This window comes from Symphalangus syndactylus, chromosome 23 (genome assembly GCF_028878055.3).
Source record: "Symphalangus syndactylus isolate Jambi chromosome 23, NHGRI_mSymSyn1-v2.1_pri, whole genome shotgun sequence".
Lineage (NCBI taxonomy): Eukaryota > Metazoa > Chordata > Mammalia > Primates > Hylobatidae > Symphalangus > Symphalangus syndactylus.
Window position 1 is genome coordinate 61,470,822 of NC_072445.2, and position 144,179 is coordinate 61,615,000.

Below are 144,179 nucleotides of genomic sequence, written 5' to 3' on the forward strand. Positions count from 1 at the left end.
CTACAGTTATGCATCACAATAATCTTATGAGATAGTCATTATTACCGTGTCCGTTTCATGAATAAGAAAACAAGACATTCTTAGGAAGATTAAAACATTTGCCCAAGGCCACATAGTATAAGTGATAGAGATAGGGTACAGACCCAGATAGATTTAGTCCAGAGGCACATAAACTTAAAAGATTTGAAGGGCTATGATCCCTGAGAGAAAGAGACACAGAGAAGAACAGCATTCCAGGTTAAGAAGCTAAGGAGACACCAGAGCAAATCCCAAAAAAATCAAAGTGAAGATTTTGTTAGATTTGTTCTTTGCACAATGCTGCCTATTTACCAATAGATCTCTCTCTCTCTCTCTCTCAAGAGATGAAAAATTATGAGTTCATACTGATACCTCTAATTCCACACCATTATATGTATCCAATTGCTCAATCCTAGAATCCATTGAAAGTAGCTGCACAATTGTTAATCCATACCAATGCAAAGACAAACCTATTCATTGAGTTCAACAGATATTTACTATTCTTTGATTCTAAAATATATAATCAAAATACAGTATTCAAAAGCTAGTTAGACTTTTTTACTCTTCCTGTTCAGTGTGGTATGCTATCCATTAAAAATACGTTTATTTGCTTATGTTTGTATTTCATGTTAGGATTTTCCTCCATTCTTATTGATCTGATTTTATTTCTTTGAAAATATAAAATATAAAATGGCTCCCAAAGTAAAAACTATACTTATAGAGTTGTCTATTCTTCTTTTTTTTTAAATTATACTTTAAGTTCTAGGGTACATGTGCACAACGTGCAAGTTTGTTACATATGTATACATGTGCCATGTTGGTGTGCTGCACCCATTAACTCATCATTTACATTAGGTATATCTCCTAATGCTATCCCTCCCCACTCCCCTGACTCCACGACAGGCCCCAGTGTATGATGTTCCCCTTCCTGTGTCCATGTGTTCTCATTGTTCAATTCCCACCTATGAGTGAGGATATGCAGGGTTTGGTTTTTTGTCCTTGTGATAGTTTGCTGAGAATGATGGTTTCCAGCTTCATCCATATCCCAAAAAAGGACATGAATTCATCATTTTTTATTGCTGCATAGTATTCCATAGTGTATACGCACCACATTTTCTTAATCCAGTCTATCATTGATGGACATTTGGGTTGGTTCCAAGTCTTTGCTATTGGGAATAGTGCCACAGTAAACATATATGTGCATGTATCTTTATAGCAGCATGATTTATAATCCTTTGGGTATATGCCCAGTAATGGAATGGCTGGGTCAAATGGTATTTCTAGTTCTAGATCCTTGAGGAATCACCACACTGTCTTCCACAATGGTTGAACTAGTTTACAGTCCCACCAACAGTGTAAAAGTGTTCCTATTTCTCCACATCCTCTCCAGCACCTATTGTTTCCTGACTTTTTAATGATCACCATTCTAACTGGTGTGAGATGATATCTCATTGTGGTTTTGATTTGCATTTATCTGATGGCCAGTGATGATGAGCATTTTTTCAAGTGTCTGTTGGCTGCATAAATGTCTTCTCTTGAGAAGTGTCTGTTCATCTCCATCGCCCAGTTTTTGATGGAGTTGTTTGTTTTTTTTTTCTTGTAAATTTGTTTGAGTTCTTTGTAGATTCTGGATATTAGCCCTTTGTCAGATGAGTAGATTGCAAAAATTTTCTCCCATTCTGTAGGTTGCCTGTTCACTCTGATGGTAGTTTCTTTTGCTGTGCAGAAGCTCTTTAGTTTAATTAGATCCCATTTGTCAATTTTGGCTTCTGTTACCATTGCTTGTGGTGTTTTAGACGTGAAGTCCTTGCCCATGCTTATGTCCTGAATGGTATTGCCTAGGTTTTTTTCTAGAGTTTTTATGGTTTTAGGTCTAACATTTCAGTCTTTAATCCATCTTGAATTAATTTTTGTATAAGGTGTAAGGGATCCAGTTTCAGCTTTCTACATATGGCTAGCCAGTTTTCCCAGCACCATTTATTAAATAAGGAATCCTTTCCCCATTGCTTGTTTTTGTCAGGTTTGTCAAAGATCAGATGGTTGTAGATGTGTGGTATTATTTCTGAGGGCTCTGTTCTGTTCCATTGGTTTATATCTCTGTTTTGGTACCAGTACCATGCTGTTTTGGTTACTGTGGCCTTGTAGTATAGTTTGAAGTTAGGTAGCATGATGCCTCCAGCTTTGTTCTTTTGGCTTAGGATTATCTTGGCAATGCGGGCTCTTTTTTGCTTCCATATGAACTTCAAAGTAGTTTTTTCCAATTCTGTGAAGAAAGTCATTGGTAGCTGGAGGGGGATGGCATTGAATCTATAAATTACCTCAGGCAGTGTGGCCATTTTCACGATATTGATTCTTCCTACCCATGAGCATGGAATGTTCTTCTATTTGTTTGTGTCCTCTTTTATTTCATGGAGCAGTGGTTTGTAGTTCTCCTTGAAGAGGTCCTTCACATCCCTTGTAAATTGGATTCCTAGGTATTTTATTCTCTTTGAAGCAATTGTGAATGGGAGTTCACTCATGATTTGGCTCTCTATTTGTCTGTTATTGGTGGATAAGAATAATTGTGATTTTTGGACATTGATTTTGTATCCTGTGACTTTGCTGAAGTTGCTTATCAGCTTAAGGAGATTTTGGGCTGAAATGATGGGGTTTTCTGAATATACGATCATGTCATCTGCAAACAGGGACAATTTGACTTCTTCTTTTCCTAATTGAATACCCTTTACTTCTTTCTCTTGCCTGATTGCCCCGGCCAGAACTTCCAGCACTATGTTGAATAGGAGTGGTGAGAGAGGGCATCCTTGTCTTGTGCTGGTTTTCAAAGGGGATGCTTCCAGTTTTTGCCCATTCAGTATGATATTGGCTGTGGGTTTGTCATAAATAGCTCTTATTATTTTGAGATATGTCCCATCAATACCTAATTTATTGAGAGTTTTTAGCATGAAGGGCTGTTGAATTTTGTCAAAGGCCTTTTCTGTATCTATTGAGATAATCATGTGGTTTTTCTCTTTGGTTCTGTTTATATCCTGGATTACGTTTATTGATTTAAGCATATTGACCCAGCCTTGCATCCCAGGGATGAAGCCCACTTGATCATGGTGGATAAGCTTTTTGATGTGCTTCTGGATTTGGTTTGTCAGTATTTTATTGAGGATTTTTGCATCGATGTTCATCAGAGATATTGGTCTAAAATTCTCTTTTTTTGTTGTGTCTCTGCCAGGCTTTGGTATCAGGATGATGCTGCCCTCATAAAATCAGTTAAGGAGGATTCCCTCTTTTTCTGTTGATTGGAATAGTTTCAGAAGGAATGGTAGCAGCTCCTCCTTGTACCTCTGGTAGAATTCGGCTGTGAATCCGTCTGGTCCTGGACTTTTTTTGGTTGGTTGGCTATTAATTATTGCCTCAATTTCAGAGCCTGTTATTGGTCTATTCAGGGATTCAACTTCTTCCTGGTTTAGGCTTGGGAGGGTGTATGTGTCCAGGAATTTATCCATTTCTTCTAGATTTTCTAGTTTATTTGCACAGAGGTGTTTATAGTATTCTGTGATGGTAGTTTGTATTTCTGTGGGATCGGTGGTGATATCCCCTTTATCATTTTTTATTTCGTCTATTTGATTCTTTTCTCTTTTCTTCTTTATTAGTCTTGCTAGCTGTCTATCAGTTTTGCTGATCTTTTCAAAAAACCAGCTCCTGGATTCATTGATTTTTTGAAGGTTTTTTGTGTCTCTCTCTCCTTCAGTTCTGCTCTGATCTTAGTTATTTCTAGCCTTCTGCTAGCTTTTGAATGTGTTTGCTCTTGCTTCTCTAGTTCTTTTAATTGTGATATTAGAGTGTCAATTTTAGATCTTTCCTGCTTTCTCTTGTGGGCATTTAGTGCTATAAATTTCTCTCTACACACTGCTATAAATGTGTCCCAGAGATTCTGGTATGTTGTGTATTTTTTTCTGATTGGTTTCAGAGAACATCTTTACTTCTTCCTTCATTTCATTACGTACCCAATAGTCATTTAGGAGCAGGTTGTTCTGTTTTCACGTAGTTGAGCGGTTTTGAGTGAGTTTCTTAATCCTGAGTTCTAATTTGATTGCACTGTGGTCTGAGAGACAGTTTGTTATAAGTTCTGTTCTTTTACATTTGCTGAGAAGTGCTTTACTTCCAACTATGTGGTCAATTTTGGAATAAGTGCAATGTGGTGCTGAGAAGAATGTATATTCTGTTGATTTGGGGTGGAGAGCTCTGTAGATGTCTATTAGGTCCGCTTGGTCCAGAGCTGAGTTCAATTCCTGGATGTCCTTTTTAACTTTCTGTCTCGTTGATCTGTCTAATGTTGACAGAGGGCTGTTAAAGTCTCCCATTATTATTGTGGGGGAGTCTAAGTCTCTTTGTAGGTCTCTAAGGGCTTGCTTTATGAATCTGGGTGCTCCTGTATTGGGTGCATATATATTTAGGATAGTTAGCTCTTCTTGTTGAATTGATCCCTTTACCATTATGTAATGGCCTTCTTTGTCTCTTTTGATCTTTGTTGGTTTAAAGTCTGCTTTATCATAGACTAGGATTGCAACTCCTGCCTTTTTTTGTTTTCCATTTGCTTGGTAGGTCTTCCTCCATCCCTTTATTTTGAGCCTATGTGTGTCTCTGCATGTGAGATGGGTCTCCTGAATACAGCACACTGATGGGTCTTGACTCTTTGTCCAATTTGCCAGTCTGTGTCTTTTAATTGGAGCATTTAGCCCACTTACATTTAAGGTTAATATTGTTATATGTGAATTTGATCCTGTCATTATGATGTTAGCTGGTTATTTTGCTCGTTAGTTGGTGTAGTTTCTTCCTAACATTGATGGTCTTTACAATTTGGCATGTTTTTGCAGTGGCTGGTAACTGTTGTTCCTTTCTATGTTTAGTGCTTCCTCCAGGAGCTGTTGTAGGGCAGGCCTGGTGGTGACAAAATCTCTCAGCATTTGCTTGTCTATAAAGGATTTTATTTCTCCTTCACTAATGAAGCTTAGTTTGGCTGGATATGAAATTCTGGGTTGAAAATTCTTTTCTTTAAGAATGTTGAATGTTGTGCCCAACTCTCTTCTGGCTTGTAGAGTTTCTGCTGAGAGATCAGCTGTTAGTCTGATGGGCTTCCCTTTGTGGGTAACCCGACCTTTCTCTGTGGCTACCCTTAACATTTTTTCCTTAATTTCAACTTTGGTGAATCTGACAATTAAGTGTCTTGGAGTTGCTCTTCTTGAGGAGTATCTTTGTGGCATTCTCTGTATTTCCTGAATTTGAATGTTGGCCTGCCTTGCTAGGTTGGGGAAGTTCTGGATAATATCCTGCAGAGTGGTTTCCAACTTGGTTCCATTCTCCCCGTCACTTTCAGGTACACCAATCATATGTAGATTTGGTCTTTTCACAAAGTCCCATATTTCTTGGAGGCTTTGTTCATTTCTTTTTACTCTTTTTTCTCTAAACTTCTCTTCTTGCTTCATTTCATTAATTTGATCTTCAATCACTGATACCCTTTCTTCCAGTTGATCAAATCGGCTACTGAAGCTTGTACATTCGTAATGTAGTTCACACGCCATGGTTTTCAGCTCCATCAGGTCCTTTAAGGACTTCTCTACACTGGTTATTCTAGTTAGCCATTTGTCTAATCTTTTCTCAAGGTTTTTTGCTTCTTTGCGATGGGTTCAAACTTCCTCCTTTAGCTTGGAGAAGTTTGATCATCTGAAGCCTTCTTCTCTCAACTCATCAAAGTCATTGTCCGTCCAGCTTTGTTCCGTTGCTGGAGAGGAGCTGCGTTCCTTTGGAGGCGGCGAGGTGCTCTGATTTTTAGAATTTTCAGCTTTTCTGCTCTCTTTTTTCCCCATCTTTGTGGTTTTACCTACGTTTGGTCTTTGATGATGGTGACACACAGATGGGGTTTTGATATGGATGTCCTTTCTCTTTGTTAGTTTTCCTTCTAACAGTCAAGACCCTCAGCTGCAGGTCTGTTGGAGTTTGCTGGAGGGCCACTCCAGACCCTGTTTGCCTGGGTATCAGCAGCGGAGGCTGCAGAACAGCGAATATTGCTGAACAGAAAATGTTGCTGCCTGATCGTTCCTCTGGAAGCTTCGTTTCAGAGGGGTACCCGGCCGTGTGAGGTGTCATTCTGCCCCTACTTGGGCGTGCCTCCCAGTTAGGCTACTCGGGGGTCAGGGGCCCACTTGAGGAGACAGTCTGTCTGTTCTCAGATCTCAAACTCCGTGCTGGGAGAACCAGTACTCTCTTCAAAGCTGTCAGACACAGACATTAAAGTCTGCAGAGGTTTCTGCTGCCTTTTGTTCGGCTATGCCCCGCCCCCAGAGGTGGAGTCTACAGAGGCAGGCAGGACTTCTTGAGCTGCGGTGGGCTCCACTCAGTTTGAGCTTCCCAGCAGCTTTGTTTACCTACTCAAGCCTCAGCAATGGCGGGCGCCCCTCCCCCAGCCTCCCTGCTGCCTTGCAGTTTGATCTCAGACTGCTGTGCTAGCAATGAGCGAGACTCCGTGGGTGTGGGACCCTCAGAGCCAGTCACGGGATATAATCTCCTGGTGTGCCGTTTGCTAAGACCATTGGAAAAGCGCAGTATTAGGGTGAGGGTGACCCGATTTTCCAGTTGCCGTCTGTCACCCCTTCCCTTGGCTTGGAAAGGCAATTCCCTGACCCCTTGCACTTCCCAGGTGAGACGATGCCTTGCCCTGCTTTGGCTCATGCTCGGTGGGATGCATCCACGTCCTGCACCCACTGTATGACAAGCCCCAGTGAGATGAACCCAGTACCTCAGTTGGAAATGCAGAAATCACCCGTCTTCTGTGTCTCTCATGCTGGGAGCTGTAGACTGGAGCTGTTCCTATTCGGCCATCTTGGAACCGCCCAATCGAGTTGTGTATTCTTATCCTCAACACTTTTACCCGATTCCCACCCACTCCTTGAGATAAATTTGGTTAGTCTATTTTCCTTGCTTTCTTACACAAAACACATACTATCAATATACTATGTTTACTCATTTGCACTTTGCTTTTTTAACTTTCCCATACATTTTAGGAATTATTTATTCATGGAAACCAAATTTCTTTCCTCCTCCTCCTTCTTTTAGTAATCCAGTATATGTAACATAGTAGCATAGTAATCCATTTTGTGCATGTATTGTAGTTTATTCATCCAAACTTCAATTTATAAAAATGTATATGTTTACAGCATATTACAGTTATAAGCAATGCTGCAATAATCAGCTTCGTTCATATGTATTTTTGTATCATCAAAGGTCAAATTTAGCTTAAACTCCTAGAAGTAGGTATATCAAAATTTTCCCAGTCATCTCTTGATTGGATGAAGCTTTTGAACTAGTAAACTTGACAAGAAAGTTTTCAAAATAGAGCCTTCATTGACTTTGTGAATTTATTATTTTAAATATTGGTTTTTGTCCCTTTACTTTGTTGCCTTTCTTCAGAGATGATAATTATCTTTCTTTAGATCTTCTTTGCCTGGCATCTAGTTCAACTAATTTTTCTTTGAGGCTTTTTAGTTTTTATTGTCTCATTCACATTCACCCAGTTATTTTTCTTCTTTGATTAGTGCTTCTTATTAAATTTTTATTTCATGTATTCTCTCCTGGGAACCATATAATTTTTGACATAATTTTATCTTTTTGTTTTATTTGTTAAGTAAAATATCATCCTGTTTCATTTCTTTCTTTTCTTTTTTTTTTTTTTTGAGACTGAGTCTTGCTCTGTCGCTAGGCTAGAGTGCAGTGGTGCAATCTCCGCTCAGTGCAACCTCCACCTCCCAGGTTCAAGTGATTCTTCTGCCTCACACTCCTGAGTAGCTGGGACCACAGGTGTGCATCACCATGCCCAGCTAATTTTTGTATTTTTAGTAGAGATGGGGTTTCACCATGTTGGCCAGGATGGTCTCCATCTCTTGGTCATCTTGGAACCACCCAATCGAGTTGTCTATTCTTATCCTCATGAATCCACCCTCCTTGGCTTCCCAAAGTGCTGGAATTACAGGCATGAGCTAGCACGCCTGGCCTCATTTCTTCTTTTTGTATATATATATATTAAAAATTTTATTTTTATTTTTATATCTCCAAATTCTTGTTGAGAATATCTGATATAGTTTAGAATGCTGTAATATGGTTTCTTCTGCAACACGGTTATGTCTATTGGGTTTTTGCTTTTTATTTTTTGCAGAGTTTTTCCCCCAGGAATTTTCATCCAGTAAAATACATGAGCCTGGTTTTCTGCCTTTGTTTTATAATCTTAAAATAGCTTTAAGTCTATACATTTAGTGCAGAGGTTGGCGTGTTCACAATTCCTATTTCAAGAGTATCCTCACCTGTCAGAGTAGCAGAATGAAATGTCTTTAATGGTTGTCTTTCACAATAATGTTATGGAGGATGGGGTATGTTTCCTTTTATTGTTTTTGGGGTCTCTTATAACTTACAGTTTCTAAATTTCTTCTTATTGTTTTATTCCCCTTCACTACTCATTCTTTACTCTTTATTTCTTCTTACCCTCTTTTCTTCAGAGCCCAGCGCCTTTCTGGGTTGCCTTTCTGTTCTACCACCTCAAGCTCTGTGCACTTTTAACTGCTGTGCCTGCAAATCAGGGCTCTGATTTCAGTAGGATACTTTCTCAGTATTATAACACTTAGAGTGGACTTTCTTTTTTCTTTTTTTGAAGGGCTGGCTTCTGAACAACCTAAGGCTCTTTTCCCCAGCATGTTTCTTCTGTAATGACTTCTGGGTCCCTGCTTACTCCTTCTTCCCATACTCTCCATGCAGGGATATAGCAGGATCTCATATCACACTTCTGATTAAAATTGGGGTTTACTTTTTGAACTTGCCAGTAATGTGAAATATGTAGTATTCTAGATCTTTCAGTTAAGTTGAGAGCATGTGGATTTATTTGTCCTTCCCATTGACCTGTAAAGATTTTTTTTTTTGAAGGATGTGTGGAGATATTTCTTGATATCTCTGAGGGAGCATCGTTCTGGTAATATGGCAAAACTTAGAGAGGAAACCAACCATTGTTGTCAAGCTGAGAGCCCATTGTTTAGGTGACAATAATAAGAACCAGGGGCAAATAGAGAAAAGCACATCCTTTATTCTCCCACCAGCCTTCTCATGTTCCTTTGGAACCTTATTGCAGGCTTAGCAGAATCAACTGGCAAAGAAGAAATGTAGATTGCAGAGTCCTTGTCCCATCATCGCAAAGCAGAGCAGAGAAAGAGGTGGGCTTGGAATTTAGAGAAAACAACTTAATCCAGTACTACGAACTTGGTCACTTTATTCAAATTCACTCAGCTGTACAACTAAGATTTATACACTTTTCTGCACATATGTTTTATTTCAATGAAAAATTACTTAGAAAGAAAAGATAATCCTATTCACCCCTTCTCCCTCCAGAACCCATTCCCCCTGAGAAAGATTCTCGGTGTATAGTTGTGGCTATTGTGGCTATAATTGGTGATGCCATCTATATTTCTGTGGAAATGATGCTCACTTGGCCAGGTACTAATCCATAGGTTAAAGAAAAACAACAATTGGGTTTCTCTTTAATAGCGATTTGGGCATTGTCCTATAGAGAGACATTGAGAATAAAAAAAGTTCTCTATGTAGAATCATCAGGGATTATCTCACTTAAACAGATATATTTTAAATTCAAAATAACAAGATAATATAGGGAGGACTACACAGGATATTTTTCCTATCTCCCATATAAATGTGCCCCACACTTGTCAACGGGAAACAGGAAGTTTTAAACAAGTTTAGGAAAGAATCACAATTTCCTTTTGTTTCAGCACCAAGGTACCAATGTTGCTTGCCATGTCTCTTAAAATTTTAACTTAAAAGTTAAATTTGCAAAAGCTCTTTCAAAATGTTGACATTTAAAATACATAAAAGCATAGAAATACTTATAAAATGATCTTTCTTACAAGCAAAAAAACAGAAAAGCAAAAGCCTGATTTTTTTTAACTAAGCTTGATGTTTCAATGGAAAAAAAATTATGATGGGATATTTTCACAGGTAGAAAATAATACCAAAACTCAAATGTTTAATGTAATGACTATAAAAAGAATCCTTAAGCCATTTCGGTACTGCCAAAATAAAAAGGAAATTGTTTTTTAAAATTTTATGTTATCCCATGTTCTAACAAATTTGGTATGAGTTTGCAAGTCTGAGTTCTCTCTCTGCTATTCCTGACTATTGTTTTGGAACATTGAAGTACTCTCAGCCTTCAATTCCTCAGGCATAAAATAAGAGGAAGAATCTGTCCTCACCTGCCTCCCTGTGCAATCATCACAAAGACAACTTGCCCTGTAATGGAAAGCAAAGGTATAGCATTCAATGGGCTCTGTCCTTCATGGTCTTCCATTTGTTTAGTCCTACAGATGACTAAAATGTAATCCCTAGATTCTAACTGGGCATAAAAGGCTGCCAATTGGGATTTCAGAAACTCTTCTCAGCCACAGCAGCATTTGCAGACATGAACATATATGTCAGCACCCTTCTTCCTGAATTCACTGCAGACATTACTAAATGAACACAGGTGTTTTATTCTCTAAGCTTATATGCAAGTCCCTGTATTATTCCCATCTCATCATTCCTGTAACACTAATGGGTTCCACCCTTCTTTTCTGCTATTCAAATTTTGTTGCTTGAGTTTTCTGTTTCACACCCTATGTAACCCTGTTAAAGCTCTGCCTTTTTAATTTTTTTTTCTTTTGGGAGTGGAGGAGGAGGTGGTGGAAGTGGGTAGGGAAGAAGTGGGTGGGGAAACTTAGAGATGCCCTGGACCAACAATATTTGCATAGGAAGTTTAGAGGATCCTAGAACGTCCTGTAACATGAGAAAATATGTCTGCTGGAACATCAACAAAAGATATACAGACAGTTATAAGTAATGATGTGGTTTCTAAACCTAGACAATATAAGTATAACCAAGTGGTGAAGGGTGACCTTAAAGATTCCTTATTTGTTGGCCATAGAATTGATGGCTTGCTCTCTTTATATTCTGGATCTCCAAAGCTTCCCAAATACTCTCTCAAGCTCAGGATCTCTTTTCTCTGTGATCCCAGTCTGCTCCAAGTTGGCCCTTGAACAACACAGGTTTGAACTGTGTGGATCCACTTACACAAACTTTTTTTCCAACTCTGCCACCTCTGAGACCAACCCCTCCTCATCCTTCTCAGCCTACTCAATATGAAGATGATGAGGATGAATACCTATATGATGATCCATTTCCACTTAATGAATAGTAAATATATTCTCTCTTCTTTATGATTTTCTTTGTAACAGCTTTTCTCTAGCTTTCTTTATTGTAAGAATAGAGCATGTAATATACATGTATAAATAACATACAAAATATGTGTTAATAGACTTTACGTTACTGGAAATGCTTCCAGTCAGCAGTAAGCTATCACTGATCAAAGTTTTAGGGAGTCAAAAGTTACATTAAATTTTTGACTGCACGTGGGTCAGTGCCCCTAATCCTCACATTGTTTAAGGATCAACTATACTTTTCTCTAGTAGCTGGTGCACAGAGTAAAAGGTAATAATCTCCTTAATTCCTCTTTCAACTATCATGACCAAAACTCCTTTTTTATTCTCAAGTTTTATTTTGGAAGTGAAAAAAAAGCTAAACATTGATACTTCTTTAAAAAAGTTGCACTATAAAATGTTAGTTTTCATACAAGCATGCTCAGTTCTCTAACAGAATAAAGAAAAGGTTGACCTCAAGTAAGTAGGGAGCAGAAAACCATTAAATTAATATACATAAAAATATTTCCATTGAGATCAATACAAACTGACTCTCAAAATGAAACATATTTGCAATTGCTGGTCTCGAGATTAATACAGCTACTTAGAGTCTTTTCTTTGGCTTCAGTATCTTTTCCTGCAACATCCCAGAACTCGCCTTTTTAAACACTTTTCCCACTGTCTTGTGTATTTTGAGAATTTATATTCATCCCCAAATATTAAGGTTAAATGGCACCATGACTGTGAAATCTTTCTTGATTCTATCATGAGATTTGATTATATCCTCATCAGCATAACACCTGTAATTTGTGTCAACCTCTATGTGTTATATGCATTAATATGATTAGAGGTTTAAAGACCTTACAGAAAAGTAGAGGAGATAGACAAGGAAGCACAGAATTATCTGCATTTAAACCTGCATTTGCTCTCTTCATTTCTCTATCGTCAGTACCTTGCACAGTGCCTGACACAATGGAAATATTCAAAGTCTGTTAAATAGTCAATATCTGTTACATGTTAAATGAATGTTTTGATAATTTAATTTCTATAAGTTTACATTTGAAGAAATGGATTCTTCAAATATTTAAGTCTCTAGTTTCAATCACTTAGCTTGCAAATGGAAATGATGATTCATGCCCAGATCATCCGACTCACGTGCAGGTTGAATTATTTTCTCATTATATTTTGTTTCTTCTTTATGATCTTTCTATTCATTTCCAGTATTTCCTTTACATTCAATATTTAAGAGTTGGATTTTCTAAGGACCCGAGATGCATGTACAGCATTTCAAGAAGGATCATATTTGTATTTAATAGGCTATTTAATAGACTATTAGACATATGAGGGTAGGTACCTATTTGTCTTTTTTCTTTTCCTTTTAACTGCTAGGTATCAGCTGTGTTGTACAGAGTCTAGCACATGAGTTTTAAATACATATTTTGAATAAATCAATAAGGAAATTAATATGAATCAGTAGAGAGCATGTATTGATATATTCTCTTTATAACTGATAAGTCTACTCATGAAGTTTAAGGTTGAATATTTGACCAGCCACTTTCATTGCTATCTTCTCATGATTATCATTAGACATATTATTATGGACCTAGATTTTCCTTTTTTTAATACATAAAGTAAGGAAGAGGATGTGTCATGCCCCTTCCCCCCAAAAAATATATATCCTATTAAAAAAAGAAGCGAGTCAGCAGCCCACAACTCAAATTATTTGGTGAATAAAATACAGAATAACAACAATAATAGTGATATTTGACATACATTAAGCACTTGTGCTAATTGTATTACATGTACTAGCTTATTAAGAGATGGCCATTGAAACAGCTATTATCTATATGTAAACATGAGGAAGTAGAAACAGAACAATTTAGCAACCTACTAAAGTCACAGAACTAATACGTGAACAAGCCAGAATTATAATGGAGACCTATTTGACTCAACCACTTCTACTCTACAAACTGCAAGTTCTGGACCAGTTACCAGGGATTTTAAAATACAAAAATCAAACTGGGAATAACTCCAACATGTTAAACTGGTTTTTTACTGCTGGAATTATTGGGGCCTTTGACATGCTAAAATGTGTTGTAAATTTTCATTAGGGAGAGAATGTGTTGCATTTATTAAATTTATATATTTGACCATGAAAACTTTTATTTCACCCAGTGGTGTTCCATGGAATATACTTTGTGAAAAGTTGCTTTAAAGATTTAAATATGTCTATTCTTTTTTGTTGTTGTTGTTGTTATTTATTTATTTTCTTATTTATTTTTTACTTTAAGTTCCGGGATACAAGTGAAGAATGTGTAGGGTTGTTACATATGTATATGTGTGCCATGGTGGTTTGCTGCACCTATCAACCTGACAACTAGGTTTTAAGCCTGGCATGCATTAGCTATTTGTCCTAATGCTCTCCCTCCCCTTGTCCCCAATGCCCCTGGCCCCAGTGTGCAGCAAAGATGTGGAACCAACCCAAATGCCCATCGATGATAGACTGGGTAAAGAAAATGTGGTACACATACAACACGGAATACTATGCATCCATAAAAAGGAATGAGATCATGTTTTTTGCAGGGACGTGGATGAAGCTGGAAGCTTCATCCTCAGAAAACTAACACAGCAACAGAAAACCAAACAGGGCATGTTCTCATGCATAAGTGGGAATTGAACAATAACTCTTCTTTTCATTTGAAGAAGCAACAAACTGGTCATAGAGCATAGACTGAGTGTAATTGTGTTAGCAGAAACATGTCTCATTGAATTTGACTATATAAGTGTGAATGGAGTATTCTATATAAACAACTCAATGTAAGCCCATGTTTACTATTAGTGTACTTAGAAAAACGAATTATTTCTTTTTAGTAGATTTGTCGTTAGCCCTTCAGGACACTGGCAAATTGTTTGGTATGACATTAACTTAGCTGAATTTTGTAGAATGTTATACCATTTATGAAGTTCATGTATCACTTTACTTCATCTTTACAAGAACTCTGTGAGGTCAGTCTTATTCTCATCTTCATTTTATAAATGAGTAAGATGAAATTTACTGTCACCATTTTGCATACTCAACGTCTCTTGGTTTCACATTGGCAGTGAGTAATGAAGTGGTAACTCAAGTGCAGTTCAGTACTAGCAAATTATCATCATGATTGTCTGTACTTAAACCACACACTTTCCACCTTTTGGAGTAGCTGGAGAACATGCACAGGGATTTTCTTCTTCTAACTGAAGGAAAAAAATCAAAAGAAGAGCCTTCCCTGGGCATTTCATCTTTTCAGCACCTTTGCCCATCCCAACCAAGCCTTTTTCTTTTCTTCTCTTTCCTTTTCCCTATTTACTTAGATATTTTCTAAAGACCTTAGATATTTCAAGATGACTGTATTCTCCAATGCATCTATTTACATGTCATCAGTTTCTATTTTGTCAACACTGGAGCTTCTAGCCCATGGATTTTTCGTGATATGGCCAAAGAAAGTTTCTTCCAGTGTGTTAGAGATGTTTGGTTTTTCTTTTTCACAGGTCGACTGTGAAATTTGTACTGTACATTTATCAGGGATGCTGTAAATGGTACTAAAGCTGACAGGAAACAAGCAGGAGCTGACAGCTTCACTCCAGTTACAGCTGATTAAAGGCTGCTGAGGCCGGAGGGCCCAGTTTCTAAAAGAGGACCACTCAGACTCGACCAGAACAATTCCAGCCTGCATCTTTTACACCAGCTGCAGTGGAAATGCCTGAATACTGCACTGGTGAAAAAGGCTGTGGAGGATGAAAGCCAGCAGTTTAATAGCATTTACCAGAAAAGAATTGCATAGTTTGGAAAATAAAATAAATGCACATACTAATGTTCCCAACTGTACAGGTGCACTATGTACACAAACACAAAGATGGCATATAAGCTTGCAGACAGGTCTATATTTCTAATGATAACCCTTAATGATTATTACCAACTATTATGATGCCAAGTAATTGGTGCACAAGAATACATAATAATAATAGGCTTTACATTTGCATAGTAGCTTTAAATCCGAAAATGTTTTCCCATCTTTTACCTCATTTGATCTTTTGCAAAAATCACAGAAGAACAAGAATCAATACCCCAATTTTACAGGTGAGGAAATTAGAGTACCTCAAGTGTTGGTGAACTTGACACAGTTTAAAGAGCTATTACATGGCAGAGATGGTATTTAATTATTTAAACTTCCCACATATGTGTTTTTGGTGAAATTGGTGCCTATATATGATAATTATGGATTTAGGTTACTTTCTGCAAACATCAGCTGCCCTATAGAAACTGCTTTACTTATTATTGCTAATGTCAAACAAATTATCTGTTTATGAGTCTACAACATGCTAAGATTCCTTGAGGCAGGGACTATGTCCTTTTTAAAAATATTTGTGTTCTCACCTCCTGGTACAAACATATTTCATAACAACCTATTCAATTGAACTGAAATGAAGAATTCCTTAAGAAGGTAATTATATTAGACATTAATCTGCAAAATTAGAGTATTAAATAACTTGAATTGATAAGTTATTTTATCAGAGGACATTATCAAGAAAGTGAAAAGACAACCTACAGAATGATAGAAAATATTTGCGAATCAATATCCGCATGGATATTCAAATCTATATCTGAGAGTTTAATATGCAGAATCTATAAAGGACTCCAACAATTCCTCAACAAACAAAGTACCTGGTTAAAACATGAGCAAATAACTTGAATAGACATTTCTTCAAGGAATACATACAAATAACCAGTGAGCACATGAAAAGATGCTCAACTTCATTCGTTATTAGATAAATGCCTATCAAAACCACAATGTGATACCATTTCACAGACTAGGATAATTAAAATAAAAAACAAAACAAAAATAAGAAAATAGCAAGTGTTAGGGAGGATGTAGGGAAGTTAGAACCCTCTTACATTGCTCTTAGGAATGGAAAATGGTCCAGCCACTGTGGAAAACAGTTTGACAGTTCCTTCAACTGCTAAACATCCAAGTATTACATGGAAATTTGTAATATACTCAAAATCATAAAAGCAAAGATCAAACAGATACTTGTACTCCACGTTCATTGCAGCACTATTCACAATAGCCAAAATGTAGAAACAACTGTCCATCAACAGGTGAATGGTGAAACAAAATGTGGTATATTCGTACAATGGGATATAATTCAGCCTTAGAAAGGCATGAAATTCTGGGCCGGGTGCGGTGACACTCAGCACTTTGGGAGGCCGAGAGGGGCAGATCACGAGGTCAGGAGATAGAGACCATCTTGACTAACACGGTGAAACCCCGTCTCTACTGAAAATACAAAAAATTAGCCGGGCGTGGTGGCGGGCGCCTGTAGCCCCAGCTGCTCGGGAGGCTGAGGCAGGAGAATGGTGTGAACCCGGGAGGCAGAGCTTTCAGTGAGCCGAGATCGCGCCACTACACTCCAGCCTAGGCGACAAGCGAGACTCCGTCTCAAAGAAAAAAGAAAAAAGGAATGAAATTCTGATCCATGCTACAATACAGATGAATCTGTTGAAACTGGACCCCTTCTTTACACCATATACAAAAATCGACTGAAGATGGATTAAAGACTTAAGTGTAAAATCTAAGACTGTAAAAACCCTGGAAGATAACCTACAATATACCATTCTGGACATAGAATGAAAGTTATAAAAGAAACAAACAAAGAAAAAAAGAATCTTGAAAACATTATGCTAGGTGAAATAAACCAGACACAAAAGAACAAATATTGTATGATTCCACTTAAATAAAATATCTGCAATAAGCAAATTCATAGAGACTGAAAATAAATTTGAGGTTCCCAGGGGCTAGAAGGAAAAAAATAAAGGCAAGTTATTGTCTAATAAGCAGAGAGTTATAATGAAAAAGTTCTGGAAATGGATAATGGCGATGATTGCACAACAATGTATAATTAATGACCCTGAATTATACACTTGAAATGGTTAAAATGGGAAATTTTATGTTATATATACTGTCTCACAATAAGAAATTTAAAAAAATCAATGTGAAATGTTATCATACCTATGACCTCACCTCTGCTTGGAAAATGTGAGTTATGATAATCAAATGAAAGAGCAAAAGTTTGTTCAGACGACAAAGAATTTAGTGAAAAATATGGAAGAAAAGAAGCATTTAGACCTAATAAACATATTTTATTGCATGAGAAGTTCTGAAAATATGTTCCAAATAAAATTATGCTCATTAAGGAGTCTTTTATATTTTTCAAAAAAATATTGCACATTTTTATAGAATTTGCAGTAAAAGACACATTATGAAAACAATTTTTATTTTCTCAAGTAAGTTTAAAATTCACAAAGTCAAATTTATGTATGTAGGAAAGCTGAACAATTAACACAAGTTGTTTGAAAATGTTAGGCAATTATTTACAAAAATTCTGTGTAGACCTCGCATTTATCTTTATCATGAATTTCCAATTTTTCTACTACAGAAATATTTTCAGGGCCGGGTGTGGTGGCTCACGCCTGTAATCTCAGCACTTTGGGAGGCTGAGGCAGGCAAATCACGAGGTCAGGAGTTTGAGACCAGCCTGGCCAACATGGTGAAACCCCTGTCTATACTAAAATACAAAAAATTAGCCAGGTGTGGTGGTGTGCACCTGTAATTCCAGCTACTCAGGAGGCTGAGGCAGGAGAATCGCTTGAACCAAGAAGGCAGAAGTTGCAGTGAGCCGAGATTGCGCCATTGCACTCTAGCCCGGGTGACGGAGTGAGACTCCGTCTCAAAAAAAAAAAAAAAACAAAAAAACACAAAAATTAACTGGGCATGGTGGTGAGCACCTGTAATCCCAGCTACTCAGGAGGCTGAGGCAAGAGAATTGATTGAACCTGGGAAGTGGAGGTTGCAGTGAGCTGAGATCACACCATTGCACTCCAGCCTGGCAGACAAGAGTGAAGCTCCATCTCATAAAAAAAAATAATAATAATAAATAAATAAATAATCAGGTAAAGCAATTATCTGCATAGTCAACTAATGGACCCTCTTTATGCTTTTAAATGTTTTAAATGTCACTCTATTATAAATGATCTTATTTGTGGTAAAGTATTTGTCCTATTAAATCCATAACTTACCTGCTAAAACACTTAAATTTAGTTAATTGAATGGAAGTAAATAGCAAATAATTATATCATGACATCAACTGGATAATATATTTTTCACTTTTAAATCAGTTGCTTTATGTAGCTTTGAAAATAATTTTAATAAAAAGCCTTTAATTTTAGATTTATATTTCAGTCAGCATTTATTTCATTAATCATTTGTGTTTCTAGTTCCCTGTGTAATGTGTCATTACGTAGTTTTTCCATATAAAGAGATTTCCAATGAGTATAGATAACTTTGTCACATTTACAGTGCCAGTTCACATGAGCCAAGAACTTCAATTTTGGAATTTCTTGCTTCTTCACTTGGTGGTTGTTTTCCAAATACTAAGATACCTTGCGGTTGCATTTATGCATCAAAAGGAGCATTTAAAAGTAAAAATGTAGTTCCCTTTAGCTTCTCCCAGGTTGATTATATTTGATATGGGTCATTTAATCATTTTCTTCTGAAACATAATTTCTAAATGTGCATACAAGAGTGTGTAATTATTTTTAAATGCTTTTACTAAAATCATTAGAGTTTTGTTTTTTGGGTTTTTTTTAACCATTTTAACCAGAGCTTTCATTAAACTGTCCCACCACATTCTCCCCTTTAAATCTCAGCCTCATTTATTAGTAACTGAGGCCTGATTCTCAAAAAGGCTGATAAAACTGCCTGCATAATCCTTAGAAGAGCTTGGCTTAATACTGTACTTCTAAAACATGTTTGAAAAAAGAAAGCATTGCTTGTGGTTTTGAGAATAATGCCAAACATAACTATAATATGTCAAAGAAAAATAAGATGTGATTTCCCTTTATATTTAAATTTGAGTTTATTACAAATGGATTTAAAAAGTCATTGCTTTAATTTGTTTTTAATAAAAATCTTAGAAAATTGTAATCAAGATATTTTATAGTGCATACTAAAAAATTGTATTTCCATATATTTAGATGTAATCTTCAAGAAAATGTCTCTAAAAATGATAAAATCCATAGCTACCTTACTATAGGAGTGTAACTACTACAGTTTTGAAAAAGCAAAAATTTTTAAAATACCCGCTCAACTCCATTTCACTCATCTTTTATTCATTTATTCAATCGTTCATTCAAGTAATATTTGTCATCAATTATCAAATTCTGTACCAGGTTCTGTGCTAGATTACCTACTTAAAGAATAAGATGCCTACGGGGTTCATGAGATCTGGCAGGGAAGAAGGCCAACTGAAGTAATCTGGAATGTGGACTTCAATATCAACAAAATGCTTTATGAGATCAAGAACTGATTCACTGATTTTTTTCTAGAGAGTGCCGAAGGACTTCCTTGTTGAGGTGGTGTGCCTGGTTTGCCTCATCCGTCTGAATGGGGTTTTGGCCGGCGGAGACAGAAGGAAAGTACATTTCAGACGAAGGGACTGGAATAAATGCAGGGACTGGAATAAATGCAGGCACTGGAGAAACAAAAGCACGCGGGGCATTTGTGAATGTGAGGAATTTGACATTTTAAGAGTGCAAGAAGCTAGAGGGACAAAGGACATGGATATAAGGCTAGAAACCTAGCACAGGAGTAAAGAAGAGAACGTATGTATAGGTTTACAAATAGAGGAAAATCTTACACGGTTTCCTTCAACTTTTCTCACCCTTTGTACATCCTTGTACAAACTGGAAGGCCTGATTCATGAGCACCAATATTCAACCTGAAGTAAGCTGTTATAAATCCACAGAGACAAGTTCTAAAAACCTGCAACTTTTTACTTAAGAGACAAAGACTTTTCTCCTTCCCACTCTTAGATTGAGCACTGCCTTGAAAAACTGAGTCCAAGCCTTCTGTAGAGCTGTGAAAGAGATGGAACGGCGTACAGAAAACAAGAAAAAATAATAGATTGAAATTAAAGTGAATCCCTAGAGGAAGAGGATGCGGACGGGAAAGAGGCATTGGAACATAGGATAAAGAGGTCCAGGATGCAGGCCAATCTCTGAAAACATCTAGCCTTAAAGTCTGCAATACTTCCATCACCTCTCAGAGGTTGCATTTCCTCTTCTGAACCAAGAGAGTTGGACACGACAATCTTAGATGTCCTTCTAGATATAATATAATATGACTATAAACCATGATTATGAAAAGAATGATGAAAATTGAGAAAGGAAAAATTCAATCATAGTTTAACGTTTAACTATATACCTTTGAGTATCTCCACCCAAGTCAATTATTTATTTTTTAGAAAAGGCTAATAATAGCTGCATCTACTCTGTGAATGTGCATTTGTTCATACTTGGGGAGAATTTCACAGACTATACAAATGCTGAAATTTCTTCTTTTATAGCTGCATTAAGTAAGCATAAAATCAGTGTGAAAGTGAGCACCCTATTAGGTCTGGTCCCACCACAACACAAACAAAATAAGCAACTTCTGGGAGACTGAAGGCAAAAGTGATTAAGGTTAATGCAAGACTAATTGGCCATCTCTTACGGAAATGTGAATGTCTCCACAGTGGCCAGGCAGAGGATAGCCCTTCCTCACTGACCGGGCTTACTTTGGGCACAGTTCATAGCTTGTCATCATTACACTTCCAAAGCAATCATAACCAGCCTTATAAGCTGCAATCATTTAAAAAAATTCCCATGGTGATATGCTTTGGCTGTGTCCCCACCCAAATCTCATTTTTAATTGTAGTTCCCATAATCCCTGCATGTCATGGGAGGGACCCAGTGGGAAGTAATTGGATCTTGGGGGCAGTTACCCCCATGCTGCTCTCATGAGTGAGTGAATTCTCATGAGATCTGATGGTTTTGTAAGGGGATTTTCCCCTTTGTTCAGCCCTTCCGTCTCCTGCTGCCATGTGAAGAAGGATGTATTTGCTTCCCTTTCTGCCATGATTATGTTTCCTGAGGCCTCCCCAGCCCTGTGGAACCGTGAATGAATTACACCTCTTTCCTTTATACATTACGCAACCTCGGATATTTCTTCATAGCAGCATGAGAGAACTGACTAATACACATGGCCAGAATCTCTTGCTTTGCAAAGAGTACTCTATTGTGACTGTGTTGCAATTGTTCTCAGCCGTTTGATAGCCTCAGATAGGATGGCTAGATATTTTTTCTAGGAAGGAGTAAGAACTGTGCTAGGCACTGTGGCAGACACTGATCAAGAACAAACCAAGTATTAGTTTTCTCTAGCTTCTCAACAGCTGTGAAATACAGGTGATATTGTCCCCACTACACAGCTAAGAAAATATTGAGTTACAATAGATGGAAGATTTTTCCAAAGGCATATGACTAACACTGACACAAAGTGGGGGTGGTTTGAATCCACTTCTATGTAATGAGAAAGTTAGATAAAATTGTCAATGTGTGTGTGTTACTGGTTGATGAACACATAGTTATAACTCTTGGTCATATGAGTTAATGTGGATTGAAAAAGCATAAATGGCTATGCTGTCTTTTCCTTGTAAGTCAAAAGAACCATTTGCTGGCTTGGAAAAGCACTTCTTCCTCTCATAGAATTATATTGAAGATGGAATCCACTTATAAAAATCTACAAATAAATGCCATTTACTGTAATAATGTCCAGAAACTGGATGGGGAAACCACAGTGGCAAACAAGATTTTAAAAGAAGAAGTAAGGCAAGTTTGTTTTGCACGTTGTTTTCAAAGGATACTAAATGAACGATCTTCCTTTCTCCTAATGGTTGTTTCCTATCCAGTTATGTGTTTCAGTTCAAACAGTGGAGGGAGCAGTGGCTAAGTACATCTATATGTCTACTTACTGTCTACTCCTCTTCCTTTCCTGTAATCTAGATTTATGATGCATCTATCCTTCTCCTTCATCTACAAGGTCCTAGGACATTCAGGTAGCCAATCTGCCCTTAAATATGTCTCTAAGGAAATGGTGCTAATTAGTATTGGAATTTACAGCCTTCAATTTTATTGACTTGTCCTACTTTCTTCGATAATTAACTAATGAGTAAAGTAATGAGCTATGTTAGTCAGTCATGCTGTTCAATTAAACGGCAAATCAATTATTGAAAATAGTTTCGGACAGCTCTAATGTTGGCATGATGTGTGTGTATATGTGTGTGCATATTTAATGCCAGTGTAATTATGTCCTAGATATTACAAAGTCAGCCATGTGAGGATACTATGACTGGAAAGGTCCTTTCTGACTGCAGTGCAAATCTGATCAGTTACCAAAATGCAAACAAGTCACTATAGTATTTGTCTATGGCCATTCTACAGTTTGTAATTCATACTTAGCTGAGACATCACAGCTTCCTTGAGCTTATATTTTACAAAGCAATATCTAATGGATGAGTGATAAGAGGTAACAAAGAAAAACAAATCAACTTTTTTCGCCTTAAAAAGGAGTCCAGGGTGACATGATTAAGGCAGAGAACAGATCTAGTTGTGATTTAACTATTCTTTTTCATCTTGGGTTCTTCATCTTAGATATTTATTTGCTTTTCCTTCATAGTATTGGTGAATTACCCTTAAGTTTGAAAATTTGGTGTGAAATACAAGATAGAAATATTTCTTAGGCATAAGCCACAATTCAATATCACTGAGAGTGAGACAAGCGTACACACACACAAACACACCCACACCCACCCACACACCCACACACCCACACACCCACACACATCTAGCAGAACAAAAGCCAGATTGGCAAACTGCAAAGGTCCTCAGTGAGTCTCTCTGGTTTTGGAGCAGCCCTAGATGACAGGCAAAGTGACTGTGAACTTCTCACCAGCTCTGAACTCAACCTCACCATCATTCCCAATCCTTTGCTACTTTTAGTTTCTTAGTCTCTTAAGAAGTGCCTGTTACCTGTGCATCTTCTCTTTGCCTTACCCTACACTAGTAGTTTACTGTGAATTTTAGGTAGAACACCCTACAGTTTTTTCCACCTGGTCTTGACCTTGTACCAATGTAATATTTTTGGCATACATAACTGGTTTAGCCTGATGCATTTTTAAAAAACATAATATGGCTTAGATCATGAATCTTCAAAGATGTCAGTTACAATACCGTATTTGCTCATAACAACCTGCAACTGTTTTTAAAAGACCATCTTTAATCAGAGATCTGTTCCATCTTACTTCATCTTCATGACAGCCTGTTGTCAGCAATATAGCAGAAAAATTAGTATATTTTCCCTTAATAGAGTTTATGAAGACTGTGATTTTAGAGTTCTTAAGATTCTGAACAATATTTTCTACCAGAGAAAACCTGAGTAAAAGCTTAAATGATACAACTTTTGCTAGCATGTGAAAATGCAATTTGCACCTCCAAAATATCTGCAAATTGTTTAAAGGTGTAAAGATAGTTTTTATTCCCTAAACTGAAGTTTAGAATCTTAACTTTCAAAAGTGCTTAAGCTTTGTTATAGGAACAACAAAGCGAAGCAAATCAAAGCCAGGTCAAAACAGGGAACATAAAGTTTTTATTTCCAAACAGCTTTAATTCTGTGTTTGTGTTCTTGCCTGAGAGGAGACAAGTAACACAAACATTCCCATATGAATTAAATTAGAATTTACATATGAATTACATTAGAAATATGAGCTCCATCAAGGAATAATTAGCACTGTCCTGGGTTATGTGAAGGCGAACAAAATTAAATAAGAACAATTTCAAAGGCAAGTTTTGTTTTGCCTCTTCAACTAAGCTGGTTTAATCAGTGATAATGACTGAAATAAATCCACTCCATCTAAAGTAATGTACAGCTTACCATATTGTGTGAAATGCCATTACTGACTTAGTAAATCATAAAGTCAATGAGACTACATCGTTCACCAGTCTTTGACATGGTTACTTTGTGCTTAATGCGAAGTGTAAAGGTGGGAGAATTTATCCAATCAGAAAGCATAGTGAGGGCTAATGTTACAAAAATATTCCAGGGAGACATCATAAAAGTCAATGAGACTCTGAGAATCACATGATGCATGTTTTGTATTGCATTTGTTGATGTTGTTACTCTGATTGTTATTTTACGCTCACAGAGGACAAAGACTGAAATTTCTCTCTACAAAATGGCAGATGTTACTAAAGAAATAGAGAAATTAAAACATCAACTGGAATCAGCCCAGTGACGTACACGTGCTTCAGCCACTAAGCAGGATTATGGTTTATGAGTGCCTATCCTAATGAGCTAAACTCCAGTGACCATAAAACTGAAATATAATTATGACATTAAAGATGCCTATATTTGAACTTAATTATTAATTAATTTAGTGAGAGGAGAGAAGGTCGTAAAATTGCTAATTAAATGGCTCTGTAAAACTGCAGACAGTGGAGGATTTACCAAATGATAAATCCCAAACAGTATTTTTGCTATATCAATATTCTATTAATATACAGTACGCCAGAGGTGCTGGCTAGAAGGCAGCTGTGAAGTTGCACAAGCATGCAGCATGGTACGACTTAGAATTCCAAATGACAGCAACCTTGAAGAAACTTCAGCCCCTCCATTCAGAGAAGGTCCTAGAATCTTAAATGAACGGAGGAGGTCAGAGCACAGCTCATCTGACTGCAGTTACATGGAGACAAAGGTTTTTGTTATTGTTGAGCCACCACTTTAGGTCTTCACTTGTAGTGGTAAGAAGGGTCAGAGTAGATTTGTTTTGTACTCATGAGAGCTGTGGGTCTGCAAGAAGTCTAAATATTTCATCCTGAAAGCTAGACAACTCCTCATATACCGTGCATTTGGAAATGCAATTCATTGGATTGCAATTCTTGCAATTAGTGGACTGGACAGGACAAATGTGGATTTTAGCATGAGATAGGCTTGGGTTCAGATTCTGGCTCCTACCGTGTATCATCTAAGTGACCTTGCGGAAACAGGTACACTTCTCCAGTCCTCAGTTTCTTCATCAGTAAAATGGGATAAATGCCCCTAAAGTCATGGTATTGTTGGGAGAATTGTAATAACAAAATATGTAATGCACACAGTGCTTACTCATAGAAGGTGCTAAAAAATGAGAAATAAATAAGAAAAGCCCCATGCATCGTATCAGAACTTCAGGGGGGCAATTAGTGAGATGCCCACTCTGCATATGGTGTGAAATGGTACAGGTACTTTTACACTGGGACACAGAAAGCAATCACAACTAATGCAACTAATGGCAAGCTTTATAAATAATGAAACGGGAAGAAAGGGGTTTCTATTCTGTGTTCAGCCTAATTCAGGGGAATTTTTATTGAGGCATTGTAAACCGTAGGAGAGTCAAATATGAGCAAAAACATAATATTTAAGAACACATTTCAATGAATAGCTACATGAAATTTGAAGTAATTAGAAACACCACATACTAATTGTTCATGAAGCTTAAATCTGTCCTTAGAAATGCACAAAGTATAGTGAACAGATTTTCTTATATGAAAAGATGACTTAAAATGGAATCAAATTAATGCATGACATTGTTTGAATTACCTAAATAAATTCAAAGTTCTTGTTCTTTTTTTTCAGCTGGTTTATAGTTCAGCTTTTCTAGTCATCATGAACTGCAATTCTGTTAAAAGCCAGTAGTAATTATAAAAATAGTAAACAAGGAATTTAAAAAAATGAACCCAGGAACGAAGGCACATCCTCCTATTTTATAACAAAATAAATTTAATGATTGGAAATGCTATTGATTATGTTAATTGAGAGTGTCAAAATTCATAAACAACCTTGAAAAACTTGGGCTTGCTAAAAATCCATTTATGGGTGAGGATTTAACTGTATACATTTCACATTGTGCATGTTTTATAGGCCTGCTTATGATTGTATGATATCTTGATTCCTAGAGTAGAGTTGTGATTAGAATGAAAGTCTGAAAAGATTAATTAACTAATCTTGGATTAGAAAATTTCAAACTAATTGAACAAGGGAAATAATTCAACTAATCAGCCAAGTCCCAGATTGGCATCATATAGCACAAGATGATACGGTATACTGTAACATGACATAATTATAGCTGAACAATGTCACAGTAAAAACTTCAAAGGCAGGGGAAAAAAAATCTATCTTTTTTTTAAAGTTTAGAGTACGTGGTAGGATTTTTGATGACAAAAATCAGTGAATTAGTAGCATGAATATGATTACAGAAAAATATAATGCACACACACACCATGTACACTCACACTGATAGAAGACTAGGGAGTGGAAGAATGTGACTATTAGAGAATAAACATTTGTTCATTCGAGTACAAGAAGAGACAATTACTTAATATATCCCTTATTAATAAAAAAGATTGTTTTAATGAAAATGTTTAGTGAATTATAAAGGCTAGGACAACATAAATTGTTGTTATCACCACTAAGCTAGGCAACCCTACACTACAACCCTCTTTGTCACCTACTAAGCCTGTATATCTCCAACAGTAGATGAATGAGCTCACTCCATTCTGTAGTGTACACTGTCAAGGACAGTGAATATGCCTTTGAAGACAATCTGTTACAATTGAAATAAAGGAAAAAAGAAAAGGGGAAACTTTCTAAATGGTTAAGGATCCTTTCCTACTCCCTGGAGTTCAATAACAAAGGCATGATCTCTTTCTAGGAGGTCCTCACCCAACCACATCAAGATTAAAATATTAAAATCATTAAGAAATATACATTTTCTTCTACCAGATTGACAATGACCATCATTATAGATTTTTCTCTCAGAATGTCCCTGAAGATTTTCTATGTTCATTTATTTTTTTATTTTTATTTTTTTTTTGAGACGGAGTCTCGCTCTGTCCCCCAGGCTGGAGTGCAATGGCGGGATCTCTGCTCACTGCAAGCTCTGCCCCCTGGGTTCACGCCATTCTCCTGCCTCAGCCTCCCAAGTATCTGGGACTACAGGCGCCCGCCACCATGCCCGGCTAATTTTTTGTATATTTAGTGGAGATGAGGTTTCACTGTGTTAGCCAGGATGGTCTCGATCTCCTGACCTAGTGATCCACCCACCTCGGCCTCCCAAAGTGCTAGGATTACAGGCTTGAGTCACCGTGCCCGACCTGTTCATTTATTTTTAATATTTGTCTCAGAAATAGCCAAAGTATGCTGGGCATGTTGGCTCACACCTATAATCCCAGCACTTTGGGAGGCCAATGTGGGTGGATCATTTCAAGTCAGGAGTTTGAGACCAGACTGGCCAACACGGTGAAACCCCATCTCTAATAAAAATACAAAAATTAGCTGGGTGGTAGTGGTGAATGCCTGTAATCCCAGCTACTTGGGAGGCTGAGGCGGAAGAATCGCTTGAACCCAGGAGGCAGAGGTTGCGGTGAGCCAAAATCACGCCACTGCACTCCAGCCTGGGTGACAGAGTGAGACCCTGTCTCAAAAAAAAAAAAAAAAGAAAAAAAAAAGCTAGCTAAAGTAGCATGAAAATAATGATTTCTAATTTCTAATAACTTTTTAATTATAAATGTAGATTAGGGAGAATCATGTGTATTATAATCTAGTCTTACTTCCTAAGATGAGATAGTTGTGTTGTTTTATTTATTCACACTTTTAAAATTTGAAATTTTCAGTAAAATTACAGTTTCTTCATATAAAAATCACATATTTTGTTAAATTTATGTCAAGGAAATTTATATTTTTGTGGCCATAATAAATGGAATCTTTTTATTTCTAACTGTTGATTTTTTATAGGAAGACTATTGAGTTTTGAAAAAAACTTTTTATTAACCTTGTTAGATTTTCTGTTTATTTTTTTAAAAGCTTTTCAGATGCCTCTCTTGGGTGTTCTAAGTAGATAAAATTCTCTGAATAATAACAATAATAGTAATAATAATGATATTAATTTTGCCTCTACCTTCCCATTTTTCTTTCCCTTTTCTAATTGCATTAGCTAGTGCATCAAAATAGTAATTTAAAAAAATAGTAAGATGTTAAAAGTAGACACCCTTGTTTTCTAACAACTATTAAACTACAACTATATAAAAAGCACAATGTTACTATTTTTGAGAAGAGTCAAAGGATGTGTTTTGCTATTTGGACTGTGTTCCTAGGAAATTAATTGCATAATTGCATGAGAGGAGAGCTGTGAGTTAATAGTTCCAATTTTAGATAAAAGCTCTAGCTGAGATAAGGATGAAACATCATGGAAGTGTAGATGAAATAGAGACACGTTCTTCCTGTTAGATTTAAGTTTACGTGGTACCAATGGCAGTGATACTGAGCCCTTAAAGGTAGCGTTCTGCAGTGAGCAGGTGTAGGAAAACCTACCCCAAAGGCCAAGGGAGATGAGAGGCGAAAGAAAGAGGCTGGCAGCTACAGTTTCTCAAAAAGAGACATTTAATAGGAACTTATGAACAGAACTGATGTCACAGGTAGCCATGAGACCGTGGATCCCCACACCCACCCTCCAGAAAATATCCTTAATATAGCAAGCTATTTTGGTAAAATATGAGCGGTTGGTCATGTCTCAGACTTTCTTGCAAAACTGATGACTACTGGGGCTTGGAAGCATCCTTAGAAGGAGTTGTCAATGCTGTGGGAACACCTTTGTATGCAGGAGTCAAACATTGGTCGTCGTGGTAGTTTCACTTCAAGATGGTGTCTCTCCTGCCATTCACCAGGCTGTTTTTCTATGGGTAGCATTTGAGGTCCCGGGGTCAGAGTAACAAAAGAATTGGGAGTTGAATTGCTTATATGTGTAATAATAACAGCAGTCCCGTGATGACAAAGCTATTAATAGTTAACTTCAGCTTTGGTGTTTAGCATGGGCATACATGAACTCATAATAGTTACACTCTAGAGATCGTAATTTCTCTGTCGGTATGTGCAGGTTTTATTCCTTGACTTATAAGTAGATGTTTCTCATTTAGGCTTTCCATAATAAGAAATATTTATGCATTTGTTTGTTTTTTCTCTTTTTTTCCTCTTGACGGAACTATATGTAAATGCAATAAACTTCACTTCCTAAACATCCATGTTACTCCTGGAGGAAGGAACTGCAATTTTTGAAGAGGGGACTTGTTGAAACAGGAACAAAAAAAATCTCATACAAGAAATTCTTCAGTTGACAGAAGGGAAATAAGTTCACTGAGTGACATAAGCATGCTTAACATAATTGTACATGCAGATGTAATAGATGGATGAGGATAGGAAATGGGAATTATAGTGAGTTGAAACTTGTATAGTGAGTTGAGATTTCACTTAAAGTGGGGTCAAGTGGGTGTAGGAGACCACAGATTTTGGTGTTCAAATCTCAGCTTTCTCAGTGACCAGTTCATTGACCAAAGTCAAGTTTTTCAATTTCCACACATACACCACACCCATTTTTTTTTTTTTTTTACAAAATTAAGAGAACAGAAATAACCCACCTGTCATTTAAAGTTAAAAGAAAAATCATCAAGAACAATATCTATTAAGTATTTTACAACTAAATCATAAAAATGTAACCACAGCAACGGACATTCTGAGTTACAACACATGTTGGTCTTTATCTATGGCCCACTGCCATTTAGGAAGACAGCTTTATTTTTAAAAGCTATGATTTTTTCTAAAAGGACATATGGGAACTCGATGCATTCTTCAACAAATAAAAAACCCAAACATCTGGTGTACCAAATGGAGAGGGAGAAGAAAATGGGCTATTTAGGGACGCCATCTTTTAACAGTGCAGGTGTATATTGACAATCATTTGGCTAGAAAAATGCTTTACCAAGCCTGGATCCAGATAGCTGCTTTGAAGGAATTGTAGATAATTGAGAATAGGTTTATAAAGGCTTTGCTCTCCATTCCTAATTATGACATAAAGTTCCTACATACTCGGCTGTTTCACATTTATAGTTCTGCATTTGTAATCTGAGACATGTTAAATCTGCTTTGCTTTACAAGCACTTGATCCATCATAAGTTAAAGGTTACATTGTGGAGGTGATGAAATCCCACATAACACAGTTCCATAAAGAGAGGACTGAGTTCTTCCTATATAAAGGAGAATAGTCCAGAAGTTGATCAAACTGTTGAACCAAAGAACAAATGGAATAAGTTGGGGCTAAGACCCCATGACTACTTCCTTGCATGGTCTTAAGTAGACTATTCATAATATAAGCAGAAAAGGAATGATATGTAGTCCACCTCTCATTTATAAAGTCATTAAATAACATATTACCACTCTTACACAAATTTCAGATTTACCAAGGAGTTTGCCAAGGTGTTACATTTAAAACTCTATTGACTTCTTAATGGGAAATATTTGTCGTAGAATTAAATAAAAAACATTTATATCAATATTTAATAAAATATGTGCCAAGGAATTTAAGGATATTAATAGGCATTAGCCCTTAAAATAGGTCTGAGATACAATGAATTTATGAAATTCTAGGAATTTCTTGATGGTAGAAATCCTAAGGATCTTTGATATGTTAATGTGCGTTACAAATCTCCAATAAAAGAGAAATCTTATCCTGTATTACCCAAAGGTATTTTATAATAGAGCCCTTGTACAATGACATGTGGAACAAGGGCAGTGAGACTCTTTCTAGATCCAAGATTCTATACTTTTATAAAATTGATGTAATTCATTCATTAAAAAATAAACTACTGAAGGTCCACTCTGTGTGGAGAACCATATTAGAAGCTGTAGATAGACACAAAGAAGCATTAGATTTAGTATTGTACTCTAGGAGCTGGCAATCTCTGGAGGAAGGAGGGTGATTAGAAAGTAATTTCCTGGAAGACATGGATTTTGGCCTTTTTTTTTTTTTTCAGTCGCTGCTGTTTCCCTAATGAGACTAGTGTCTGACACATAGTAGGAATTTAGGAAGTATTTATTGAGGGAACGGAAGACGGCAAGGTTGTGAAAGGACTAGATTACCGTATCAATGTACTTGGACTTCAGCGTTCATTCTACAGGTAATAAGGAGTGATTGAAAGCTCTTGAACAGGAAATATTGAGTGATCTCCCTTTTTTCAGAAATGATTGTAGAGGAACTGCCTTAGATATTGGCAATGATGTGTTCAATCTGGACTGCTTTGGCGCTAATAGGATGGTTTAAATAAAGTTTCATCGTATAACTACATCTGTAATTATAATTAATATAAGCCAAATTCTCTACATTCATTTTTTACATAAAAGTAAGACCTCAGAAAGATGACTTTATTTTTCAAAGGTCTCCGAATTACAAAGATACCTCAACTGTCTTATAAAATGTTATCCTGTGATGTCCCTGGTTATAGTCAGGGGCTTTAGTGTGAAGTTGAACTGAATTCAAATCTTAACTCTTCCACTTTCTGCACAATTTTCTTTCAATTAATCTTATTCATTAAATATTTCAATAAGGTAGTTTACCGGGGAATTAAATCTACTGCTTCTATGTTATGCTACAAATCCATTTCCCTTGATTGTGTCACCAATGAAGAGCTAATTTTCAGTCTGTTTTGAAGTATTTTCCCACATATATTTATTGTCTTCTTTGCTATTCTTTCTGTATATCTTAATCATAGACTATATTTATGATATTTTACTGTTCATTTGTCTTTTTCTAGGGTATTTATATTCTAACTTCAATCATTCAGTAAGTTCTTGGGCTTACTACATAGAGTCATATAGATCCAAGGTTCACAAAAGGATCCAAATTGATACGTATTTAATGAGAAAAGAATTAACAGCCACAGTCACAACCACAAAGCCAAACAAGCAAAGAGAAAAAAAATGAGAAGCAAAGCAAAGGTAAATTAGGTAAATAAGCTGTAATACATCCAGCTGTAATAGAAGCACTTTAAGCAGGTCTGATCTGTTGGCATAGACTTACTCAGATAACAAATCATATTCTTAGTGAGATATCCCCAAATTGGATTTGCATCTAGCAGACCAAGTAAATATGAAAAGACTGCCAAGTCTCCCCAGCAATCTCATATATTTACATTCTCGGCATTTGGCAATAACAAGGGAGAAAATAGCAGGTATTTCAATCTTTAAGAGGAAATGCAGACCATTCCAAAAGAAAAGAAGAAAGGCTATTTTGATGTACAAAATAGATAATACCTAATATTTACTGCATGCTTATTAGATGCCATACGTTACGTCATATTATTTGTATTCGTGATTTTATTTCAGAATCACAGCAACCCAACGAGTAGATATTATTAACCTCATTTTAATATTTCCAGGGACTGGGACTTAGTGAGTAGCTTGCCTGAGATTAGTAGGCTGGTTGAGTCATTGAACTAAGATCTGAAGCAGAACTATCTAAGTCCAAATGACTACACTTGTATATAATCTTTTACCGTTATAAACATAATTATTTTTCTTGGATTTTGAATTTTAAAAAGTTTAGAGAAAGAAGTGTTTAAGAGGAGTGTAATAGAAACAAGATACTCAGGCTTTTATCAGTATCTACATAGAATGTGAAAATGAATTCTAGCCAAGTCTGTAAAACAGGGAGTTCAGTTCCCTATACTAAAAACAAGTGTTTGAAACAGGAAAATTGCAGTTACTTATTTACCATTTATCTCTGGTGCTTCTTGCTCCTTGTTTCTGCTTGCAACTATCTCTTCTCAAGAAAAAACACTTTCTGTTGTTATTGTTTGCTTTGTAAGAAGCTGCAGAAGTTGTCATCCAAATGCGAATTTGTTAGGAGAACTATTCAATAACCACCTAAGCCAGAATATCTTCAGAAAGTATTATCAGAAAATCACCTGGAGAGCTTGGTAAAACACAACTTGCTGGATGCCCAACCCCAGAGTTTCTGACCCAGTAGCTCCAGGTGCGTCTCTAACAAGTTGCCACATGATGCTAAGGCCTCTGGTCCAGAGACCACAATGTAAAAACGGCCTTAAGGTTGGTACCAAGTTGTCTCAGTTGGTCAAGTTCTCTCACTGTAATATTTCTGGCAAATAGTTCTAGGCAGGGTAGCTTCAATTACATCAATTTGATACATGAGAGAAAGATTTAGTTCCCATCTATTACATTTTGGAGACCTAAACGTTTGGAATGGACTTGAGTCCACTTTCAAGTAGACAGTGGAAGCCTTGAAAGATAACTCATTGCAACATCGTAGTGGAGAAAGAAGTCTAGGAGAGTGAACCTGTGTTTCATAGGGGCATGGTGCATTCAGCAGCAATGTGACTACTGTTATTAGAGTTTATCCCAAACCAGGAACCCAGTGCATGTGCAGTCTCTGCTAGAGAGGTACTGCATTTCATAATTAAAGATCCCTAAGAATAAATGCGATTTACATTTTTAGACATGAGCCACATTTCTGCAAATCCTTAGTTTAGGGGGGGCTTGATACCACAGAAATTTCTTGTCTCACAGTTCTGTTGCGTCCTCCAGTTTCTGGTGGCTGTCAGCATTCCTTGACCTGTGGATGTATCACTCTAATCTTAGCCTCTGTGGTCACCTTGCATCCTCCTTTTCTGTCTTTCACATCTCCCTCTGTCTCACTCTTATTAGGACACCTGCCATTGAACTTAGAGCCCACCCGGATAATCCACAGTAAACTCTTCTGCGTAAAATTCTTGACTTAATTGCAGCATTTGCCATATAAGGTGATATTCATTCTTTTACCGTGTAATGTAATTGTATTAGTCAGGTTCTCCAGAGAAAAAAAAAACCAGTAAGATGTGTTATATATAGAAAGGGGTTTAGTATATGCAAAGATATTTGTTAAAAGGAATTGACCCATATAATAATGGAGCTGGCAAGTCCAAAATCTGCAGCACAGGCCAGCAGACTCGTGACATAGGAGAGCCAAAAATCTAGTTTCTGTCTGAAGGCAGCCTGCTGTAAGACCACGGAGAGCCAGTGTTGCAGATAAAGCCTGAAAGCAGACTGCTAGAGAATTCTCTCTTGCTTGGGAGAGATGAGTCTTTTGTTCTATTCACACCTCCATCTATTTGGATTAAGTCCACACATATTACGGAGGGCACCCTGCTTTACACTAAGTCCATTGATTTAAACATAAATCTCATCTGAAAATGCCTTCCAAGTTGACACAAAATTTCTCATGACAGTAATATTCACAGTTCTGGAGGACAGGACATGGACATATCTTTTAGGAAGCCACCATTCAGCCCACAACATGCCTGCTCAGAATACAGAATGGCAGAGAAAAGGGCCTTTCCGTTAAGTAAGCTTCCTATTCAGACTTTCACTTGCTTGACATGATAAGATCCTCTATGTGGCAATAGCTCTTCCAGAATTCTAGCTGGTCCTTTTCCTGACGAAACTCACATGGTTACCATAAAGTTCTGCATCTGGTCTACAGATTGCAGTTGGTCCCCATCATTTCCCAACTGTACTACTTGCTTTAGATGCCTCCCATCTCTGGAGAGCACCAGTACTGATGTACAAAGTCGGGAACTCACCTGCTAGGGTTATTCAGAGCCTCATCCTTGGGAGGGTCACAGCCAATGGTCATCATGCTCTTAGGCTGAGGCTGCTGAATGTGCCCATTTTCTGTCAAAATTGAGCAAGGGAGTATCAAGAGTCAAGCCAGTGGATTACGGGGAGGAAAGCCAACATACTCTTACTTGTCACCATTGTGAACCTACTTCTTGCAGACCTACTTATTTCTTATGATAAGAATCAATCACCTCTGCTGGGATGGGGATGGAGACTCTTTTCCCTCCCAGCTGATATCTTGGTTGAAATGAATGGGTGACAATCATAGTTTAAAGCTTATGGGACTCTTGCTGTTTCCTCTAGTAAAAGCATTTCCTCTTTGGGAACCAAGGCCTTTAAACTCAGAGTCCAAGATTGTGGGGAAGGGAAGCACAAATTGCCTGAGTGGGTCAATGGGTAGGTGGGTAGCAAAGCCACTCCTACTTCCTTATTTGATTTTGACCCATCTACCACCTTATATGGCAAGTGAAGGTAAGCAAAGCCACCCCTACTTCTTTATTTGATTTTCAGACTTTGCGGTTTTTTTTTTTTTTTTTTGAGACGGAGTCTTGCTTTTTCACCCAGGCTGGAGTGCAGTGGCGAGATCTCGGCTCTCTGCAAGCTCCGCCTCCCTGGTTCACGCCATTCTCTTGCCTCAGGCCTCCCAAGTAGCTGGAACTACAGGCACCTGCCACCATGCCCGGTTAATTTTTTGTATTTTTAGTAGAGACAGGGTTTCACCATGTTAGCCAGGATTGTCTCGATCTCCTGACCTTGTGATCTGCCCACCTCGGCCTCCTAAAGTGCTGGGATTACAGGTGTGAGCCACCATGCCCGGCCCTGGACTTTGTATTTTAACAAATTGGGACATAATGTCATATCGTGGTTGTTGATTTGTGGAGCATACTGCATCTGAAGGATGACACCTCATCTTTTCTGGGTGTCATCCTTAAGTTCTGCCTCAAGATTACTCTAAAAGCCATTCGATCACTTCGATTATGCTGGCAGCTTCCCGGGGGCTCATGTGATAGAAAAAGTAGATACCATGATTTTATGTCCACTGCTACATCTGCTTTGCTGAAGTGTGTCCCTTGGTCTGGTGCCATGTTACACAAGATCCATGTCTGTAAGGCCTGAGATAGTGGGGTTGGCTGAATCTCTGCAGGCAAGAAGCAAAGTCATATCTGGAATATGTGTCAATTTCAGTCAAGATAAATCGCTGCTCCTTTCAGGGTGGAAAGGGTCAAGTTAATCAACTCACAACCAAGTGGCTAATTAATCTCCTGGAGGTGTGGTGCCATATTGGGGGTTCAGTAGGAAGTTTGGACATTCAAAAGCAGCAATAACAAGGTCAACTTTGATGAATAGGGGATAATGTTGTTGAATTTGTGCATAGCTTCCATTTCCACAATCATAGTTACTTTATGCATGCACCCAAAGGATCAGCACTGGGTTAGCCAGTGACAGGGGAAGACTGATATCCACTGGCTGAGCCATTCTGCCTACTAATCGTTTCGTGTTTTTTGCATGGTGACCATCCATTGGTGAATGTGAACGCGCAATATAAAAGTCATCACGCTTTGCACCTGTATCTATACCTATAGGTTTATCCACATCCCTCTAGCACAGACCTCCTTATCCTAAATTGTCCAATATGCATACTTCCAGGTTCCTGACCGGTCGGTCAAATCATTTGCAACGTCTAACGAGTCCATATATAAATTTACAAGAGGTTAGCTCCCCTTCCACACAAGAGAGAAACCAAGGTGCACGGTGTGAGGCGTTCTCTTTTAGAGCATTTGCTTTATCTCTGTCTCCATGGCTGAAACTGGCTGTAGCGATAATGTAGCAGCAAGCTGCATTTTTTTTTTCTTAGCTTGCTCTGACATACCAACTCAACTCATCCTTGAGCCACATTTAGACTTTTTTTCTAAATGTGTTGTTAATATCCAATTGACAGTACCTTACTACCCTCATTGAAAAACATTTTGATTTCTGTATACATATGCATTTATATATAAATACAAATAAGTTTATATATATTCTCCACATGTTATGAATGTGTGTATATGCACAAACACAAATACAGCATATCTCAGGAGATTAAACTCGTGAATGAATTACTTTCAATAAAACATGAAGAACATCAACAGGTAGATTCAGCAACCTCCTTACTGCGATCAATGAGTAATACAAACTTTATATCTAAATGCAGAAAAAACACTTTATATTATTTTGTTGTAGTTCTGAAATTAGGAACATTTTGCGGTATAAATAAGAATGGCTCATACTGAGGTATCATTATCAAAATATGTGAAGAGATTTCCTAAAATGCAACTGAACAATGCATTATCCCGGGGTCATAATTTTACTTAAATTAATAATCAGTCATGGCTTCGGTATTTTTTAATTGTATTTTTCTGGTGAAGAACAGAAAAACTACCTATTCCATAATTGTAACAACTTCTAAATAGATAAGTTCAATTTTAAAATGCATATTGGCATATGAAACATGGCACTCTCCAATTGTAACCAGCTACTATCACTCTTCTCCCACCATCTGAAATCACAGCTACAATTTTGTATCATTTTTCCTTGAGAAATGCTAAGGAAATTTGTGAATTCCCATTAAACTCATTCTCTTATTCTATGGGAAGGAAAATAACTTTACCTTCAACATTATATTTTATAATTTGACATGTGCTTTAGAGGAGAACATAATTCAGATCATTTCACTATGTAGCTATACTTTTGGAACAACTGAAATACAGAGTCAATGATTTTAAAACATGCAAATAAGCAAAGAGGGAAAGGACTGGCTGGTTGCTCTTAACCCATTCACATTCTGTCCACAGAACACTAGGGGGCAGCGGAGTGGGCTGGTGGGGAGTGCATGGCGTACTCGATGTATACCTATGGGTGGGAGGAGGTGTAGAAAGAAAAAATGCAGTATTTCAGAAAGAAAGCAGAATTATTTTTCTATACTCCTCGATTTTTAAAAACTCCCTCGTAAATTCTAAGGGCCTCCATGAACCATGAATTCTGGCAGAGGAAATTTTAACAACACAAGCTGAGGAAAGATCAATTGCAAGCAAGGCGAAAGTGTGCATTGATCAAGTGTCAAACGGGATAATACAGTTTAAGAACCACAGACTTACCTCTACCATTTCACACTTCAAATTATCTTTATAAATCCCTAAATTAAAGGAGGAAAACTACATGCATTTAGAAGTTACTGCACATGCAACATCCATGGGTGCCAATTACTCTCTTGTTGTCTCTTTCTAATATTATTTTAAAAGGAAATTCTAACAGATTCTTAGTTCTTTCAGTAAGCAGTGGTATTGACATTTGGATGATTGACATTGTGAAGAAATCTGTTTGTAGTCATAGACTCGTGATAAACGTCTTAAGATCATTGCACAATGCAGTTACTTTGCTAGACAAACCTTTCGAAACACAGGATCCAAGAAAGAAAATATATTAATAAATAAGATGACTGAAGTAAAGGAACACATTTTTAACAATGAGTCACAAGGCCTTTACTAATAATAGGGGAACAATTAGGGGCAATAATTGGGTCAGCTGTTTCTCAATTTTTCTTCTTGTATTGCTTCCCATTCATTCATTCAATACGTATTTCTTTGTTGTGCTAGTTGGAGGTATGTGTGGATAAATATAACAGACATGGTTCCTGTGATTTTAGGGATTGTGGTCATTTAGAAATTATAGTTTCTGAGGCTAAAATTTTCATTCATGAGAGGAGATATAATTCAGAGATGAACACCTTTCCTATTACAAAAATCACAGTACATAATCATTCCTCTCCTCATTGGTAACAACTGTACATGAATACTTCAAACGTTTCTATTTTTTTTAAAAAAGAGGAGGTGTTAGGAAGAACGAATGTAAGAGAAAGCTGTACCTTACTGTTTCTCCAGAAAGTAAGGAAGTACTAAAAAATCATGTTAATGAGCGTATTAAAAGGACAATGTTGCCAACTTGAAAGAGCCCTGTCTTAGTCCATCGTGTCCCTGTAACACAATACCACAGCCTGGGTCATTTATAAAGAAATTTATTTCTCATATTTCTGGAACTGAGAAGTCCAAGGTCCAGACACCAGCAGGTTTGCTTGTGTGATGAGACCAGTTGGTCTGTTTCCGAGATGCCGTCCTCCAGAGAAGAGGAAAGCTGTGTTCTGACATGGCAGAAGGGCTGGAAAAGCAAAAGGGACCAAACATCCTCAGCAAGCCGTTTTACAATAGTGTTAATCAATTCATAAGGGTGGAGCCCTTATGGCCTAAACCAGGGGTCCCCAACCCATGAAGTGCAAACCAGTACCAGTGGGTGGCCTGTTATGAACTGGGCCACACAGCAGGAGGTGAGTGATGAGCGAGTGAGCATTACTGCCTGAGCTCTGCCTCCTGTAAGATCAGGGGCAGTATTAGATTCTCACTGGAGCATGAACTCTATGTGCTCCTTATGAGAATCTAATGCATGATGATCGAAGTGGGACACTTTCATCTTGAAACCATCCCCCCTCTCCCCTCCCCCCTCTCTTCTTGGCCATCTGTGGAAAAATTGTCTTCCACAAAACGAGTCAGACTGGTCTCTGGTGCCAAAAAGTTTTGGGACCACTGGCCTAAACATTTCCCCAAAGGCCCCACCATTCAACATTGTTGTATCAGGGATTAAGTTTCAACACATGAATTTTGAGGGACACATTCAGAGGATGGCAAGCCTCAGCTGTCCCAGTCAAATCTGAGATAATTTGAACATCAAAATAATTATCAGAGAAGTGGATTATAACTCATTATATAAGAATTGATATGAATATAAATCAATAAATACATCAATAGAGAAGAGGAGAACATCTCTTTCCTCAAGTAGAATACTGACATAAATATACAAACAGAAGGTTAGAAAATCATCAATAAAAAAGAAAACTCATGGTGCAAATTTGTTAAGGAACAAGATGATTACATTGGCTCATAGTATCTCTCAGTAACTTACTCATTAATAACAGGGAATATTAACTTTACGATATAGAGACCTAGGTTGATCCCACATTAATTCCGTCTCCAAATGTTACATCACTAATATTTGGATTAACTGACAGCATGCACTTTCTAATAAAATGAAATAAAAAGAAAACACATTTGATGTATTTCTACTAAAAATGCATAATCTGAATTCAATTATGACAAAACTTCAGACAAACCTAGTCTGAGTAGCATTCTACAAAATAACAAAAAAAAACACAGAGTAAGTATTTCAGATTAAAGTTGATTAAACTAAATGCATAATCGTGGCCTTGATCTTGAAGTAGAAAAAAAACATGTAGCTATAAAGGACATTATTGAGATGACTGATAAAACCTAAATATGAACTGTACATTAGATAACAGTATTTTATCATTGTTAAATTTCCTGATATTGATAACTGTACTGTGGTTATGTGAGATAATATTCTTTGTTCTTAGCATATGCAGACTGAAGTATTTAGGGGTAAAGGGACATTATATCTTTAACTTGCTTTCAAATAGTTGAGAAAAATGTTTTATCTATCTATCTACCTATCTATGTTTTTATCCAGGGAGACGGCGTGAGAGAGAACAGTAAAGCAAGTGGTAAGGCAAAGTGTAAATAAATCGTGAATGGTAATAGTGAATGGTGAAGAGTACATGAGAGTTCCTTTTCTTATTCTTGCAAGTTTTCTGCAAGTTTGAAATTATATCAAAACAGAAAGCTTTATAAAAAAGGAAATAGGTATGAGAATTCTTTGAATAATAAATACATACCTGTAATTTGAAAGTTAGATAAAAAAGACAATTTTCTAGTAAGATAGGTAAATAACTATAAATGACCACGGGAATACAAAGCAACAAAATAGATGGGCCCAGGTGGTTTTTTAAATACTCTTCGTATGTATCAGAATTTCAGGAAATAGATAATTCATAACTTATGCACACTGTTCCAGAGAGTAGAAAAAGAAAAGCTTAGAAACCCCTAAGGTACAAGCCTAGAATAGCCTCAATATTAAACTGAGCCAAGGACCACATAAGAAATGGAGACATTTATTAATTTGTGGTATAACCGTAGGTAAAAGAAACACCAACAAAGATAAAATAATTATCAAGTGAATCTGGAGTGTGAGAAGTGTTCTAGCTCTTGATCTCAGTCTTGGCGGTACATGGATATGTGCATACACAAAAATGAATTGAGCAGTACATAAGATGTGTGCAATTTACATGCCTAGCTGTAAGCACTGTTGCAACTCAATAAAAATGTTTTTAACTGTTCATGTGGCTGGGGGGAATGGTATAAGACCTTTGCTTGTGTAATCACTTAAAAAAAACTCTGTTTCATGATGTTTTAATATGTATTATCTTGTTTTAGATGTTCCATAGGATTCCAAAAGCTTTTATCCTATCGCCTCGCTTGTTCCTGTAAAAATCCATTTAATCTTTGCTCACGAGCACTAAATAATCTGAATATACAATCTTATTAGCAGATGTTGAAAGATTGTGAGTAAAAAAATCAACACCATGAAAGATGTTTTTTTTTTTTTTTTAACTTACTCAAATGGCATTTTTGGTTTCCCCAAACTTTATTTTCTCTTAGCATTCTCAGTCTTTTATAACTGGCTGTATGGTGTGGCAGTCTTCCAATACACTCAAAAAGCTTGGAGGAGCCATCTAATGTATATTAATCCTCTGTGAAAACAAATAACTTGAGTGCTCGTTCTCTTGCAGCCTCAGCCATTAATGTTGGTGGATGGTTTTGATGGTATAATCTGTGTGTTGCCAACACAAAGGTCTGTTACCTTCTCCTCAGTGCCAATCTTATCTTTATTCCTGTAAATTGAAGGAATTTACTCCATTTATTGATGGAGGAATATTACAAAACAACAAATAGTATCTCTGCTCGATTCATACAAGACTCTGGGAAAGATCTGGTAACACCAAAGAGAATCTTCATGATTGGAATGAAGCAAATAAAATGTAGCCAAACAAAGAGAAAAAACAAGAGCCCATTGCTTTCCAGCATTACATCTACTATGATGTATTTTCTGAAAGCCGCCCAAGTATAACTATTTATTTTAACTAAAGTAATCAAGATTAATGTCAGCAGTTATGACACACACTGTTTGCTAAAGAACACATAGAACAATTGCTCAGGGCAAGCTTCATTAAGAAATCAGATAAAATTAGTAAAACTGATTATATTTCAAAACTCAGCAGCAGCTAAAATTGCCATTCAGGAGCTTCCAATTAACACAATTGGTCTTGTTCACAATCAGCTATTGTAATCTCATTAGCTTATTATATTTTAATCATTGTGACATCAGCACAGCAAAACTTATTTTATTTTGCATGGCTAAAGATTGGCTAAATTGGGTGTGTGGCCTACCCAGTCCTAGATGCAAACAGGCCTTTGCAACTTGGCATGTAGCCCATTCTTTGCGCAAATTATCCTGATCAAGAGTCAAATGCACATAGATTTCCCCCTACTCTAGTAGTGAGAAGGCATTTTGGAAACAGTCATCTAATTTGGCATCTAATGATCGGGGTATCAATTATTGAGTCAGCTGACGCTGACACTGACTCAAATAATTTTGTAGTAGCATTTGGAGAATTGACAGTTTATGCAGGAAAGAGACAGAGAGAGATTGAAGAGCAAAGAAAAAGGGTGGAAGGGTGGTAGAATTCTCTGCGTACCTGTGTTTAACTACTGTACCTCTTTGTTTGACTACCTTGTTTTGTAACTATGTTCTGAAGATACTGGTCATTGCAGAAACAGAATCATTTTGTCTTTTAGGTAAGAACAGTTGCACGTAACTAGAAAACTGGTGTTTCATTGGTATCAAGTATTGCCTGCTGCAATGAGATTATGTTCTATTGATGGGAACTGGGGTGTAACAGCCATCTACAGAGAGCAATAGTTTGCCCTATTTTCTGGCTGAAAATGCTGCATGTTTTATGAACTGCCTCTATCTTGCACACCAGGGATGTTTCTGTAGCTAAAGCCATAATAGGATTTTCCTAAATGATACAAAAATACAAATATTCTGACTAACCAGCTTGCAGAGGTTGCTTATTCTCCAGCAAGACTTAATACTGCATTTTTTTGCCTCCATCTTTCAAGACCATTTTTGATTTCACTTTTCTGTTATGAGTGCTTTCTATAAAGGCATCAATGATCACTAATTGTATTCTGCGAAAAGGAAAACAACAGAGGCAGTGCGCCAATATACGTGCAAATCCTTGTTCTTGGCAGGACCTTGTATAACTGGAAAGATACGAAGAGGTAAACATTCCTAGATGTGCACACTGGGAAATTCAGAAAGCCTTCTGTGGTCTCAAAACCCTGCTATGCTTTTTTGAGTAGTTGAGACTAATTCAATCTTTAAAAAGCAGCCACTCAGCTCCTGATATTTTAATGTCCATAAATAAATAAATGAGAAAAAGTGCCCTTATAAATCCCAGGAGAGAAAGTTAAATGAAAATGGAAGATGGAGTCCTTCTGTGACTATCATATTACCATACCTAAGCACTAAAAAGGTGAACGTTCATCATTATTAAAATCATTCAATTTGTGTCTTTAATTATAACTTTTGGGGGCATGAATGGCTCCAGAGAAATTAGTCTTCTATTTGCTCCATGAAAGAATTTAATAAGTAATACATTATGTTAACTGATTTTTAAAAATCCATTTAATTTTTCCCTGAATTCTATTTTAGGATGATGAGTTCTGATATCACAGAAATTTTTGTCCAATATCTCTTGCTTAGACAGTCATACATTTTTGTTTCTTAAAACACAAGGTCCTGGACTTTGGATATTTATGATTTAACTTATAAATTGCTTGTCAGTTTTTCATAATTTGAGCCATAGCCTACTTAGCCATGTATTAACCAGCCGCAGTCTCAGATTCCCTTTATGAAAATCCACTCAAATTGTGTGAATGATGGTCCCAGGTTGCCTTCAAGTCATCGTCTTCATTTCCAATGGTGACACTTGCATATTTAGAGCTGCTCAGGTTGTACAATCAATACATCTCATCTCCCCTGTCTATGACTGATTTGCAGATTGATCCCCATGTGGTATGGGATCAGCATGGGCTTCATGACAAAAAGAACTTCTCATAATCCTTCATGTCTATTCTGATGACAATAGATAATTATGTTGAATTCTCATGTGCAACAACACTTACAAACCACTTTTCAGAACGTGGTTTGGTAAGTAAATCCTGAAATTCCTTAACGAAATGCAAATGGGGAGCAGGATTTGAAGATTCAGCATCGTTTCACAATTTCAAATAAAGAAGTATTTTTGTAGGGAGATGATAAGCGTACATATCAGTATATGTGTACCTATATACACATTTATATCTACATTTATAGAAAGTTAAATATGCAATATATAACTTTCTATAGTTACACACATATGCACACACACATATATACACGTTATTTAGTGAACATTAGCTAAATATAAAAACATTGACTTTGAATACTTAGACTAAAAAATATTATTATTATCACTACCTACCATTAATTCAGTGCTTTTGGTGGGTAAAATCTATTCAGTTCAACACCTACGTTTTATTTCTAAGCATTATGTTTGGTGCATGGCATTGCAGACTTTATAAAAGTACCACAGGCAGATAATTTAAAAATCATATTATAATATTTTCAGTTGTTCTGTTATTCTTCGTTGATGTTGCTGCAGATAACTTTCTTTAAATCATGTCTTACGTGGGTAATCCTATTTAAAACTGATGAAAGCAAAGTTTCCACATCTGAAGTGAGGTCAGACTCAGAATCCCATTTACTTCCCTCTGTCATTGTCACATGCTATGGAGCCTGAACGAAATGAACAACTCAGCACAGTTTGAAAATCACCACAATACCATCAACTTAATGATGATGCTATCATGATGACGTTTAAGGATGCTGAAAGAGAAGAGGAAAATAAGATATTTAGTCTAAACAAAGGTTTCCATGGACACTGCACAGTGGAGATGATTATCTCTTTGGAGTGGGGGTGGGAGTTGACCTGAAGAGTAAGTGGAGGTTTTTATTGAAGGCCAACAGAACAATATGAGGAAAGGTATGGAAGGATGAAACACATGGGGGCAGGAAATGATCAGAGCATTAAACAGGTGATGGAAAGTAGCAAAACATGAAAGAAGAGGGGGTTAATTTGGGATCAAGGATGGTATTGAACACAATACTAAATAATTAAACTGTAGCCTGTAGGAATGGGTGCTATGATGAATATTTTTAGGCAGAGGTACGGCATGATGAGAATTGTATTGTAGATACATAGTTCTGGCTGCAACGTGGAGAATTAATTTAATGGAGTTAAGAAAAGACAGGTGAGCTGGATGCTTCTGTGCATATCAGAAGCTTTGAGGTCTGCATCCTTCCCTTAAAATCCCTAAGGTATGAGTTATTAAGCCACTCCTGCTGGGTTTAGTGACTAAGAAAGAGTCAGTAAACCTCTCCAAGTGCGGACATCCAGAAATAGCTCATTTGTTTATTCATTCCATTAAAACCCAATTATTCTTTTGTTCATTAAAGGGACATTTACCTAGTAGCCACGATGCACCATTTTGGTAGTCTCTGGGTCACGGGCCATTGCAAGGCTTAATCTGAGCAGCAGGATACCTTTTTTATCATACAGATTAATATTACTGGATACTTTTTAATAATTCTGGCCACTGGGCACAGAAGGTCATAAGTGGGGTAGGCCAGCCCTGGAAGTTTCTTTAGGTTGAATCCTGTTGCACCTCCATGAACCACATGAAAGGACTCTAGCGTTCGCTCACTCCCCAATTTTCTTTGAATGGACAATGCTGACCAATTCTGGCACCTCCTCCCCTCTCTTATTCTCCCAGCATTTGACATTAGTGCTCATTTTACTATTTTCATCTTTTATCCAAAGGTTTCTCAACTTCTACTAGCATTTGAGGCTGAATAATTGTTGGGCGGGGCCTGTTCTGTGCATTGCAGGAGGCTTAGAAGCATCCCTAGCTTCTACTGATTAGATGCCAGGAATCCACTCCTCCCCATCAGTCCCCCAATTGTGGCAATCAAAAACAATTCCAGACATTGCCAAATGTTCCCTGGCAGAGAGAGAGGAACCACCTCTGAATGAGGACAGTGATATTTCCCATAAAATATGATTCAAGGTTTTCCTCCACTTACGTGACCTAAGGCCATTGTAGGTAAACACCTATTCTCATTCATTGTAACTTGTATCTGTCTACCTCCCAGAAAGAGCACATGCTAGCCACAAGTAGGATTTGTGCATAATCCCTTTACAGCATATGCACTGCCATGGCTATGAAAGTCCTTTTAAAAAATCATTTCACTGGAAACCAGGGAAGAGTGAGCTAGTCTCTTGAATCAAATCACATAATGTGGCTATATTCTTGTAACTAGTATGTGGCTGACCTTGAACTGCCCCATAAGTGAATCAAGATGCTGTAGTTTGCCATGTGTCAATGAGTTGTTATCATCAGTAAACAGGATGACAGCATGTCTGAGACTCTAAACATTATGGAAGAGCTCTTTTTTTTTTTTTTTTTTTTTTTTTGTCCTTTGTTAATAAACCGAAAGTTAGGCAAATGCTAAGCTCTCAAAGTATAGAGCATTTTAATAATTGGCTTTGGCAGTTGGGGCCATCGTTCCATTTCAAAAACCTACCTCCGCTGGGCTTGGCAGGGTTATTTGGACTCCGGGATGTGTACTGAGATCTGCAGGAGGAAGCAGAGATACTAATAAGGACTCGCCTTGATTCCCCGTCCTTTCATCTCTCACAACTAAAACTATGTATTTTTTTCCTCAGGAAAACAAAATTAATTTTGAGTCTTTCAAAAATCTTAGCATGTACCATAATACAACAGAACCCCAATTTTGGGACTGCTGTGATTGCATTCCCTAGTTAAGCACCCTAGATATCAATACTTAATGGTATTCTCTAAGCTCAGCCAGTGAAGAAAATAGGGTTGTTATCTATCAAAGCACATTTTAGTTTCTGACAAGTAAAAAGCAGCATGGGGAATGCAGGAAGGCTGAAATGAAAGCCTAAAAGAAAACTCATATAACATCTGGTGTCCTTTATCCCCTGATGGCCTTTCATAGGATGATATGATGAGCTTGTTCTGATTTAAGACCTGATGATTTGGTTTGAGAAAACAGGAGGAGGGGGCTAGATGCAGCCAGGCTGGCAGCAAATTGGGATACAAAAATCTGCTCAAATAATTGGAAACACGACAGATTTTTTTTTTTTTTTTGTAACTGATGCCAGTGGCATCTTAGTTTATCCATCTCTCTCAGTTGAATTTGTAAAGTGCATTATCTTATTGGTTTTAAAGTTTCCATCTCACTTATTTGCAGACGGAAATGTGAGCAAATCAGTCATGATGGATTGCCTAATTTTCTGGGCTGAATAAACCAGTTTTATGAGATTGTTGATTCCTAGATTATTAGTTAACAGAAACATTGATCAAGTTTTAACCTAAAAAAAAAAAAAGCTTATCAGACTATTGCATTTAAACTGTTTCCTTATTATTACATTTCCTTATTTTTACAATACTTATAGTATTGATAATGAATACACTCATTAAAAAATTCAGAGAGGGTCTCATAGAGGGCTTTTCCTTTGCTTTTTCTATTTTCAATCCAAATGCTAAAACTGGGCTGAGCCACAGATGTCAGAAGATTAGTAATTACTCTGCCAGAAGTCATCTCTGATGAAAAAGCCAGAGGAGGCCGGGCACGGTGGCTCACGCCTGTAATCCCAGCACTTTGGGAGGCCGAGGTGGGCAGATCACCTGAGGTCAGGAGTTTGAGACCAGCCTGACCAACATGGCGAAACCCCATCTCTACTAAAAATACAAAAATTAGCCAGGCTTGGTGTCACGCACCTCTAATCCCAGCTACTCAGGAGGCTGAGGCAGGAGAATCGCTTGAACCCAGGGGGCGGAGGTTGCAGTGAGCCGAGATCGTGCCATCGCACTCCAGCCTAGGCAACAAGAGCGAAACTCCATCTCAAAAAAAAAAAAAAAAAAAAAAAAAAGCCAGAGGAAGGGGTGGAGAAAAACCATTCCCTACCTAGAAAATATAGGTCCAATTTAATCCGTTGCAAATTTCTTACTGCTTCACTTACAAAGGCTGGGAAATAAGGAAAACCAAATACTATAGAGCCATATTTTTTAAATTAAATGAATCATTTAAGGTTCATTGGCTGTGGAAGTATATGTGGTAATTAACAAGGAGAAGAATTTTTATTTGTTAATCAGAACCTTTTGACAAGGGGTTGCCTGCATGGATGCTCCAAATTTTAATGTTCCAATAAAAGCAATAAGGATCCAATAAAAATCCACCCCTTTATCATTTTTTTCTTCAAATTTGAAGTACAATCACAAAAATAAAATCATTTTGTGCTCTGTTATCTTAAAACTAAGAGTTGTAATAACCATGCCATGGTGGCTAGGGAGTGATTAACATAAATTCAGGCATCATCTTGTGACAGAAAAGATGTTCCTGTTTTTTTCTTTCTGTCTTTTATTTTCTGTCCGACCTTTTTTATGGTTGCATCTTAGTGAATATAAACTTTTCCAAGTTAGAATTGCAAGTGAAAGAAGTAGTTTCTTTGTCAAAGGAAAGAAGGGAGTTAAAAACTTTTATGCAAGTAGACTTTACTGTGAAATGTTATCTTTTGTTAGTTCAAAGGTTCCCAAAGATATAAATTCTTCAGAACTGCCCTGAGGTGCTAGGGATGTAAATTGAATACTTTACAATTTGTAGACTGTTCCTGCAGTAATGTGGATCTCCTCTGTGAGTGAGTGTTTGGGGATTTTTCAATTACTGGAGTCTGAAAACTCAGAGATTCTTTAGGGCAGAAAAAAGGTTCTTCTCAAAGTTGAGTCACTGATGTTCAAATTAGCTGCCAAAAGCACTATAATGATCTGTGTTCCAGATTTTGCTAAACAGGGAAAAATGGCCCATTTTTGTCGGGGGAAAATAACCTCCTCTAAACGCATCCATGAATAACTGCAGGATGGGTTATGTGATAGGTTGAAAGTGAAATATAGTGTTGATATGTCCTGTATATATTAGACTGATGTTGTTTCTAAAAGACTCAAATGAGCTTCTTCATATTCTTTTTAGGATGGTAGCTTAAGTACAGCCTTTAGGCTTACTGTTAACAGATTTTTAAAAAATAATAAATGAATAAAATGATAAAATGATATATGTGCATTTAAAATTAGGCATATTTCAGAATTCCATATAATGCAGCAAGCTCAAAATAAAGGAGTGACTAACTGAAAATTATAAGTTTTAAATTTTCATCTCATTCTGCCAACTTTTTCTTAAAATGTGTGTCTTGCTCCCATCTCCAAATTAGTGCAATTTACTGGATTCTATTTCAAATTTCTTCTTATAGAAGAGCTGCTGAGCACTAGTGAAATAATACTAAAGCGTTAGCTTGGAGGAAAAGTCACCAAAAAATGAACAAAAGAAATAGCTGAACACTGGTACCTTCCAGCCCACTGGATCCTAGTGAATTGTAGGCAAAGGCAGTCTGAATTGGAGTAACATCTATCATGAGATTTTTAACCAGATGAAAATCTGTTACTAAGTAGTCATCTTTTTTTTTAAAATGGGTTATCTATTTCAATTAATATATCTAAAAGGATTTATTGTTGTGAAATTTTAAATTCAAATACATGGTTCCATATTGTTTAAGCAGCTTGTTCTCTTAACTAGGTCAGCTATTCTTGTGTTGTCATTTCATGCAAACTGTTTTTGAAAGAAAAAAAAAGCCACAAATAGAGCATTCTTTAAGTGATAGATCTATACCTTTGTTCCTGTCAGATTCTCAGTAAAACGATCATACTGAGAAGATTGGGTTTTATTCTACCAGAAAGGAAGAGATAATTTTTTAAGGTTTCATGAACACACAACCTCATAGAACCTTTGATTTAATGGTTATTTTCTGACTCTGCTTTTTAAGGAGTAAGAGATAAAAGGTAAGAAATAAAAAGACAAAGCTAAAATGCAATTAGGTTCAACTTTGAGTACTTATTAAGTCAGAGAGGTGAATTAAAACATTTCCATTTCTAGTTACTAAACATTTACTGAGAAACTACTATGCTTGAGGCAATAAACTACATGGGAGAGATATAAACCTAAAAATTGATCTTTGGCTGTTTAACCCCAAGGATTTTACTATGAATAAAATATGCTATACAGAACGAAGAAACAAATAAAGCAATTGATGCTGAAAAAGCAAATAAAAAATAATGTAGTCTTGGGAACTCGGCAAGGCTTCTCAAGGAAGAAGGGATGCGCAGGCTGCCCATTGATGAAGAATAAGAAGGCAAAGAAGAACGCAAGGGTAGAGTCCTCAGGATAGAAAGACGGCATAAACAAAGGCATGTTTGTGTGAAATTGCACAGTGTCTGTAGGGAACTACTACATTTCAGTTACCCAGAGGACAGACTACGAGTTGAAAGAAGCAAGGTTGCAGGAATAGGCAAGGCCGGGCATAGAGAAGATGTTTTATGCCATACTAAATTCTCAAATTTTCATTTCTTACATATTCACGGCCTCAGTAAGTTTCTGATATATACCCTAGTCAAAAGAGTAAGGTTCTTGCAGTAGCCCAGGGTCATGATTTGATGAGACATTACTGTTTTATAGTAAATTAGTAGATGATATTGATTTTGTTTTGTTTTGTTTTGTTTTGTTTTTTGAGAAGGAGTCTCGCTCTGTCGCCCAGGCTGGAGTGCAGTGGCGCGATCTCGGCTCACTGCAGACTCCGCCTCCCGGGGTTCACGCCGTTCTCCTGCCTCAGCCTCCCGTGTGGCTGGGACTACAGGTGCCCACCATCTCGCCCAGCTAATTTTTTGTTTTTTTTTTTTTTTAGTAGAGACGGGGTTTCACCATGTTAGCCAGGATGGTCTCGATCTCCTGACCTCGTGATCTGCCCACCTCGGCCTCCCAAAGTGCTGGGATTACAGGCGTGAGCCACCGCGCCCGGCCTTGATTTTGTTTTAATTTGGTTGGATTGACATTTTTTAACAATCACTATAGCTTCCTAAGTGCATTCAAAGTTTTGAAAGCCAGTTGAACAAAAGTCGGCTTGCCAAAAGGCTATTTACTGAGTAAGTGATAAACCAAATGACCACTTCACCAACAGCCATTTCATCAATTTACTGAGTGAGTCATTTTGTTGAACTTTCCACATATGTTCAAGGATTTGAAGAAGAAAACACGCATGAACCTGGGCGTTCCATAAACACAGTACTCTTTGAAATGAATATTCCAAGAAAAAGTAGTGCTGAAAGTAAACACTTGAAAAATTGAAAAAAAAAAAAAAATGCCTCCACATGTCAAATTGTCTTGGGGCCAAAAAATATTATTAAACCATACATGCATTTCTCATATTGACCAACAGTCATGTAAATTTTATAGACTATTCTGTTGACAGAATTTGGCCTAATATTTTATTATAATTTGACAACTCTGGCTTTCCATTTAATGGTGAAATGTTCAAAGAACAAAATAAAAGAGATAGGTAGTTTCTGCCACACAAAAAAGAAGTATTTTAAAAATTTTAACTTTTTTGAATGCAAAATGATCATGGTGGACTTTTAATTGATGAAAAATTATTAAAATCAGCTTTCGCTTTGCTAACTGATCCGTTACATCTATACATCAACACTTAATTCACTTTAGAAAGTTATTCATAAGGAATATATGTATCATTTGTAATACGACTATATATACACAATAAAATCACAGTGGTGAACCAGTGATTCATTTACTGCGTTCATAAAACACCTTCTTAGCATATTTCTTATGTCAAGGGCACCCTATGTTGTTCCCAAGTTATTTAAAAATTTTTTAAACCACAAAACATTTCCCATACTCTGAGATCCCCGGCCTGTCGTCAACACGTCCTGCCAGGCCAAGCCAGAGTCTGGGTAGACCGATCGCAGATGCGCGGAGCTGCCCGCTTTCCTGGAAATGCCGGCGTCTTTCTCCGCTGTTGGTCGCCTGACTGCAAAGATGACACAAGCAGCGGTGGCACTCGTGCTTCCTGGCAAGGCTCCCATTCCTTGGCTTCAGTCTCTGCTCACATGCAGCCGGCCCGGGTCACACCGCACAGTTTTTCAGTGTAACCAACAGGCCACGGCTCACCTTGAGCTCATTAGCACACGGAGGCGACTTTCCAGCCGCGCGGCAAATGGAGCCCCAGCATCCTCGGAGGGAAGGAGGAGGAGAGGCGGAGGAGGAGAGGCGGAGGAGGATGGGAGCCGGTAGAGGAACCGCAAGGCCCGGGTGCTCAAGGCCTTGTAGTGCGGGTGGGGGTTCTCTGCGCCCCGCCCGCTGCCAGGGCCCTGCTCTCCGCCAGTTCTCAGCCTCCCCACCCACCCCAGGGCGCGACCCCACCCTGCGCTCGCTGGGCACCCAGCCTCCCAGTGAAGTCAGCAGCGGGCAATGACAGGGAAAGAGCTCATCTATCTGTGAGGAAAGAAGCCACGCTGATGGTTCCCTAGTGGATGTAATTGTGCTCATTACTGCCCATTTACATTTCATCACTCGATTATCACAAATGCCTCATTACTGTTGAAAAGGGTTTGCTGGTGAACTCCTTGCTAACTATTCATCCCTCGGCTCGGATGTCACCGGGCAGGCTGATTGGAAAAGGAGGAGGGCGAGGAGGAGCCGAAGAGGGGCGAAGGTGAAAAAGGTCTTCTATCCGATTTGATTAAAGGCCGTGATTTAAATCGATATTTAATAAAGTGGCTGCTACCACATAACACGGGCAATTCCCCATGCAGTCAGCATGGTGATTAGAGGCCCCTCACTGCCTGCTACATAACTCAATTGGGTTTTGTGCACTGGTCTGGCACCTGTGTCCCTCAGAACTGCGCCTCCAAGGTAATAGGTTTATGAGCCGATGAACAGAGGTGATAGGTTCTAAATGGATTAACTAGGTGTCTGCAGTCTAGTGATGAATACGTCAGGCAAAAAAAAAAAAAAAAAAAAAGAAAAGAAAAAAAAAGTCTGCATAAGCAGGAGAGTGATAGGAAGTGTTGACAGACATTGTGTGTGTCACGAGCCCCACGGGGTAAACACTGGCTCGGTGCCTGTCATTCAAGTGCTTTCTCAGAGTAATGGGTGAAGATAGCAGGCCCGGCTGCTTAACAAGCCTGCAGGTGCCAGGGCACCGAGGCTTGCTGCTGAAAAAGGCTTCCACAGGGCACGCCTCACCCACCAGCTCCAGCCAGCTTAAGAATATGCCTCTGAGATGATATTCTTTTCTGTCTCAAAATAGATTGGAATTCCTGGGCTAACTGATTTGTGCTGACTGCCTAGAGCATGGTGTTAAGAAAGAGTCTGAGGTTATATCCAGATTCAGTGGGAAAATATTAAATAGCACTAAGTGCTGTGGACACAGTAGAGAGGAGTGAGTGGGGTATGATTTCTGCATAGTTGTCATCCCTTCACCCTCATTAGATGCCTGTAATAGCTAGATATGTGTATCCGATGGTTTCAATATAATAATGCAAATACTCATATACATACATAGTTGAAAGGGACTCAAATTCAAATCCAATTTAATAATCCTTCTCAGGTGTTCATAAACAAGAGTATGGTATAGTTCAGTTTTATCAGAAATTTCCAGTACTCCTAAACTTTTTGAAATAAGACCAAAATAACGCATTTTTAAGATGGGATATGGCTGGTATAAATTACATTGCAACCTTCCTACCCCAGAATTAGCAAGCTGTAAATTTGGGAAACCGTGCCATTCATGAAAAAAAAAAAAGGCGGGGGGGAATCTGACCTAAAGTTATAATATAAAAAAATTATTTATGTTGAGAGTTTAATAATTAATGATTCAGTAAATGCAGTCGAAACATACATTGACATACAGACAGTGAATGGTCATGACTTCTGTAGATTTTTATGGAGAAAATCCTGAAAAGGGAATCAACTTTCTCTCATTTGGTGAAACTACGAAATGTAGGATGTATAATAATCTAAAAATAATTGCTGAGGAATCTATTGTAACTTTGGTCCCAGTGTGATCTGAAAATAAATTTTTTATTTTAAAATCAAAATAAAATACGTAATTTAAAATTGACCTCACGAATCTGGAGGAGGCTTTAGGTCCAATGTGGTCTTATGGGGAGGCACTATTAATGGTTTTCTGATACAACTGAGTTCTATCAATTGCTATCTCAGCCAATTTTTATTTCTATTTCCCACTAACTCCAAAATACAAATGGGTGCCAATGAAACTATAAAGAGCCGTAAAAGCTGTGTTTTCAGTATCTATGCAGGAGATGCTGAGGGAGAAACTATAAAGAGCTGTAAAAGCTATGTTTTCAGTATCTGTGCAGGAGTTGCTGAGGGAGAAAATACAATGTCTTTACAACCTAAGAATTCAAAAGTAACCAATAGATGCTCATGAAAACTCTCTGTGACCCAGTCTGAGAACAGCTGCTGGCATGGGGAGGAGTACACGCTCCAGTGGTGGGTGAATTCAAAGGATCTGAAATGTCTTGAGCAGACTGGGCCAACAGGGCCATGGGAACCCCTCACAGCGAACGAGCCAAACCTCCCTCCCAGGAAAAGAATCCCACATTGAGAAGAAATTGTTGGAAATAAAATTGAAATGTAGCAAGACAAGGACAATAGGAATAAAGGAAAAATAATATTCCAGTAAAACGATGCAGTGCCTATGTGTGAATGAGTAGGGAAGGAAAAGGCACTAAGGAGATTTCAGAAAGCAAAGTATCATATCTTTAAACATTTCACAAGGACCACAGAAGGGAGTTCAAGAGCTATCCTGGAAGTTCCTTAGAAGTTAGTAAAGCTATTCTTGGCTGAGCACGGTGGCTCACGCCTGTAATCCCGGCACTTTGGGAGGCCGAGATGGGCGGATTACCTGAAGTCAGAAGTTTGAGACCAGCCTGGCCAACATCGTGAAACCCCATCTCTACTAAAAATACAAAAAACTTAGCCGGGCGCGGTGGCACTCGCCTGTAGTTCCAGCTACTTGGGAGGCTGAGGCAGGAGAATCACTTCAACCCGGGAGGCAGAGGTTGCAGCGAACCAAGATTATGCAACTGCACTCCAGCCTGGGTGACAGAGTGAGACTCCATCTCAAAAACAAACAAACAAAACCAAAACAACCCAAGAAGTTAGTAAAGCTATTCTAAATCAAATTTACCTCCTAAAAATGAAGGAAAATAAATTTTTGTAAAAATTAGCAATATAAAACAATATCAATCTCATGCAATGTTATCTTTTAAAAAAAAAAAAGAGATTAAATATCAGGACAGCACTTCTGCAGACAACAGTCTTCTAGAAAGGCATGCCCACAAAAAGAGAAAAGCTATCTTCAAATATTTCTAACAAGAATCAACAACAACAAAAACCCAAACTAAAAACTAAAAAGTATTAAGAAAATGATTCAAGTTATGAAGCAGTAGTACAAATCAGAACTAGAAAAAAGCTCAGAAATGAGGTGCTAAAATTCCAAAAAGAATTAAAAGAAAATGTTTTTTCAGAAATGAACATAAACAAGAACACATGTAATGGTAAACAAATTCAACAGATAATGCCTTAAAATTATATAAAAGTAAAGAGAAAAAATATTTTAAAGCAAAAAGAATGAGAATGATTAAAAAGATTGGAGAAAAAATGACACATATAGAGACTAGTCAATGAAGAATTCAACATACATATAATGAAAGTCCCTAGAAAAAGAAAACCAAAACTATGAAGCAGAACAACTATAAGATCACAATTCTAGAAACTTTTCAGAAAGGAAAAAGATTCCAAACTACAGATTAAAGAGGCATACAGTATACCTGGAAAAATAAACCCAGAATTAACAAAACCAACACATATTCAGTAAAATTATTGTACTGGTAAAAACCATTGGTCATCAAAGAAAAATAAAATCAAAACACCTGTTGGTGTTTTAGTAATTTATAAAACAAAGAAGATCAGATTGTCATCAGACTTTCAGCATCAGTTTATGCCAGAAGAAAATAGAATATTAATTATAAGTTAGCCAAAAAAAGAAAATGTGAATGAAAGATTTGATATCCAGGCAAATTGACTTCTCCATATAAAGACCATAGATAAATTGACGTCACATGAAAGAACTCAAACCATATTGTTCCTATAGCCTTTCTGTAGTAAATTCTTATAATTTCATGTTCCTCTGATATTCATTTTAAATAGAAGTTAGACTTTGTCTTACCAGATGCAGGCCTCAGTAACCCTTGACGGTTTCCAGTTCTCTGCCTCCTCCCAGTTCTTAAATGTGGTTAATCCAGATATCTGCCTTATACAACCACCTCCTGGTGACCACCTGTCTATGGGAGAGCTAGATACAACCCACTTGACCTGCCCTGCTGACCTCCACCCCCTACATGGCCTATGCAGATGTGCCACACAGACCACCTCTCAGTCACTGTGCAACTCCACATGCATGCTTGCGATGAACCCACCATTTAGAACTCCCCACGGGAAACCTGCTTGGGGAATGCCTTAGATCCTAATACAGCTTTTGGCCCACAGATCCCTGGCTCTCTCTTTCTCTCTCCCTTTCCTCCCACTGGTTGAGTGTGCATGTCTCACATGGCAGCTTCCCCTTCCTGTTGTTGGCCCTACGAGGTGTGACACCTCTTGGCTCTGTGACCTGTAAGTAATAGAATTGCTTCTATTACTCCATGTGTTTTGCCATGCTTCCTCTCCTGTTTCTCATCTGACTGACACACTTGTGCCTAACTCTCCTCCTGGTCAGGGCTCTCCTAGAGAGTGGCTATCTTGGTAGAAATAAACTGGACACAGGTCAGACAAGAGCACAAGGACATCTGCCAGTGTCATCAATTTCTTGTGAGAGGGACACCTGGTCACACATAGGACACTTAAGCATTGGGTCATCCATGAAGATAAAGAAGTACCCCAAGAAAGGCACAAGACACACTGTAAACACCCATGATCAAATCCCTGGAGTCCCGTGAGGGCAGGGCCAGAGTTTACAGTCACTTTAAGGGGAGAGCTCAAGACCAAAGTAGAGGAAAAAAGGAACAGATTCCTTAGAAATGAATTAGAAAACAAGCTTCAGACAACCAATATGACTATAGAGACATCAACATAAAAAATGGTTGTAAACATTAAATATATGTTTACCTACAAAATTGAAAGTAAGTGAGATTTATAAGAGATTGATTATAGTAACTAAGAGCTATATTATACAGATAATAAAACTACAAATTATACAGAAAGAATCGCAAAAATTTTAAACTGTTTTCAGTAATCATTGTTGGTTGTAGTGCTGGTATCTTATTTTGATAATGTTTTATGTAATAACATGATTCTATCATCTCTGCCATATTAAGAATCAATATGGTAAGGAAATAAAGAGCTACAGTTACATGATAGAAGAGGTTAAATAAACATCCTGTAGTTCTCAATTCTAAGTGGAGGTATCTGCATGAAAACATAATATGTTTTCTCTCATAAGTAACTCTTACAGTTATAATTCAGAGTTCTAAGTGGAAATATGTGGGTATATTTGCATACACACACTTTCAAATTCAAATTTGAAGTCGCAATTATAAGGTGTTCACTGAAAAGAACTTTCAGGCCAGCAGAGAAGCAGTGAACTTCACATCCCCAATGCCCATTTCACATGAGCTTCTTGGAGAAATGACTGCAGCAAGTCTGAGGCAAGAAATGTACAAATTGAGGAGCTTGGGACACATTATTTTACTAGATAAAAGAAAGTTATCGCAGACTGTGAAAAGGATGTGAGAGCCTATTTCCTAAGAACCTTGCTGGACAAAATGTGGACAAATTAACTACCAGTAGGAATGATAACAGCAGTAAGTAGAGACAAATCATATGTTAAATATATGAATTTATAATCACACACAGATGCACAAGAACACACCCATACACATGCAACAAATAGACAAACAAAAAAATAGTGAGATGTGAGTTTTGGAGGATGCTAGATGTCTTAGTCCGTTTTGTGTTGCTAAAACAGAGTACCTGAGACTGGGTAATTTATAAAGACCAGAAATTTATTTGACTCTTTTTTAGAGGCTGGGAAGTCTAGGATTGGGCAGTCCATCCAGTGAGGTTGTCATGCGGCTTTAACTCATAGTGAAAAGTATAAGGAGGTACAGGTGTGTGCAAAGCCATCATATAGCGAGAGAGGAAGCAAAAGAGTCTAGGAGGCCAAACTCACTTTTATAACAACCCACCTTTGATGTCCACCAGCTGTAGATTTGAATCCTGACCTAGTCACTTTCTAGCTGTGTGACCTAGGACAATTTACTTAATTTCTTAGTTAAATTTTTCTCAATTCTATGATAGAATGAATAATACTCTAATAAGATTGCCAGGAGAATTAAAGAGCCTATATATGATATTGTTGCCCAGTACATGATACTTTATCATATTTATTAAATATTAGGGATTATTTGTAACTAATTATGCATCATGAACATACAACTCTGGTACATTAAGAGTATTGGCCATAGGGCTGGCATGTCTGCTGGCAACAGTTACAACCAAGGAGTAGAAGGGATTATCCTAGGAGAAGGCAGAGAGTAAAACAGCAGTGAACCAAGGAGAAGACACTGAAGACTATCAATAATACAATAATAGAGAAGGAAGTGGAATCTACATAAAGGTTAGTAAGTGCAGTCAGAGAGTTCAGAGGAGTGTTGGAAGGTCATAGTGTTGTAGATATTAAGGAAGTGGAGTGGTAGCCTTTCTTCATCAGGCTCTAACTTTCTTCCCGAAATCCTCTTCTCAGAATAAGACTGTCATGTACAGTGGTGCAGGTAAATGCTGCACAACTCTGTGGAAGGGTATCTTATGTGTCTGGAGCCCTTGGAGTGGGTAGGCACCCATCTTGCACTGCCATAGACAGGCTGTCATAACCCCACAAGCACTCAGAGCTTGCAGAATTATTTTTACTTGCAATGCAGTATATTATGTGCACAAATGTCCTCTCTTTCTTGAATACCCTCTTTTATTCTTCCACATGATATGGTTTGGCTCTGTGTCCCCATACAAATCTCATGCTGAATTATAATCTGGATTATAATCCCCATGTATTGAGGTAGGGACCTGGTGGGAGGCAATTGGATTGTGAGGGTGGTTTCCGCCATGCTGTTCTTGTGATAGTGAGTGAGTTATCATGAGATCAGATGGTTTTAAAAGTGGCACTTCCTCTTTTGCTCTCTCTCTCTCTCCTGCTTCCAGGTAAGACATGCCTTGCTCCCCCTTCGCCTTACCCATGATTGTAAGTTTCCTGAGGTCTCCCCCAGCCATGCAGAACTGTGAGTCAGTTAAACCTCTTTTCTTCGTAAATTACCCAGTCTCAGGTAGTATCTTTATAGCAGTGTGAAAACACACTAATACAGCACAGATCCCCTTGCCTTGGAGTCTGATAGCAAACGTATGCTACTCTTTGAAGATTTCATTGAAATCTCTCAAACACATCAGGTTTCCCTGTGGTGTTTGCATAGTCTCTCAGGAAACACATTTCTATGTTTTTGCATGAATTGTTTACATATTTGTCTCGATCGCAAGCTGAGAACTCCTTGAACACAAAAGCTATATCTTAATATCAATAATCCCTACAATTGGCATAGCACTATTCAATAAGTGTTTGTTGAATAAATGAACAAATGAACAGAGATATCAACACCCACATCTAGATATAACTCAGTCACAAAACATTACAGAAACTTGAAAATAAAATCTCAATAAGATGTCATTTTTCAGCAATGCATTCTGTTTTTTTTTTGTAAAATCATAAAAGTAGACCTTAAGTGAAATATTCTAACAAACTAATATGCATCTAAGATTTATGCAGACAAGGCCGGGCGCAGTGGCTCACGCTTGTAATCCCAGCACCTTGGGAGGCCGAGGCGGGCGGATCACGAGGTCAGATCGAGACCACGGTGAAACTCTGTCTCTACTAAAAATACAAAAAATTAGCCGGGCGTGGTGGCCGGCGCCTGTAGTCCCAGCTACTCAGAGAGGCTGAGGCAGGAGAATGGCATGAACCTGGGAGGCGGAGCTTGCAGTGAGCCGAGATTGCGCCACTGCACTCCAGCCTGGGCGATAGAGCGAGACTCCATCTCAAAAAAAAAAAAAAAAAAAAAAAAAAAAGATTTATGCAGACAAAAGGAAGATATACATAAGCAATCACAGCCCCATGACCTTGCTCCTGGAAAGGCAAATCAAAGTCAGAAGATTTATTTGATGGATTTAAAGACAAAGCATGGATAAGGAGTTCAAAAAACTCCTCAGCTACTCCTCAGTAATTTAAGTGATAGTCTATTTCTAGGGCCTAGAATACTCAACAATGGGACAGGAACACTGGGAGTCAATTAGCACAGTAAGGAATGCCCACTAATGTGGTTATATGTCTGCTCTCTGTTTTTCCTGTGTTACCCTTTTGTGTTTATTTGTTTTTGAGACAGCGTCTTGCTCTGTCACCCTGGAGTACAGTGGTGCAATCTCGGCTCACTGCAACATCTGCCTCCTGGTTTAAGTGATTCTTGTGCCTCAGCCTCCCAAATTGAGTAGCTGGGACTACAGGCACATGTCCCCACACCTGGCTAATTTTTATATTTTTAGTAGAGATGGGGTTTTCCTATTTTGGCCACACTGGTCTCGAACTCCTGGCCTCAAGTGATCAGCCCACCTCAGCCTCCCAAGGTGCTGGAATTACAGGTGTAAGCCACCATGCCCGGCCTGTTAGTATTATTGTTAGTATTATTCTTGTCATAGTTTTAATGAATCAATAGGGCTAATATCAAAGGCCAGATCTACCTGAAAGGAAACCGTTTCACCTACCCATTTACCAGGAGTTGTTAGGCTGGTGATTTTGAAATTACCTGCTTCTCTGAAAAGAATTTTACATTTCTCATTTCCTCTGTTTCTAAAGTCTTGGGGAACACCTCTCTATAGATCCTAAGTACTAACAATAGTCATTACTTGACCAGTTTGATTTGTGGCAAATTTACTAGACAGGATAATGGTTTTCATATGGTGTTATGAAGAACCCTAGATGACATATATGTCACACAACTGAGGTGGTCCAAAAGGTCAAAGTCAAACATCTCTGGGCTCATGCATCTCTTCCTTGTTTCTACCACAGTGGCTTCATGTATACTTTCTCACTTCTTGAACTTTTAAGTAATTTCTTTGAAGAAGGAACTCCTTCAGGGGAAAACTTTTTTTTTTAAATCTATTTCTCTGATGACCTAGAAAGTTCCAGAGGACTATGGGGTTAGAACAGGGCTTTCTATGGGGAGGATGGAAATATGGGGTTAGAACAGGGCTTTCCCAGTGGAAGTAGACAACCTTAAAAAGCATTTCAACCTCTGGTGATGCTCCAGAAAGTCTTCTGAAGCCACCTTTCCCTCCAAGTATTGTTCATGGAGTTTCAAGTGTGACCTGAGCCTTCCAGAAATCTCCACTTCAGTGACCCTTGAAGGCACCTCATCCACAATGGACCTCATCAATTTCTGCCCTCATGTCACTCGCCCAATAGCCTCTTGTCTCAGTGAACATCACCCACATTCAGCCAATCACTAAAGCCAGAAACTGATGGTGATGGGCATAGAGTTATGCCTCTTCCTTACCTCCTTCATGAGGATAAGAAAGTCCTTGTATTTTGTCTTACTCTTGGTTTCATCTCTTCATGCTCACTGCCATTTTCTTTTTTCAACCCCTCAATATGGTCTGCCTGGATTACTACAATAGGCTCCAGACCATCCCCTGCCTCCTTTTTCATCTTCTCTAGCCAGTTCTGTCTTCTGTAGCAGCACATTCTCTCTATGCCTTCAAGATAAAATAACAATCTGGCATCCCAGGCCTTTTGGTTCCTTAAGTACGCTCTCTCTTGCCTTTTGTCTTCTGTTATGTGATTTTCTCTTCCAGGAGTATCCTCCTTGCCCCATCTTCACCTCCCAGCAGATTTAAATAGCCCAGTTCACATGTTCCCACCATCTATTTCATGTACTTGTGTGGCCACACTGAATCCATTGCACTGTAACTATTTATTAATGACTTCCCACCTCTCCTGTTAAGCCCTCCTCTTTAATCAAATTAGGAACTAGATGCATTCACTTTTGTATGCCAGCAATCAGTACAATAGCGAACACATAATGACCACTCAGTAAATATGCTTAATGACTAAAATTCAGTGAATGAATCTTTGGTATTATTTTTAGTTTTCTGCTTGATTTCCATGTCATGGTGCTTTTTGCTTGACAGAATTTCTTCTCAACTCTTGAATTTCTTCTCAACTTCACTTCCCGAGAGATATTTTTGCAAAGCTGCCAAGATGTGCAGTATAGCTGCCCAAAATATGTACATTTCAATAAAAATGAATGCATATTTTATGTTTTCTATTTTCCAAATAATGTTTCCTTAGTCCAGTTGGAATCAATAATTGCATGGTAAGACTGGAAAAATATCTTTAAAATATTGTTATTTATTTTTCATCACTTCTGTTAAATACCACCCTTCCTTGCTTTTTTATGCTTTATAACTTCCAGAATAATCTAACACCTGTTTGAACACGTGAGCATGGCTAATACAGAAAAGGGCTGCTAAGTTGAAAACAGCTCAGTCATACCACAGCTGGGATGGGAAGTGGACTCAGGACCCATTGGCCCTTTTTGGGGCTGTTTGCACATTTTCAGGTATGGTGCACCTGTGTCTTTTTGGCAATTGGCTTTTCGGGAAGACACCTAAATCCAGAGTCAGCACTATGTCTCAGGTTCCTTTGGTGAGTTTTGCCATAATTGTAGCCACCAATCTGAACTGCTGTGCCACAAATGCACAGAACAGGCAAAAGTATGGGCTTTTGCAAGCACTGTGCAACTGCTCTCCTGTGAGCAGAGTTGAAAGCAGTAGTCAAGATGTATAGGGAAATTACACTAGATTTATTTACAGAAACCATTTATGTTGAACTAGCAGTTTCCTATTGTGTCAGCAATCTTCTATTGCATTTATTTGTTACTACAGTACTTGGCAAGAGTGCAATCCTATTAAACCTGTACAATACATTACACGAAATTGTAATCATTTTCTATTTTACAAAAGAAAAAGAACTGTGAAATTTGTACAATTGTGGAGTCCTAATAGAATTTCAAGATGGAAATGCATGGTCTTGGGTGAAATTTTTCCGAATGCACTTTTTAGTTGTTTTCTTACATCACTTCCAGTGTTTTCTCTTTAGTTGATATGAACAATAACTATCTATGAGTCTTGACTTCATGAATCAAGATGAAAAGGAAGAAATTCCTGAAATCCATGCCTTCAGATCATTGGCTCAGCTTCTATTTTCCATAAACCAACAACCTTAAAGCTTGTTGTTTAAATAATTTTAAAATTAACTACTAGTATTGTTATATTTATATCTCACAGACCAGTATTATCTGACAAATAGAATTAAAGTTTAAATTTAAATCACTCCTTGCTACTGATTGTTATTTCTACAAGCCGATTTCTGCCTTCTCTTGCCATGTTCCAGAGCCAGTCTTGACCAACTCTGACTTTATTGAAGGAGGTCCCTCCACACCAGTGAGTGAGGTATGCAATTCATGTGGCTACCTCAAAATATGTCAGATATACTTGCTGTAGCAAGGCCTAGGCCAAATTGCAATGTGTCAACAAAACTATAACATATTCCCCTAAACCTCAATAAATTTGGCACAACCTATCTAGTATAGGACTTCTAGATTGATTTCCTGGTAGGTTTTCCATATTCACATTCTTCTCTAACACCGATTCGCTTCCTGACTTATTGATTAAAGGTTCAGATTCACCATCCTTGCTCTAACATGTTGTAACTAAGAGACTTTGGGCAAACTGATGAACTTTGTTGAGCCTTAGTATTCTCACCATTAAAATGCAACAATTAAACCTGCTTCATTATGAATATTAAGTTTTATTTACATTAGATTAAATGTACTTATTGCACATAGTGTATGCCAAGGATTAAGATGCAGAAAACAGGCCAGGCTCAGTGGCTCACGCCTGTAATCCCAGCACTTTGGGAGGCTAAGGTGGGTGGATCACCTGAGATCAGGAGTTCGAGACCAGCCTGGCCAATATGGAGAAACCCCTTCTCTACTAAAAATACTAAAATTAGCGGGGCAAGGTGGCAGGTACCTGTAATCCCAGGTACCCAGGAGGCTGAAGAAGGAGAATCGCTTGAACTGAGGAGGTGGAGGTTGCGATGAGCTGAGATTGCATCATTGCACTTCAGCCTTGGTGGCAAATAGTGAAACTCTGTCTCAAAAAAAAAAAAAAAAAGATATAGAAAGCAATTAGTACAGTTTCTACGATGTAATGTGTGCTCAATTCATGGTTGTTATTGAGATGGATATGGTTGATATTGCTGATATCATTATTGTCATTACCAATCTCCTCTCATCTTCTTTGATGTTCTTTTATTTTTCTAATCATTGATGGGTGTCTCATTTTAAATAAAACTAACAGCTCACAGAATTTGTATTTTCACTTTGACAATCACTATTTCCTAGAAATTTTTGCTAATGTACCAGTGTAATCTATTTTATCAACAAGCTAAAGAAGAAAAATATTATTATTATATCGAGTGACAGTGGAGAAATCATTTGACAAAATCAAACATCCAGTCATGACAAAAACCTTCCACAAGTTAGGAATCGAAGATAATTTACCCAACTTGATAAAGAACATATACAGAAAAAAATCCTACACTGTTAACATCACACTTTTTTTTTTTTCTTTTTGAGACAGGGTCTCATGCTGCCGCCCAGGCTGCACTGCAGTGCTGGGATTTCAGTCTACTGCAACCTCGACCTCCTAGGTTCAAGTGATCCTCCTACCTCAGCCTCCTGAGTAGCTGGGACTACAGTCGTGCGCCAACAGACCCAGCTAATTTTTTTGTATTTATAGTAGAGATGGGGTTTTGCCATGTTGGCCAGGCTATTCTTGAACTTCTGCACACAAGTGACCTTCCCAACGTGGACTCCCAAAGTGCTGGGATTACAGGTGTGAGCCACTGCGCCCACCAACATCACACTTAATTGTGAAAAGCTGAATGACTTCGCCCTGACATCAGGAAAAGGCAAGGATGCTCACTATCACATTTTTTATTCAACATAATACTGGAAGTTCTCTTCACTGTAATAGGCAAGGTAAAGAAAGAACAGGCATACAGAGTGGAAAAGAAGAAATAAAGCTATCTGTATGAGATGCTATGATAATCTCAACATAGCAAACCTTAAGAAAAACATGCAAAAACCTCAGAATTAAGTGAGTTCAGCAAGGTTGTAAGATACAAGTTCCCCACACAAAACTCAATGGCATTTACACATGTACTAATAATAATCATGCAGAGACCAAAATAAAAATGCAACATTATATAAAATTGCACCAAAGGAAAAGATATAGGTATATGTCTAACAAAACATGCACAGGACCTATATATTGAAAATTACAAAATGTTTGTGAAATACATAAAAGAAGACCTAAATAAATGGAGACACTTACTGTGTTCAAGGATTAGAAGACTCAACATAGGCCAGGCATGGTGGCTCACACCTGTAATCCCAGGAATTTGGGAGGCCGAGGCAGGTGGATCATCTGAGGTAAGGAGTTCAAGACCAGCCTAGCCAACACGGTGAAAACCTGTTTCTGCTAAAATTACAAAATTTAGCCAGGTGTGGTGGCACGCACCTGTAATCCCAGCTACTAGGAAGGCTGAGACAGGAGAATTGCTTGAACCCAGGAGGTGGAAGTTGTAGTGAGCCAAGATCTCACCACTCCACTCCAGCCTGGGCAATAGAGCAAGACTCCATCTCAAAAAAAAAGAAGACTCAACATAGTCAAGCTGTCAGTTCTCTCCAAATTTACCTATAGATTTAGGAAATTTTGTAGTCAAAATCCCAATAAGGCTTTGGTGGACATAAACAAGCTTATTCTAAAATCTATCTGAAAAGGCACAGGCCCTAAGGATAGTTAAAACAATCTTGACAAATAAGAATAAAGCAGAAAACATTGTTCCACCAATATTAAGTCTATGTGGCAACTGTAATCAAGGCAATGTTGTATTGGTGGAGAAAAAAACAGATAGATCCACAAAACCAAATAGAGGAGCCAGGAAGAGAGCCACACATGACACGCAATAGACTTTGACAAAGATTCAAAGAAGGAAGTTTGCTCTTGAAGAAGATGTGAGAACAAATGGATATCCATAGGCCAAAACCAGCCACATGAATGAATGAAACAAAACCAGAAAAAATACTACCTAAACTTCACATACTATACAAAAATTATCTCAAAATGGATCGTAAGACTTCAATGTAGAATATAAAATTGTAAAACTTAAATCGAGCAAAATTACTCGCTGGTGTTAGATTTCAGGATAGTGGTTCCTTTGGGGAAGGTGGGGCTGATACTGACTAGGGTGGGTAGAAGGAGAATTTCTGAGGGCTAGCAATATTCTATTTCTTCATCTGCATGGTAGGTGAAATGGGTGTGTTCACCCAATGGCAAAAATTCTCTGACACGTGCAATTATGATTTATAACTTTTCTGTATGTGTATTTACAAATAAAGTTTTTTGGCTTAGAGTTGAGGAGGGGACCAACAGGGGAGCCAGGGCAGCCCTTCTGTTTCTTAGCAGTCCCACTCTGCAACATTGGACCCTTCCTCAAACACCCTCCATTTTTCGCCATTAACTAAAGAATGACATTCAAATGCAATAAAATGGCATGTAAGGCTCTTTGTTACCCAGTCCCACTGTGTTTTACCCAGCCACTCCCTTCACCCCACACTCTGCCTCCATTCATTCACCTCATACTCTGCCTCCATTCATTCACCTCACTCTCTGCCTCCATTCATTCACCTCACACTCTGCCTCCATTCATTCACCTCACACTCTGCCTCCATTCATTCACCTCACACTCTGCCTCCATTCATTCACCTCACACTCTGCCTCCATTCATTCACCTCACACTCTGCCTCCATTCATTCACCTCACACTCTGCCTCCATTCATTCACCTCACTCTCTGCCTCCATTCATTCACCTCACACTCTGCCTCCATTCATTCACCTCACTCTCTGCCTCCATTCATTCACCTCACTCTCTGTCTCCATTCATTCTAACTAATATTGGTTGGTTTCTTACTTGGTGCAGAGCGTTGTGCTAGATGATGGCAATTGATTTTGGAGCAACACATACAGGGTTTTCTCTCTTGTAGATGTTACCATCTAGTCAGGAAGACATGATTAAATGGTCAATTATATTTAATAAGGTTGAGTGTTATGACAGAGGAAAAGTAGGATCTTACAGGAACATAAAGAAGAAACATCTAACTTAATCTAGAGGAAGGGAGCAAAGACTTCTGGCAATTAAGTTGAAGCTAATAAAAAGGTTCATAGATATTCACAAAGTACAATGCTGTGTGTGTGTGTGTGTGTGACAGAGAGAGAGAGAGAGAGAATGATGTGATGTGAAAGAGAGAAAGGAAAACCCAGACAGAGCGAAAAGGAGAGATACATTAACAAGTCACCGGTTAACTTAATTGTGAGAGACTTGTCTTACATGGCTTCAGTGGGCAGAATTAAAGCAAATATTTGGACCCATAGGAAGAAAGATTTAGTATTTTTAAATGAACTTACTTTTAAAGAATTTAAAAATAACTAAATAACTTTCTGAGATTAGAATAAGCTATTATGTTGAGTTTTCCATTGCAGTAGTTTTCAAACCAGATGACATAACATTTAAGCTTAAGAAGGGGGATTGGACTAGAACATCGTTCAGATCCCTTCTGACACAATGACTGCGTGATAAGCATGGACTACATGCACTGCCTATTGGTTCTAAATAATTCATTAAGGCGTTGCTACTTCTAAAGAACACATGTGGATTATGATTTCTCAATAAATAGGACCCATGTGAACACAGAAAGAGACTGAAATATATATGCTTATATTTCTTATATTACAAAGCAGTGATTCATTTTTTTATAAAAGTCCCTACCACATATTTAATCACAACTAAAACAGGTTACATTTTTTCCTGGTGTGAAAGTAGTAGAAAAGCACATCTACTTCTTTTCCCCTTCACTTTGTAGCTAGCAGTATTTACTGTTTGACAAACTATAACAAGCCCGTGCTATCTTAAGGGGTTTTTGAATGGTTAGAACTAGAAAATAAGCGAATATCATGAAATCTCTGTTTGTTCTCATGGGTAGTCTAGTCAAGTTTTTAAATCAAAGAAGTTATATTTTGTTTGCTTCTGAAAAGTGCTTTAAGTTCACCTTCTGTTAAGCAGAGCAGATAATTTATTTGTATGTAAGTACTGAGATATTTTGACTTTTGTCAATGAGTGGCACATATGAAGTGGGCCTTGGATTTCAAATAATACTGAAACTATTTAGATTTCTTTCTTTCTTTTCTTTTTTAAAAATTATCCCATGTGATTCTTTAATTTATTTTTATTTGTATAGATTTAGGGGGTACAAGTGCAGTTTTGTTTCATGAATATGTTGTGCAGTGATACGAAGTTCGGGCTTTAGTGCGTGCATCACTTGAATGGTGTACATTGTACCCACGAGGTGATGTCTCATCTCACTCCTTTGAGTTTCTTATTTCTTATTGTAGCTATCATCCAAGTTGGTTTTTGTTTTTCCTCAATATTTTACTCAACCACTTTCTACCAGAATATTCCTTCTGGGTCTGAAACCGCTGCATTTGGCCAGGTAATGCCATTCTCCTGTTGTAGTTTTGCTCTTTGGAACTGATCTGGAGATGTATGGGCTTGTTTTCCAAAGAAAAGCATTGTTTAGACTACCAAGATTAGAAGCTACCTAGGTGTGTGATAAAACCATTCAAAACATAGCAGATCAAGGCTTGTGAACGGAAACGTAATACCTGAGTTACATTCTGCTTGAAAATGTAACAAATATAGATGAGTTAAAAAGGAAAAAACAATATGTTGAGGAAGAGAGGTTTAGGTTCCAATTTAGACAATAACTGTGATTATATCCTTGCTAGAGCCTGAGCAAAAATAAATGAAATTGTGTGGCTTGTAATAATCAAACAGACCACAACTGAAGACAAACTTCAGTTACAATTTACTTGCTAATGACTTCTCCCCTTCCTATTGCCAGTACACTATTGGCCTTGGAGGCTGAACCCTGAAAGCACTAAAAACCTTTGCTTAACATTGTATTCAATCCATTTCCAGGTATTTTTTCTTTTTATTTATAGAATTTTTTTTAATTATCTGGTAATACATTTCAGTATCTAGATTAAAAATATCTTGGAATTTTTATCCAGTATATTTGTTTCCTCCTCAGATTCTGAGTGCAAAGGAATAACAACAAAATCAAGTTAAAAAAATCGATATGCAATTTAAATTGTAAAATTCTATTTCATTAAACTATTCTTTTATGTGGCCAATTTATAGATATATATATGTATATATACACATATATAGATAGAAAAAAAAGGAAAGAAAAGAATCAGAAAATGTCCATTTCAAGCATTAGAGAAGAACTTATAAATCAAGGTTAACATTGCCTGTCTTTGGTTTTGTGGTATTAAATAAGCATAAGGCAAGAGAAAGGTGTTATGTTTGGACTCATAAAGATCTACTGTAAAGTGACATTAATTGGAAACATTAGCAACAGGTGTTTTTCTAACAACATATCTATCTTGCAAGATTAAAACTGCCAGTCTAAATATTCAAATATTTTTCTCCTGTGGTTGATTGTTACACAGCAAATAATATTTAACACCAGCCAGATTGACCTTGTTTGGTTATATTTCTTCTTCTTTAATGAATTGTTATGCAAAGCAAGGTGTGTGAACATATGTTTTCCCTATTACTTCTTTTACATATTTTTAAACACTTAGCCTGGAATGTTAAACCTCATACGGAAGAAATAACACATTAGTATTGAGGGTATTTGCAAACATATATGCTATGAATCATGTGTTAACATGATAATTGTTTCCACACACACATATATACAACCCATAACAAGAATGACTAAAATAATTTAAGGGAAACCTACCATAAATATTTGGACTCATTTTTTTTAACACAAACTTTTTTTCACCTAGTTGGTAAATATATCCTAAAGTGAATTAAATTTGTAAATTTCTTTGTTTATTCATGTTTATAATTTCTTTTCTTTATTAAGAGACTCTCTCCCTAAACTCTCCATATACAATTATGACTTTAGCTTGTTTATGAGGGTTAAAAAATTAAAATAAGATAAAAAAAATCCCCCACTGAACCACTAACTAAAGTTAAAAATATTTGTCCCAGGTCCTGAAAGTTAAAAACCTCAGGTTCTGAAAGATAACGAGACGAATCAAAGGAAGTCCTAGAGAGTGGTCTATTTGATGGAAATGGAGGCCTGTAATTTATCCCCTCTCTCACATACATTTTCTACTCACCTTCCCCTTATGTTCCTAGAAAAACAAGAAAAGGCCCTTGGGTCACCAGTAAGATCAGCTTTTTAAAAACAAAATTAGAGCATGTTAACCAATAACATATGAAGGTGCACAGAGCAAGCATTCCTTGAAGGAACTTGAGCCAAGAACCCTCTGGGTCCAAAATATCAGTTTTAACAAAATACCTATTTTCCTTCTACAGATACAGGTAATAGCACTCTATTAAGATTTGTAATATTCAATAAACAAATTAGGAGCAGGTTTCTAGATGTAAAATTATTTAATTACTCAATGGAAACTTGACACCACCACTTTAGAGACACAACAAATGCCGTGTGTAAAGTTCTCATGTCGTTTCTGAGAATTTTGTATCAAGGTGCATTTTGTTTTCTATTTTTTATTCTTCCTTTTCACTGTGACTAGGACAGGGTTATGGAGGGAAGAAATTATTAAGAAAAAACCCACTCTTTTCCTGTTGACAATAGTGACAGCAAAGCTGTCTTACATGGTAACGTTAAGGAAAATATAAATTTGCTCTAATTTGGGAAATTTTATTCCATTTTTTCTTCCTGCAATATATTTATGTACATCACTATTAAAGTTAATGGTGTGTCCAGGTTTCTAGCATAGCTGACTTTTAGGACTTTGTTTTTCTTCTCAGTCCTACCACTGTCTCAATATGACATTTCCTCATGACAATTCTTTCTTTCCATCTTATTGTATTCATTAGAAAATGTCCCCATTATTGCTCTTAAATCTGTGAAATAACAGAGTCACATAACCAAAAGAACAAGAGAGATATACACAGGAAGTCTAAAGAGTGTCCCGAGAAGAATAGAATACATAAGGAATGTAATAGCATGACGTTTTTGACATTATAAGGAGTCCGGATGTGGTCAGCCAATTGCTCAGAGCTGCTTGAGAGCTTTTCAAAGTTCCAGATACTTCCTAACTTCCTCATGCACCATTCTTCACTTGTGGCTCTTGTCCTCTTTCTCACAAAATAGCTGCCCCACATCCAGGCATCATGGCTGCATTCCAGGCAGTGGAAAGGAGATGTGGTAATGGTTAAAAAAAAAAAAAAAAAAAAGTGATTGATTCTGTCAATTCTGCTGAAAGATTATAGCAGTTTTCCAGAAGTTGTACACAGTTGAGCTCTGCCAATAAGGTGAAACCAGTACACCTTATTGACTAGAATTGAGTCCCATTATCATCTCTGGGCAGCAGGGATTTTAAAAGGTAAGTATTTCCAACAGAATAAAGCCAAGGTTCTGTAAATAATGGAGAAAGGAAAAGTGGGCAGTGAGTAGGCAGACAGCAATGCTAGCCCCAAGGGAAGAGACTGCATCCTCTTGACCTTTGCATTTGCATTCACTAGGACACTGTCTTTAGGAATAAGTTAGAGGAAGAAAAGGATAGCTGAATGAGTGAATGAATGAATCAATGAATTGACTGTTCTCCAGAACCGGGGTTATTATAACTACTTACAACTCTTCTGTTACCTGGCAATGTACATGGATAAAAATAGGCTCTGAGTGCTTGTTTTCCGAACTAAACTTTAGAAAAGTGACTGATTGCCTAAACCCAGCACACGCACATACACAGCCTTGTAGTAATCTGAATTTAAAGTTCAATGGCTGGGCACGGTGGCTCACGCCTGTAATTCTAGCACTTTGGGAGGTGGAGGTGAGTGGATCACTTGAAGTCAGGAGCTCGAAACAAGCTTGGCCAACATGGTGAAACACCATCTCTACTAAAAATACAAAAAATTAGCCAGGTGTGATGGCCCTTGCCTGTAATCCCAGCTATTCGGGAGGCTGAGGCAGGAGAATCACTTGAACCCAGGAGGCAGAGGTTGCAGGGAGTGGAGATTGTGCCACTGCACTCCAGCCTGGGTGACAGAGTGAGACTCTGTCTCAAAAAATTAAATAAATAAATAAATAAAGTTCAGGGTCAAAGTAGATACTTGAAGACAATTAAAGAAACTAAAAAGGAATGGGATTCTGAGTTCCTAACAAAAATGTTTGTGTCATAAAAGCACATATGCACACAATTTACTTAGGAAAACCCTACTTATAATTTGTTTCAGGGTGACTTCGGCAGATAGACTTATAACATTTTAAGTCTGTACTTCTTTTAGCAAATCAAACCATAATACAAAAACGACGTAAATTTTATGATTTATTTTTGAGCCTCGTTTCTTTCTAAGTCTCTGTGTTGTCAGTAATAGCTCTTCACTAACTTCCTGGACTTTTCTTTTTCTCATACCATGTACTGGATCAAAAAAAGGCTAGCATCAGTATTTTCTCTTTTTTCATATTTCAGTAATTATTTCTGTAAAGATCTTAGATGATCAATAAGAAAGCTTAGTATTATTTATTAAAGGGTAAAGTGTAGGGAAAACCCATAACACAGTAATAAACATTGATTGCTGATATTCTAAATCTCAACATCTTTTTTGGCTTCTGAAAATTTACTACAATCATAGAAATTTTGTATTTCTAAAATTCGCATCTTAGGTTTTTCCCAATCTCTTTGGTGACTGCTTTTAAAAAACATCATATGACTTAACATATATTCGTTAAAGGGATTTTGGTGAGAGCTTGCCTATTTAATATTTTTACATATTTTAAATCTAATGCAATCTAAAATATTGAATTTAAATATGTTGACTAAATATTTTATTTCAATCATTTACATTTCTGAATACAAGTGATGACGAGATCAAAACATTATGGTCTCTGAAAAGTTATACTTGGGAAATGATCATTTGTTTAGTTCCTAAAAATTAATTTATTCTCACTCTTAACAACCTCTAGAAACCTAGCATCTAATCAAAGCCTTATTATCAATGACCTAGAAACCATAAAAGTCCAGTGAGTTGAGATGGTTACTTTTTAATCATATATCAGATTGTTATACAATAATCTTTCTTCTCTACATTCCCAAAATGTACAAAACTAATCAGCAATGTTATGCATTAATATGCCTGCTGATATAACATTTAATATAGAGAAGAAACTTAAAGATCACTAAGCTTTTCTAGCTCTGTCATTCTTCAGATGAAAACATGAAATTCCAAATGTTAAGCAATTTTCTAAGGAATCTTTTGGTTGCTTTTGAAAGAGTCAAAAGGTCTTGTGCCCTGAGTTTTTCTCCACATTCTTCCTCCCCATTAACCACAGGAAATCTCTGGTCACAGAACTTAAATGAAAGTCAAGAGGGTCGTTCGAGTTATCTGTTCCGGAGGTTCTCAACCAAAATGAGGCAAACAGGTAACACTGAATCCATGCACGAGTCTCTCCATTCCCAAGGCGTGCAAGGTGCAGCCTGGGGTCTCTATACACGGTGGGCAAGTGACTTAGAAATCCCAACAGATCCACTCCATTAACTATAGTACATATAATTTTCTATATGTACCACGGCAGGAAAATAAATGAGAAGATTAATCTATTTCAACATACTTCCCCAAATAGAATCCTCTATATTATCTCTGTGTGGTGACCATTCATTCCACTGGCCATACCTATTAGACAGGAGAATGGACCTGAAAGATGTGGGGTTAATGGCAGACACTGTCCAGGTCTCTGCCTTTGACCAAAATTCCTCCACAACTTCTCCATGTGAAGAACGGTATGGCATATGAATGTGCAAACGTTTTCTGCCTCTCTTTAACAGATCCTGTGTGAATTTAACTTACCCAAGAGACAGCCCTAGATCTATCCCCAGTTCTTTAAAGTAAACCTCAGCATGGAATGAAAACGCCGTATCGGTCAGCATATTGGAACATAATACTTTGAAGAAGTAGGGGGGTAAAGTAATTGTTTCAGTTAGAGTCCTAGGATTTTGTTTGGTGAGCCTCAGCTGAAATGGTCTGGATAAATGAGCACAAACATTGTCATAACCTGAAAAAAAAATTCAAAGCAAAAGCTCTACTGATGGTGGCTCATTTTGTTTACAAAGGAAAGTTTACACATATTTAAGCTATTTTTATGAACTCTAAAATTAAGTCCTATGCTCATGATTATGGGATGAGAAAACATCACATATGTAGTATCTATATAGTACATGAGTTAGTTCTCCCTGCAAAATAAGCCACCACACAACCCCAGTGGCATACAAAAGTAATCTTAAACATCTGGGGTGGTTGTCTAGACAGCCCTACTGGCCTTGCCTGTGTTTATAATACATAGGTCCGGGATTGGGTTTGCTGGTGGCTTATCTCTCAGCGCCTGTCTTGAGGAGATTGGGACAAATTGGTGCATTCTTCATACCTCTCAACTGATAGCAGGCTATCCTGGGTGGGCTCTCATGGCCATGGCAGAGAGTCAAGGGAGAGCAAGCCCAACTGTGCCAACACTTTCCAACCCTCTGCCTGTATTGAGCTTGTTGAGTCTTGTGGCTCAAGCCATCCCATGGCTGAGGCAGAGTTAGAATAGATGGGGATTTCAAACTCACATGGCCAAGAGCAGCAATTTTAGAAAAGGTGGGAAATTAGAGCCAGTTTTACAAGCTACCACAAAATATGGATTTAAATTACGTTGTAAATCAACATTCCACAAAAAACTATTTTTCATGTTTCTTGTGTAAGCACGCAATAAAGTGACAAACCTCAAACACCATAATAATACTTTTGCTTCACTTGTAAGGTACTATTATTCTTCCCTTTGTTTGATAGAGAGAATCGTATAACCACTTCTAATTTCCTTGCGCCTCAGTTGCCAAGAAACTCAAAGTTAAATATAATGTATTTTACAAAAGTATATGTTTGGTGTGCTTTTTCCTTTGCTATGACTTTGGGCTTATATTTTTAATCATATAATCCTATCCCTTTTATTTTATGTAATTCAATTTTAAATCCTTAAATAAAGCAAGCATTATATTTTGTAAATAGACAATGCACTATAATATGATATTGTGACAGGCTATGTTCTGGCATTTGACTTCTAGTGGGAAAACTTAAGTTGATGGTTTCTATAGGAATCCAACTGACAAAACAACATTATAATCAGACTTCATTGTACTTTGATAATTCATTTTCCTTTTGTCAAGATGTTGATCCAAACCTCAATCAACCAGGCATTTTTACTCCTTGCAATCTAGAATGTACATTTAGATTTTTAATTATCATCTTGTTGGGGGAGAATTAAAATTTTACTTCTCATAAAGAGTCTGCAAAACTCTTCAGTAATATTGAGCTATTTTACATGAGGAAATGTAGACATGTTAAGGTCAAGTGATTTACCTCCATCATGCGACTAATCAATGGCAGAAGGAGGAGGTGACCAGAGCTATAGGATTTGTTCAGCATGCTGAGCCTTATTAAGCCACACAGACTCACATATATTTGATACTCAGACGGAGGTATTGAGATCGGACCACCACCTCACACAGGTGGAAATGTGTGTACAAGGCCTGTTAAACATGATATATTCCTAATGTACTGCAATTACTGAAACACCTGTGGCATAGAATGCACTCTGTTCTTCAGGGAAAATGTGTAGCTCATTCAAATAGTTTGCCTCACATTTCATTGCCTTTACCTGCAGTTATATGATCTACTGGTTCCACATTAGGGCAAATCATAAGAACTATTTCTTAATTATAGTGACTCTGAGGTGTGACTGTGTTGATTTGCGGGGTTTATTTTTCTTTCTTAGAATTTGTGCTAGCTTCAGTAGCCTGTTAGGAAAAAAAAAAATGTGTTTCAACTGAGTGTTCAACAGCTCTGAGAAAGCCATCTGCCCAAGTTATCAATGCGTGGAAAACACTCACACGCTGAAATAGGATTCAACATCCATTTAGAATCTGGAAATTTCCCACATAAATCCTTTAGTTCAATAACATGCCGCAGGCCCTTACTGCCCAACAGGTGGAAATCGGCTTGAGAGAGCTATTGAGAGGGCAATTCTCTGTCTAGAACATTCTCAACCTCGGGACCATGGTGCATGTGTTTATACAGTTAGATAGGTTCAATCCCTGGTTGTTTCTGAGGGAGAAAAGAGCCAGTAAGAAAAATATAAATACGGAGTATGATGGCATTGTAAAGGTGAGAAGAAATAATTCTTACAAGTCAAACTTCTGGTCAGAGAAAAAAAAATTGCAACTCTTTTGAAATAATTTTTTTAAGATTTTAAAATATTTTAGAGCCACAACTATAATTTAAAAATAATTTAAAAATTCATTTTTCTAACAATTCACTTACAAAGTTTAATATTAACTATATAGAGATGAAATTTCCTTTGCACTCTTTCCAGTTTTATCTCAAGAGGATACCTGTGTGTGTGTGTGTGTGTGTGTGAATGACAATTATTAACACTTTGATGTATACTTTTACTACATATGTAAGTTTCTTTAGAATTCCTAAATATATACAGTATTGTTTTGCAAATCAAACTTCATATTATTATATGGTACTGCATGTGACCTACTTTTTTGGCTTTGAGATTTGTTCGTGTTTATATATATAGCACTAATTTGTTGCTTTTACTGTTGTATATTATTCTGTAACATAAATATAGTCCACTTGAGTATCCATTCCCCTTCCTGTCGAGTGGTTGTGTTGTGTACAACATGATTTGATATTTCTTAGGAATGCTTAACACAGCAATATTTGGCCTTACTGCTCTTTTTCTATAGGAAAGACTTACAATTTTGACCCCCTAGGAAGGTTGAGGTTTCGATTTAAGTTATATGGATCTTACAGATTAATTGAGGTAAATCTGGCATCTTTATACTAGTGAGAGTTCTTATACACAGTAACTTTTTATTTGTTTAGGCCTCCTTTAATATATCTTTTAAAGGTTTATACTTTTCAATATAAAGCTCGTGCATATGGTTTGTTGGACATGTTCCTTTATTTTTATTTGTAAAATGAGTTGTTTCTAAAATTTATTTTAACTGTTTGGGGGTTTTGAAAATCAAATTTTTAAAATATTTATTTTACTATCCGTAAACCGTGCTAAAGACATGAGACCTAAAGTCTGGAGTTATAACACAGATGCATTATTTACGTTGTTGGGATTGGCATTCTTTAAAGTGAAAATATAGAGGGAAGAAAAAGAGGGACTTCTAATTTAGAAGTCTGGTAGAGAAGTGTGACCACATAAGACAGTGCCCTCACATAGCAGAGCAGCTGATTGTTCCAAAGAGGCAACAGTCAATCATGTCAAATGCTACTAAGAAGTCAAATGAAGATTAATAATTTAATAAGGAATAGATCAGAAATTACACTACAATATATTGATAAGTGAATAGGAGATTAGGAAATAGCAGTATTCTGTGTAAATCATTCTTTCAAGAATTTTGAGAGTGAATGGCAGCAGAAAAATTAAGTGAAAATTTATATATATATATATATATATATATATGTTTAAAAACATGCTACACCATTAGGAATGCCTGAAGATACTCCTGAGATTTCTGTGTAGACAATTATACTATCTGAAAATTATGCTGATATTTCTTGTCAATCATATTACTTGCCATGGATACTGAATAATTATCTTACTGCTCAGATAAAACCATTGATACTATGTGGAATAGCTGTGGTGATCATTAGTATTTTAAAAGAGTTTTCACCACCAAGGAAGAGGTTTGATAGACACTGTTTATCAGGTTAAGGATATTTCTTCTCCTACCCTTCTATTTCTTTCTTTTTTTTTTTTTTTGAGACGGAGTCTCACTCTGTCGCCTAGGCTGGAGTGCAGTGGTACAATCTCAGCTCACTGCCACCTCTGCCTCAGGGGCTTAAGTGATTCTCCTGCCTCAGCCTCCTGAGTAGCTGGGATTATAGGCACGTGCCACTGTGTCCAGCTAATTTTTGTATTTTTAGTAGAAATGGGGTTTCACCACATTGCCCAAGCTTGCCACTGTGTCCAGCTAATTTTTGTATTTTTAGTAGAAATGGGGTTTCACCACATTGCCCAAGCTGGTCTTGAACTCCTGACCTCAGGTGATCCACCCTCCTCGGCCTCCCAAAGTGCTGGGATTACAGGTGTGAGCCACTGTGCCCGGCCCTATCCTTCTATTTCTAACTCACTGAGTATTTTATCCCATGAGTGGGATTTGAATTTTGCTTAAATAATTTTTTTGCATTTTTGAGAAGAGCAGTTGCTTTTCCTCCTTTTATGTATTAACATGGCATGCTACAACAATGGGTTTTTCTAGTGTAAACATATTATTGAGTTCCTGTTCTAAAAACAATTAGTCTTAATGAATTTATATGTTTACATATTAGTTGATGAAGTCAGCTTCCTAATATTTAAAAATATTCAGACATATGTTCATTCATAAAGAGACTGACCTCTAATGATTTTTTCTTGTACTATCCTATATAGTTTTGATATCAAAGTTATTAATCTTTATAAAATGAGTTATTCAATGCTTATTCATTATTTTCTACTAAAGTTTGTGTTAGGTTGGAGTTCACTGTCTTTTGAAAGTGTTAGGATGTAACTCTAATACCATCTGATCTGTTAGGCTGTATCAATATATGTGTGTATGTTTTATAACTAACAGTATCTGGTTATGAGTCTCTCTCGGGTTTTCATTTCTTCTTGAGACAGCTTTCTTAAGTTATATTTTTAAGGTATCTTTTATTTCATTTAAATTTTCAAAATTATTTTGATCAAGTTCATCATTGTACTATCTTTATGTTTTTATAATCTCTGATTTCTCTGTAGTTGTATCACCTTTTTAAACCTTAATATTCTTAATACTAAGTACTTGTGCCATTTCTTTGTTTTTCTTGATTATAAGTTTGTCCATTTCTTTAATCTTTATAAGGAATCACCTTTTGACTTTGTTGGCTCTTTTCAATTCACATTTGCATTCTGCTCTAAATTTCATTGTTTTCTTTCTTTTTAAAAATTTATTCTATTTGTTTTGTTTTGTCAGTTTGCCACTTTGGATAATAAGTGGTGAATTTTTAGCCCTTCTTTTCTAAAATTATATGTAATGTAGTAACCTAACAAGTATAACAATAACATTTCCATCTAAATATAAGTCTAATAGTAATCCTCATATTTTCTGAGGTAATATATTGATATTATTCAGTTATAGATATTTCCAAGTTTCCATTTTGATTTTTCATTTAACCTATGAATTATGTAAATATATGTGGATAAATTTTCAAATGTTTAAAAATCTTTGTGCATCATTGTTTTCTTAATGTGCTTGATAATAATATGTATCTTCTGGGCCTAGAACTAAATTGCATTATCAAAAATTCTTTAATGTCCAACTTTACCGACTTTTTTTCATGATGATGTATATCACTTGGTTTTTTGTAATTTTGAATTGTGAGCTCATTCTTGGAAGAACTCTCTGTGAGAAGCCATATTCAGAGAGAATTGGCTGGCTTTTGCCAGCCATCCCACAGTTGCTGTAAGTGCCTAAAACAGACCCTAACATAAGTACCACTTTAATTTATTTTATTTTAATTTTTTTGGCTTTTGGTTTCTTCAATCGTGAGGGCAGGATATACTTCAACCCTAAGCTCCTCTAAAGGTATAGCCATGCAGCCAAAATCTTAGGGGATTTTTTTTTCCTGCCCAGAGCCCGGGCTAAAACTTAACTCCTTATAACATCTCCTTTCAGGAAGAATAGTCTTTAGAGAATTTTGAAATTATGTGTGTGTGAGATGAATCCATTCTAATTTTCCATATTGACAAGCCTAAAGCCTTCCTTCTTATGCCTAGATAATTAATAAAATTCAAGAGTCTTCACTACTTTTATTGATAGATCCCCTCAATAGGGCAATATAAGTAGTATGAGCTCCCTGCTATGGTTTTTATTTCCCTCATCGTATATGGTCCCTGTAATACTGTGATTTATAACAAAATATATATATTTTGTCTTCGTATCTGTTCCTGGCACAGAGCTCCTAAAACCCTTAGAATTTCCTAAGTGGTAAGAGCAATAAAGGTGAAAGAAAGGTCTTTTGTTATTCCTAAGTGATATGGTTTGACTGCGTCCCCACCTAAATCTCATCTTGAATTGTAGCTCCCATAATCTCCATGTTTCATGGAGGGGACCCAGTGGGAGGTAATTGAGTTATAGGGGCTGGTTTTCCTATGCTGTTCTCGTGACAGTGAATAAGTCTCACAAGATTTGATGGTTTTATAAAGGGCAGTTCTCCTGCATACCATGTAAAATGTGCCTTTGCACCTCCTTCGCATTCCACCATGGTTTTAAGACCTCCCCAGCCATGTGGAACTGTGAGTCCACTAAACCTCTTTTTCTGTATAAATTACCCAGTCTTGGGTATTTCTTCATAGCAGCATGAAAATGGATAATACAATAAGAAATCTGTTTTAACCACACCTGAGTTATGTTAGTGATATGACTTTTGGAAAGCCCCTTAGGATTGGGTGACTGGTTGCCAAGGTAACTAGCTATGTGATTAAAGGGTTTGAACTTTCAGCCCTACCCCACAACCTGCAGGGAGCAGAGAGGCTCTGAAGGTTGAGTTGATCACTTATGGCCAATAATTTAATCAATCATGCCTACGTAATGATACCCCCATAAAAACCCCAGAAAACTGGATTCAGAGATCTTTTGGGTTTTAGAACACATGGAGGGTGGTACATTTAGAAAAGGCATGGAAACTGCATCCCTTCCCCCATACCTTGCTTTGTGTATCTCTTCCATCTTTCTGTTCCTGAAGTATATGCTTTTATGAATGGATAAACATAGGTAAAGTGTGTTTCCCTGAGTTCTGTCAGCCATTCTAACAAGTTTGAGTACACAAAAGGGGTTGTGAGAACTTCCAGTTTGTAGCCAGGTTGGACAGAAATTGTGGGTAGCTTGAGAACATACTACTAGCCCCGGGCACCTGAAATGGGGACAGTCTTGTGGGAGTGAGCCCTTCATCTGTGGAATCTGACACTATCTCTAGATAGATAGTATCAGACTGAGTTAATTATCTGATACCCAGCTGGTGTCAGATAATTGGTCAGTACGCACCCCCCACCCATACATCTGCTCACAGAAGTGTTCTGTGTTGAGTGTGAGTGTAGAAAACAAGCTGGTTATTTTTGTTCTCTATACAGTCCCCAAGTGTTTCCTTTACATCTTTTTTTTTTTTTAAATGACTTTTATTTTAAAAAATAGTTTCAGGCACACAGCAAAACTGAGAGGAAGATACAGCGATTTCTCATATATCTGCTTCCCCCACACATGCACAGCCTGCTCCATGATCAATAACCCCCACTGGAGTGGCCCCTTGGTTAATTAATGAACCCACATTAACACATCATTATCACTCAGAGTCCGTAGTTTACATTGACATCCAGTCTTGATATTGTACTTTTTAAAAATATCTTGAAAGCTCAAATATGCATAGAAAGAGACGCATGTTACATAATATCCCAATTTCTACATGTTCTATAGTTGGAGTTTTTTAAACTACCGAATCCACCATTTAAAAAGGAATGGAAATGAAGCGCAAATGTATCTTCCAAAATTTCATTGATTAATTTCTCATTATCTGGAGGCTCCTTAGGAATTAGAAAAGATAGCATGTGAGGAAAGAGGAAATAACAAAGAACAGAGAAATGAAGCAATGGACATGAACTGAGAAGATCCACTGACTAGGTCAGATCCTAGGCACACAGAGAAATGCAGGCACATCCATCGGCAGAAAAATGCAGGTCTCTACACGTGAGATTGGGAATGAATCTCAAGGGTGCCAGGTGCTTTTATATTTGGCTTAACCTACTCTTGCTGAGCCTGAAGCATACTGGTCATCCACGATAGATGAGGAAGAGAAAAAATATCAAATTACCGTGTTTAGAGTGGTAACAACTTGTGTACCAGATGTTTAATGCAATATAAGGCATATCTAGGCTTTGCTTTTTCATTTTTTATAGCAACAAAATAATGTATAGAAAAATATGCAATACTGCTTAGCTACTTTATTAACATTTAAAGCTGTGTGTGTTTTTATTTTGTTTTACTATAGCATTCAATTTGGAGTTGTGTAACATCAGCACTCAGGGTCAACATTCTAAGAAAATAATAAATGAGCAGTAGGTTCTGTCCGTGATCTAAGTGAAGGTTCATTGTTGGAGGGACATGGTAGTGGTTAATAGAGGAAGCTTTGGGCCAGCCTGACTCAGTTCAAATCCTGGCTTCTCTACTGACTACCTGTTTGATGCTGGGCCATCTACCTTTACCTCTGTGTGTCTTAGTTACCTCACATAAAATATGGGAGTATATCAGAGGTGTTTGAACCAGGGCGACTCCATCTTGAATAGGGCCTGGGTAAAATAAGGCTGAGACCTACTGGGCTGCATTCCCAGGAGATTAGGCATTCTTAGTCACAGGATGGGATAGGAGGTCAGCACAAGATACAGATCACAGAGACCTTGCTGATAAAAGGATGCAGTAAAAGAAGCTGGCCAAAATCCACCAAAACCAAGATGGCAACAAAAGTGACCTCTGGTTGTTCTCACTACTCATTATATACTATTATATTGTTTTACCATCATTACATCTTACATCTTTGCAAGTAGGGCTGATCATTTACTTTACATGCATACTTCTTAACTTGAGGCTAGCACACAGTTGAAACTTGGTTAATGTGTGTGAGAATGTGTGTGTGTGTGTGTGTGGGCCGGGGGAGGTTTGAGGGGAAGAACGAAAGAATGGGGAGAGGAGAGATTCAGCGGAGTGAGGAATGATCGCAGCTGAGCCAGGTAGACTCAGATTGCCTTCATCTGGCTATGCCAGCCAGCTTGTTGGCTAGAACCTGTCTGTATCATGCCATTCTTTTTGTGGTCTAATTATTACTTGTTTGGTAATAATGGCCTCTATTAATGCCTACATCCTGTCAATTGTCTTTGGCATGAAAATTACTGAAAAAGAGCTAGTGAAAAATCGTAATAAAATAAATACCTATAATCACAAATGGTTTCAGGGCCTTCAATTTTCTTGGAATAAATGATTTTCAGTAATTTTTAATATTATGAAGGCACAATAGGATGTAGCACATTTATTATAAAATAAACAAAAAGTGCATTTGAAGAGCAAATTGACAGCATCTCTTTGCCTCTTTAGTAAAGCAGTTATGACTGTTTATTCACAAAAAGGCTGCATCAAGACTTCAGATCGTTATTTATTTATTTATTTATTTATTTTGAGACAGAGTCTTGCTCTGTCGCCCAGGCTGGAATGCAGTGGTGTGATCTCAGCTCAACTGCAACCTCCACATCCCAGGTTCAAGTGATTCCCCTGCCTCAGCCTCACAAGTAGCTGGCATTACAGGTGCCTGACACCATGCCCAGCTACTTTTTTTTTTTTTGTATTTTTAGTAGAGATGGGGTTTCACTATGTTGGCCAGGCTGGTCTCAAACTCTTGACCTTGTGATTCACCCGCTTTGGCCTCCCAAAATGCTGGCATTACACGTATGAGTCACCATGCCCGGCCCCCAGATTGTTATTTTTTAAAGCTGTTGGAAATTGTTTCCATTTTCACTTATTTTGCGGAAGCTTTAAATAAATCTTTTTTCAACATGTTTCACCTTTGGAACACTGTCTGCCTAATTTACAAGGAAATTTTAAGACACAAAATAAACTTAGTAATTCTGTATGCTTTTATTCAAATTAGTCTAGATTTAAAGTATAGCATAAAACCTTGTAGCCCACTTCACAAAGCAATTAGTACTTATTAGTTCTTTCTTGACTAATTCTAGCTCCGTTCAAAGTCACTCTCAAAGCAAAAATAACATTAAAAGTAAATATTTTTACATGTAAAGACAAAGGTAGTTTTGTAACTTTGTTACACCGTGTATTTGTTAAGAGGGCTATTTCACTGCTCAATGAAGATTCCACAGTGGCTTAAAGGAAATGGAGATGTACCCCTTTTCCATGTGATCAACCCAAAGTAAGTAGTTTATGACTGACATGATCCTTTCAGGGGTTGGGGAACCAGGCTCTTTCAATTTCACACTTTGCCATCCTGAATGCACAACTCCCATCTTGCCTAAGTTGGCAGCTCCAGACTCCACCTTTATGTTACATTGTCTAAAGGTGACATAGCCAGGGCTTGCCTTTGCTAATCATGATCCACAGTGGAGAAGAACTTAGTCACATGGCTCTGTTGCAGCACAGTTAAAAAATAAAATAAAATGACAAATCCTGAATATCTATTGTAGCTCGCCTATGAAAAAACAAATACATTTTTATGTATTTTCATAAGAAATGCTTTCTATTCAACTTGAATGGCAAATTTAGAGTTACTATCTGTATTTTCAACATCCAAGCTTTAAGCCATTTGACCTCCTCAAGTGTATTTCTGTTCTTTAAGAATATTTTCCCAGCTTAACCTTGTTTTTATAATTTTGAATACAGATTTCTTTTTAGTTTTACTCTTTCTGTATGAGTAAAATATTAACTACCCAAGAATATAACAGCATATATAATAAAATTAGATGTAGATAATATATTGATCTTGCTACACTCTAAAACTCTGTCTTATTTAAAAAGCACTCTGTTAGTACATTACACAACATGAGACCCATTTCTTAATACAATTACTTAAATTGTATTAAGCAATTTAAGTAGCATTTTACTTCAGAGATGTATAAAAAACTTAGAGAAAATACAAAAGCACTAAAAAAAAATGAAAGAACTGGGAAATAGCCCATTTGATAAAAGGTAGAAGAACTGGAAAGTTTTAGCAGTAAAGAAAAATGAATATGTGATTTAATAACAGGATTTACATCTATGAAGTATTCTCTCCCTTTTTTCTTTTTTCAGAGTGGAAAATAGGTGTCATTGGCTCTTGATCTCCAGTAAGAAAAGAATGAAAGGAAGTTAGATAAAATTGAGGCACATGGATCAGGGCTGGATAGACCAAGAATGACTTAACAGCAAATTTATCCCAGAGCTCATATAATTCACTTAAGAGAATGTGGACTTAAAAGTCAAAAAGACTTGCAGTGGAATATGCAAAATAAAACCTTCAAAACCTTCGGGTTGAATAAAATGGGTAGGTAGAGGAAGGTTTTGCAGAAGATATACTGAGGCCTCATTACATTTTCATGTTTTAACAATTGTCAGAAAATCTTGTAGATGCTTTTGATTAGAAATGCACTTCAAAGTTCAAAATCCTTTTGATTCTGTCTTATTAAAGAAACAGAAGTAGACTGAGAAAGAAAATTTAATGTTCTTGACTCTCAGTTGGTTTTTAATATTTAAAGCTCTATTATTATTATAAAGTTTACCAGATACTAGTAAAACATTCCTAGTTTTCTATAACCAAAATTTGTGCTATCTGTGTAACACTTGCTATTTTTCTCTAATATTAACTTCTGTTTTTGTTCTGATTATTTTCTATGCACTGGGTTAGGCATTTTCGTATATTTTATTTTGCTAAATGCTTTCTATAACCTGGAGTTAATATTTTAATAATATTATTTAAATTTAAATTATTACATAATTTATCAATATGATAATTACTATCACATAAATTATGCAACTTTTAAAATATTATTAAATATATTATAAAAATGATATTTAATATTTAATAAACATTGAGGAGCACACCGAGAGTGCAGACATTAAATGCTTTGCTGAAGGCCATCTGTTGAAAAAACAGCAGAGATAAAATTCAAACTCAGATTTGAAAGATTTGAGCACTCTGGTTACTCTGTTCTAGGTTTGAATTTTATCTCTGTTCTCATTAAATATATGATTTTAAGAAAATAGTTTAATTTATGATCTCAAATAGCATATAGCCCTTTCAAATGAATGCACTGGTCTCCAAAAGGGTGAGAAAAATCTGGGGACAAGGAGACAATGGAGGTGAGCAAGACTTGATTCTGATGTAAAGTCACCGTGGAGACCATCCTGCATGAATCTGGGAGTTAAGGAGGAGGAATTTTGTATTAAATGAATTACAAGGAAAAAAAATACCTATCGGTGCAGATTACTAAGATTCTAGCTTACCTTGGCTCTAAGTTGAGGGGGAAAGGAAAATACCAGCCTCTCTAAAAGCTTTTGAAACTAAGCTATACCACACTTAGTGTCTCTAGTAGGACCAGAAATTATGTTTCTTGAATACACAAAGAACTTCACAGATAAATTTATATAATGTGGACTGAGGCCTCCAGTTTTTTGCAGGTGACTGCCAGTGGCAAGTGTAACTCCTTTCTGGACAAATAGTACTTCGACCCAGTCTTCCTACAAAGTGTTCAAACAGATTTAAACTCCAATAGAAAAAAAAATAGTAGTAAAACATTCAAGAGTTAAAAACCACTGTAAGAAAGAGACAACAGAAATAACAGTCAACAGAACTAGATACACGAAGATTTCAGATAGTGCAATTATAAAATGCTGAATGTAACGTAAGTTGGATTAGTGGATTTGAGGAAATTAAAAATGTATTTTTTTTTTTAAAGTAAGGAGTGACTATTAAGCATCACCTACAGTTTGGAAGGAAAACCAGATAGAACTTTTAGAAATGAAGGATATGTGGATTTATGTCACACTCACTTTATCTGACAGCTCTCACAATGTTATCTACAGCAAAACTGAGGAAAGAATATCCCAATATTAACATTCTATTTATATTATTTTTATCTTATTTTAGGAAATGCAATTAATTTACACATTGATTTTTTTTCCTTGTGGTGAAATCTCTGATCAGCTTTTAAAATCAGATGTCTGCATAACATGTTTATAAATCAAAATGAATATATTCTCTAGGGCTGAGGCTGTGACCATTTCCTTCTCACTTGGCTATGGCCAGAAAATGGCAAGTAACTAATTACAGAAAAAGTGATTCAACCTATGCTTTTGAACATTTTTTGCTCACTTCTCAGTTTACATCTGCCTTACAATACTTCTTGCCTGAACTAATAAACAGAAATTGTGAAGGTTATAATTTGGCATTTTGGTCTTACTGATTACAATTTACAGTCAAACCTCAGGCTCCTTTAACCTTTTATGCCTTGGTTTCCTCAGCTGTAAGTGAGAATAATAAAGTTGACCTATTTCAGAGAGGTGCCAGATGAATCTAATAAATTATTTTTAAAAGGCACATTTAAATACTATGATATAATATTTTGGTTCGTATGAGTCATAGAAACATACAAAATATATCCACACTCCCCTTGTGTACTATGTTTCATAATGATAACTAGTTTACAAATATCTAATATTTTGCAATGTAGAAAGAATGTGTTTAAATTAAAATCAAGCCCCTTTTACAATTCTACACCTCATATAAATTCATCTAATGATAGGTATATCATATTTTCATGTTTTCAGTGAAGGTCAAGTGTGTCATAAAAAGGTCATAAAAGTAGAGCACAAGCTGCACTAGTTAATTCCTAATTACATACCTAAAGAAATTCTTGAACTTTCAACTTACTGTGTGTTCAATATAAACCGATGTTATCTTCACACTCTATCACAGATCAGTGATGACACAGCAGAGGGGAGTATGCTAAAGGCCAATGCTTGGAGCATAAATAAGCACACACCTGCAGGGGGTATTGGAAAAACAAGTCTCAATGGGGGATGTTTGGTTTAAGAGTTTTAATGTAGTGAATTTCTAAAATAAATAAAGTTTCTAACTTAATTGGCCCTGCCATATTGTCTCCTGAGTCTCCTGTCCTGGTCCTCTACCACAGAACAATCAATCCTTTTTTTTTTTTTTTTCGAGGAGTAAGGAATAAAATGGTTCATCATTATTATATCATGCAGGACCTAGGCAGCTCCTGAGTCCATTCAAATAAACTTGAGCATGCTTATCATCCAATGAGTATTCAGAATATCTCCAAAGTGTCTTCAGAAGTTGCTAATTTCTTAAGGTTACGAATTTTTACAAGAGAGCAGTGCTTTAAATTTTTTGTTTGTTTGATAATGGTAATACAATTGGTAAAGGTAGTTTAATTGCTACATTTGGCCATTGTCAGCCATTATTATTTCCTATTTTTAAATTTTATTTATCTTTGATAGATTATTTAAATGTTGGGTTAAAATTTTCCTCAATAAATCAATTTTAATATGTATTTTAAGTGGGTTTAACTTTGCTTTGAATATGTATAATTACCATTTCAACTTCAAGTTTAAAAAACTTTAAATATAATCTTAAGCTAAACTATCTAGAGTTACTAGAATACTAAATATGACACAACTTTTATATCAACAAGCTTTGGATAGAAATCTTGGAACTAAAACATTATATAAAATTCTTTTATTTTTATTTATTTTATTTTTTTCTGTTGCCAAGCTGGAGTGCAGTGGCAAAATCTCAGCTCATTGCAACCTCCACCTCCCAGGTTCAAGCCATTCTGCTGCCTCAGCCTCCTGAGTAGCTGGGACTACAGGCGTGCCACCATGCCCAGCTAATTTTTGTATTTTTATTAGAGACAGGGTTCACCATGTTGGCCAGGATGGTCTCGATCTCTTGACCTTGTGATCTACCTGCCTCAGCCTCCCAAAGTGCTGGGATTACAGGCATGAGCCACCATGCCCGGCCAACATCATATAAAATTCTAGGTGTCTATATAAAAACTGAAAGCTATTTTGCCAAAATAATTATTCTACTTATGTATGTCTATGAACATATTAATAGAAAAAATTATTCTATTTATGTATGTCTTTGAACATGTTAATATCATAATCTAGTAGATAATATTAAGTACTATATATTAAAAATATTTTCTTTTCAGTAGCAGTGTGCAGACCTATTCCCAAAGGCATTCATATCTCTTTAATACTAAAACAAGTACTTGCTAAAGCAGCAATAGTTGAAGCCAAATAAATATTCAAAACATGTTTGACAAATTTTGTTTTTCAGTCAAAAATTTACATATGTAAACAACATTCATGTTCATAGGAAAATAACATTTTCATTTAGAAGACACTTGTTAATGTAGATAAAAGTCTAAATTCATTTTCTAATGTATCTGTGTGTAAAAAACTTTAAGGACATGGCATTTTCTATTTTTAAAAATATAAGAGTGACTGCAGTGATTCCCTTCCTCATCTCCATTTTCCAAGGGCTTCCAGATCACAGGGATCACACCAGGTCAAACAGCCACTGCTGCTTTTTTTAGGACTACAGTTTTAGAGCTATAAGAGACCTTGAAAAACATCAGGTGTAAGCTTACCATTTTAGATATTAAAAAAGGATTCCTTTGGGAGATTACTACTGAAGTAGATCATTCAGTTCCCCTAGTTCTCATTCCACTGTTGGTTCATCATCCTCACACTGTTTACTTATGCTCTCCTCATTTCTAAGGTCAACTCTTTATGTTTCCTTGGCGCAGGTCCAAAGTTTTATTGTCACCTTCCACAAGGTAGTAGAAAGTTTTTAGTTCTTTACTATTCACATGACTGATGTAATTTCATGACCATGATATCATATATAAACATAAGATGTAGCAAAAACCCCAAATTGCTTTAACAATGAAAATTCCAATAAAATGATGGAAATTCCAATAAAACGTATCTTTTACTGTACTTGTCATTATAATGCAATAAAAGTTACAGAGTGACATCAGGAAAGTTACAGGTACTTTTTTACTTATAATTGGTGAATGATTTCATTTTGACACATAACTTTACTTTTAACATGAAAAATACATCTTAAACTGTATTATTTTTACCGTTCATAAGTGTGATGTAATTCTATGTGCTACTGACAACAAGAGATTTCCCATAAATCAGGTGATTCATCCAAAAATATATGATCCAGTCACATTAAAAAATGGAAATATATATTAAACTATATGTTATAAATGTTACTTTAAATATTAAAATGCTAAATTAATTTTAGTTATTTTAATGTTCATTTTGTGTTAGCATGTATTTTATTACACAGGTTTCTGGTAACTGTCTTGTGAGAGTGGAGAGCATGGCATAATGTCAGAATCCAGCTCTGTCATTTCTTAGTGGTGTGTCATTGGACAAATTCTTAACCTCTTTGAGCCTGGATAACAACATCTAGGTGTTCCTTCATTTGTTTGCTTGGTTAGAGGCAGGATCTTGTGCTGCTGCCCAGGCTGGAATGCAGTGGCACAATCATGGTTCACTGCAGCCTTGAAATCCTGGGCTCAGGTAATCCTCCTTTCTCAGTCTCCCAGGTAGCTGGGACCACAGGCAAGTGCCACCATGCCTGGCTAATTTTACATTTTCTGCAGAGACGGAATCTTGCTGTTTTGCTCAGCCTGGTCTCAAACTCCTGGTCTCAACAAATCCTTCTGCCAGGGCTTCCCAAAAATGCTGGATTACAGGCATCAGCCACACTGGACCTGGCTGTAATTAATAATCTAATAACTATTCATAATATTCAATTAATAGGTATTAAATAGGTACTTTAATATTATCATTATTATATTAGCAATAATGTAATCACATGAATAGTCATAATCTGATAGTTAATTAACAATTAGAAAATATATAAGTGAAATGTCAAACACCTGTAAAACAAAAAAATCTTCTGTATAATGAATTTACAAAAAACAAGATTATTTACACAAGAGGCTGAAATATTTACAATCAAATTCTGTAAAAGCAAATTAATTTTGTTTAGTGCAGGATATCTGGTTCTTGTTGCAGAAACCATTCAACCAAAAACAGAATAAAAACTGAAGAGACCAAATTATTCTCCAAGATAATTCAGTTCTACTGAATATATATGGACACTTCAAACCAACTACGGAATGGTCTTATTAACATAGAATCCGTATTCTTTTTGTAATTTATTATTTTAAAACAATTTTTATTGATGCATAATAGATGTACATAGTTCCGGGGTACATGTGATAATTTAATCCACTCATATAATTTGTAAAGATCAAATCAGTGTACTTGGGACATCCATCACCTTAAATATTTGTCTTTTCCTTATGCTAGAAACATGCAAATTATACTCTTCTAGCTATTTCAAAATGTACAGTAGATGGCTGTAAACTATACTCACCCTAGTGATTTCACAAACATTAGGTCTTATTTCCTCTTTCAAACCTTATGTTCATTCCCATTACTAAGCCTCTCTTCATCTCCCCCTGTACCCTATCCTTGTCGGCCTTTGGTAACCACCAAACTAACTTTCTATCTTCATGAAATCAATTTTTTTTTTTTAGCTCCCACATATGAGTGAAAAAATGCAATATTTGTCTTTCTGTGCTTGGCTTATTTCAGTAAATATAACAACCTGCAGTTCCATCCATGTTGCTTCAAATGAAAAAATTTCATTTTTCATTATGATTGAATTATATTTCATTGTGTATGTATACCACGTTGTCTTTATACATTTATTCGTTGATAGGCATTTAGGTTGATTTCATATTTTGGCCATTGTGATTAGTGTTGCAATAAACATGGAAGTACAGATATCTCTTTGATACATTGATTTCCTTTCTTTTGGATATGTACCCACTAGCAGAACTGCTGGATCATATGGTAGCTCTAGTTTTAGTTTCATGAGGAACCTCCATGCTGTTCTCCAGGGTGGTTGTACTAATATACATTCCCACTAACAGTGTACAAGAATTTGTCTTTCTATCTTCTCCAGCATTCATTGTTTTCTATCTTTTTAGATGGAATGAGCTGATATCTCATTGTGATTTTGATTTGCATTTCTCTAATAAACATTTTTTCATATACCTGTTGATCATTTGTATATCTTCTTTTGATATATGTCTATTCAGATCATTTGCCCATTTTTTAATTGAGTTATTTATTTTTTGCTATCGAGTTGTTTGAACTCCTTGGATATTTTGGTTATTAATCACTTGTCAGATGGATAGTTTGCAAATATTTTTTTCCCATTTTGTGGGTTCGCTTTGTTGATTGTTTCCTTTGCTGGGTAGAAGCTTTTAGCTTAATACAATCCCATTTCTCTAGTTTTACTTTGGTAATCTCTGCTTTTGATGTCTTACACAAAAATCTTTGCCCAGACCAATGTCTTAGAATATTTCCCCAATTATTTTTTTCTAGGACATCCATAGTTTCCAGTCTTAGATTTAAATATTTCAATACATTTTGATTGGATTTTTGTGTATGAGCATAGTATAACATATTAACAGAACCAAGAACAAAAACAATATGATTATTTCAATTGATGCCAAAAAAGCATTTGATAAAATTCACCAACAATTTATGATAAAAATCTTATCCTAATTTATGATAAAAAACTAGGCATCTAGTTTTATTCTTCTGCAACATGGTCATGCAGTTTTCCTGGCACCATTTATTGAAAGAAACTGTCCTTTCCCTATTGTATGTTCTTGTTGCCTTTGTCAAAGATGAGTTGGTTATAAATATAAAGAAACTGTCCTTTCCCTATTGTATGTTCTCGTTGCCTTTGTCAAAGATGAGTTGGTTATAAATATATAGATTGATATCTAGTTTCTTTTTTCTGTTTGATTGGTTTATGTGTCAGTTTTTATGCCAGTGCCATGCTTATTTGGTTACTACACGTTTGTATTATATTTTGAAGTCAGGTACGGTGATGCCTCCAGCTTTGTTGTTTTTGCTTCTTATTCCTTTGGCTATTCAGGGTCTTTTGTTGTTCCATGTAAATATTACAACTTTTTGTTCATTTCTGTGAAGAATGTCATTGCTATTACAATAGAGATTTCATTGAATCTGGAAATTGCTTCGCATAGTATTTGCATTTTAACAATAATAATTCTTTTAACCCATGAGCATGGAAAATCTTTCCAATTTTTGTGTCCTCTTCAATTTCTTTCATCAGTGTTTTGTAATTAGTTTTCCTTGTATAGATCTTTGAATTCCTTGGTTCAATGGATTTCTAGGTATTTATATTCTTTGTAGCTATTGCAATGGGATTGCTTTCTTGATTTCTTTTTCAGGTTTTTCACTGTTGGCATATATAAATACTACTGGGTTTTGCATGTTGATTTTGTATACTGTAACTTTACTAGGTTTGTTTAGCAGTTTTAATAGTTTTTTTGTGGAATCTTTAGGTTTTTTTAAGCGTAAGATCATGTGGTCTGCAAACAAGGCTAAGTTGATATATTTCCTTCCAATATGGATGCCGTTCGTTTCTTTCTCTCACCTAATTACTCTGGTCAAGACTTCCAGTGTTATGTTGAATAAAATTGGTGAAAGTGGGCATCTTTGTCTTGTTCCAGTCTTTAGAGGAAAGGCTTTCCAATATTTCCCCATTCAGTATAATATTAGCTGTGGTTTTGTCATATATTGCCTTTATTATTTTGAGATATGTTTCTTCCATACTCAATTTGAAGAAGATTTTTATCATAAATTGTTGGTGAATTTTATCAAATGCTTTTTTGGCATCAATTGAAATAATCATATTGTTTTTGTTCTTGGTTCTGTTAATATGGTATACTATGCTCATTTGTTTGTGTATGTTGAACCATCCTTGCATGTCTGGGATGAATTCCTCTTGATCATAGTGAATGATCCTTTTAATATGTTGTAAAATTTGGTTTGCTAGTATTTTGTTCAGAATTTTTGCATCTATGTTCATCAGTGATATTGGCCTGTAGTTTTATTATATGTGTGTGTGTGTCCTTGTCTGGTTTTGGTGTCAGGGTACTGCTGGCCTCATAGAATGAGTTTGGAAGTATTCCCTCTTCTTCAGTATTTTGGAAGAATTTGAGTAGAACTGGCATTAGTTCATTTTTATATGTTTTGTAAAATTTAGCAGTGAAGTCATCAGGTTTCAGACTTTTCTTTAGAATGGAAGACTTATTTTTACTGTAGCTTTGATATTGTTACTCCTTACTGTTTGTTGAAGTTTTCTATTTCTTTACTGTTCAATCTTGGTAGGCTGTGTGTTTCCAGGAATTTATCCATTTCTTCTAAGTTTAAAATTTGTTGACATATAAGTGTTCATAATAGTCTCTAACGATTCTTTACATTCCTGTAGTCTCAGTGGTTATGTTTCCTTTTTCATTTTTGATATTATTTATTTGACCTTCTTTTTTCTAAGTTAGTACAGCTTAAACGTTTGCCAATTTTATTTATCTTTTCTAAAAAACAAACTTTTCATTTCATTGATCATGTATCTTGTTTTTGGTATCAATTTTACTTATTTCTGCTCTGATCTTTATTATTTCTCTCCTTTTACTAATTCTGAGTTTGGTTTGTTTTTACTTTTCTAGTTCTTTCAGGTGTATTTGAAGTCTTTCTACTTGTTTGATATAAGCATTTATTGCTATATACTTCCCTCTTAGTACTGCTTTTGCTGTATCCCATAGATTTTGGCGTTCTATTTCTATTTTCATTTGTTTCAAGAAATTGCTTAATTTTACTTTTGTAGTTATTCATAGTTTCTTCGTTGATCCATTGGTTATTCAGAAACATCTTGTTCAATTTCCATGTTTTTGTGTTTTTTCTGAGGATCCTTTCATTACTGATTTCCAGTACTATTCCGTTGTGGTCAGAAAAGATAATTGATGTGATTTTTACTTTTTTGAAGTTGTTCAGACATGTTTTATGGCATAAGACATGGTCTAACCTTGAGAATGTTCCATGTGCTGATGAAAGGAATGTGAGTAAAATGTTCTGTAAATGTCATTTGGGGCTAGTTTGTAGTTTAACTTCAGTGTATATTAGGTCTAGTGTGTAGTTTGATCTTTCTTTGTTGATTTTCTGTCTATATGATCTGTTTATTACTGAGAGTGGGGTGTTAAAATTGCTTCCTATTATTACATTACAGTCTATCTTTCCCATTAGATCTATTAAATGTTTGTTTTATATACTTGGAAGCATTGGTGTTGGATATATAAATATTTATAATGTATTAGCTTGCTGAATTGACCCCTTAATTATTATATAGTGACCTTTTTATCTTTTTTTTTTTACAGTATTTGACTTATAGTCTATTTCCTCTGATGTAAGCGTAGTTACTTCTGCTCTATTTTGATTTCTAGTTGCATGGAATATCTTTTCCCACCCTTTCACTTTCGATCTACATATGTCTTTATAGGTGAAGTGGGTTTCATGTAGGCAACATGTAGTTGGGTCTTATTTCTTTATCCATTCAGCCACTCTATGTCTTTCTATTGGAGAACTAAGTCCATTTATGTTCAGTGTTATTATTGATAAGTTATGACTTAACCTACTGCCATTCTGCTATTTGTTTTCTGGTAATTCTGTAACTCTTCCTTTTTTTTACTGTGTTTAATTGCAGTTAAGTGATTTTCTCTGGTAGTATGTTTTAATTAATTGCTTTTTATTTTTAGTGAATCTATTATAGGTGTTTGTGCTGTGATTACCATGAGGCTTACAAAAATGCCATATAAAAAGTTATTTTAAAGAAATGACAATTTACATCAGATCACAAAGAAATTAATAAAAACAGAGAAAAAACTTTAAATTCAACACATTAATTCTATTCCCCTTATATTTTGACTTTCAGTTGCCTCAATTACGTATTTTTATATTACTACCACTTAACAGGTTGTTGTAGCTGTTATTATTTTTGATAGATTTGTCTTTTTGTCTTTGCATTAGAGTTATGAGTCAGTTACAAACCACAATTACAGTATTAGAATGTTCTGGATTTGTCTGTATGTTTAACTTTACTCATGAGTTTTATACCTTCAAACTCTTGTAAGACAGGTCTGGTGGTGATGAATTTTCTTAGTGCTGATTTGTCTGGGAAAGATGATCTCTCCTTCATATTTGAAGGACAACTTTGCTGGATACAGTATTCTTGTATGGCAGGGACTTTTTTTCTTTCAGCAGTTTGGAAATGTTGTTACACTCCCTACTGACTTGTATGGTTTCCACTGAGAAGTTTGTTGCCAGATGAATTAGAGCTTCTTAATATGTTATTTGCTTCTTTTTTCTTGCTGCTTCTAAGATTCTTTTATTGTCCTTGACTTTTGAGAGTTTGATCATTATACAACTTGGGGTAGTCTTATTTGCGTCAAATCTGTTTGGGGTTCTCTGATCTTCTCATACCTAGATATTTTTATCTTTCTCAAGTTTTGAAAATTTGTCTATTGTTCTTTAAATAAACTTTCTATCTTTTGCTCTTTCTCAACTCTCTCTTGAACATCAATAATTATCACATTTGGTCTTTTGCAGTAATTTTCTACATCGTGTAGATGATCTTTGTTCCTTTTCATTCTTTCTTTTCTCCTCTGACTGTGAATTTTTAAGCACCTGTCTTTGAGTTTACTAATTTATTCCTCTGTTTGACTCATTCAGCTGTTGAAAGCCTCTAATGAATTTTCTAGTTCAGCAAATGTTTATTAGTTCCAAAATGTCTGTTTGATTTTTAAAATTTCAATCTCTTTGTTACATATTTCTGATAAATATCTGAATTGCTTTTCTGTGTTATCTTGGAGAACGCTGAGTTTCCTTACAACTGCTGTTTTGAATTTTTGGTCAGAGATCTCACATATCACACTCTTATTAAGTCAGTTGCTGCTTCCTTGTTTTTTCTTTTTGCAGAAGTCAAGGTTTCCTGTTGTTTCTTGTGGATATATGTCTATGTCTTTGCATTGAAGGATTAGTTATTTGTTCCAGCCTTCTCTCTCTGAATTCTTTTGGTTTTAATCGGATGTAATTGCTTAGAGATTCTTTACCATTCCTAGGTTGCTTACCTCTTTTTGGCTCTAGATGGTGCCTTAAGCCTGAGTTCAACTTAACTCTAGTAAATGATGAGAATGCTGCCTGTCCTGAATGGGGGAGGTCTCAAAGGAGATATCTTGTTACTGTGGGAAGCCTGGCTAGGGATTCATGCCCAGGGGACCTGTGGAATGTACCTCATATGGTGTGATGCTGCTGAAAAGCCACTCTGATTTGGCATCTCCTTTGGCTAAGTTACAGAGCAGAGTTTCCAGGACTGGGAACAGTAGTACTGCCTCCCTCCTTTGTCTCTGCCTGTCCTTGGGGATATCTTTCCCTTCCAGCCCTCACAATGCTTCTCAAGGGTTATGGCTGGAACAGGTCTCCTGCCAGGGAATCCAAGATGGTGGGGAAGCTGGTTGTCCACTTTGAGCTCACTTTTTTCAGTGTAGAAACCATAAGCTAAGGGAAATTTTCCAGATACTTTGTGCCAGGCAGAATGAGGGAAGGCATGTTGTGGATGTGGAAGTCTAATTCTCTTACCATTTCCTCAGTTTTTCACTTCTCTGTGGCCCCAGGATCTGTCTCATCATCATATTTTAGTTCTAGGATATTACTGGTGCTAATCTGGATGGTGTATATTTGTTTTTCATTTTCTGTATGGAGGGAAAAGGAAAGACAACTTGCTTCCAAGCTTACATTTTGAAACTAGACATCCCTATCATTATTTATTTTTAAGTACAAATCTGAATCAATTTTAGATCACAGTAGCATTTATAACATAAATATTTTCTAAAATTTCCCTCTAAAAACTTTTAGGGTCTTCAATTACTTTCAAGGATTGCTATTCTCTTGCTCAGATATTCTCCCAGAATATAGGATCAGAGTTGACATGTATTGTATTATTTCCAAAGGTACTTCAGTAAGTTCTCAGGCCTCTTGTCTAAAACCACACAGAGATAATGAGTTAAACTGACTTTACATATCAGTCTCACTTATATGTGGAATCTAAAAACAGTGACAAAGTCATAGAAGCAGAGAGCTGACAGGAGCTGGGGAGCAAGGAAAAGAGAGACATGTAGGTCAAAGGGTACCAACTTTCAGTTATCAGATGAATAAGTTCTGTGATTGAATGTACAGAATGCTAACTGCAATTAACAATACAGTATTGTTTACTTGAAATTTGCAAAGAGAATAGATCCTAAGTGTCCGTATCTCTCTCTCTCTCTCTCACACACACACACACACACACATAATGATAGCAAAGTGTGGTGACAGGTGTATTAATTAATTTGTGGAAATCTTTTCACAATGTATATGTATATAAAATCATTGTGTTATACATCCTAAATATATACAATGTTTTGTCAATTATATCTCAATAAATTTTGGGAAAAATAATAAAAGATGTTTTAAAGAAATGTTTTAAGATGTTTCCACAACACACACAAAAATGAAAGAAATTAGAGGTTTACACATTCACCCATTCATTCATCCACGTTTTGACTCAATCAACAAAGATTAATAAAGCAGCTACCACATCAGCCTCAAGGAACTGGATGAAGAAGGATTGCTTCCTCCTCTCCATAAGACCACTGGAGTACTCCTCTCACAACTCTACCAGCCTGAGTGAAGAAGGTTCAAAGAAAGCAGAGTTTTAAAAGCCATAACTTAAAGAATATAATTTTATATAAAACCTTATCAAATACTTCATTTTAGCAAGCAAAAATATTTGTATGAATAGCATTCTAAAATTAATATTCAAATTTAGCATTATTTTAATGCAAATCTGCTGCATTTACAGTTATTTTTAAAAGGAACCAACCACCTGAAACTCAATTTCCTGTCATAGATCATAAGAACTACCACATAGTTCTGAACCTGTTTACTTTGATTACCCCAACAGACCAAGAGAACCTGAGAATCTACCAAGGTGAACCACAGAACCTTCTCATTTTGTACTTAGAGGTTTTGTCCAAGGTATTTCCACTAATAACAAGGACCTGAAGTCATCTAAAGCTAAAAGAAGAAATGGAGTCTTAAAATCTCAAGGATGCTCTTTCCATCTTCATCATCTGTTATATGGTCTTAGGCAAGCCATTCAACTTATTACAACTTTGTATGAGTCCATTCACATACTGCTATGAAGAAATCCCTGAGACCAGGTAATTATAAAGAAAAGAGGTTTAATTGGCTGATGGTTCTGCAGGCTGTACAGGAAGAATCACTGGGAAAGCCTCAGGAAACTTACAATCATGGCAGAAGGCAATAGAGAAGCAGGCACATCTTCATACGGCCAGAGCAGGAGAAAGAGGAGGGGAGGTATTACACTCTTTTAAACAACCAAATCTCATGATAACTCACTATCAGGAAAACAGCACCAAAGGGGAAATTTACCCTCACGATCCAATTTACCTTCCACCAGGCCCTACCTCCAACATTGGGGATTACAATTTGACAGGTGATTTGGGTAGGGACACAAACCCAAATCACATGAAACTTCTATTCACTTAAAAAAAATCAAGATAATAATTATGTTGGTGGTTTAGAGGTAATTAATTGACAAATGCACGGAAAATTATTTGGTCAATATTCGCTGTCAGTTATTACTACACAGACCATCACTGTAAATGTTCTAAGAAAAACAGTTTTCACCTTCTTTTCCATTTCTTTCACAACATGTTTCCCTCTCTATTAGAAAAAAATGTCACATAAGTACATCTTGTTACTTAAGACAGAATTTCAAGTCACTGAGTTTTCACTAAAACAATGTGAAGAAGACATGATTTTAACAATTGCTTCTTTATCTTAAGTAATATGTGATTGATCCTTCTGGACATAAAAGACCACAATAACAACAGGAGCCATTTCCCAAAGTCCCTTAGGAGCAGACAGAGCCCATTCAGTGGCTGCCCCAGAGGAGTTGTCATTTGTGGGTCCATGTCACAGCTGAGATGGCATTAGATGATCTCCAGAGACTGACAGGTCAGGAAGGCAAATTAACCCCATGGTGAGAGTGGGTAGAAACTTCTATACCCTTTGACAATAGCTGTAGGAGGGGCTCCAGCCTGTCAGATCTCAAGGCTATGGAGAGCTCACAACACTAGGATCCAATTGTGAGGGGGCTGTCTGGCAGCACAGGACAATCAGAAGGAAGAGAAATCTTATCTGAATTTTCTACAGTTTGAGCCAGATCAGGTGTCTGGGGAGCACTGATTGGCAGAGAGGAATATAGGACATCATGACACATATGAAAGCATGAATGCCAAATAATGTATCCTTAAGACTTGAGATAAGGCAATGCCTGATCTTTCGCAGGCTTACTAGGGATGGTGTTTTGATGATTGGCATACATGATTAGTCTTGACATATGTAAGAGAAAGGGTGATGCTCCAATGTACCACTCATGTGTCACAACTTCCGTGTTTGTTGTTTTGAATAGGAAGACCAGAGTGAAGGATGCTTCAGGAGGGGTGATGGAGAGCTTAGGAGCCCACAGAAGCAAACCAGTCACTCTTCCCTGGATATTTCACTGGGCAGAGCTCTTGAGCTTCTGTTTATCACATACATAATCTTGAATTACTAGAGTTAGCCTATAATCTCTGCAAAAGCAGGGGTTGTGAATTCTTCATCTTGACCACCTACCTTTCTGACATTCAGTTCTTCACTCAAAACCCGTCACCTTGAGTAGGGGCTCAGCATGTGTAGTGACTGATATTCAATTTAAATTAAGTCACAATAGTTGTTGTTTTGATTGGTTACATGAGAGTATAATCCTACTCATAATAATAGGCTGCCAAAGGATCTGCTGCTCCTGTCATGTTGGGGAAGCTGCCAGCAACCTGATGGATACAGAAAGTGCACTAAGCCTGCCAGCCAGAAGACTGAGAACCGAGGACCAATGACTATGCTGGTCTGCTGTGATTTGTACTAGCAAAACGGATGCTCCATGCCCTTTCTTCCACTTACTCCATTCTGACTTCACTTCTTATAAACTGACATCACATCAGCAACATTACTCAGAGTCCAGGGAAAGAATTTTTATCTTTTTCACTTTTGCAGTATAGGAAGACACACTGGAAAGTCATTGGAACAGATATTGAGCAAGCCAATCCACAGCATCTCATGCTGCCCTCATCAATATCTGGCACTGTGTTAGTTTCTGACTTACTATTGTCTGTCTTCCACTAATGGGACATAAGCTCCAAGAAGACAAAGATGGTTTTGGTTTTGTTCACTTTTGTGTCCATATACTTAGAACAGTGTCTGACACTCATGAGCCACTCATTACATACTTATGAATGAAGAATGAATGGACTACCACATTAATGAACATGCAACCACACTCCAGAAGAATGAAGGGAAAAGTGTTGTCTTTGGAACAAAGCTTTGCTCCAGTTAAGGCAGTAATTTTGAGAAGCACACTAAGCTTCAGTTCCTCATCTATAAATACGTAGTATCTAACTCATAGTGTATTATGGGGAAATGAATGAAATAATGTTTATGAACCACTGACATGGTCTCTGTTGGATACCCATCCCATCCCACTTCTGTTCCTGAACCTTCACCCCAGAAAAAAATAAAAGACGCAATGGAGCCTGAGATAAATACATGTGTGCAGGATCCTTATTGAGAAGTGACTTCCAAGAGCAGGAGAGAAGGATGGAGAGTGGCACACAAGAAGGATTCAACATAGTTTCCATGCTGAACTGCTCATGGTCTTTCTGGTCCTCCATGCTATCTAATCCATTTACTACCAAATGTGCTTCACAGTGGTGGCCAACTGCAGCCTCTGCAAGAAAAAGATTTTTAATGGGTTAATAGAATAAGTAGTAGTCCTTGTTGAGCTGGTCTTGTGGACATAATTAATGTTCATCATTTCCCTCTTTTATTACACATTCTAGATTTTATTCACCTTCCATAAGCATTTGGTTGGTCTTGGTAGCTTGATTGATATGGAAATAGGACCTGTATGTAAACTGATGTTTACATAACACTTCAAACAGCAAGTGCAGAAAATATATTGTTTTCAAATATGCATAATATACTCACCAAGGTTGACCATTTACTGGGCCATAAAATAAGTTTCAATACTCTTAAAATGATTGAGATCACACAGAGTAGGCCCTTTGACCACTGGTAATTGAATTAGAACTGTATAACACTAAAATATCTAAAAAGACCGTAAATACCAGAAATCAAATAAATACTGCATGTCTGCATAATCCGTGGGTCCAAGAAGAAATCAAAAGGAAAATTAGAAATGATTTCAGACTGAATGAAAATGAAAATACCTATTAAAATTTTGGAAATATAACTAAAACAGTACCTAGGAGAAAATTTATAGCTTTAGGAATTTATTGGCAACGAAGAAAGGTCTAAAATCATGTTCCATTTTGAAAAAGCTAGAAAAAGAACAAACTAAACACAAATCAAAAACAAGGACAAACAAAACATATGAAAGGAAAAAAAATAAAATAGAAAACAGGCAAACAACAGAAGAAGCAAAAGCAAAATAACTGTTGGTTGCCAAAGCCATGGCCTAGCTCAAAGCTTGACCTTCCCAATGTACCTCTTCCCAATCCACCTCAGATGGGAGTCTTAGTGATTTTGCTGGTACTGCCTGTCACAGGGGATCACTTTCCACCACCCACCTGCATTGGGGCCCCTATTGCTGTCTGACCAGCATATAAATTCAGCACCAGCATTTCATCATGAGGGTCTATTTTCTAAGGACATCTCCAGTACAATTGTCTTAACCTGTTTCCTCCAAAAGCAGAGCCTAAGACAAAAGCTTGGTTTCAGATGTTTTCTTGAGAAGAAACTCCAAGGAGGAACAAAAAACAGGAATGTGACCCAGGGAAGAATGGACAAGTAATACAAGGATAAATTCTTGAATTTCCCAGGCAATTACTAAGCATGAGTTCTCCTAAGGATCATCAGTTCTCCTTTCTGTGGGCTCTGAGAAGCTCTCTGGAATGTGTCTCAGAACTGTTCACTCTGAGCCGAGCATTTGTGCATCAGCTCTCAAGACCCCCTGGTCAATTTGGTGGTGCCGGTGTCACTTGTTCACACTGTGCATGTGTGAGTACAGAGTGAGGTGACAGGGCTGTGTCATGCTGCAAGGTTACAGAGGGTTAGAGAAGCCCCTGGGCAGGCTGCGTTCCTGTAGCAGTGGTTGTAGTAAGAGATGGGCTGAGAAGACTTGAAGGCATGTGCAAATGTGTCCTAACACAGACACTTATCACTCTGCCTAAGACTATTAATACTTACTAGAAATTTGTACGGAAATTTAGGCAACACTGTTAAAGTATGGGCCCGTACATACATATTCTTGGGTGTAGACTGATGAGGGTAGATGAGAAGGCACGCTTGTAACCAATTTTATTTGTTATAGCAACAGCTCACTAGAACCCTCGACCGGGTTTCACTCCCATTGCCCAGGCTGGAATGCAGTGGAGCCATCACAGCTCACTTCGGCATTGACTTCCCAGGCTCAAAAGATGCTCCCACTCCAATCTCCTGAGCAGCTGGGGCTACAGCCACACACCACCACAGCCGGCTAATTTATTTTGTATTTTTAGTAGAGATGGGGTTTCATCATGTTGCCAGGCTAGTGGCCTCAAGCAATCCGCCCACTTCAGCCTCCCAAAATACTGGGATAACAGGTATGAATGACTACATGCGGCCAGCTCATATATTTTTTAAAACTCCCCATCATAATGAAAATTTTATAATTTTAAAATTCTTGCAGAACATATGAAATTGCAACTTATGTTTAATAATGAATTTAGCTGATTTTACAAACTTTCAGTGACTCCATGTTTCCAAGAGGCAAAGCATTTTTGTCATTCCCCTTTTTCTCACCCATGATGAGACCAATATGCCTGGCGGATCAACCCCTTGCTTGTTTGTGGCCTCCAGCGCAGCAAACACAACCTCATCGCTGTCACCTGTCAGTATCCATTTAGCTCCCCATTATGTTGAATCTCTGGATTCCTAAGGCTTCAAAGAAAGAATATGTACATCTATTAAACACCTACTATCTGTGAAGCACTATGCTAGGCATTCTTACATACCGAAAATATATGTCTACAAATAGTTTGTTTAATCTCTGCAACAACCCTGGAAGTAGATATATTCCTCATTTTACAAATGAGAAAAAAGAGGTTCAAAGAGATTATAAGTTATACAAATTCACACGTTAAATTTAGACTGAGATTTAGACTCCCTGGATGTTGCTCTTTCCTCTATATTCTTATGAACTCTTATAGCTCGAGTGCCTAAAAAGGTGCTATATTAATCATGCCTGTTTATTCTGTTTTTTGGTGATGCTTTGACATCTTGGGGCCTTGATGACCTTAAAGGGAGTGCCCTTCCCAGGGCTACCCAACTCCTAAAGATAACAAAGAGACTCACCTGTGAGCATGCCTTTCAAATGCAAACCAACAAATGCAGACCCAGAACCCCAACCACATCCTTTGTCAGACTCATAGTCTAGGCACTGTTTCCTAGGGACAGCTCCTACAACCCAGAGCCCAATGAAATTATTCCAACTAGCCAATGCTAAACCTGCTTACTCTGCCCTGCTGTTTTCTTCCTGCAGGAACCACAGTAGAGACTCAACCACATTCCCTTCCACCCTGCTTCCTGACCAACCCTGCTGCTTCTCTGTGTGCCACCCACTCCCCACCCCCCATGGTGTGGTGTGTACCCTGCTCTCCAGATCTGTGAGAATAACAAACTATCTTTTCAATGGTGTCATCTGTTGACTTTATCATACTTGATTAGTAATAGAGCCCTTCTTTTAAAATAGGTGCTGGCACATGGAAGGCAGTCAATCAAGGCTTGTTGAGATGAAATAATAGAAAACAGTTGATAAGAAACAATAAAAAAGCAAAACATTATCTACTATTAGTTCATTGTATACATTGATGCACATAGAGCTGGGCGTGGTGGCTCATGCCTGTAATCCCAGCATTTTGGGAGGCTGAGGGAGGTGGATCACCTGAGGTCAGGAGTTTGAGACCAGCCTGGACAACATGGAGAAACCCCATCTCTACTAAAAATACAAAAATTAGCCCGGTGTGGTGGCAGGCACCTGTAATCCCAGCTACACAGGAGGCTGAGGCAGGAGAATCACTTGAACCCGGGGGGCGAAGGTTGCAGTGAGCGGAGATAGCACCGCTTCACTCCAGCCTGGGCAAAAGAGCGAAACTCCATCTAAAAAAAAAAAAAAAAAAAGATGCACATAGTATAGAGAAATAAGCATGTATGATCAAATAGACCACCATAATAAAATCCATCTATCTCACAGTCCAGCAAATCCATGTTTGATTTTGCAGAAATTTCACATTCAATACTACAGCTGCTAACATTTCCTCATTTATAGTGTGATATAGAGTATAGGGTTATCCACATTCTCTCCACTGCACCGTGTTTGGGGTCTGCGTGTACTCTCCTCTAGAAGTCTTCTGCTGTGCTGCTCGACACTTGCTGTAATGGATGGCTAGGACACTGACAATTCTGCTACCAATTCTGGAATCTACTTTAGTGATTTTAGAAACAATGGAAAAGGTTGATATTATATTCAGTGCTGAAAATGCAGATTTTCAATTTTTTCTTTTCCTCTTAAAAATCATTGGCAACTTGAACACATCAGTTGCTCAGGATATTATTTCTATGTAATCTGAAGCTATGTAGAGGCAGCTTCTACATAAGATATTAGCCAATCCACATGCAAGAGTGGAATTCTTTCTTTTCAGTTAAAATAAAAGAGGCCATTTTATAGATTATTCTTCGGTCTCATAGATTGAGTTAAACCATTTAGAATGAAAAATTTATGAAGTTGAATAGAAAAATAACATTTGTCTAACGGATATAATTTCCTATTTCAATCAAGCATTTTTCACACTCCTACTATGTGGAGAGAATTGTTGCATGTGCTACACAGTTTTACGGAGCTCAACCAAATTTGCTGCACTATCTCTGAGGAAAAAAGTCTTCCGCTGAAAAAAGTGCATTTCATTCAGAGACTTGACAAGAAAGCTGCAGACAGAAAGTCACCTGTTTTAACCTGCAATATAAAATAGTGGTTTCTTCTTTCTTGTTTATGGCTTGTTTTGCTTGTATTGAAAGATTGACCAGAGTCTGCATTTAGAAATTTTCTTAGATAAAAAATTTTCCAATATAGCAACTAAGGAAATGCTCAGTGGGATCACAGCTGCATTCTGGCTCCATCATTGAGGGGATAATGTGTGCCACTCATCTAAGTACTGTATTAGGCAAATGCCTAGAAACCTGTTCACCTCCATTCCTGACTCGAAAATTACAGAATTATGCTCCCTCCAGGTTCATTTATACACAATTAAACACAATGCATGTAATTTTCTAAGTGCAATAATTAGTGTTTCACCATTTTTTTAGTAGCAAAGTTGACTTGAATAAAAGGCTACTGAGATGTTTTAGGTTTCCACTGAGATTGGCTTGTATACATTTTAGAGACAGATGTGTTTAAATTCAGCTAAAATAGGCAGGAAAAAGGGGTATAGGACTGAATACCCTGCTTTAAACCTAAGACAAAATATTGCATGAGTGTAGCATCTGAAGTGAGGGAGAAGGCTGGAAACATTTGGTTTTACACTTTTGACCATTACATTCTGAATAAAGAATTATTTTTCAAAGATGAGGACAATTCCCCTCACTTTAAAAAAAATTGCAATGTTTCCCAAGCAAATAGCAATCCTCATTTTATGTTGCTATCCTATGGTAAATTAACAACCGTAGTATCATTCATGTGCACAATCCATTTACCTTTTCAGCATATGGATCATTTGTTCATCTCAAAGGAATTTCTGAGAGTGGAAAAAGCGGAATGTGTATGTAGAAGAAAATAACAATTTGTACCAAAGAGAGTATCAGGAGTTCAGCTTATAACTTCACAAAAGCTTGTAGATAAATATGACTTCAACTGACTTGTCAAGCTTGCTATTAAAATAACTGGATAGTCCTCATCTCAATGAGATCGCATTTCCCAAACCATCTGGTCCACTGTGAATGGTGTTGCATAGAGGCTCACTTCCTATAAGTAACAAAAATAAAGATCAGAGACAAGTTATTTCTATTTGTTTAAATGCATTCTATAAGGTATATTCTTTCTGGCCTTACTTTTTCTTTTTCTGCAGATGAAATATTAACACCAGTAAAACATTGTCCTTTTAGGAGATGGATGTTTAAATAAATGTAATAAAAGCCAGCTAAGATGGTATTGTATATCCCTTAAATGGTGTTGTATCTCTCTTAATTCCTTTGTAGATAGAGGGTGAATTAAAAACAAAGAATAAGATAAACATTCTTATATCTTTTTTTTTTTTTGGTTCAAGAGGAGGACTGTAAGGAAAAGGACATGTATGTATATACACAGATGCACACATATGCACACACATGCACAATATGATACAGATTCAGAATGTTTCATTGTGGCTCCTCTTCACTGAGAGACAGTGTCCTTTAAATGCGTTCTGGGAAATAGTTTTCTGTATCAGTCCAGATTATCTTAGTGCAGAAATTGAGGAGGATAAGGGATTGGCAGAGAAAATAGTCACAAGGGCAGTAGTCTTGGTTCCAGAAACCTAGAAACACATTAACTGTCATAGGTCACAGAAAAATTTCTGAAACACCAACCTCAGGAATTTTAGAGAAAACCAGCTTCTACCCAAGCCAAGGTAAAGCTGGGTGCTGACTTTATGCTCTCTCAGTAAGCATCCCACCATGGTTGTCTCTGTTCTCAACCATTCCGAGGACTCTTTGTCACCTACAGTCTGTGGCACATTCAGCACAGATTGAAGTGAGTTCCCCTTGGGTTCAATGTGCTTAGAGACTGAAAAAAAAGAGCCTTTCTATTTTCAGTGCCCTTTGTAGTCCAAAGGCTTAGCTATAAACCAGCCAATGAAACTTAATTACATAATAGAGGTTTACATGGATGTGGCAGCGCTGCTTTTGAACAAGACTGAGTTTGACTTTTAGCTGTATATAAATATTTTTACTAGTAGATTAATTGTGACCAAGCAGCCCCATCCCTAAATTCCTGGCCACCATATGCAAGAGACAGGAAACACTCAGCTGTCCACTCAGAGTAAAGAGTAAGCACTGTGATGGTCTCCAAGAAATAGAACATGCGCCCTCTCTGGGACCTGCTGGCAGAAATCCTTTCTTCCCAGTGTGTACCCAATAACTCTCAACACTTCACTACCCTTTTCTGCAAGAGTAGAAGCTGCATGGAGGAAGTAGGATCTGTAACCCTTGTTTCCTTTGTCTAGAACACTCGTCTTTCGTGGCCACTGGACTCTGGGGAAGGAGAGCTAACATCAAAGCTGCTTTACATCTTGTCTATATCTGCTAAGACTATGTCTCTAGGTGAAGACCATCCATGTATGAGGAAGCAAACTATCCACCAAACAATTTTTCCATTCTTGAAATTTTATTACCATTCCTAAATCAGATGAATTAAAATGGGATGGTAGCGGCTGCTCTTACACACGTCAATTGTTTGTTCCATCAGAGGTGTGGAAGTTGTTGAATCACATCCTCGCACATCATCTGAATAGGCAGGACCAGGAGCAGCCTGCCTCACCACACCTTGTCCTTCTCTCTTCTAATCTCACCCAAGTTTGTGCTGTGAGAAAGGGACATCTCCTTTTTGGCCCCAGGTTCACGCCCTCATTTGGTCATGTTTTTCAGAATTGTTATACAAAAACGGGAGTTTATTTTCACTGTGCTATTTATTCTTAAGCATATTTAAACATTTTTCTTGTTTAGTAAGAAGTTGAATGCTAGAAGTCAAGAAGGCAATGATGATCTAAGACAAGTTATTTCTATTTTATTTTCCTTAAAAAGGCATTCTACAAAGTGTATTCTTTCTGGCCTTTTTCTTTTTTCTGCAGGTGAGACATTAACACCAATACAACATTCTCCTTTCAGGAGATGTATGTCTAAATAAGTGTGATAAAAGCCAGTTGAGTCTACCCATTCATCTCTAAATGATTGCACGCAGGAATTCTTACTCTTGTTTCCATTCCCTGCAGAACCTATGGCAGAGTTTGGCACAGAACTATTCCTAAATAGCAGTTTTAGTTTTATTTCTATTTTAAAACTTGTGTCAAAGTATTATGCTAGTGCAGTGGTCCCAACCTGTGTTTTATAAACCTCAGGAGCTTTCCAATTACCTCAAGGGATACCGTAATCTCAAAATTTTCTCATAAAAATATTATTTTTAATTCACTTGTAAAGTTAAAAACTATGATTTTACATGATCCCTTTAGATTGGAAAAATACTGCTGAAATTTTCTAAATGCTCTGGGATTTTTAATTGACTATTCTGAGAGAGTCATACAAAATATAAAAACAATAAAAGTTTTCCTAGGCCATGTATTCTAGCAGATAATGACATGTGAAATAAGAATGCTTATAAACTGTTCCTGATAGTAATCCTGCCACTTATGTGCATGATCTTCCATTGTCACCAATTCTCAATCAACCATTGGCACTGACTCAACTGACATTGACTCATTGGTACTGGCTTCTAATATACTACTTTAAAAGTCACTGTCATAATTTTGTAATATCTTGTGTTATTTCACACACTCCTTGTAAAAAGCTTTTGTTTGAAATACTGAATTCCAGTTGATATATTACTGTTTCAGGGCAAATTTGCTAGTAAGAATCTGTAGTCACAACTAAAACATAATATTGAAAACAAAAAGCTGACATCTGTCATATGTCATTCGACAATTGTATGCCACACCAGTAAAAAGGAAATGAATGCATGCGTGCATGAATGAATGAATCCGGCAAATGCCCCAGATTACAACTTTGCTAAAACTGAATTAACAACTTCAGAGGGAAGTGTTTGAAATAAGTGACTGTTTGTATTCCTGGTTATATAGTCTATCAGATAATGGTGTGTGTGTGTGTGTGTGTGTGTGTGTGTGCATAGTGGCTTAATACTAGTGAACTGTGCTCTGACTTCTTAAGCAGCTACTACGTGACTTCTCCAGAGGATAACAATTAGGAATCCTGCTAATATAAGTCTGAAAATGTTTAGTACAAAACAACCATTTTTCTGGCCCCAAAAATAACAGCGAAGTGATGAACTCTATGACTTTTTTTTCTCACAGACGACAATATCTCTGCATCACAGGATTATACGTATACCTAAAAAGGTATAAACTGAGCAAAGTCCAAGGGCATTTAACTTACTGTCTGTTGAAATGCAAGGTTAATTGCTACGGGACTTCTTAAATGGATATATAACAAAACTATTCTGGGACCTACCTCAATTCAGCAGCATTACAGTGTTGTCTTTTTTTGTTTGTTTGTTTTGCTTTATTTTGAGACAGAGTCTCACTCTGTCACCCAGGCTGGAGGGCAGTGGCATGATCTCAGCTCACTGCAACCTGTGCCTCCCAGGTTCAAGCAATTCTCTTGCCTTAGCCTCCCGTCTTTTGTTTTTTAATATTCTCCCACTATGTCTAGAAAATGAATACCACCCAATTATTAACCATCTACCCAATTATCCTAAGGAATCGTTTGCATCTCAGAAACAGTAATGTAATATTGAAAAAACAGAAAGTGATGAACTGTGACTTCTTGTCCAACTCAATAGATCGTGCAATCTTTAAAATCAAGCTTTCCAATCTGCAGATTAACTTTGCTTGAGACATTAAGTCAAGTTATACTGTACACAGCTTGATTACTAGATGTAATCAAAACCAGGCCTGCTGTTTTGACTAGAATTTTCCAGCCAGAGTAAGCACCATTATTGCCTACTCTTGTTTTTCCTGGTTTTCATCTGATTTACAGGGTAGGAAAACAACTGTTGTAAGCAAGAGAGGGCAAAGTAGGTTAAATAGGAACTTGCCAGAGAGCTGGCCTCATTTTTGTCTTACCTTCTCTATATCACAAATATACCCCTGGGAGCAGGCATCAATGGTATGCAAATCTAATTGCAGAAGTAATAAACAGAAACAACATGGATGTTTCTCTCGTAGTTAACCCTGTTAATGTCGGACTGAAAGTTGTCTAAATGTCTAATCTCTCATTGAATCAATAGTAACACATTTTAGACAGAAGAAACGGTAAGAGAATGCAGGGAAAGAGTTATGGGAGAATGCCATTTCCAGATTCCTATGACGTGCCCAGAAGACTTTATTAATATATGCTGCATTGAAAAGTGCACCCTAAACAATACAGTCTAAAGCATAAGGTATTTCTTGCACCAGGTTAGACTCCAGTTTCATCCATTTAAACGTTTCCATCAAAATCAAGCGGCTATTGGCTTGCTCATTTGCAAAAAAAAAAAACAAAAAAAGCAGGGCGAGGCCTGGCACAGTGGCTCATGCCTGTAATCCCAACACTTTGGGATTGGGAGGCCGAGGTGGGTGGGTCACCTGAGGTCAGGACTTTGAGACCAGCCTGACCAACATGGAGAAACCCCCTCTCTACTAAAAATACAAAAACTAGCTGGGCATGGTGGCGGGCACATGTAATCCCAGCTACCTGGGAGGCTGAGGCAGGACAATCGCTTGAACCCAGGAGGCGGAGGTTGCAGTGAACTGAATCCCACCATTGCACTCCAACCTGGGTGACAAGAGTGAAACTCTGTCTCAAAAAACAAAAACAGGAAAAACAGCAGGGTGAGTTTAAAAAAAACTACACCCTACCTAGTGGTAAAGTTAGGATGTTAACACTGTGATTGTCATACTGTGGTCCCAGACCAGCAGCATCATCTGGGAATTTGCTAGAAATGCAAATTCTCAAGCCCTGTACTAGACCTCCCAAATCAGAAATTCTGATAACAAGCGTTCTAGGTATTTCTGATGCACATAGAAGTTAGAGAACGGCTGGGTGCGGTGGCTCACACCTGTAATCCCAGCACTTTGGGAGTCTGAGGCAGGTGGATCACGAGGTCAGGAGATCGAGACCATCCTGGCTAACACAGTGAAAACCCGTCTATACTAAAAAATACAAAAAAAGGGCCGGGCGCGGTGGCTCACACTTGTAATCCCAGCACTTTGGGAGGCCGAGGCGGGTGGATCACAAGGTCAGGAGATCGAGACCACGGTGAAACCCCGTCTCTACTAAAAAATACAAAAAATTAGCCGGGCGTGGTGGCAGGCGCCTGTAGTCCCAGCTACTCGGAGAGGCTGAGGCAGGAGAATGGCGTGAACCCGGCAGGCGGAGCTTGCAGTGAGCCGAGATTGCGCCACTGCACTCCACCCCGGGCGACAGAGCGAGACTCCATCTCAAAAAAAAAAAAAAAAAAAATACAAAAAAAGTAGCAGGGCGTGGTGGCGGGCACCTGTAGTTCCAGCTACTCCAGAGGCTGAGGCAGGAGAATGGGGTGAACCTGGGAGGCGGAGCTTGCAGTGAGTTGAGATGGGGCCACTGCACTCCAGCCTGGGCAACAGAGCGAGACTCCATCAAAAAAAAAAAAAAGTTAGAGAACCACACTGAATTTAAAAGTATCTCACACATTTCAGGTGAACAAGTTCTTGTTAGGGGCTAATTTTCCGAAATTCGAACCTAGTAATTTCAAGTAGTCAAGAAGAAGTAAATCCATCAAACTATTGTTACTATTTTTTTATTACTTAAAATAGTTAACTAGTTTCATTATATCAAATGATTTCAAAATAATGATGAAGATAAAATTAATAAGAAAAAATTATTTTTGTAACCAAAAGATAAATACCTTGGGAATCCTGAAGGTGGATCTATGTCAGAACTTCTCTACATTGACAGTACTGATAATATGGACAGGAACATTCTTTGTTGTGGAGGCTGATCCTGAGCATTACAGGATGTTAACACCATCCCTGGTGTTTACCCACTAGATGCCAGAAGTATCCTCTTCCTACTGTTGTGAAAATTTGAATTTTTCTGTCTCCTGGACATCAAATTGCCCCAATGTTGAGAACCACTTATCTAGTTGATTATTTAGAAAGACTTTGTTAGTTAGCTTTAAAAGAAACAACATCTACTGGGCAACTACTGTTAGCAAAGCACTGTACATTGCATTAAAGATACATATTCCATATTGGTATATAAATTTTAGTACATCAGAGCCAGGCGTGGTGGCTCACTCCTGTAATCTCAGCGTTTTGGGAGGCCGAGGCAGGCGGATCACAAGGTCAGGAATTCAAGACCAGCCTGGCCAGCATGGTGAAACCCTGTCTATACTAAAAAAAAAAAAAAAAAAAAAATTAGCTGGGCATGGTGGCGAGTGCCTGTATTCCCAGCTACTCGGGAGGCTGAGGCAGGAGAATCACTTGAACCTGGGAGGCGGAGAAGGTTGCAGTGAGCCAAGATCGCACCACTGCACTCCAGCCTGGATGACAGAGTGAGACTCCGTCTCAAAAAAAAAAAAAAAAGAAATTTTAGTATATCAGAATGAGTTCTAAGCTTGAGAGCAAGTCGTATTGGGGCCTTACTCAGCTATATTCCTCAAATGTTCCTGAGGGAATCAGTTTGTTCTAGTCCATGAAATTACAGCTCATCATTTTATTTAAGTTGACTTGTGTCAAATTTGACCCTAAGAAAGAGAGATAATGAGGCACTGGGCTGTCTTGGAAAAAGCAGTGATTAGCACTTAGGTGACATGGCTTATTGTTTTATCTCTATTACTAATTTGTTGCACAGTCTTGGGAAATTCACAAAATCTTTTGGATCTAATTTTTTTTTTTCTTTGAGATGGAGTCTTGCCCTGTCGGCCAGGCTGGAGTACAATGGCACAATCTCCGCTCACTGCAAACTCTGCCTCCCGGGTTCAAGTGATTCTCCTGCCTCAGCCTCCCAAGTAGCTGGGATTATTTGCCACCATGCCTGGCTAATTTTTTGTTTCTTTAGTAGAGACGGGGTTTCACTATGTTAGCCAGGCTGGTCTTGAACTCCTGACCTCGTGATCCGCCCGCCTACGCCTCCCAAAGTGCTGGCGTTACACGCATGAGCCACTGTGCCCAGCCTGGATCTAATTTTTGAATATGTAAACTGCCCCTGATGGGCTGTATGATTTCTATGATGACCTTTGCTTTTTATATTTTATCAGTAATAAATCTCAGTCATACTCAAGTATAATTGATTTTTAGCTAATAGTTATTAAGAACGACACTAAGCACATATATTATGTCTTTGATCTTCCTATCAGTTCCAAGTGGAACTATCGTTGTCATTTTCAAAAATGTCAAGATATAGATATTGAGACCCAGTCGTGTTGCGTCTATAACTTCTGAAGTCCATACAGCAGTGTTTAGGCACTAAACACTCCCTAGGAAGGGCCAGGGCTCTTCCCACAACTCATGTCAGTCTTTTTGTAACAAAGCTGATCCCTGAGAGGATGCAAAATGATTATCCTAAAATGTGATATGAGAGGAGAAAAAACATCAGCACAAGCTACCGCAAAATAATATGAGATTTTATTGTTAGTAGAATTAATCCAAACAAAGACAACAGAACACAGGTGTGGTATGGGGCAACTGCTAGTTTTCACTCCACAAAGTGTTTATGGAGCACTTTTAATTTGTCAAGCATTATGCTAGTGCTCTAAGACATGGAAGTTTCTAGATCTTGACTGCCCTCAAGGAGTTCGGGAGTCTGCACAGTGCACGCCTCCTGGAAGAGAACTCTGGCTGGTTTTCCATTAAGCACCAGTGAGAACACAGTCAGTGGCCTGCTGGACACGCCCTGGTTTTGTCTTTGTTCTTCCTTATTTTATTTTATTTTTTGCACTCCTAAGGAACCTGATGGAAAATGAAATTGCAGAAAGACCAACAGGAAGAACTCTGCATTAGGGTCGCTTGCGTTCCTTAACTCCTTTCAAATGAAAATAAAGAATAAACATTCTTAAGTTTTGTAATAGACTTTTACTCACACCCTATCGTCGTTGCTTCCAGAGGTAGAACTTAATCATATAGGTTTGTAACACTCGAATAGTGGCCCAGGCATCGTTGCTGGGTTTGATTAGGAGGCTGAGCTTCTGACTTTCAACTCCCTGAGGTATAGCTCATGAGAACTTGAGAACAGGTTGTCTCGCGGGTTCTAACTCAGCTACTTTTCTCAAATGTTGCTGACAGAACCATTTTATCCTGATCCATGACGTCATAGCTAATTATTTTATTCATGTTTATTCATGTAAAAATTGACCTTAGGAAGGATAGAAGTGAAGAAAAGTAGAATCCTTGGTTAAGAGTTCTTTTACTTTCTTTTTTTTTTTTTTTTTTTGAGATGGAGACTTGCTCTGTCTCCCAGGCTGGAGTGCAGTGGCGCAATCTTGGCTCACTGCAAGCTCCGCCTCCTGGGTTCACGCCATTCTCCTGCCTCAGCCTCCTGAGTAGCTGGGACTACAGGCGCCCGCCACCACGCCTGGCTAATTTTTTGCATTTTTAGTAGAGACGGGGTTTCACCGTGTTAGTCAGGATGGTCTCAATCGCCTGACCTCGTGATCTGCCCGCCTCGGCCTCCTAAAGTGCTGGGATTACAGGCTTGAGCCACCGCGCCCGGCCTAGCATTCTTTTACTTTCAACATCACTCACACGTTGATGTGAGACATAATTGTTAGAATTGGCATTATACGAAATTTTTTAAAAAATGGAGGTGAAATGACTTTTTTGGGCCCGATTTATTACACTAAATTAAGTGAATCAAAGCCAATATACCATTTGCCAGTATGTCATTCTTTCGATATCACATCATTTTCATCTTTCATAAAAGCCATGGCTTATTTAACATGCCCCAGATTACACTTGACAACGACTTAGTGAAAAATCAGCAGGCTTTAAGGGTCCCACTTCTGCTGTTATTACTTTAACAAGAAGGACCCTGAAAGAAGAAAATAAAAGATACAGATGAGTTACATTGTTTTTGTTTTCTTTTTCTGAACTTGAGAAAAAGCTGATTTGTCAGTGGATGTGTGCAAAAATTGTGTTGTGAAGCCGGGCTCCTGGCAGAGTGCTGGAATGGGCTCTCGGCGTTATTAGTATTCTCCATGACGGTTTGTTATCTTCTGGGGCAATTATCTTGCTTTAATTTAGGTCACTAATGATATTATGAGATAGTTTGATGATGGTGTAATTTCTTTTGATGTTGTGTTTGTTGCTCTTGCTTATATCAACTCATTGTGATTCCATAAAAGACTGAATTCTATACCCACTGAGGGAGGGTAGGGAGGGAAGCAGGAGGGGTTGAGAGGAGGAGGGAGGGAGCTGGGGATGCAGCGAATGGCAAGGCCCGGCGCTGGGACCTGGCGGCCGCGCTTCCAGCGTGAGGGTTTGCCCTGTCCTGTTCCGCTTCTCTCCCAGTGTGGGGACTGAAGGCTGGGAGATCACACCACACGGCTCAGTGTCCTGTCAGGTTTGAAATTATTTCTGACAGGCTACCAAAACAATTGGTCCCTCGTTCCAGCAGCTTTTACACCAGTTGAAGTCTAATTTATAAGATAGATCATCCGCTTCAGTGATCTCATCTCAGCTCCTCCTAAGCTACCTTATGCAGAGACCTCATTTGAGAAATACAAAGCTGGCCCAAAGCCCAACCCTTCAGAGCCCCCCACAAATGACCCCCTTGAAAGGGCAACTTGGAGGCCTCTATTGATTATTGCTTAATGTAAATACTCTTCTTAGCACTCAGCTTTATTTTTTTTCTTGCATCTGAAACCGTGGTATTTATATGAAATGCATGCTTATTGGTGTTGTTTTAATAGAAACCAGCTCTGGAATGTGTCCATTCGGTCTACTCTCACCCTCGTTAATACTGAAGGAGGGCTGACTTTGTGTCAGAGAGATTGTTGCCGCTGTGGTGCAACCTGGGTCTCCTGCCAGGAGAGCTATCAGTAGAATGGTTTTGGAAATGAAATTCAGAATTCCCAGTGGGTTTTCTGGTTGGAAGGGAACCATATATTTTGAGACTATCTATAAGGTAAATGAAATATTTAAAACTTTAGAAATATTATTATACAGAGGGTACAATTTAGATAAAAATAGTATTTAGAAAATTCTTTTGTTAGGAAAGAGATCATGTCCTTTGCAGAAACATAAATGGAGCTGGAAACCGTTATCCTCAGCAAACTAACACAGGAACAGAAAACCAAACACCACACGTTCTCACTTATAAGTGGGAGCTGAATGATGAGAACACATGGACACATAGTGGAGAACAACACACACTGGGGTCTGGCTGAGGGGTAGGGGAAGGGAGAGCATTAGGAAGAACAGCTAATGGATGCTGGGCTTAATACATAGGTGACAGGTTGATCTGCTCAGCAAACGACCATGGTACATGATTGCCTATGTAACAAACCTACACATCCTGCACATGTACCCTGGAACTTAAAGGTTGAAGAGAGAAACAAAAAAGAAAATACTTGTATTATTTAGAGATGCTATTATTCAGAAATTGCACTCGGCAAATATTAGTCTATCTAACAACATTGAAAAGATAAAAGCCGAGCTGTTTACTTATACAGTCCATCCAAGGAAACTGTCAATTTCATACCCTACACCCCAACCCAAAATTGCTTGAAAGCTGTAAACAATGCAGTTCTGGGAGGATTCCAGCTAATGCACGTTTTCCAGCTTCTCTGGGATCACAGCGGTATACTACTACTCACGAGTGGTTTAAGCTCCTAGTCTAAAAACTGGCCAAGAAAGCCTGTTTCTCCACAATGATGCGGAAGCCATCAGCCCCAGTGGCCACTGTTCTTGCAACCATAACAGGCCCTGAGAACTCATGTTTCTATTTCCAAAGATTAATTTGCCCACCTGCTGGGCCAAGTACACATTTAGGTATCTGGAAAAGTGGAGTGTTGTTATTTCTCTTACTGATCTGTGGCCCAACATTGAGGTTATAAAAAATGACTGTCACTTCTGTGGATTCTGTTAGAGTTCTAGTTATTTAGTATTTATTTTCTCCTTAGCTCTTAAAGGTGATGGGAGTAAAGTTCTCAATGCTCATTATTGGTGAAGTAAATATTTTCCAAACCAGAAGTGTTAGTTTTTTATTTTAGAATTCTTCCCAGCATACACTTTTTTGATAAAGGCTTGGTTTTAGATAAAAAATAAAATTTTAAAAAATTAAAATAAAAATAAAGGAATTAGGATTATTGCCTAATATATGAACATATGAACAACATACATAGTGAATACGATATCTTTAAACCTAGAAAATAAACATGAAAGCTGAAAACCAAGGAAGGGGCAGCAACTTACAAGTGTCAGATATTCTGCTAGGCACTGAGGTTAAGTCTCTGATGAAATTTAATATTCTATAGGTGTGATCAGGTCAGATAAATTAGAGCTTGCCAATGAAAATGTGAAATAAATTGTAGAAGCATCACACACTTTTGAAAACTATTTACACTTAGCTAAATCACTGAATAGACCAGCATGATCTATTGACTATGCAATGAGTTAACAGGCTTGGGTAACCACAGGTTATTTGATTTTGGGAAATAGTACAGCAAAGTCACTTAAGATAATCTGCCTATGGTTCAATGGAGAGAGCATTCTAACAATTTCTTTATTTTTCACCTGGAAAAACTTCTCTCATTCAATTGCTTTTTTTTATGACTACACTAGATATCTAAACATTGCACTTAAACCACAGGCAAAATTTTATAATTCCTTTATTTAAAAATCTTCTTAGGGCTGGTGGGGTTTTGTTATTATTTTAGGCACTATCAAAAATATGGATAAAAGAGAAATCTCAAATTCTCTTTCCATGGAACTTGTGAAGAAATGGAGATAATGTAAAAGATTGAAACAAACAAGAAAAAGATGAATACATCTTAATCTCTTGTGATTTGAGAAGGAGGCAAGATAACACGTTGAAAGCCCCACGAATCTGAGTTAAAGAAAGTTTGCTCCTCGTGAGGGCATTTTATGAATATCACTGTAATTTTTCAACAGGCCATTTCACCTCTCTGAACATCAACTGCTAGCTTAGAAAATGAATGAACTGGACTAACGAATATGTAAAGTCACCTTGAATTCTAAAGTGTTATGGTTCTTTTAAAATCAGTTGCAAAGTGAGATTGGACTAAACATATTACCTCACCACTCTTATTCATGGTGTCAATTCCCTAAGCCTTCCTATTTTTTTTTTTTATTATACTTTACGTTTTAGGGTACATGTGCACAATGTGCAGGTTTGTTACATATGTATCCATGTGCCATGTTGATTTCCTGCACCCATTAACTCGTCATTTAGCATTAGGTATATCTCCTAATGCTGTCCCTCCTCCCTCCCCCCACCCCACAACAGTCCCCGGAGTGTGATGTTCCCCTTCCTTGTCCATGAGTTCTCATTGTTCAATTCCCACCTATGAGTGAGAACATGTGGTGTTTGTTTTTTTGTCCTTACGATAGTTTACTGAGAATGATGTTTTCCAGTTTCATCCATGTCCCTACAAAGGACACGAACTCATCATTTTTTACGGCTGCATAGTATTCCATGGTGTATATGTGCCACATTTTCTTAATCCAGTCTATTGTTGTTGGACATTTGGGTTGGTTCCAACTCTTTGCTATTGTGAATAGTGCCGCAATAAACGTACGTGTGCATGTGTCTTTATAGCAGCATGATTTATAGTCCTTTGGGTATATACCCAGTAATGGGATGGCTGGGTCAAATGGTATTTCTAGTTCTAGATCCCTGAGGAATCGCCACACTGACTTCCACAATGGTTGAACAGTCCCACCAACAGTGTAAAAGTGTTCCTATTTCTCCACATCCTCTCCAGCACCTGTTGTTTCCTGCTTTTTTATTTTTATTTTTATTTTTTTATTTTATTTTTTTTTATTAATTTTTTTTGCATACAAAAACAATAAACATTTTCTAAAAATACATACAAACAAAAAGATGCGTATCAAACATATTAGGAAGGTTGCACATGGGAAGTCGGGGAATAGAAATGGGGGTGGGAGTTAAAATAAATGAGAGAGGGACTTTATATGGATCAGTGATAATAACTCAATCCTCTATTTGACAAAGAAGAGGGAGAAGGAAGAGGAAGAAAAAGAAAGTGGGATAAAGGATCAGAAAGGGAGGAAAATAGAAAAAATTAGAGTATGACTCCAGGGTGGACCTGTTTTGTTGTCATTGAGTTGGTTGGTTGGTTTGTCTGTTGTATTCTTCATGTTTCGCCAAGTTGGCCAGACTGGTCTCGAACTCCTAGCCCGAAGTGATCAACCCGCCTCGTCCCCCAGAGTGCCGGGACCACAGGCGTGAGACACCACGTCCAGCCCCCACATTGCTTCTGGCCTCCGTGGTAGACCTCCCAGACGGAGCGGCCAGGCAGAGGAGCTCCTCACTTCTACCCAGACATGGGGCGGCCGGGCAGAGGGGCTCCTCACTTCCCAGACGGGGCGGCCAGGCAGAGATGCTCCTCACTTCTTCCCAGACGATAGGTGGCCGGGCAGAGGCGCTCCTCACCTCCCAGACGATGGGTGACCGGGCAGAGGCACTCCTCACTTCCCAGATGGGGCAGCCGGGCAGAGGCGCTCCTCATTTTCCAGACGATGGGTGGCCGGGCAGAGGCGCTCCTCACCTCCCAGACGATGGGTGGCCGGGCAGAGGCGCTCCTCACCTCCCAGACGATGGGTGGCCGGGCAGAGGCGCTCCTCACTTCTTCCCGGACGGGGCGGCCGGGCAGAGGCGCTCCTCACTTCCCAGACGGTGGGTGGCCGGGCAGAGGCGCTCCTCACTTCCCAGACGGGGCGGCCGGGCAGAGGCGCTCCTCACTTCTTCCCGGACGGGGCGGCCGGGCAGTGGTGCTCCTCACTTCTTCCCGGACGGGGCGGCCGGGCAGAGGCGCTCCTCACTTCTTCCCGGACGGGGCGGCCGGGCAGAGGCGCTCCTCACTTCTTCCCGGACGGGGCGGCCGGGCAGAGGCGCTCCTCACTTCTTCCCGGATGGGGTGGCCGGGCAGAGGCGCTGCTCACTTCCCAGACGGGGCGGCCGGGCAGAGGCGCTCCTCACTTCCCAGACGGGGCGGCCGGGCAGAGGCGCTCCTCACTTCCCAGACGGTGGGTGGCCGGGCAGAGGCGCTCCTCACTTCCCAGACGATGGGTGGCCGGGCAGAGGCGCTCCTCACTTCTTCCCGGATGGGGCGGCCGGGCAGAGGCGCTCCTCACTTCTTCCCGGGTGGGGTGCCCGGGCAGAGGCGCTCCTCATTTCTTCCCGGACGGGGCGGCCGGGCAGAGGCGCTCCTCACTTCCCAGACGGGGCGGCCGGGCAGAGGCACTCCTCACTTCTTCCCGGACGGGGGCGGCCGGGCAGAGGCGCTCCTCACTTCTTCCCGGACGGGGCGGCCGGGCAGAGGCGCTCCTCACCTCCCAGACGATGGGAGGCCGGTCAGAGGCGCTCCTCACTTCCCAGACGATGGGTGGCCGGGCAGAGGCGCTCCTCACTTCCCAGACGGGGCGGCCGGGCAGAGGCGCTCCTCACTTCCCAGACGGTGGGTGGCCGGGCAGAGGCGCTCCTCACTTCCCAGACGGTGGGTGGCCGGGCAGAGGCGCTCCTCACTTCCCAGACGGTGGGTGGCCGGGCAGAGGCGCTCCTCACTTCCCAGACGGGGCAGCCGGGCAGAGGTGCTCCCCACCTTCCAGATGGGGCGGCGGCCAGGCAGGGGCTGCAATCCCAGCACCCTGGCAGGCCAAGGCAGGCGGCCGGGGGGTGGAGGCTGCCGCGAGGCCAGACCACGCCACCGCACTCCGGCCCGGGCAACACCGAGCACTGGGTGAGCGAGACTCCGTCTGTAGTCCCAGTACCTCGGGAGGCTGAGGCGGGCAGAGCACTTGGCGTCAGGAGCTGGCGGCCAGCGTGGCCAAGATGGCGAACGCGTGCCTGCAGCCAAAGGAGAAAGGGCAGGCAGCGGTGGCGGGCGCCGGCAGTCCCAGGCAGTCCGCGGCGCGGGCAGCAGCAAGCCGAGTAGATTGTAGCCTGGGCCAGAGAGGGAAAGAAAAGAAAGAAAGAAAGAAAGAAAGGAGGGAGGGAGGGAGGGAAGGAAGCAAGGAAGGAAGGAAGGAAGGAAGGAAGGAAGGAAGGAAGGAAGGAAGGAAGGAAGGAAGGAAGGAAGGAAGCTTTCCTGCTTTTTTAATGATGGCCATTCTAACTGGTGTGAGATGGTATCTCATCACTGGCCATCAGAGAAATGCCTTCCTATCTTTTAGAAAAGTTTTCTGTTTGCTTAATAATGTATTCCAGTACTAATACTAACGGCTTCATGTCAACAGGCGAGCCAAGCTAGAAAAAAAATAAAACAAAAAACAGGAAGTAGACACAGAAGTACTCTAAACCAGCTTGGTTTTATGTAGTCTTGTTTAAAGAAAACTTCCAAATTCCAGCTGTGTACTGTTTAAATGTCTCCTTAAATGAAACTGACAGAGGGAGAATAGGATCCAATTAGCAGGAGTTTCCTTTCCTTGCATCTGATAAGTTAACATCTGTGCCTTCTGATAAAGCCACTCTATTTTTTTTAGTGGCATTTACACTATTCATTAGTTCCCTTTTAGTACAAATAGCTGACTCCAAAAAATGCCCTGGGGCTACAAGGAATTGTTAGACAGGTGGTAGAGCGGCATCACCTGAGAAGAGAACCTCTCCAGCTATACATTTGAATTTCCACGTTAACAATATACATTCAAATGGGAAAGAAAACTTTATTAGTCACATTGAGTATTTTAATATTTCCAGTGATTCACTTAATATAATGTAATAAGGCTATGATGATATCAATAATGATGGCAAGATTAATTACTAATTCGCAGTTATCTGCTGCTTCCCTTTAAGGTACACAAAGTATTTAAGAAAATGCTGTTGTTGTTGCTGTTGTTGCTTCCTTATGATTGTGTGTCCCTGTTCAGACAGGAAATGTTTTTTTCTCTTACCCTCATTCCCAAATGTCAGGCCCTCAGGTTATATTTTTGTTTGCAGAATTCTCAGCCCTCCTCCAATTTTTCTGCCAATTTGCCCCCTGCTCTATCGTATCAGACAATGTCCTCTGGAGCCTCCATCTGTCAGCAAGCACCTCTACCCTTCTGTTTCTGCACGTAATACTCCCTCCTCTTCTGTCTTAAAGGAATTCAGAAGACACCAACCAGTTCCCTTGTAGTCATCCCTTTTATTGAGAGGTTTCTGGTTCTCACAAGCCCAACACCTACTTACCATATGGACAATATGTAATGTTGGCTAAATCCTTGTGTAACAACCTCTTCTCTTAAAGGCTTCTGCACTGCAGTGATTTCACCAGAATCAGTCCATCTTTTTCCTCTATCTATCCACAGCCTCTTTGAGAAACACACGCCTCGTCTCATTCTGACAAGACTGTTAAGAGCTTTGGTCCAGAACTCCTTCCTTAAAGATTCTGAAATAATAGTCTTAATAATCTGCCATTACCTAAGAGGAGATCCACTGTTTTTATTCAGAAGAAAACTTTTTATAGCAGGAACCCTGCAAGAGTCTGCAAAGATGGGTTCCAATCATGGGAAGCATCTTTAGCAGTCACCTACCAGTGCACTGTGACGTAGCACCCTTTTCCTGTCATTGCTGAACAGATAGTGATGGCCCAATATCTTCCACCCAGAGAGCACAAAAAATAACAAAAAAAGCTAAAAATTTATTTTTAAATTATGATGTGCTGACTTACTTATCCATACGGAGTCCAGACCACTGTGACGCCAACCATTGTGGCAGGAGGCAATTCATTATATATTATTTGCAGCGCTTCATTTGCAGTGAAAGCTTTCACTTAAATTAGCATTTATTGGTAAGACAAAATAGGTGGCATGATTGCTCTACCATTTGATTGCAAGCAGAGAGACAGTATAAAGTCATATGTGGGCTGGGCATACTGAATGTTGTATCAAGCAAATAAAAGCGGCAATAGAAATTTCCATTCTTAAAATTTGAGCAACACTGGGGACCACCAGTGTGAAGAAATGTCAGCAGTTCCCCTCCACCCAAAATAAACCCCAAACTGGACAAAATTGTCAAAAACTACCACTTCACAGCTCTGTGAAATGCCATAGGTAAACAACAAATACAGAAGCATCTAGTCATGAAAAATTCTTGGGCTCCAGGTAAAAACAGTGGAGTCTGTTGCATTCTCACCTGGGGATGTCCCATTCTTCTTCTTCCCCAAGTCAGTTGAGATGGTATTGCTACTAGGACAGGGCTGGTTGTAAAAATGAGCAACTCTGTTGCTGGAGGGGTTTAATTTGATTTGGCAAGGGGCAAAATCTTATACCCAGGGGCATTGTCAATGAAAGCAGCAAATTCAAAAGAAAATAAAAAGGGAAAACATGAAGGTGGGGTCCTGATTGGGTAAGAAGTTCAATGGTGGACTAGTCAGAAATTTAACCAGGGGGTCCTGGAAATGAGAGGGCAAGAAAGGGACTAAGTAAGCTTTCTACACATGCCTGGCTGACTCAGAGTCTGTCGGGACAGTTCCAGGATGTCCCAGCAGAAGTAAACACTTGCACAAATATGAAATATGCATGACATTTAAATGCAGGCCCCAAACCATACTCAGACCTGTCAGGAGAGGACAGAGTTTTACTGGCATGAGGTATTTGAGCAAAGCCTCTGGCCAAATGATTGGCTAACTATGAAGCCATGCAGATGCATGTGTGATCTTTAGGATGCCAGGATAATAAATAAAAACAAGAATAAGAATAAAAAGAACTTGAACAGAGACACAATGGGCCCACACTGTGAGGGGAGAGTAAACACATATAGTCTAGACAAATTACTAAAAAGGAAAACAAAATGGAAAAAATAACAACTCTCAAAATCCAGAGTTGCCACAATAAATTGTCTAAAACTAATGTGTTTTTAGTAAAAAAAAAAAAAAAAAAAAAAAAGGATATACAACAATAGGGAAGTGTAACATACATAGGGAAAAAGTAGTCAGTAAAAAGTGTGAATGGGCAAAGATGTTGGTTTTAATAAAGACTTCAAAGCAGCTATTATATATGCATGTTAAAAAAATTAAAGAAAAATGGGATGAATCACAATAGTAGAAACTCTAAAATAAGTTTTAGAAATAGAAACTAAGTAGAAAGTTTTAAAAAGTGAAACTCTAAAACCAAATGGAAATTTTTAAGTTGAAAAGTACAGTAGCTAACATGAATAATTTATTACAGGGACTCAAGAAGCAGACTTAAGATGACAGAAGCAAGAATCTATGAACTTGAAAATAGAGCACTGGAAATTATTCTTTAAAGAAAAATGAATAGTCAGAGACTTGTAGGACCAGTAAAAGCCTGTCAACATGTAGGTATAATGGGAGTCCTGGAAAAGAAGGAGAGAGGAAAGGGGCAGAAAAAATGTTTAAAGAATAAATTCTCATAATTTTCCAAATTGGATGACAAATGTTACTACAGGGAAGCTCAGTGAATCCAAGTAGGATAAATACAAAGATATCCACACCACATTATGGTTAAACTGTTGAAAGTCAAGGACAAAGAGAAAATCTTAAAAGCAGCAAATGAAAATGGACTCACTGTGTACAGAAGAACAGCAATATAATTAAAAGTTGCCTTTTTGTCAAAAATGATAGAGATCTAAAGGTAGTGGAGTGGCAAAATTAAACTTCTTTAAAAAGAAAAAGCAAAAACAAACTTGTCCACCAAGAATTCAACAAAACTATCTTTCAAAAAGAAAAAATAAAGGCATTATCTTGCCTGAGAAAATTGATTGCTGGCAGAATTGCTTTGCAAGAGATGTAAAAGAGAGTTCTACAGCCTGGAAAAGAATCACACTAAATGGTAATTCAGATCTAGAGGAAGAAATGAAGAACACTGAAAATGAAAAATACCTGAGAAAGTATAAAAGAATACATGGCTATGATTTTAAGAAGAATTTTTAAAATTTCTTTAATAGTCATGGGCAAATATTATGACATTATATTTATGGCTTTATAAAGTATATACATGTAATATACATGACAATTAGAATTTAAAAATGGGAGGAAAAGGAGCTACACTGGAACAGAACTGCTCTCTTTTTCTGGAACTAAGCCAGTGCTAACCTGAGATAGACTCTGACAAAGTAAGAGGCATGCTGTAATGCCCGGGTCAGACTACTAGATTAACAGACATACAGCAATGAGACATTTTAAAATTGTGAAAAGTTAAGAGTCATATCATACTCTCTAGTGCAAAATATGCATCTTTTACATAAAAGAAGGCAATAAAGGAGGAACAAAATTTAGGCATATAAAAATGAAATGGAAATAAGCAGTCATAATCCAACCATGACAATAAGCACATTAAATGTGAATGAACAAATCACTGTAATTAAAAAAACACAGATTGTAAGACTGGATTTAAAAAGTCAGGATCTAACTGTCTCCTAGAGAAACACAATAGAATCATGGGCACGAATAGGTAGGATGTAAAAGCGTAGACAAATATATACCAAGCAAATAGTAGGTATAAGAGAGCAGAAGTATCTATATTAATAGCAGAAAAAATAGTCACTAAAACAAAAATATTACTAGAGACAAAGTGAGACATTTCATAGTGATAAAAGGGTCAATTCGACTGGAATGTGTAATAATGGTAAATGTATACTCAAAAGGAAAACATCTAAAATAAATGAAGCAAAAATTCACTAGAATGAAAGGTAAGAAAGACAATTCAACAATTAGAATCAGAGTTTCAGTATTTCACTCTTAATATATAATAGAACTAGACAGAAAATAGTACACTCAAACAACACCTTGACTTAACTGCAGATTGACTTAACTCAGCAACAGCAAAATACACGTTCTTTTTATAACACACGTAGAAGTCTCTAAAGTAGACCAACTACAGATTTAAAACAACTCTTTTTTTTATTATACTTTAAGTTTTAGGGTACATGTGCACAATGTGCAGGTTTGTTACATATGTATACATGTGCCATGTTGGTGTGCTGCACCCATTAACTCATCATTTAACATTAGGTATATCTCCTAATGCCATCCCTCCCCCTCCCCCCACCCCACAATAGGCCCCAGTGTGTGATGTTCCCCTTCCTGTGTCCATGTGTTCTCAACATTCAATTCCCACCTGTGAGTGAGAACATGCAGTGTTTGGTATTTTGTCCTTGCGATAGTTTGCTGAGAATGATGGTTTCCAGCTTCATCCATGTCCCTACAAAGGATGTGAACTCATCATTCTTTATGGCTGCATAGTATTCCATGGTGTATATGTGCCACATTTTCTTAATCCAGTCTATCATTGGTGGACATTTGGGTTGGTTCCAAGTCTTTGCTACAGTGAATAGTGCTGCAATAAACATACGTGTGCATGTGTCTTTATAGCAGCATGATTTATAGTCCTTTGGGTATATACCCAGTAATGGGATGGCTGGGTCAAATGGTATTTCTAGTTCTAGATCCCTGAGGAATCGCCACACTGACTTCCACAATGGTTGAACTAGTTTACAGTCCCACCAACAGTGTAAAAGTGTTCCTATTTCTCCACATCCTCTCCAGCACCTGTTGTTTCCTGACTTTTTAATGATCGCCATTCTAACTGGTGTGAGATGGTATCTCATGGTGGTTTTGATTTGCATTTCTTTGATGGCCAGTGATGATGAGCATTTTTTCATGTGTCTTTTGGCTGCATAAATGTCTTCTTTTGAGAAGTGTCTGTTCATATCCTTCGCCCACTTGTTGATGGGGTTGTTTATTTTTTTCTTGTGAATTTGTTTGAGTTCATTGTAGATTCTGGATATTAGCCCTTTGTCAGATGAGTAGATTGCAAAAATTTTCTCCCATTCTGTAGGTTGCCTGTTCACTCTGATGGTAGTTTCTTTTGCTGTGCAGAAGCTCCCTAGTTTAATTAGATCCCATTTGTCAATTTTGGCTTTTGTTGCCATTGCTTTTGGTGTTTTAGACATGAAGTCCTTGCCCATGCCTATGTCCTGAATGGTATTACCTAGGTTTTCTTCTAGGGTTTTTATGGTTTTAGGTCTAACATTTAAGTCTTTAATCCATCTCGAATTAATTTTTGTATAAGGTGTAAGGAAGGGATCCAGTTTCAGCTTTCTACATATGGCTAGCCAGTTTTCCCAGCACCATTTATTAAATAAGGAATCCTCTCCCCATTTCTTGTTTCTGTCAGGTTTGTCAAAGATCAGATAGTTGTAGATGTGTGGCATTATTTCTGGGGGCTCTGTTCTGTTCCATTGGTCTATATCTCTGTTTTGGTACCAGTACCATGCTGTTTTGGTTACTGTAGCCTTGTAGTATAGTTTGAAGTCAGGTAGCATGATGCCTCCAGCTTTGTTCTTTTGGCTTAGGATTGACTTGGCAATGTAGGCTGGGCATGCTGGCTCATGCCTGTAATACCAACAATTTGGGAGGCCAAGGCACGTGGTTCACTTGAGGTCATGAGATTGAGGCCAACATGGTGAGACCCCTTCTCTACTAAAAATACAAAAATTAGCCAGGAGTGGTGGTGAGTGCCTATAATCTCAGCTACTTGAGAGGCTGAGGCAGGAGAATTGCTTGAACCTGGGAGGCAGGGGTTGTGGTGAGAAAGCCGAAATCACGCCACTGCACTTCAGCCTGGGTGACAGAGCAAGACTCCATCTCAAAACAACAATGACAAAAAACAGAATCAAACAAAACAAACAAACAAACAAACAAAAACTCTTAAAAATGATTAAAAGAATTGAAATAGCCAAAGTATCTTTCCCAACTACAATAAAATTGGAACTGAACAACAGAAAGAATATTGGGAAATCCGTAAATATTTACAAATTAGACAATACAATTCTAAATAATACCAAAGAAATCACAGAGAATTGGAAAGTATTTTGACCTAAATAAAAACAAAACTCAATACATCAAAATCTGTATTACATGCTGCAACATGGATGAACCTCAAAAACATTATATTAAGATAAAGAAGCCAGATGCAAAAAAATTGCATATTACCTGATTCTGTTTAAATGAAGTATCTGCAAAACTCAAATTTAAAGAGACAGTATTCAGATTAGTAGTGCTGGGGGCTGGGGTGGGAGGGGAACATGGTGGGTAGGTACAGAGGTTGACCACAAAAGGGCATGAGGAAACTTTTTGGGGTGATGGAAATACTTTAAAACTAGATGTGGTGAGAGCTGCACAACTCTCTAAACTCACTAAGAGTTATTCAATCGTACATTTACAGTAGGTTTATTTGATGGTGTGTGAATGGTACCTCAATAGAGCTGTTAAATACGCAAACAAATGTATTGAATAAGTTTATAACATGGTCAAAATCTGGAAAATTTGTTTCATAATAATTTGGCATACTTTTACTTATTTCCAAGAAAAAAAATCCCTATAAATCTTTATATTTAAAAGAAAGTCCTAGACTTAAAATGTCCTAAACTACAAAGCCCCATTCTTTCTAGAGTAAAACACAGTATAGCTATAGCACTTCAAGCATTCAAAACAGGTCACTACCTTTTGTGTGTTCCTGCATACATGGATAGGTAGAGGCTAGTCAATTTAAGACCAATAACTGACTGGCAACTTGGAGGAGTTTTTCTGAATCTGAACTGGGCACAAAAATTGAATCACATATTCTTTAAATATTTTTGTTTCAATTTAAAGCACTTAAACAAAAAATAATTCTGCAATAACTATGCCACAATCGTTTCAGTGTTACATTGGTTATTGATGTTCAGGTCTACTTATTGGAGGTTCCTACTATTTTCCTGGAATAGCCACAGACAAAATGAAATTTTTGCAAGTTCTTGCTTTGGTTTTATTAAGGTAGAACATGAACCGTGCATTAATTTAAAAAACTAATCTTTCTAGATTTTTATTAATTTTCCTTATATGTGACAGCAAAAATTAGAACTTACTATTTTCTAGACTTTTCAAAAAACAGTCAATTGTGTTTTTAAAGAAATATCTTCTTAGCACTTGGTCTATCTCTCTTTTGTGCTCATGTTTTTTTTTTTTCTGTTTACATGCTACTTAATTAAAGTTTATGTTGTAAAACAAAACCCACTGATATAAAAAGATATGGAAACAAAAAAAATTGAGGCAAACATAGAATTTGAGCTGGTGGAAGCCAGAGTGTACAGGTTTTTTAGTTCATCTGGCTAATAAGGTAAATGGATATTTTTCTGTAGCAAGCACTTGCAAAAGGTGTTATAGACTGTTTAGCTTTCATCTTGCTCCCCCACGTCTCTGTGGAACTCCTTTCCAGCCCTTGTATCAGTTATATATTGCCGCAATGAGGCTGCACAACAGCTGCAAAACTTCAATGCCACATAAAAATAAGCATTGATTCCTCACTCATCTGGAGCCAGTGAGGGTAGGCTAGACTGCTCTATCGATCTTTATTGAGTTCTTCATGCTATTGACTGGTCTCCAGTGACCTTCACTGGTTCAAGTGGGGCAACTCAGCCCTGTCTGCTCTGAATGTCTCATCCACCAGCAAGCTAGCCTATATGTTTTTGGAGGGGACAAAGGCAGAGGAGCAAGAAAGAAAAAGCCTAACCTTTTTTTTCAACATTTGCTTTCTGTCTAATTTTCTAACATTCCATTGGCAAAGCAAGTCATGTAGTTGAGCCTGGAGCCAAGTTGTGGTTCTGAATTCCCCACCCACAATGAGGGAAAGCATGTCAAAATTACAGAGGAAAAGGGAGATTTAGGGTAGGAAGAATCGAGGACATTTTTAAAATCAATCTGTCACATGCTACTATTCCATTGGCTAAAATCATATGCATTAACTTCCTAGCACCTGAGACTTGCAGTCCCTTTTCCACCTCAACTACTATTATTCCTTTGCCCTTTCCTTTTACTACCAACTCCTATGGCCTCACCCTTGGCTGCTAGGGGTCCAACTCTCAACCTAAATTCCAAACACACTTTATGAATAAATTATTCTATCTGTCCAGCTCTCTCCTTCCCTGACTCTACTTTTCCAACTTCAGTATCCTTGTGCTCAAAGCCCAGTTTTGATCCTTTCTTCCCTGGTATCCAAGTGTATCGACTGCCTGTGGATTTATTTCTTTCCTCAACACAGGAGAACTCAGTTCTCATTAGCTGAACCTTTTCCTTGTTAGAATTGCTCTTCCCCCACACTCCCTTGGACAAACTTTAAACACAAATGAAATCAACTACCCATGTTTTCCACGCTGATACCTGGACCGTTTGGTGCTGCTGGAGAAAAAACATAGAGCTTGGCTGAGGCCGAGCTGGCGGCTAGCCATCTGCCAAAGATTTGCGGTGCCTTTTCATGGTGTCAATGTATTGCTGTGAATCAGCTTTCTGGCCAAGTTCTACATTTTCCAGCAACTCCTTTGCACCTATATTAGGCCATATCACTGAAGGTGTCCACTGAAATGGAACCATGCCACTTCCAGACGGGACACTAAGAATGCCTTCTGTAATTCTCCAGTCCTTTCTTTTTCTCTCCTTGCCGACTGGCTACAGAGTATCCAGCATAAGACCCTGAGGTCCCACAGATGATAGTGCCACAAAAAGGAAAGAGCCTGGGTGGCTGAAGGAACGTGAGGAATATTACCTAACAATCAGGAACAGCTATGTTGGAATCAACAGGAAGAGGGCAGGGCATGGTGTCACATGCCTATAGTCCCAGCTACTGGGAAAGCAGAGGTAGGAGAATTCCTTGAGTCCAGGAGTTCGAGACCAGCCTGAGCAACATAACAAGGACCTGTCTTTAATTAAAAGAAAAAAAATATATATATATACACACACACATATATGCATATGAACACACATATATATCTTTTTAAAAAGATATATATATATATATACAAATTTAAATGTTGATTCCATGGGATTTTATATCTATATATGTATATATGTATATGTGTGTATATATATACACAACACTATATATAGTCTTGTGTATATATATATACGCACACATATACATAGTCTTGTGTATATACACACATATATGTGTATGTATATGTATGTGTGTATATATATATGTACACATAAGACATTTGGTTATTGTGTTAAAGCCACTGGTTTTGTACACACACACACACATACACAAACACACACACACACACACACAGGACATTTGGTTATTGTGTTAGGCCACTGAAATTTTGAGGTAGACATCTTCAGCAATGTGTGCTGCATAACTTAATTAATATCTATTAGTGCTGTAATATCTGTAGTCTGCTACTTCATTGTAGCCTATCATATGGTTCTGCAATACTGAGCCAGGTTACTGTAAGTCTTCTTCGATTCCTTTCAGCAACTGTTCACACCACTTCTTCTCTTCCCATATCCTCACCTATTTACTCTCTCACAATTCCAATCATTCTGAAGATAAACTTGCTTTCTTTTCACAAAAACTGAAATTCCTTCCTCATCTCTGAAATACAAGTGCCAAGAAAACATAAAATATACCCAATTTTATAGTGGCTCAGAATGAATCAAATGTTCTTTGGCAAGTGTTTAAACATATAAGGAAAATAAACTCTTTCAAGCGCACTGGTGGGTACTGGACTTGACTTTCAAGTTTAGAAACAAGGCTTCAGTTATGAAGGCGATCACATAAGATTGTTTTCCTTTAGTAACTGTCTTCTTGGATGGGATTAAGTTTTGCTAATCTTATAGAGTAGTAGCTCTCAATCCGTTAGGATTTATGGCTTACTTTCAAATTCAGAATTTTAGCATACTTGAAGTGATGCAAAGCCTCAGAACAACAGCTAATAAGCAAAAGCTAGAGCACAATTGTACTCTGGTATAACTGTTCCGGAAGGGTCTGTAGTCATTCAATTATTCTCTACTTCAGAGCTATATTGGTTATGCATAGAATAATTTCTGCCTGACTTGTTTTGTTATTCTCACAAGGAACATTCCAACAACTTTTTGGTAAACATCAGAATCTTTCTTTGCTACCAGTTTTCCTTTAGACTGAAACTAAGCCTCTTACCGCTCGCTTACAGAAAACAACAGTTGAATTCTGCTGTTCTTTATTTCGCACAAATCATTCCATTAGGTTATCTATCTCACAAACAGTATCCTAACAAAATAAATACTTAAGTTTAAGTATTTCCCCCAAAACACTTCCCATTACTGGTGCATTTGTCAAGAGCTTAGAACACATATACGAATTATAATAGGTTGGTTGAGAATAACTGTTGCAGGGAAATTAAAATAGGTAATTCAAACTTTATAAAATGAGAGTGTAAATGAGTTTGTTTCGTAGTGATTCCATAGAATCCAACTCAAGATGTTCAGAAGGCAAATTCATTCGTAATATCTAAGGGCATCAAAGAGAAGGAAATTTTGGAGCATTGAGAAAATCAAGTTAAATATAGATTCTATTTACTGCTAACACTAAAATATTATTTGTTTAAAAAAAGAGATAAGGTGAAATTCAAGACACTGTTATGGATCAGGGGTCCATAAGATAAAGTTTCCTTCAGTGATGAGATTGTGAAGAGCATTTCAATGTTCACTAGTGTCAACAAGATTAAAAAAAAAGAATAGAATGGGATACAGAGCGCATCTAACAGGAGTGCTGTTTATCTGGCAGAGTAGAGTCATGAAATGTTAAAAAGCCATGTTTCTCTCCTTTCTAAAATGCATGAAATCCTCAAGGCAGAAATAATGATCATCTCAGAAGCCCATACAAAAGGAAAACTGTAGCATTAATTTACCAATCAATCAGCCATTTTGGTTGATCCTCCAAGCAATTGAGAAGAACTAGACATCATTATTAAACAAAAAGCACCATTTTAAATGACAAGCATACATCGTAATTTTAAATAATAATACCTTACATTTGTGTAGCACTTCAGAGTTTACGAAGCACTTTTATGTACATTATCTCATTTATCAACCTCTAAAAGAGGAAGAAAAATTTAAGGCAAGGAAAGGGATTAGTATCAGTGTTGCACTGGATAAATGAGGGTGAAGTTCTGGAATACTAGAAGTCCTCAACAAATCTTCATCAGGAGCTGATGAATTGCCCATCTCAACTTCATTATCCTCATCATGAGCACTTATGAGAGAAATGAAAAATTGATGAGCACCGTCATAATCAAAGAGAATAAATGTTTCTCTGTTAAAGTGAATGCATAATCTTTCCAGGAATAAAATAACAATATTCATTAATTATTAAATTCCAGTAATGCTGACACCAAATCTCATTTCAACCAGTGAAGAAAATTAGCAATATAGAAGAAAACTGTTGGACTTGGTGTTGTTAATCTATGTATTCATACATAAGGTCATTGAAAAGACTGCCTAAAATTTAGTCTTTTGTCTCTCCCAGTTGGGTGAGTATTTTCAGAATCCATTTATATCAGAATATTCTGTTACCTTCTAAAAACAGATTGAGAAAATGTCAAAGGCTCTGCATGCATTACTTATAGCAGAAGTTAAGGATCTCTTATGACAAAATCTTTTCTGAGTCATCAGGTTTTATTAGAGAATTGCCATGTTTTCTTTAGTATCCCATATAACCTCTCAGCCCAGCCCTACACAAATATGATATAAGAAGTACAATTTACCCCATTAAGGAACTGCCTATTTTCTTTATCTGATCCCATCAGTTATTTCCATTCCACTGATGAAAATTACAATAGAGAATAGTGATAATTTGCCATTAGATACTTTAAAATGTGCATTAGTGATGTCTTTAAGATATAATGCTTTTTAATCACACACCAAAATTAAACTTCCAAATAAATACCAAATGTAACTAAGTAAAACAAAAGAAAGGAACAAATAAAAAAGCTTCAATACTTCTCCAAAGAGATAACCGCTGCAAAATTATTGGTTTAGGTTTTTCTAGTCCTGTTTTCTATGACTGTGTGTGTATCTCTGTGTGTGTCTATGCATATATGACTGTGAATCTATGTGTGTATGTGTGTATCAGTGTGTGTGCATTTTTGTGTGTGTGTATGTTTAGTCTGTAGCTGGGCACTTCTGTAAGTCAGCTAAAACTTGCAGGCTTCTGTTACAAGTATTAAGGGACAGTTAGCAATCTCTACAACATTAAGGCTAGATTAAAGCATATTCCTTTAAGAATCTATGATCTAGCCATTACAAATATTTATATTATTAAATAAATATTGAAAGACAAAAATGCCCATGATATCATAAATGAAAATATATTTTTTAAAATAATTATAATACGCAGTTTTGTAACCTTCTGGGAGATAAAGATGCAGATACATCAAGGCTTAACAGACGGTGATTATGGTTTAAAGATATGCATTTAAAAGGGATCATACCCAAATGATAACAAGTGTTGTAAGTTTTGAGCACATATCCTGCACCTAGAAATCTGTTAAGCATTTAAACTATATTAAGTGTGTTCCTAATTCCAGCTTTATTACACACAGATTGTATTATGCAAAAGTAGAAATGTCTCCTTTATTTACTTGACCCTCGAATGTCATCTTAGGAAGGAGGAGATGACCATTTGAGAGGGAGGACACTTACTCTTGCCAGTCGCCCTTATGTAGTCTCTGGCTTTAACGAGTCTTTTATATTAAGGTAATATTAAGGCAATCTAAATTTCAAATTCCTTACTAGTCCAACGTCCCCCCAGGCCTCCATGGTTGTTCTTCCATGATCACATTTTGGGCTAATAGCAAGTTTCTGGAGACTCAGGGTGGTGGTGGAAGGGGTCCCTGATTCTGTCACCAGGTTGAGGTCTGCTTGCTTGGGACCCTGTGCTAAGACTCACTGCTTAATGTCTTAGGCCATCATCTCTCCCCCTCACTGAATTAATAACATTTATTGCTTCAGCGGGAGGCCACACACCACCTAAAACAAGACATTAATACTCAGCTTTGAGCTCAGAACTAAAGATGTAAAATCATTAATAGAATTTTAGTCTTTAAAACCTGAAATTCTTGAAAGAAAAAAGGCTGTTTTACTTTCCCAGGTCTGCTTCCTCTCTATGTAAAGAGAAAACCTTGATAATCCGAACACAGGGCTTTCCTCTAAGCCATGGTATTGAGGAAGAAGAGAATAAAATACAGGAAGTCCCTTCCAAATACAAAAGGGAAAGTAACTCCTGGTACTAGGAGAATCTTGGAGAGAGGTTTGGAAGGGGAACGTACAGGGGCAGAGCCCAAATCAAATGGAGCCACAACCTTCCCCTGAGACATGGAGAGGCAAGATGACGGATATGGAGAAACACATGCACACAAGTTCTAGTTACCCATTTCTGAAGTTTATCTGGGATGTCTGTAAGCCTCAGAGAAATCCTATACTCAGCATCAAATGGAAGCTGTAGAGCATCAGAGATGAGAGGGTCCTCTAACATCTGGACCCAAAATGACCATTTAGACACATGAAGGGAGGTCTAGGAATTCCAAGTGATTTGGTCATTGGACATGGATGTGCTGAGAGACACACAAGATGCCTGAAATTGGGCAGAGAAGATTCCTTGAATAAGACATCACGGAAGGAATCATGATCAGCATCGTTAGGTGTCAGCATAAGACCCCAGAATTCCAAGTGGGCCAGCCACTCCTTATTAAACATAGAAAGGGGTGACAGGACCTAGCGCAACAAGAGCATCATTACCCAGAGGACAGGCCAGGGAGCAGGGCTCCTTGGTGGAAGCTATGAATATGCCTGAATTTCAAGAATACCCAGGAAGGGAGCCAGGGGAAGAGACTGCCTATAGAGTTGGGCCTTGAAATCAACTGAATATTTACTCCAAACTGAGAGAAATGGAGTTTCATTTATTTGACAATTTTAAGTCACTTAGGTAGAGATTGGTAAGATGTGAGCCTTAAAAGTCCCAGAAATCAATTTCTTAAAGGGCGCCTGTGGCCTTTCAAGGAATTTTGGACTAAAAACTTCTGTAGTTTCTGAAATTGTCTACTTGTCTTTTAAAACAAGCATTTTGCAGCATTTAAAAACTTATGTTTTAATTTGCAAAAGCTGACATGCCTAGCAAATAAGATTTCACTGTTACAGTAAACAAAATTTGTAACCAATCCCGTAGCCTCCAGTGGGGGTTGTTCTGTAATGTTGATTCAGAAAATCTCTGAGGTCATTTTGCTATTGGAAGTAGACATTTATTTTAGTTTAGAGTGTTTTCCCTTTCTTAATTTCATTAATATCAAATTTCAAAAATTTTTACATATTTGACCTAAAAATGATATATGAAAAACGAAACACTCAATTAAATATAAAGTTTGGAAAGTAAACAACCAAGCAAAAGATTGTTTAATCATCACCATCATGTTACTTTTTTTTTTTTTTAGTTGTTTTAAACCAAAGCATAAAAATAACTCATTTTGTTGCCCTGGAGGAAATTACACAGAAAAAAAAAGGTTCAGAATATTATGGAACAGTCATCTACAAAATGAAAAATTATTGACCATTAAAATATTTATATTATTGCTAATAACAATGTAGTTTTGATATAATATGTACCTGTGCTCTTATTTTGGAAATGTATTTGTATCTTTCTGAAAAAATGATTATAAATCCATATTTCAGAATATTAAAATGTGTCTTTCATTGGCTTATCTTAATTTTTTAACAATTTCTTTAAGGAAACTATGTACTGGAAAGAAGGTGAAAGTTTTGACTTAAATGGAAAAAAGACAATTTTTTGTGTTGTTAAAAAAAGTTAACGTCTCCCTGTGGAAAAAAGAAAAGAAAAGGATAACCTTATCACATAGAAGTAAACATAGACTTGATATTACAGCAAATGAGAAATTGGAAGTTGGGAATTCTCTGCCTGAAATGGTTCCTGAATTTTTCTTTTAGCTCAAGCAAGTCCACCTACTTTCCATTTCTCTAGCTGCCCCTTCTCAAACCACAAATTAGCAACAGACACAGGACTGCATGCCACCAGTTTTGCTCAGGAAAGACTTGGGCAGCTGCTCAACTGGATGAAATGTTGTTTGAACGATTAACTCAAAAAGATGATGAAACCAACAGGAACACAGCAGTTGGAACTTGCCCCAAGTCATCGAAAGAAACGAAGTTCAATATAAAAATCTAAAATACATAAGGGACAATAAATGAGGGGACACCCTTAAAATTTAGGAGAAAGTTTCCAGGTGAGGAAAGCTGCACCTCTAATTTCCCATTTCCAATCACTCCCCTTGGAAGAAGGGCAAGACCCACCCAGTGGTCAGCAATCCTGCAAATGCAGGGCATAGGATATTTTCAGAAGGAAAAATTCAACAGTTTCAATGGCTTATGATTTTTTTTCAAAAATTCCCCCTAAGAATTAGGAGTGTCAGACATTGACATAAGTCTCAGAGAACTGACCCGTAAAATAATTAGAAGAGGAATTCCCCCAGGCCCCACCCTCTTGTCTTAGAGCTGGGTCAGATGAAAGATGCCTCTGTTTACTTCCTGATCCATCTAATTTCTGTAACAAGGACCATCCCAAACACATCTCCCAGCAGCTGCTAGAGCTGAAACTCAAGAGGTTGCCCCAGGCACCATGGCACCTTCTTAGAGCTGTTCGACCCTAATGGATTAGCTTTCCTTAGCACAGGTGGCAATTTAACAGGAGACCAAACTTTTACACTAGTAAGAGACCATTGGAAATGACTTCAAAGCCCATAGGCCTAAAGCACAGCTAAGAAAACGCGAGGTTTTGTAAAATGCAAATCAGCTGCCCATCCTCCCACCCACAGTTTTCAAAGGATGATAATTTTGAGAGTAGTGGGAATGACAGAAATCAAAGAATAATGCAATTTCAAAAATAAAGAAAAGTCAGCATATTTCCATTAGAAATTCTAAAACTGCCATTTTTAATTCTGAAACAAAACTGGAGGACCAAATTTTGCATAAGACTTGGTCATATTTCAAACAAAATATTACCACACTTTTGCCCGAGAAACTTTTTACAAAGTTCCCAAAGCAATATCCAGGACTAATTGATTTACTTTTATTATACAATATTTTCCATGTATTTTTAAATACAGAAAGCCAAAACAAAAACAAACAAAAAACTGCGTGATCATCCTTTTCACAATAGCCCAGAATTTTAATTAAGCTGCTTACATAAAAATGTTGGTAAACAGGGCATAACATATATACCATAACGTTTCCTAATATATGATGAAAGCACATGAAAAAGTTTAGGAATTAGGTGAGTCAGAGAAAGAGCAGATTAGTTAAAAGAGATTAGGCGCTGAAAAAATGTCTCTGAAGAGTTGACAGAGACTCCAAATTATAGGATAATGCACATAAAAGCACTTTGACACATGTCACAACAAAGTAACTATCATTGGAAGGTTAATAATACAAAGGAAAACAATACTCATGTATTGATATTTACTTACACATGAATTCATATATACATATATATGATGAACTAGCAGAATACTTCTTTACTTTTTCCAGCATCATATTTTGTATATTTATAGATAATAAAGCGATTTTGAGATTGAGTTCTTTTTTGCATTCTTAACATAACACCCTGTTTATTGAAATCAAGGGAAAGGAAGAAAAAACATACGCTATTCCTAACTGGAAGGTTGGAAAAATGTATTTGTCTTACATTTTTAGATTTTAATCTCATACTAGCTTATCAGTACCTAACTATATGTAACCACCAGAAAGAATTCTTTTAAGAAGTGGAACAGAGGTGGAAAACTACAGTGGCAATGAAGACTTGTTCCATAAGTAAAGTCTCAAAATGCCTCATAGTTCATATTCACTCCGTTTTTATTTTTTATTGCATAGAGTAGAAAATTGACATGAAATATGTGGTGTTTATGAAGACATTTGGTGTCATAGTTACACTTTTTGTAGAAACAGAGTCTCTGCTTTAATCAGATAGAACTGTGCATTCTTGATACTTGGATGAGACTTTCTCTAATATATTTACTAATTTTTTACATGAATTAAACTTGTGACTGTCATGTGCAGGCAAAAGAATCCTAAGGGGTTTGATAACGATCTGAGTAGGAGTTTAGGACCCCAAATGTGATCTTTTGGGCAGATTCCCTTTCATTTTTTGCATCCTACTTGTTTTTCAGGAAACAGTTCGTTTTTTTAGGCACGATCCCAGCATGGATCCTAGAATCCTGCCTATTCTGAAAATCTCCCAGTGCTCATTTTATGAGGTTCCATGGGGGTGATTAGGAATCTAGCAGGAGAGAAATAAGCTGGCAAAAAAAAAAAAAATGCTGACTTGAGCCTCAGCAATTCCAGTTTTTGTGACATTGACTAGCTTTGTGAGCCTGGGCTGGTCACTTCATTTCTGTGGACCCAATTTCTCATTCTTTAAATGAAGGGATAGGAGTAGATTCGATTTTTAAAGTCAATTGTAAGATTACCATTCTATCATACGGCAAATTACATTTTAATTTCATATTAAAATTAAACATTTTATTATGTCATATTCTATATGTCATATTCTATAACACGCCATACTCTATAGCATGTCATATTCTATAACATTATTATAACCCCTACATTATTTTTTGTTGAAGTTATCTTCATAAATGAGCTGAGACATCATGCAATAGAATAGGTCAGCCAGTTTTGTTTGTCCATTTTTAAAGGTAATGGAATAAAAGACCATTTAATTTCTGACTCAATGGAAGTCATGCACCAGATTAGTGATAGATTAAAGAAACTAAGACCTCTTTCTTCCTAATCAGTCAGTGTTCTGAAGTAGGTATGTATTTATTTAAGAGAAGTTATTTGTCAGGAAGCACTAAGAATAGGATTTGACCCTTGCAACCATAATCTGTGAAGAATCATTAGTAGCATCTTCATTCTCTCGTTTCATTACTTACACCGTTATTTTAAATTATTTGTTATAGAGGCGATATCAAACGTTGCACAGAGTTTTCATAGAATGTGTGCTCAATAAATATGTGTAAAGATTTGCCTAGAATGTAGATATTAACTTGCAGTTTCTGTACTAAGAAATATAACCTGTTGTTTAAATACTCACTTTGACACTTGGCCTTGTGATCTTTAGCACATTACTCAAATTCCCTGAGCCTAATTTCGCCATTCCTACCTCACAGGATTATCATAAAGATTAAAGGAGATAATGCACGTACTGGCCTGTTTGTTCTTCTTCCTTTTGTTAATTTTATTACTATTTTATCTTTATTTATGTCCATCTATTTTTTCTTCCTTTCTCCCCAAAGACAGAGGCATGTCTTAGTCAACTTAATCTGCCAACCCAGAAGAACTTTAATTTGTATTGTATTCATTAATACATATTCTCTGCCTATACTAATAATTTTGTTAGATGCTTTCCTTGTCAGTGATAGCTCTTTCTCACGTATCCTGGTTGGATGTGATTTCTGCATATGGCCCAGTTGGGCAAATTCCAGGGAAATAAGAGAAGCTGCAGAGGAGAGGGCTAGAAAGGAGCTGGTAAATTTTAGAAGTAAGCAAAGGAAGACAGGAGCCCCAAGAAAGGCCAATATTTTAAAACTGAGTCACTAGAAAGGTGAGAAGGTCATTATCAGAATTAAAAATCACAGAAGCACGACTAGGTGGGATAAAGAAAGAGCTCATGTGGGAAATGTTACCCATGAAAGACCTTCACATGCTGAGATTTGCACACACAGGGGAAAGGGTAGGATTTGTACCCAGGAAGTGGTGAGCCTGGAGTTGTCATCGGTTTCAAGGCTCCATGAAGCCATAATGTTAAATCAGGTTGTTAAAGCAGAGAGAATAACTGGAGAAAAGATGGTTAAGGACAAATCCTTGGGACAATATCCATATTTAATCATTGGAAGGAGAAGGAAATACACATTTTTTTTTTTTTTATTATACTTTAGGGTTTTAGGGTACATGTGCACAATGTGCAGGTTTGTTACATATGTATCCATGTGCCATGTTGAGGAAATACACATTTTTAAACATAACCACTAAGCACCATCGCCAAGGTTCTCATAGGTAAAACTTTAGAGTATCTCTTTAGTTAGGTATTATCCTATTATGTAAAAGATCAGTCTGAATGTTGAGACTTGCTGGAAGTCACACAGGCTGTATAGACAATAACTAAATGATTTATTTTTTCTTCTCCAATCATTAATGTTTAATAGAATATTTTAATACTAACCTAATATTAGTAACTATAGAAAACACCCTTTCTAACAGGCTCTAAAATAATTTTAATATATTATCAACTATATCAATATATCAATGCTATAGTTTAAGTTAAGCTATAGCTTTGATAGATGCAGACATCTCTTTAGAGTTAAGAAAATTGGTTCTTGATTTTCTGCCAGATATACGATGAGAAATACAAATTTGTAAATAACTTGAAAATGATCAGGGATGGATTTAGACTGTATTTGTGCTCACTAATGAACATGACAATTTTTTTTACCTTCTGGCCTCTGTGTCAGATACAACGGGGAATGACGATCTGTCTTGGGGAAGCTGGGAAAAGCATATTTCATCAAATAAAAACTTGGTTAGCCCTTCCTGATATCACCCACATGCTGAGGCCTCCTTCTCAGACGCAAAGCTCCTTTATTCACAGGTTTCTTGGAAGATTGTTTCCCAAAATTGGCTGCATGTTAAAATCACCAGAAGGTCTCGCAAAAATACTGATGGGTAACTCCAAGATATTCTGATTTAATTTCTATGGGGTGCCACCTGGGCATCAAGATTTGTAAAAGTTCCTTAGATGATTCTAGTGTTCAGCAACATTTAAAATAAAGAGGCTCCCAATGTCTTCCAACCAGAGATGAGAGGAATAAGGAAAGATTGAAAGTAGGAGATGTCAACAAATAGTAACTACCTGAAGCAACAGAATTTCTATAACATTTACTGTTCAGTTCAAAGTAAGTGCAACTAAATCTTTCACAGATAATAAAGAGGCTACCTAAGACAATATATAGGAAACTCTAACAAAATACAGTTGTTCAAATAATATACAATTTATATTTAAAAAATTTATATAATACATAAGTCCCATTTTCTGAATTTATCACTAAAATACATTTATCTTTAAGAGCATTATTAGAAAGAAATTTCTATTTTCAAATAGAAATACCAGCATACACAGGAATTTTCTGTGTTCTGAGTTTTCAGAGCATTTTTGTATATTTTTAAATCAATCCACATAAGATTCTTCTGAGGTGACATTGTTAAAGAATGCAACCCATAATATCTACATCATAGTCATATTAATTGTTTGCTTAAAATGTAGGGTTTTTCCCTTTCAATTCGAGACTTACCAAGAATCAAAATTTCTGAGTGCACCTCAATTTTCTATATACCTAAATTATTACAGGACTTCTATCCTAAAATAATAAGAACTAGGTGCTGTTCTTCATTTATAGCTAAGAAAACTAAACCTATAGTTATAAAAATGATTATGCTCATTTGAGTGTTTCTCTTTTAATGCTGGATAGATACATGATTAGCTGAATTTCCTTCTTCTCAAAAGGTTGGAATGGAGAAGACATAACATTTTGGGGTCAACACCTTAATAATGTTGAATGCTTAATATGTGCTAAGAATATTGTCTTAAACACTAGAAACACAGTAATAAAAAAAAGACATGATGTATGGAATCAAGGGACTACTAAAGCCTCAAACTCACGTATTAGTTTAGGTGAAGAAGCAATTGCAGAGACTTCGTAATTAGGAAAACTAAACTGACTTTCTGTCCTTAAGAAGGGACTGCCCAATTTTATAAGAGGAATAACTGCCACCAGGCTTTCAAAGAAGTATTAACAAGGTAATTTCTGTGTGCCTCTGTAATGAAGTTAGAAGACCTTCGTAGAGCTTGCTATATCTAGAATTGGCTGGAAATGATTCACAGTTAAAAACATAAACAAACCAAACAAACAGAAAGTTAGATTTTTGCTTAGTAGTATATGGAGTTTAAGAGAAGAAGAGTTGGCCGGGGGCGGTGGCTCACGCTTGTAATCCCAGCACTTTGGGAGGCCAAGGCGGGCGGATCACAAGGTCAGGAGATCGAGACCACGGTGAAACCCCGTCTCTACTAAAAATACAAAAAAAAGTTAGCCGGGCGTGGTGGCGGGTGCCTGTAGTCCCAGCTACTCAGGAGGCTGAGGCAGGAGAATGGCGTGAACCCGGGAGGCGGAGATTGCAGTGAGCCGAGATCACACCACTGCACTCCAGCCTGGGTGACAGAGCGAGACTCCGTCTCAGAAAAAAAAAAAAAAAAAAAGAGAAGAAGAGTTTATTTCAAATGCTAATTGAATTAGCATGTATTAATGGAGAAAAATCAGTGACTACAGTGGTTTTGATTATTTTCTTTTTGGATGGTGGAACAAATATATATGAGTTCTTTACATGTATATAATTTTGCACACTTCTTTCCTTTTCAACTTGACACATACCATGAGCACTTTCTTTCTTTTACTTTTTGGAAAAGTTTTTATGGGCTATGTAAATGTTTGA